Source organism: Rhododendron vialii, chromosome 2a, assembly GCF_030253575.1.
Source record: "Rhododendron vialii isolate Sample 1 chromosome 2a, ASM3025357v1".
In the NCBI taxonomy this organism is placed as follows: domain Eukaryota; kingdom Viridiplantae; phylum Streptophyta; class Magnoliopsida; order Ericales; family Ericaceae; genus Rhododendron; species Rhododendron vialii.
In genome coordinates this window covers 13,924,484-14,065,648 of record NC_080558.1, presented here as the reverse complement: position 1 = coordinate 14,065,648, position 141,165 = coordinate 13,924,484, and the positions used below count along the sequence as shown (strand labels likewise).

General features: G+C 37.7%; 14 protein-coding genes, 1 non-coding gene and 1 pseudogene across 23 annotated transcripts; 9 read left to right on the top strand and 7 right to left on the bottom strand.

Annotated features, from left to right (window-relative positions):
- The window catches only part of LOC131317170 (putative pentatricopeptide repeat-containing protein At5g59200, chloroplastic), a 9,760-nt pseudogene extending 847 nt beyond the window's left edge, over window positions 1-8,913 (bottom strand).
- Window positions 8,914-10,782: 1,869 nt separating this feature from the next.
- LOC131317169 (F-box/kelch-repeat protein At3g23880-like) lies at window positions 10,783-12,021 on the top strand. Its single transcript, XM_058346740.1, has one exon. It carries the CDS (start codon window positions 10,783-10,785, stop codon window positions 12,019-12,021), a length of 1,239 nt encoding a protein of 412 aa, XP_058202723.1.
- Window positions 12,022-18,181: 6,160 nt separating this feature from the next.
- On the top strand, window positions 18,182-22,495 carry LOC131316044 (OBERON-like protein). The gene is made up of 3 exons (XM_058345311.1): window positions 18,182-18,367; window positions 19,386-20,547; window positions 21,611-22,495. The coding sequence occupies exons 2-3, from the start codon at window positions 19,407-19,409 to the stop codon at window positions 22,243-22,245; spliced, it is 1,776 nt and encodes a 591-aa protein (XP_058201294.1). The 5' UTR covers window positions 18,182-18,367; window positions 19,386-19,406; the 3' UTR covers window positions 22,246-22,495.
- A 546-nt stretch (window positions 22,496-23,041) lies between these two features.
- LOC131316043 (glucan endo-1,3-beta-glucosidase 1) lies at window positions 23,042-26,553 on the top strand. Its single transcript, XM_058345310.1, has 3 exons — window positions 23,042-23,821; window positions 25,191-25,439; window positions 26,044-26,553. Exons 1-3 carry the CDS (start codon window positions 23,755-23,757, stop codon window positions 26,076-26,078), a joined length of 351 nt encoding a protein of 116 aa, XP_058201293.1. The 5' UTR covers window positions 23,042-23,754; the 3' UTR covers window positions 26,079-26,553.
- Window positions 26,554-31,303: 4,750 nt separating this feature from the next.
- Window positions 31,304-36,287, bottom strand: LOC131316640 (uncharacterized). The gene is made up of 5 exons (XM_058346070.1): window positions 35,387-36,287; window positions 33,286-33,504; window positions 32,257-32,355; window positions 32,072-32,176; window positions 31,304-31,716 (listed from the first exon to the last, which is right to left on the bottom strand). The coding sequence occupies exons 1-5, from the start codon at window positions 35,939-35,941 to the stop codon at window positions 31,495-31,497; spliced, it is 1,200 nt and encodes a 399-aa protein (XP_058202053.1). The 5' UTR covers window positions 35,942-36,287; the 3' UTR covers window positions 31,304-31,494.
- Window positions 36,288-44,026: 7,739 nt separating this feature from the next.
- Window positions 44,027-51,601, top strand: LOC131316939 (transcriptional adapter ADA2b). Its single transcript, XM_058346505.1, has 13 exons — window positions 44,027-44,456; window positions 46,230-46,285; window positions 46,829-47,007; window positions 47,224-47,289; window positions 47,430-47,555; window positions 47,649-47,724; window positions 48,129-48,183; window positions 48,280-48,335; window positions 48,471-48,539; window positions 48,624-48,846; window positions 49,476-49,686; window positions 50,034-50,267; window positions 50,993-51,601. Exons 1-13 carry the CDS (start codon window positions 44,407-44,409, stop codon window positions 51,185-51,187), a joined length of 1,596 nt encoding a protein of 531 aa, XP_058202488.1. The 5' UTR covers window positions 44,027-44,406; the 3' UTR covers window positions 51,188-51,601.
- Window positions 51,602-70,027: 18,426 nt separating this feature from the next.
- LOC131317168 (uncharacterized) lies at window positions 70,028-70,630 on the top strand. The gene has a single exon (XM_058346739.1). The coding sequence runs from the start codon at window positions 70,028-70,030 to the stop codon at window positions 70,628-70,630; it is 603 nt and encodes a 200-aa protein (XP_058202722.1).
- Window positions 70,631-72,899: 2,269 nt separating this feature from the next.
- On the bottom strand, window positions 72,900-76,082 carry LOC131316938 (putative protein FAR1-RELATED SEQUENCE 10). The gene is made up of 4 exons (XM_058346504.1): window positions 75,948-76,082; window positions 74,566-75,684; window positions 74,018-74,461; window positions 72,900-73,896 (listed from the first exon to the last, which is right to left on the bottom strand). The coding sequence occupies exons 2-4, from the start codon at window positions 75,577-75,579 to the stop codon at window positions 73,285-73,287; spliced, it is 2,070 nt and encodes a 689-aa protein (XP_058202487.1). The 5' UTR covers window positions 75,580-75,684; window positions 75,948-76,082; the 3' UTR covers window positions 72,900-73,284.
- An 855-nt stretch (window positions 76,083-76,937) lies between these two features.
- On the top strand, window positions 76,938-79,341 carry LOC131317167 (two-pore potassium channel 1-like). The gene is made up of 4 exons (XM_058346738.1): window positions 76,938-76,997; window positions 77,247-77,484; window positions 77,667-78,609; window positions 78,794-79,341. The coding sequence occupies exons 1-4, from the start codon at window positions 76,938-76,940 to the stop codon at window positions 78,954-78,956; spliced, it is 1,404 nt and encodes a 467-aa protein (XP_058202721.1). The 3' UTR covers window positions 78,957-79,341.
- A 630-nt stretch (window positions 79,342-79,971) lies between these two features.
- Window positions 79,972-86,035, top strand: LOC131316937 (trihelix transcription factor GTL1). Of its 2 annotated transcripts, XR_009197324.1 has the most exons (3): window positions 79,972-80,844; window positions 83,686-84,519; window positions 85,831-86,035. XR_009197324.1 is itself a non-coding variant. In XM_058346503.1 (2 exons), the coding sequence occupies exons 1-2, from the start codon at window positions 80,426-80,428 to the stop codon at window positions 84,434-84,436; spliced, it is 1,170 nt and encodes a 389-aa protein (XP_058202486.1). In that variant the 5' UTR covers window positions 79,972-80,425; the 3' UTR covers window positions 84,437-84,783. The 2 variants fall into 2 exon arrangements, 1 of the variants encoding a protein (XP_058202486.1); XM_058346503.1 differs by lacking the exon at window positions 85,831-86,035 and having other exon boundaries at window positions 83,686-84,783.
- A 1,848-nt stretch (window positions 86,036-87,883) lies between these two features.
- Window positions 87,884-95,761, bottom strand: LOC131316935 (protein PUTATIVE RECOMBINATION INITIATION DEFECT 1). The gene is made up of 9 exons (XM_058346502.1): window positions 95,186-95,761; window positions 94,284-94,393; window positions 94,027-94,202; window positions 93,076-93,387; window positions 91,507-92,470; window positions 90,335-91,040; window positions 89,970-90,250; window positions 89,092-89,767; window positions 87,884-88,410 (listed from the first exon to the last, which is right to left on the bottom strand). The coding sequence occupies exons 1-9, from the start codon at window positions 95,642-95,644 to the stop codon at window positions 88,168-88,170; spliced, it is 3,927 nt and encodes a 1,308-aa protein (XP_058202485.1). The 5' UTR covers window positions 95,645-95,761; the 3' UTR covers window positions 87,884-88,167.
- Window positions 95,762-102,818: 7,057 nt separating this feature from the next.
- On the bottom strand, window positions 102,819-113,590 carry LOC131316934 (cellulose synthase-like protein E1). Of its 3 annotated transcripts, none has more exons than XM_058346499.1 (8): window positions 113,018-113,590; window positions 112,021-112,354; window positions 110,097-110,237; window positions 109,818-109,952; window positions 108,770-108,982; window positions 107,861-108,094; window positions 106,892-107,239; window positions 102,819-103,488 (listed from the first exon to the last, which is right to left on the bottom strand). In XM_058346499.1, exons 1-8 carry the CDS (start codon window positions 113,293-113,295, stop codon window positions 102,937-102,939), a joined length of 2,235 nt encoding a protein of 744 aa, XP_058202482.1. In that variant the 5' UTR covers window positions 113,296-113,590; the 3' UTR covers window positions 102,819-102,936. The 3 variants fall into 3 exon arrangements, with proteins under 3 accessions (XP_058202482.1, XP_058202483.1, XP_058202484.1); XM_058346500.1 differs by having other exon boundaries at window positions 112,021-112,348; window positions 113,018-113,584; XM_058346501.1 differs by lacking the exon at window positions 106,892-107,239 and having other exon boundaries at window positions 113,018-113,584.
- A 5,373-nt stretch (window positions 113,591-118,963) lies between these two features.
- LOC131316932 (WEB family protein At1g12150-like) lies at window positions 118,964-122,444 on the top strand. Its single transcript, XM_058346492.1, has 3 exons — window positions 118,964-119,264; window positions 120,033-120,293; window positions 120,812-122,444. The coding sequence occupies exons 2-3, from the start codon at window positions 120,048-120,050 to the stop codon at window positions 122,396-122,398; spliced, it is 1,833 nt and encodes a 610-aa protein (XP_058202475.1). The 5' UTR covers window positions 118,964-119,264; window positions 120,033-120,047; the 3' UTR covers window positions 122,399-122,444.
- A 396-nt stretch (window positions 122,445-122,840) lies between these two features.
- LOC131316933 (phosphatidylinositol/phosphatidylcholine transfer protein SFH9-like) lies at window positions 122,841-130,734 on the bottom strand. 5 transcript variants are annotated; one of them, XM_058346496.1, is made up of 13 exons: window positions 130,351-130,711; window positions 130,213-130,241; window positions 127,186-127,269; window positions 127,009-127,062; window positions 126,603-126,680; window positions 126,358-126,405; window positions 125,829-125,888; window positions 125,655-125,750; window positions 124,679-124,780; window positions 124,448-124,528; window positions 123,289-123,549; window positions 123,221-123,258; window positions 122,841-123,001 (listed from the first exon to the last, which is right to left on the bottom strand). In XM_058346496.1, exons 1-12 carry the CDS (start codon window positions 130,403-130,405, stop codon window positions 123,229-123,231), a joined length of 978 nt encoding a protein of 325 aa, XP_058202479.1. In that variant the 5' UTR covers window positions 130,406-130,711; the 3' UTR covers window positions 122,841-123,001; window positions 123,221-123,228. The 5 variants fall into 5 exon arrangements, with proteins under 5 accessions (XP_058202479.1, XP_058202478.1, XP_058202480.1 ...); XM_058346495.1 differs by having other exon boundaries at window positions 123,221-123,549; window positions 130,351-130,734; XM_058346497.1 differs by having other exon boundaries at window positions 122,841-123,258.
- Window positions 130,735-134,317: 3,583 nt separating this feature from the next.
- Window positions 134,318-134,390, top strand: TRNAF-GAA (transfer RNA phenylalanine (anticodon GAA)). Its single transcript has one exon. It is a non-coding gene; the product is annotated as a tRNA-Phe (tRNA).
- Window positions 134,391-136,137: 1,747 nt separating this feature from the next.
- LOC131316931 (serine/threonine-protein kinase D6PK-like) lies at window positions 136,138-140,440 on the bottom strand. Of its 2 annotated transcripts, none has more exons than XM_058346490.1 (3): window positions 140,222-140,440; window positions 138,058-139,136; window positions 136,138-137,417 (listed from the first exon to the last, which is right to left on the bottom strand). In XM_058346490.1, the coding sequence occupies exons 2-3, from the start codon at window positions 139,026-139,028 to the stop codon at window positions 136,535-136,537; spliced, it is 1,854 nt and encodes a 617-aa protein (XP_058202473.1). In that variant the 5' UTR covers window positions 139,029-139,136; window positions 140,222-140,440; the 3' UTR covers window positions 136,138-136,534. The 2 variants fall into 2 exon arrangements, with proteins under 2 accessions (XP_058202473.1, XP_058202474.1); XM_058346491.1 differs by lacking the exon at window positions 140,222-140,440 and adding an exon at window positions 140,101-140,219.
- Window positions 140,441-141,165: the final 725 nt, after the last annotated feature.

The window sequence follows — 141,165 nt, the reverse complement described above, 5'->3', positions numbered from 1 at the left end:
ACTCACCAAGCCCATGGTTTGCAAGTCCCACAATCACCGGAATCGAAGCAAACATGTCTTTTTTATTCATCGCATTAAAAACCGTGAGAGAGATATCAATATCCCCACACTTTGCATACATGTCAACAAGAGCAGTTCCAAGCTTAAGGTCTATTTCGAATCTTCCACTCTCGATAAACTCATGAACCATCTTGCCCGTACCTAAAGCACCCACATCCCCACAAGCCAATAGCACACTGACAGGTACCACATTTGCTAACTGCATCTCCTGAAAGAGCCTCAAGGCCTCGCTAGATTGCCTATTTGTGGAGCAGGTGACAATCATAGGACTCGAATTCCTTAAATGATTTCTTTCCCCCAAGTTCACCGGCAGATGCATACCCATGAATCATCGTATTCCATGAAACCAAGTCTCTTTCAGATATTTTATCAAACAGTTATCTCGCTAGTGTTATTTCCCCCAACACAAACATGCTCAGACAACAAAACATTACAAGAAAAAAACTACGTGTGGGTTTTGGGAATTAAGGTAAGCCCTGATCATAGTGTTCCAAATGGACATTCAAATGAAGCAAAGGACAGAACGAGGATAGGATAAATCATGGGTCGTAGAAAACGAAAAAGATTCGTCCCAAGAACTCAGAGAGAACGAAATTGTTTTTGGTGGAGCAAGGTCTTGATGATTAGCGAATGGATTTGGAGGAGGTGATCGATCAATCTTGGGTACCTGAGTCTTGGATCAGAGGCATGACCTTCTTTTCTATGGTTTTGGACCTTTCTAGTGTGAGGGCTGACTAGTGTGGACCAAAGTCCCATGAATCTTGTGGTGTGTCCTGAACCAGGAATCAAATAAGAGAAGCCTTTTAACTGTAATTAACTGTTTTAACGGTAATTACTTATTATGTGGTTGCACATTTCCATTATGTACTTTCTATGGGAGCCGTTTTTGCTTTATTTGCAGGGTTTCACATTCGTTCCCATATTGAATTGATCCGATCGTACCTACCCTGCCTTCTTGCCATCCCGTAATTGACTGACTTGGCATATCATTTATTCTAAATTTTTTTTGATCATTTATTCTATTGGATTTGTAGGAAAATGACCTTTTGGTATTATTTTCTGTTGGAAATTGAAGGTGTCGCAATCCGCATCACCTCGAACAATTTGTGCTAGATATTGAACGCGACAAGAAGATCGATTCATGTTTTTCTATACAATTACATTTAATATTTTGTCTATTCATCTCATGTATGTATTTTATGTGTAATCTCTGTAGATGAAGAAACTAGATTAGCAAATGCAACACAAAAGATCAGTTCTTTTTCCTCTGACATAGAAAAATCCGTCATTTTTCTTAAGATACTCGTGATTAGATTGGCATATTTCACCGATGTTTGTTTAATTAAATTTTTTACTTGAATATTGTACCAATACTCACAAAAAATGAATTACTTGGATCATTTAAGGTGAAGTCCAAATTAATTGAACTGCATGGATGAAGTCTAGATGAAAACTACCGAGAGGCTTCATCTTTCGATAATGCCTGTTTTTAAAGAGTCAAAGTCAATTTTTTGCTTGCTACAGTGTTATATAGTCAAAATTTGGCAAAATGCTCCAATAATGTTATAGCCATTATTTACGCTACCATTTGCAGCCTTTGAATCACACGCATATGTTACGGTCAAGATTGCTCCAAAGAGCTATTAGAAGACAACCCGTACAAGAAATGAACCAGGTTATTTTCAATGCCGAATTTTGCCCATGAAATGGTGCCAATTTTTTTGTTTTTTTTTTGGCTCCCCATTGGAAGAGAATTTTGGTATTGAAGCCAAAATAAGGCTTGGCTCTCTGTCGGAGATGCTCTTACATATACCGTTTTGACACTATTCGTTGCTAAATATAAATTCATCTACGATTTTAGCTATTGACCGTCCGAGATGTTGTAAAGCAAAATGTCAAGTGGCATTGGCCGTAGGCCTGTCAACGGGCTGGATCCGATCCGGATCCGATAAGACTCGAATTCGATAGTGGTAATCCGGATCCGAATCCGAAAACTTCGGATCTGATCCGAAAATCCGAATCCGATCCGAAAACTTTTTTTACTTCAAAAATTTTAGCAAAAATATATTTATTTTTTTTTGAAAAAAAAATATTTTCCGAAAAAAATTTAAAAAATTTAAAATAAAATAGTAAAAATAAAAATACAACTTCTTAAACATTTTTTTTTCAAAATAAAAAATTTACTGTTTTTTTTTTAAAAAAAATTAAAAATTAAAAAAAATAAAGTTCGGATTCGGATTGATAACGGATTTAATCCGATCCGATCCATATTTGAATTACCGGATTCGGATTATCGGATTTCGGATTGACATTATCGGATCCGGATCGGATTTTTCGGATCAGATCCGGATCGGGTCCGGTCCATTGACAGGCCTAATTGGCCGGGTGCCAAAATAAATAGAATGGAATAAGTTCAGGGACCAAGTTTGAAAAGTGTCAAGTTCGTAGCATCCGTGTAGGAACATTTATGCCTAACCGGGAAATGATCATGAGAAAGGGCAAGGAGCTTATTACTTCAAATTCTAAGATTCATGAACTTCCACCGTCAATAAAACACCCCTAAGCCGATAAAAGTTTGCTTGGTCATTATTTTAAAACTTTGAGATTAGTCGAGGTCTCTATAAGTTGGGCCAGACATTTTCAATTATAAAAAGAAACAAATTATTGCATCTCCATCTAAGAAGTGAAAGTAAATAGAACACGGTGATAGAAAAGTATATTCCCATATGACTTGTTGGTGTGGTCATTAGGACTTGGGAGGAGATACAACACCACCAGAATATCGTAACTCGGGACAAACAAATTCAATAGTTAACAAAGCTCGACTCAATTAAAGAGGCTTGTTTAGTAAATGACTCAGGTCGGCTTGATAAGGGCTCGGCTCATTAAGGCTCAAGCTGAGCTCGAGGTCGAATTTTTGGCACGCTTAGTAAACAAGCTGAGCTCAAGCTTGACAAAGCTCGGCTCGTTTACAGCCCTATGCAGCAACACCTCATCGTGCTTTTTTTAGTTTTTATTTTTTTATTTATACACGCTTAACGGCTTAATATATACTTATCCGAGAACAAAATACACCCCATAATTTTGCACATAAATGAAAATTCTAAAGTTTTATTCGAAAGTAAATGGAAGTCACCGACCTCATTGTTTTAGGCACAAGAAATCCTAAATCCTATCAGACTTACAACACCCAATTACATGTAAATGAGAAGTTTTTGGGAACAAATTGGGTACCACGTGGCGGTACCCAACACACATCCGAGCCGTTCAAACGTGTTTTAGACGGCTCAGATCCGACCACTCTCCCTCCCCTCACCCGACCACTCTCTCTCCTCTTTCTCCCTCTAAAATTCTGACCGTCCAAAACACGTTTGGACGGTTCGGATGCGACGTGCACTACACCCAATTTGAAGCCAAAAATCTCTCGTAAATGAGAAACTCCTAATCCCTTTAGAATTTGGACACCGACTTTACTTTCCGAAATAAGAGTTTCGATGCCTATATAAGGAGAGCCCATGCCTACGTTTTAACCCATCAAAAATAAACTCACTGTCTTCCTTCGACTTGCGTTGTACTAACATTCTTCCATTGCTTCTGCACTTCCATTCAACAACCCAAACCCCTTTCATTGTTCTTGGTAAGGCAATCATCAATGGCAATACAGAAACTGGCTTTTCTTTTTTGTCTTCTGATGATCACTTGTTTCTTGGTCCCGACGTCTCTCGCTCTTTCTACTACCTCCGCTAATGCTTCTTCGTGTTCTGACTTCGTGTTCCCAAATAACAAAGTATTTGCCTCGTGCACCGATCTTCCCTATCTGGATTCATTCCTACACTGGACTCACAACCCTTCCTCATCCACCCTCCACATAGCTTACCGTCACAGCCAAGTCAGTTCATCGACGTGGGTTGCATGGGGTATCAATCCCACTTCAAATGGCATGATTGGAACTCAAGCCATCGTAGCCTACACAAAGCCCGACGGAACCATGGCTGTCTTCACTACACCTGTTAGCAGCTATGGGACCCAGCTGCAAGAGGGGAACCTAAGTTTCCCTGTCTCGGATCTGTCAGCCTCATTTTTGGACAACCAGATGGTTATATATGCAGTCATTGAACTTCCAGAGAACACTACCAGTGTTAGTCATGTTTGGCAAGACGGACCAGTCTCCGGAAGTACACTTGGAATGCATCAGGTTTCTGGGAATCATCTCAAGTCGATGGGCACTCTCAATCTTTCATCAGGACAAGCCTCAACATCTCACAGTGGGAGTTCAAAACTCAAGATTACACATGGAGTGCTAAACACTGTCAGTTGGGGAATCATGATGCCACTCGGATTTATGGCAGCAAGGTACTTGAAGGCTGTTGGTCCAAAAGCAGACCCTCTCTGGTTCTACGTTCACATCACTCTTCAGCTCCCCGGATACTTACTCGGCATGGCGGGAGGTGCAACTGGGCTCTACCTTGGGGTCAAGTCCGCTGGTGTTCATCACCCTTGCCACATGGGCATTGGAATCACTCTTTTCTGCCTTGGACTACTTCAAATCTCTGCTCTATTTTTGCGGCCAGCCAAGGACCACAAGTATAGATATCTTTGGAATTGGTTTCATCATCTCACAGGTTACACTGTCCTTCTCTTGAGTTTCGCCAACATATGGGTAGGCTTCTACATTCTTAAGCCTACAAAAGCATGGATCATCGTGTATGGCGTTATCTTCTGGACAATGATAGTATCAACAATCGTATTAGAAGTTTGGAAGAAATTGACACGAGATGGAACTATCAATGGAGCTAATGAAGTCAGTACAACTGAAGAAAATATTGTGTAGATCATTAATTGTCCTATAGGTAGATTGGCAATGTTTATGTTCTTGGAACCATTATGCATAGAAAGAGGTTATGTAACACATAGTTGGTTCTTCTAAGATGAATGTCTTCTCTCTGTTTTGGAAAACATTGTCTGTTGTGTACGTATTTGTCTTATCTATGCAAGTTGGTATTTCTCCTCTATATCATTTCAGAAAGAAATCTCTAACGTATAGGTATTTAGTAAACAAGGCAAAGATAGTGCCTCGGATCTATTTGTAGTTGGATAATGAGTTCTGCAGGGAGCACCAGTACAAACTTACATGCAATGCCGCCTAGGTAATGCACTTTTTTAGAAATCAAGCTGCAGATGAGGTTTATTTTACTACAAACAACTTTGGTGGTCCTTAAAGGCCAAGGGCCAAGGCAAATATGAAAACATTTGAAGTGGATTGTATCCTCTTGACTAACGGTATTTTTGTTTTATTGCTTGAAGGAGTCATCTTTTCCTATTCCTAGTTTTCTATTCAAAAGAAGCTACATAATCACTGAAAATGATGCTTTTTAGTTCCAGTAGTTTTACCTGGAAAACTGACAAATCTTGGCTTTTTTGGTGGAAGGGAGGACTAAGATCATCCATGGTTTAAACAACTGGTTAAAAAGATAGTTCTACTTGACTTTGTTCCCCCGCAAACATATTCGGCCAAATGGCCACAGTTAAAACTATCTATAAATTTTTAGAAATACCTATTTTCTGCTGTGTACGACGAATTCAATGCTCTTTAACTTTGTAGTATTATATATTCATGTTTAATCCAGGTGTAAATATTAGATCACGCACTTGGATTTTGGTCACCTTGGATGAACAGTCCAATCTAACTCGCATATCCGGTCCAACAAAAGGTCCCTTAGGTCGATAGATGTTCTTTGAACCCCTGCAGCTCCCATACACAAAACAATTGACATGGCAGATTTGCTTGCAGTAGTCCAAGACACACTATATATATGCTGACTAAGGTAGCAATGAACTTAACAAAAACCAAATTTCATTTGAAAGTCCATGCAGATATCACCAACCTGAATTGAGAATACAGGAGCTGTATTAACAAGAACAATGCATACTCGGTATGGATATAAAATAACAAATTTACAGTAAGTGTTGAAATTCCCATCTTTATAGGTCATTCTAGTTCTCATAATTAAAAACTTCAGAGTATTTTTGTACTTGAAGTAATTACAAAGTTACTCGATTCAAAAGCTTCTTTCAGACCCATTTTTGTGATTTTGTTGCTTCTCATCTATTCTAATATATAGAGGGAGGGCACCACTTTGGTGTCTCCCTATTTTTGAAGCCTTCCATGTATTTTCCTTTTCCACAAGTGCCCTCTCAAAAAACACCACCGCGATACAAAACAGTTAAATGTGGGGATATATTGGACATTTTATCACCGAAAAAACTTTGCCCACTACATATCCTACTCCACAAACTGCACACGCAGCGCACCTTCCTATCCTCTGTTCTTCTCCTTCATCATTGCATTCCTTCATCACGGAAACCAGTTGTCATTAACAATTTCTACCCCAGTTGTCGTTCACAAGAGATTGTGTCAACTGGTACGGTTAGTAATTTTATTGGGTGTGGGTGACTCGAAACCCTTCTGATAATTCCGATTTACTCCCACTGCCATCTAGGCCTTCTGATTTTGTGGGCGGTGTTGTCCTCGAAAAGAACAGGTATCCTTGAATTGTCTCGATTTCATATACACCCTACTACACACCCAATCACACACCCCTACTCACAATAGGGGTCAAGCCCGCACACACTACACACCTAGTGTGTGTGAGACTTACCCTTATTGTGAATATGAGTGTATAATTGGGTGTGGTGTTAGAATTATTGTTCTCTTATTAGGTTTATTGTTCTCTTGTTGGGTGTTTGTTTTCCTAAAAAAAACAATAGTATTGATGAGTCGGTAGCACTAATGTCTAATTTCTCTGTTCTTGCCTTTTAAAGGGTGAAGAGACATTAAATTTGTTTTTCATAACTGCAAAAAAAAAAGGTGGAGGAGGGGGCCACCGGACATAGCAAGTAGCAACCCTCCCTTAGGCATGAGGCGTGACTATAGGGACTCTAGACCAACATAAGGGACCACCCCATTTGCAGTGTCTTTAATTTTGACATTCTAAAATTTGTATTTTTTAAAATTAGGATACCATGGAATTTGTATTCTTCTAATTTGCGTTCTTTGCCATTTTCTTATTTGTATAGTCTGTAACATAAGAATCCAAAAGCTAATCTCTCATTCTCTTTTTAATTTTTCCATCTTCTCCCTTCCTTTTTTATAATAAGTACTGCATTAGGAAGAATATTTGATACTCTGGAGTGAATTTTTTTGATTATTTGGTTGTTACTTTAAAAACAGAAGAGAACAAAAACTAGAGGCTGGGGCACATGCGATACATGTGCAAGTCGAATTTTGACAAAAATTTGTGAAAACTCAATCAAAAGTGGGAAGCATTTGTGCAATTTTTTTCAAAGTTCAACTTGCACACGCATCGCGTGTGCCCCGGCCTCTAGTATAAAGTAAACGGTGGGATACATGGCTCGTTATTCATGCGAAAGTATTAAGTTCCATACGCTAGCATAATATATATAGCCTTTGGGGAATAAGCGCGGACAATAGCCTTTCTTGGGGAATAATTAATGGACAGCATCATAAGAGCAATCTAAACAACAAAAGTACTTTCACTACTACTCAGAGCAGAAATATCATCACATATCATGGAAGGTTCATTCCATGCAGTTTTTTTTTTAAAAAGGTACATGTGGAACTTACATTGAAACGCCTGTTGCATCATAGGAGGCTGAAGAATGGTTTCTGGAAAAATGACAAGATTGAGAGGCAAATGATGTACTCGAGTCTTGTGCCTAACAATGATCACATCCCATGATGATTCATACCAACTTAATTGTTATGTGATGGTTACTGCATCTAATATTATACGAACTGGAGTTTTTCTAAGCAGCCCAAATGTGAGTGCTAAGGTAAGCTCCATAAGCCCAATATGAATGCCATGGTCTTGTTAGCTATACTCACGCCTTCTCTTTCTCTTGCTCATCAAAGATGTGCAACATCGAGGATGCCCAAGAGCAGTTACAATCTTGGGGTCGATTTCCATTCTACTTCTATGAATGAATCATCTTGCCAGTACCTAAAGCACCTACATCTCCACATGCCAATAACACACTAACCATGGTGACCTTATCAGGCACCACATTCGCTAATTCCATCTTATGAAAGAGCCTCAATGCATCGTTAGATGATTGCCCGATTTTGGGTCAGGCAGTCATAGGACTCCAAGTATCGGAAAATGATTTCTTTCCCCCAAGTTCACCGGAAGAGTCATACCCATGAATCATCGTATTCCAAGAAACCGAATCATCGTATTCCAAGAAACCAAGTCTCTGTCAGACATTTTATCAAACAGTTCTCGCGCTAGCGTTACTTTCCCACCACAAACATACTCACCCAACATAACATTACAAGAAACTACATCTGGGCTGTTAATTTCATTATAAAAAAAAAAACTCCTTTGAAATTTCTATGCAATCAAATTTGGCATACATTTCAACAAGAACTGTCTGGTCAAGCAAATCAGAACCAAACCCAAGTTTCAACACCTGGGTATGAATAGCTCTACCATGAACCTCCCACATGCTAGAAGAACGAGAGAAAGGATAAACTATCTACAAAAATGCCTTCTTGAAGGCGCATTTGGACAGAGAGTGACAAAGACTCATGTGGGTTTTGGTAATTAAGGTAAACCCCGATCACAGTGTTCCAAATGTAAGTGTCTGGACATTCAATTGAAGCAAATACAGACCAGGCATAGGACAAATCACGGGTCGAAGAACACGAAAAGAATCGGCCCAGGAACGAAATTGTTTTGGTGGGAGTGAGGTTTAGATGAGGAGTGAATGGATTTGGAGGAGGTGATCAATCTTGGTTGAGTCTTGAATTAAAGACATGGCCTTCTTTCCCATGGTTAAAAGGGCATCCCATGAATCTCCTGAGAGATGCCCTTTTAACGGTTTTTAACGGAATTTGATTGACGTGGCATATAATTTATTCTATTCCATTTATTTTCCTATAACCAGATGTCCCGGCCAACACACCCTGACACGCGCATCTCGACCAATCCTGAGGGACCATAAATTTATCGTCCACTAGCGGAAGCTCTACTTGAAGCCGAGGTAAATGCTTCTTATTGACTAACCCCAAATCATGAATTGATGACCACCTGACAAATTTCGGACCTGAAAAATTAAAAAGAAGCAAACCCCTTAAGTCTCTGGCCACCTTGAGCTTAGTAATCTTTATTAAAAGCATCTTGCATAATTGGAAGGTATAATTAATTTTTGATATTTTGTGCCGTTCAAAAAATAAGAATTAATTTTTGACATGTAGACAATATGCACCATGAAATTTAAATAAGAACGGTAATTTCAAACAATTTAAATAAATATTAACCAAATAAGGAAATTTTTTTCAAAAAAAATCCATGAAGGCTATACCACAAATTGTTATAATTAAGCAGGGGCATTAAGATGGTCGAATAAGTCATCTTCAACTATGGTTGTTAATAACAACTGGCATCCATAATCGTAACACAACTTGAATTTAAAATACCACAAATTATGTTTCTTAAGGAAATAAAAAACAATAGTAATAATAAAAAGTAGCAGAATGACAAACCCTTGGAAAATACATGTTGGTTTGCATGTGGGGAGTGGTAATTGAGTAACTAGGCAAGGGGATTAATTATGAAGAGGGTTGGGGTGGCTATAAATAATCCTACGACAAAGGGATTAAATTGTCTTTGGGATAAATAGTCTCAATGTGTATGTCTACCAAACACCGAATTAATTAATTCAAAATTGATTAGTTCGGGTAAATATTTAATACAACCAAACAATCCCGCTAACAAACAGGCTCTTAGGGTTGGCACCGATCCTCAAATTTAGGGATAAAGAAGATGAAGTGCTAGGAAAACTAGCGAAAAAATTGAAACTGAAAAGTTAAACCTAGAAGGCCAACGAAGGTCTCATTTGACATAATAAGGGAGCGTTTTGTAACCTTTTCGTTTTCAGTTTTTTATTTTTGTTTTTACTTTTTGAAAACTAATGAAGAAAACTTGTTTGATAACAAGTTTATACTTTCTGATTTTTCATAAACTTTTTTAGAGTTTTTGTAAACTATGAAAACTACAAAAAAAAAAAAAAAAAGAAGAAGGTGTTTTTTTTCCTTTTTTATTTTTTGGAAACAGAAATATTACCAAACATGTTTCTACTTTTTGTTTTTATGAAAACATTAAACCGGTTTTTACTTCTAATTTCTTAAAAAAACTTATTCTACTTTCTTAAAAACTAAAAATTGAAAACTAAAAAGGTTACCAAACGCAACAAATGTCAAATTTTTTGTCTTTATTAAAATAAAATTTATATTTGTTAATTTTTTGAGGATTATTGCTTCTTCAAGACTAAAGGAATTTAAAAAGTAAAGAATTACATTGATAGAAACTCAAATTTTTTTGAATAAAGACGAAAAAATAGCTTATTTTTGTCTTTTATTCAAAAAATTGGATTTTTGTCGTACCGTAATTTTTTACTTTTTAAATTTCTCTCATCATGAACAAGCGATAATTCTCAAAAAAATCAACGAAAAACTAGGAAATGTGAAAAGAAATTGAATAAAGAAAAAAAATCATTTGGCTTATTTTACCAAACAACCCCGAAATATCTCACCTCTATAAATTGCTAGCCCCAAAAACCGAAAAGAAAAACCCTAGCCCCATAAACAGTTTTCAAGGGAGAACGGGAAGGAAGAAAAATAGGTCAGAAGGTAGGAGAAGAATGAAGAGAAAGAAGGGTACATCGACAGCAGAATCAAGTTTCCCAAATATTATTATTCCAGAAGAAATCATTGTCGAAATACTGTCACGATTATCCCTCGATTCTCTTGTTCGATTCACTTTGGTTTCCAAGCAATGGCGTTCTTTGATCTCTGACATTTCCGTCGCAAAAACTGGCCCACCGATAGTTCTCGTCCTGTCCGACTCGGGAGCAAGAGCATATTCCTTTTCACCCCACTCCATTGACCAACACCAACAGGAAGTACTTCACACGAAAAGCGTTCGTGTTCCATGGAACATGAATGCATTCGTTAACAGGTACAAGATTCGACTCCTGGGATCGTGTAAGGGTTTGTTGCTCATGCATGCCAGCGAGGATTTGTTCTTGAGGAATCCACTAACTAGATTCTTCAAGAAAGTGCTAGCATTTGACCGGTTGCGTGATGAGAACTACCGTGTTCGTTCGGGTCTCTGCTATGACTCCACGAGTGATGAGTACAAGGCCGTTCTTGCCCTTGCTCACAACACTCCAAGTTACGGAGGTGAATTTGTAGTGGTTGGTCGCCTCAGAGGTAAAAGTTGGAGAGCGATTCACTTCCCGTATAGGGTACGTACAGCGAATTCAGGGCCTATAGTCAATGAAAATCTTCATTGGTATGCCTCTAAGAATGATTCAGGTAGTTATTTCCTTTCACCCCACCAAATTATTTACTTTGATGCACATATGGATAAATTCGAGGAGGTACCGATGCCAGATCCTAGAGGTGAGGACGGAGATGTCATTTGTGGATTGGGAGCTTTGGATGGATGCCTTTGTATGTTCCGCTGCAACGGTGAAAATAGTGTTGAGCTATTAGTAATGAAAGAGTATGGTGTGCAAAACTCTTGGACTAGTATTATTGCTGTTTCAGATGGTTTGACCTCTAGTCGTTATTATAAGAAGTTGGCGCCACTAGGTTATACAAAGAATGGCGAAATTCTAACTTGGGGTTGGGATTCACACGGTTGGCATATAATTAGGGCATTCGATCGGACTGACAATTCCCATAGGAGAATTTCAAATCCAAAGGATCGTTTATATGTAACTGCATATGAGGAAAGTTTCATTACACCTACCGACTATAATTGGGAAGAGGAAGTCCAGAGAAGGGAAGCGACATATGTGGAACATATTTATCGCTCGCGGAAAAAGAAAATGAACAAGAATGGTTACTGGACCACTGAATACATAAAATCTTGAAGAGGAACAACAATGGAGAGCCAAACTCGAAAGAATTCTAATTTAATCTGATTCTCTCTCTCTCTCTCTCTCTCTCTCTCTCTCTCTCTCTCTCTCTCTCTCTCTCTCTCTCTCTCTCTCTCTCTCTCTCTCGTAATATTCACCATAACTTGGATTGTTTTAGACAGTTAAATTGGATTTTTTTGTTTTTCCTTTCTTTTTTCTTTTCTTTCTAAGATATGCTTATTTGGTGTTTAATAACTTTGAATGGAATTGAGCAATTCAAGTTTCTCTATGTATATATGTGCTGGTGATTTTAAAGGCACAACAGTGTAGACATAATTAATTAAAGTTTTACATACAGTTGAAGAGTTAAAGTAGAAATCCTTCTTCTTTTGAAATTCTCCCGCGGATAGAGCTTCCAACGCTCAGAATTGGCACCACAAATATATCCAATCTTGACTTCAAATGATTTAATTGACAGGAAGCAATTGCCTTCGAATTTGACAGAAATTGTGAAAACCAACCATACCCGTACGTGTTGAATTCAAAAAATAACCATGTGAACCGAATGCCATATTTACAGATGTCAAATTATCACAAAGACTTTCAAATAAAATTGACGTCGTTAAATTTGAACCGGATGCCATATTTACAGATTTCCTCCGCCTCCCTTTTACATCTTCGTCAACATCTTCTGCCGTCCTCTTTTCACCGCTTCCTCTCCGTCTCACCTCCCTCTGGCCGCCACCATCGAACAGATCCTCGTGCACGACTCCTTCCGACATCCCAAAGCTCCAAGATCGCCTCAACTGGCTCGAAGCCGTTTGCAGCCAAGACCCTATGCATAAGTAGCTGCGATGCCTTGCTATAAATATTCCAGCGACCAAGGGGTCGGGTTGCTGAGTCCGGAGTCAAGAGGTTGGAGAACAGGGTCCGATCTGGGGTTAATTTGAAGAAGGGAAGGTTAGGCTGTCTGATCCGGCACCGCCGGTGGTTTTTTTTTTTTTTTCTTTCTAGTTTTTTTACTGTGATGTCCCGCTTGCGGGTGTTTCTACCCTTCAGGGTTCTTCCTAACCCTTTTGGGTGTAGTGTGTTTTTCTTTCTTTGGTGTTGGTGGTGTGAGTTTGTGTGAGGTATTGTACCTTGTTGTTCTTTATAAGGAGTTTGGGGTGTAGATCTTTCTTTGTCAAAACCTATTCTCCTAGTTGGCTATTCTCTCACCTTCTCCAAGGAAGAATATGCCCTTGATTGTCTCTTTTTGTTATCAATGAAATTTCTAAGGTCCAATGTGTATGCCAAGGTCCATTTAGCATGAACTCATGCAACATAGAGGATGCCCGCGCATGGTTGATTCCCAGCATGTTTCAGTGTAAAGCTCTTCTCATTTAACACTCTGTAGACTTCCTCTGATTGTGACTGTCATGTGTCACCGGAGACAAATAGATGAAGTGCATTATCAACCTCAATTGAGCTAATTCCGGGGATCATATCGGGTTTTTTCATCATTCTCCTGACTTTCAAGACCTTGTCCCACTTCATGACTTGGGAATAAATGTTAGCGAAGAGTGTCCCATCCACATGAGGCTCCACTTAAAGAAGATTCACCATAGCTTCTTCAGGTAAATTCAACATTCTTATAAATTACACAAGCTCCGATCCAAGAAAAGCTCTCCAAATGATGGCATCCGGTGCAAATGGCATACTTCTAATAAGTTCTCTAGCCACTTGAAGTCGCCCTCCTCTTCCCAAAATATCAATCATTCATCTATAATGTTCAAGTTTAGGAATAATTCCATAAACATTGTTTATGATGTTGAAGTAATTCAGCCCCTTCTCAGCCAAACCAACATGGCTAAAAGCACTCAACACGCCAATGAACATAATAGAATCAGGCATAATTTGTTCAGAAACCATCCTGGAGAAATAATCAAGAGCTAACTCACAAAGTCCATGGTTTGCATACATGTCTTTTTTATCAATGTCCCCACACTTTGCATACATGTCAACAAGAGCAGTCCGGAGCTTAAGGTCTATTTCGAAGTCCCAAGCGAACACGTCTTTTTTATCAATGTCCCCACACTTTGCATACATGTCAACAAGAGCAGTCCGGAGCTTAAGGTCTATTTCGAATCTTCTACTCTCGATAAACTCATGAACCATCTTGCCCGTACCTAAAGCACCCACATCCCCACAAGCCAATAGCACACTAACAAAGGTGACTTCGTCAGGTACCACATTTGCTCACTGCATCTCCTGAAAGAGCCTCAAGGCCTCACTAGATTGCCTATTTTTGGAGCAGGTGACAATCATAGGACTCAAATTCCTTTAAATGATTTCTTTCCCCCCAGTTCACCGGCAGATGCATACCCATGAATCATCGTATTCCATGAAACCAAGTCTCTCTCAGATATTTTATCAAACAGTTATCTCGCTAGTGTTATTTCCCCCAACACAAACATACTCAGACAACATAACATTACAAGAAAGAAACTACATGTGGGTGTTGGGAATTAAGGTAAGCCCTGATCATAGTGTTCCAAATGGACATTCAAACGAAGCAAAAGACAGACCGGGGATAGGATAAATCTTGGGTTGAAGAAAACGAAAAGATTCGTCCCAAGAACTTGGAGAGAACGAAATTGTTATGGATTTGGAGGAGGTGATTGATCAATCTTGGGTGAGTCTTGGATCAGAGGCATGACCTTCTTTTCTATGGTTTTGGAAACTTCTAGCGTGAGGGCTGACTAGTGTGGACCAAATTCCCATGAATCTTGAGGTGTTTGTCCTGAACCAGGAATCTACTAAGGGAAGCCTTTTAACCGTAATTAACGGTAATTGACTGACGTGGCACATCATTTATTCTACTGGATTTGTTGTTCTAAAGGAAAATGACCTTTTGGTATTATTTTTTGTTGGAAAGCGAAGGTGTCACAATCCACATCACCTCGAACAATTTATCCAAGATATTGATCACAACAAGAAGATCGATTCACATTTTTCTATGCCTTTACAAACTGTATACATTTAATACCTGGTCTATTCATCTCATGTATGCATTTTATGTGTAATCTCAGTACATGAAGAAAGTAGATTAGCAAACGCAACACGATAGATCAGTTCTTTTTTCTTTAATAACATAGAAAACCCGTCATTTTTCTAAAGGAAAATGACCTTTTGGTATTATTTTTTGTTGGAAAGCGAAGGTGTCACAATCCACATCACCTCGAACAATTTATCCAAGATATTAATCGCAACAAGAAGATCGATTCACATTTTTCTATGCCTTTACTAACTGTATACATTTAATACATGGTCTATTCATCTCATGTATGCATTTTATGTGTAATCTCAGTATATGAAGAAAGTAGATTAGCAAACGCAACACGATAGATCAGTTCTTTTTTCTTTAATAACATAGAAAACCCGTCATTTTTCTAAAGGAAAATGACCTTTTGGTATTATTTTTTGTTGGAAAGCGAAGGTGTCACAATCCACATCACCTCGAACAATTTATCCAAGATATTGATCGCAACAAGAAGATCGATTCACATTTTTCTATGCCTTTACAAACAGTATACATTTAATACCTGGTCTATTCATCTCATGTATGCATTTTATGTGTAATCTCTGTATATGAAGAAAGTAGATTAGCAAACGCAACACGATAGATCAGTTCTTTTTTCTTTAATAACATAGAAAACCCGTCATTTTTCTAAAGGAAAATGACCTTTTGGTATTATTTTTTGTTGGAAAGCGAAGGTGTCACAATTCACATCACCTCGAACAATTTATCCAAGATATTGATCGCAACAAGAAGATCGATTCACATTTTTCTATGCCGACAAACTGTATACATTAATTTAATACCTGGTCTATTCATCTCATGTATGCATTTTATGTGTAATCTCTGTATATGAAGAAAGTAGATTAGCAAACACAACACGATAGATCAGTTCTTTTTTCTTTAATAACATAGAAAACCCGTCATTTTTCCTAAGATACTCGTGATTATTATTTTTTGCTCGGCATAAGATACTCGTGATTAGATTGGTATATTTTACTGATGTTTGGTAAATTAAATTTTTTACACGAATATTGTACTAGTACTTACAAAAAATGAATTACTCGGATCATTCAATGTAAAGTCCAAATTAATTGAACTGCATGGGCGAAGTCTAGATGAAAACTACAGAGAGGCTTGATCTTTTGATAATGCCCGTTTGTAAAGAGTCATAGCCAAATTTTGCTTGCTACAGTGTTGTTTGGTCAAAATTTGACGAAATGCTCCAATTTTGTTATAGCCATTATTTACACTACCACTTGCAACCTTTGAATCACACATATATTACGGTCAGAATTGCTCCCAAGAGCTATTAGATCACAACCCTTACAAGAAATGACCAAAGGTCATTTTCATTGCCAAATTTTGCCCAAGAAATGGCACCATTTTTTTTTTTTTAAGCTCCCAAAATGGTTCTCCATTGGAAGAGAGAAATTTTGGTATTGAAGCCAAAATATGGCTTGGCTTTCAAAATTTTACTATTTTGACACTGTTCGTTGCTAAATATAAATTCATGTATGATTTTAGCTATTGACCGTCCGAGATGTTACAAAGCAAAATGTCAAGTGGTTTTGGCCCCCGGCCAAAATAAGTAGAATGGAATAAGTTCAGGGACCAAGTTTGGAAAGTGTCAAGTTTCGTAGCATCCATGTAATACTAACCTTTATGCCTAACCTCAAGGGAGTAAGGGAGCTTAGAGTAAGGGAGCTTATTAGATTCAACTCGAGTGCAATTTTGCTCATCTTCCTTAAAAGAAGGTGAACATTATTCTCTCTCTTATTGGTTAAAATGGTGTAGGTCTCACCCGTGCAATATACTTTTTGATAAACATGACATCATTTTGTGGTGGGATTCACATCATTTCAACCAATAGAAAGGAGAGTAATGTCCACCCTCTTAAGTGGAGGGTGAACAAAAGTTTGCTTGATCCGACTATCAACGAAACATCCTTAGGCCACTAAAAGTTTGCTCTGTCCTTAGTTTTAAAACTTTTAGATTAGTTAAGGTCTTTATAAGTTGGACCAGACATTCAATTTAAAAAAAAAAAAAACTCAATTATAAAAAAAGAAACAAATTGTAACATCTCTATCCAAGAAGTGATGGTAAATAGAACACGGTGATAAAAATGTATATCCCCATACGGCTTGTTTGAGACAAATTCAAGAGTTCACGGGGCAATATGAATGTTCTATCATGTTCCATCAAGATTTCTACGAGATATCTGATATGGAAGTAGGTCAACATTTCTATTGGACTTTTTTTTTTTTACCCGAATAAGATATTATGGGAGATTGTTTTGCGCCCTTGAGGGGAATTAAATATTACCATCTAACACTCCATTCCAAAATAATCTCTCTTCCAAATACAGCCCCTATTTACAGAAATATCATTACTTACAAATTGGCCATCATTTATCCCGTAATTATCATCTATCTACTCACATTCATCCATATTCCCCTCCCCAAAAAGTACACAACCACCACTTCCTACGATAATGCCCTCTCTTACTATTCTATCTCTTTCATATATTCACCCATATCCCTCCAAAAGGAAAAATTATTCCGGACCCCTGCGGCTTGGTATGTAGATGCCCCAAACTCTATCATCGCCATGCATTTGTGTGGAGCCTGTATAAATGTGTGATAATGAGCGGGTTGAGGAACCCACGTACCTACCATGCGCCATGGGCACCAAATAATCACTCCTGACGAATATAGTTGGAATCTTGACAATCCCTTTGGATGGCGAGAAAATATGAGATAAAAAAGAGGAGCTCTTTCTCATCAAGTCCCACCATTTTTTTGTGAGAAATGGAAGGAATCAATCAAAATATTTTATTTTTGTACTTTTTTCTTTATTTCTCATCAAAATAATCAATCCGAATGAATAATTTGGCAATAAAATCCATTCTTTTCTTTTTCTCGTAAAATCACTCCATCCAAAGAAACTGTGAGGGACGAAAGTGATATTTTAAAAACCTTCGTTGGGGTCGTTAGAAGTCAACCACAGAACGGGCTGGGAAAGAAGTCAACCACGCGGGAGAGAACGACCGGTTCGCCGACCGGCCAGACCGGTTCGCTCCATTTCTTTTTCCTTCTTTTTTAACGAGTCTTTCTTCTTCTTCCTTTTTCTTCTTCATTCTCTCGAACGCCTCGTGTGTATGCTGCACAAAGGGCTCTTTTCCTTTTGTGCTTTATCTTCATCAATCGAGCAAACATTTTTTTGGTTTTCCAATTGCCGTTTCGATCAGTTGTATTTCAACCGCCCGTCCTCGATTCTGCCGATCGATTGACGATTTTCCGGGTGAGTTATATCATTTGAGTGAACCCTAGATCTTGTTGAAGTCACATGTGTTTTTTTTTTTTTATTTGCTGCTGCTGAATTTCTTAATTGACTGTTTTATTCTTGAATTCCTGAATTGTTAGCTGTTATGTGTGGATTTTCAATAGTTGACCTGGTGCTTTAGCTCCGTATTGCTTGGAAAATGTTGTGAAACTGGGTTTTTCTTCTTGGAATAGGGAATGTTTATAAGAATATCGAACTGAGATTTTTAAGTTCCAATCAATTAGGAATGGCGTCGTGTTCCGTAGGTACGTATATAACGATGCAAATTGAATATTGGAAAAATGCCCACCACGGCCTACTGGTGGTGGCGGTGGTAAAGGTGCAAGAAGGTTGATGGGTTATGTGAACATTGAACGGTAGTACAGAAAATATACATTGAAAGTAGAATAATTATGTGTTGATTATTTTTTTTTTTATTTTGCATCATTTGCACCTCTACTTTACTTTAGCCTGGTGGGCTGTTGTTAGGCCGCCCCTTTAAAGTTTACGACTTTGTGGCCAATTCAGTATTAGTCATGATCTTAGTTGGGACTTTGGATTGCCGAATCATGATTTTTTAATGATGGAGAACTAGCCTATATACCCAAATCACAGCTTCTTCCTTTTTTAAGATTTTGATGAATGGGTTTTAGATTTCAATGATGAAGTTTATTATTTTAGCTTTTCGAAAAATGTAACTTGGGAAAGCCGTTCAAACTAGACCTTAGTGTGTTTCAAGTTCATTCCCCTGCTTTGAGTACATTTCTGATTTTCATTTGAGCTTCATTATGCATTCCTTCATGGGAAAGAAACTGCTTTTCGTTAGCTGTATAAGTTAACTTTGTCAAGGGGATGATTTCGACTGTTGACTAGAATTTAGTTAAGCAAGTGGTCTCAATTTATCGTTTCCAAATTCCAGTTGTTGTTGTATTTTTCTTCAGAGACGAACTTTGGAGAGCATTTCTGATTTATGAAGTGAAATTTTCTTTACTGTCAGATTTAATCTGCACACTGTTTGATGGGACTGTCTTCGGGGTCTCCTTTTCATCACCAGCATTCTCCAAACATGCTGCCTCCACGTCAACAAATAGGATTTGGAGTACTGCGGACATCCCTATCCCTTGTTTCACCAGATGCTTGTGGTTCTGCCAATTTTCATGAGCGCGGCTCAAACTGTGACCAGGTCCGTGAATCCCCTTCAGAAAGTGCTAGTTCACGGGAAACATGGCCCACTGCTGATGCCTTGATGGCAAAAAAACTGGAGAAGGAGAAGGAAGGTAATAATGATTTTGCAGAACATTCTGTTGTCCGGCATATTTCAAGCTCTGATAAGATTTCTCTCAGAGATGTGGCCAGAGAAAGAGTAGATGTTATATCTGAACGAATGCAACATCTTCCAGACGAGTTTCTGGAGAAGCTTAAGAGTGAACTTCGGTTTATTGTAGAAGGAAGTGCTGGTTCTCTGCATAGAGAGGAGTTTATGTTCCTACAGAAGCTCGTTCATATGAGGAATGATTTGAATGATAAAACCTTGGTTACAGCACAAAGGATCCAGCTAGAAATTCTTGTTGCAATTAAGACTGGTATTCTGGCCTTTTTGCATCCAAGTGTAAGTCTTTCTCAAGCTTCTCTAATTGAGATTTTTCTCTACAAGAGGTGCAGAAACATAGCATGTGGTAGTCTGCTTCCGGCAGAGGACTGTAGATGTGAATCTTGCTGTATGAGAAATGGTTTCTGCAACCTTTGTATGTGTGTGATTTGTAACAAGTTTGATTTTGAGGTGAACACGTGCCAGTGGATTGGGTGCGATTTTTGTTCTCATTGGACACACACGGATTGTGCTATCCGTAATGGACTGATTGAGATTGGCCCTGGTGTTAAGACCAGTTCAGTTCCAGCAGGTATGCTTTTCAGGTGCAGAGCTTGCAGTAGGACGTCTGACCTATTGGGTTGGGTCAAAGATGTGTTCCTACACTGTGCACCAAGTTGGGATCATCAAGCACTCATAAGAGAACTTGATTATGTCGGTAGAATTTTCCATGGGATTGAGGATCCTCAATTGAGGAAACTGATCTGGAAGTGTGAAGAACTGGTAGACAGACTGAAAAGTGGGATGGCAGAACCCATGGCTTGTAAAATAATTATGCAGGTCTTTCAAGGTATCCATTAGGATCACTATATGCACTCCTTTCTTGGGTTTCCTATATAAAATGGTTTATCATTCTGAGGCAAGTGGAAAAAGTTACTTCCATGATTAAATTTTTTTGCAGTTCGTTTACCTGATACAGTTTACTAAGTTTCTGTTGAATAATGTTAACAATCACCTTAAAAATTGGAGAAATTACTGGTGTTTAGACATTCTTTCCTCAATTGTTTTTTTAATTGCTTTGAATGGATGTGTTTGTGTCTGTTTTAATATGCACCCATCTTGTTCCGGATTTATGAGCTTTGTGACTCAATGACAGTAACAGCAAGTTTTAGAGACTTTGCTACATGTGCTACTGAGTTAGATTAAGGGCCAAACAGATATAAAATTACAACTCAGTCCATGGTTAATCATTTATAGTCATTTGACTTTGAATGGAATTAACTGTGCAAAATGTAATGGTGGAGTTGTGAGAAGATTACAATATGCTAGGTGACCCAGGTCATTGGCAGTGCACGTGTATTTATGTGACATTTTTGTTCTTCATCCAATGGTTATTCCCTGCTGGTTGTACAGTGGGAAGTGGAAGAATGGAGCAATTATTTTTATTTTGCTAATTGTTGTTCATTTCTCCTTCTCACATTGTCACAGAGACATCACACGATAACCGGCTCTCTATTGGGATATCAGTTTGAAATAAATATTTTGGTTTTTGTTTTCTAGGGTTGTACATATGTTTGTGTTTATGTTTGTATGACATAATTATCACATACTTGGAATAGCATTGTGCAAGTGAACTTGTTAACATTTTTTGTTATTGATCACTGTTTTTTGTTTTGAGTATCTTGATAGCATATACCCTTATTGCTCTTAAGCTCAGCGCAAGTGAATTAACCGCTGGAGCAATCATTTTATGGTTTATTTGTGTTCAGATCCCATTTTAGTGTAATTTCATTTTTGGTAACAACGTTTCATTTTAATTTTGTCTTTCTATTGGTAGTATCGTAGAATAATGCTAAATATTTTTACGTAGTTTCTTTCTCCAACTCTTCCCTTAAATTTTTCTTTTTGTGCAGAGCTTGACGTGGAGCCCGCAAAGAATTCAGAAAGTGAGGAAGGTGGTCGGATGATAGCCCCACAGGAGGCCTTCAACAAGATTGCTGATGTAGTAAAGGAAGCCATCAGAAAAATGGAAATGGTAGAAGAGGAGAAGATGCGTATGGTAAAGAAAGCCCGCCTGGCTGTTGAGGCTTGTGATCTAGAGCTCAAAGACAAAGCCAGGGAAGTGGCAACTCTGAAAATGGAGAGGCAGAGGAAGAAACAACAAATTGACGATCTTGAAAGCATTGTGAGGCTCAAAGAGGCCGAAGCCGATATGTTTGAGGGCAAGGCCAGTGAGGCTAGGAGAGAAGCAGATAGGCTCCAAAGGATTGTGCTTGCCAAATCTGACAAGTCAGAGGAAGATTATGCCACCAGATATCTTAAACTTCGTTTGAACGAGGCTGAAGCTGAGAAGCAGTATCTGTTTGAGAAGATTAAGCTTCAGGAGAGTTCACGGGCATCACAGAGTAGTGGTAGTGCTGGAGGAAGCGAGGCTTCTCAAATGATGATGTACAGTAAGATGCAGGACATGCTGAAGAATATCTATGGTTTGTCTTCTAAGGCTGAGGGCCAACCAGATGACTTCAACAACCTTGGTGCAATTCCTTGAGCAAGATTTGTGTGCATCAGGTGGTTATTACTGTTTCTAGAAAATTGTTAGCTTAGGAAAGCAAGGCAAAACTCATTGAAGCATTTAACGTCTGCACTATTTTATGAAACATTGTGCATATTCCTGCGTCAATGTGTATAATTTCTAATTTGCGTAGCAAGTGTATGGTGCCTTGTGTTTCTAGATTGGCTGAGGTTGGGTGGACCAAAATTGACAATGAATCTGTATATGCATGTTTAATGTTCCTTTGTGCCTGACACAAGTCATTCTTAGTAACTTATGTCATGGGTAGCCCCCAGCTTGGTTCAAGAGGGGCGTTCGGATGGATATGGCTTAGCATGAAATCTTCAAGATGATAAGTTGAAACAGACAGAAAATTGTGGGTCACCCGGACTAACAATCATAGTTTGATACTATTAGGTTTTAGTCATACCATGATGACAGTTGTGTTTTAAAAGAATTTTAAAACCTCAAGAATCGTACTATCTGATGGAAATACAAGGAGGGAAAGAAAAAGAAGAAAGATTATGCTTAATTTTACAACCAGCAAAAAGAAAAGCTTCAGAATTAGTTGGAATGTACCAAAGGCAAACACTTTCTCTAAGATCGGATTTGGTGCCCAGTTGTGGGCCTCCTCAACTGCCGAATCTGTGTTGCTTGGAAAGAAAAAGAAGAAAGATTTTGGTTAATTTTACATCCAGCAAAAAGAAAAGCTTCGGATTAGTTGGAATGTACCAAACACAAACACTTTCTCTATGATCGGATTTGGCGCCCAGTCGTGGGCCTCCTCAACTGCCGAATCTGTGTTGCTTAAGGAAAACTATTGGTAATCCGGTTTAACTACTCGCAAACTCCATTGGTTTGGATCCTGGTCGGTATCTGATTCAGGATGGAAGTTTCGTTTAGGTGAAAAAAACCACAGATAGGCAATCACATTAGATCCATCGAAAGTATGGGGCAAGGAAGAATATTGAGGATGGATGTTTTCCTTTTCCTGCCTTCTAAAGTTTTCTTCTTTGGGAAGCTACCTTGATGCACTGGTCAAAAGAAGGTGTTTGCCCCATACTTCAGTAAAATGACCCACATGACCAGGGTCAATCAAGATCATTTTATAACCATGTCCAAAATATAAGGAGAACCTCAGTGTTTAGGATGTATTGAGACCTAAAAAATAATACGAGGGGCAACTTGGGTATTCCAAGTAGCACATCGCTTTCCACCAGTGGAATACAAAGATTGTGGAATCACCACCTTTTGTGAAGCCAAGAAGTTTCTTTAGGTCATCAATTACCTTCATAGATTATCATGTGAACTACTGTGAACCACTTCGCTTTCCACCAGTGGAATACAAAGATTGTGGAATCACCACCTTTTGTAAAGCCAAGAAGTTTCTGTAGGTCATCAATTACCTTCATAGATTATCATGTAAACTAATGTGAACTGTCTGTGACTCTCTGGTGATCCAGTTCCGGTTCTGATAGAGGCTACTGCAACAGCTCAAGAAGAAATATGCCGTCAACCTTGCAAAGGATTCTACTTGCTCTGCTCTTTTTGTCATCAATTGCACCAAAATCTGGTATTTTTCAGTTTTTCCCTCATAGTTGATCGCTTTGTACAACAGTCTCGAATCTCTCAGGGTATCTATATATTGTGAAAGCATCTGTCATTTGTTGATGTGTGGCAATCGCCTTGTTATTTTGAAATGAATCCAATTCACCCACAACACCATCTGAGGCCAAAAACAAAGGCATTCATTTTCTTTCATGTACAAGTGAAACTGGGAAAGTATTCTCCTTTCTTTTCCTCTAACCATAATCTATGTTTTCTCCCTTCCAGACGAAGGGTAAGTGATTTATGGAGGAAGCCGTGATGGGATCATAGGCGGTAGAACATCAAAATTTGCATTAAGTTTATGCCCAATTTACTACTATCTTGGTTATTGGATCAGCCATGCCTAAGAACCTATGAAACACGGATACTCTATTTTGGCCTCCATATCACGTATCATATCCGTATCGGATACTGATACTCTCGGATACTCTCCGGATACATATCCGATACGCTTTCTAAAGTATCTTGCTTTTAGAATTAATTTTTGGTATCCCGATACGTTTCGGATATGCGCGGATACTCTTGGATATGCTCCGGATACGTATTTGATACATTTTTTTCAAAGTATCTTGCTTTTAGAATTATTTTTTGGTATCCCGATACGTTTTGGATACTCGCGGACGTGTTGGATACGTTTTGGATACGAGCAAGGGTAAATATGTTATTACTTAAAAGATATGGGTTAAAATTGCAAATAGAACTATATTTTTCTTTTTCCCCACCAAACGACACCAGAAACGCACCAACGATATCCTCTCTCTCAACAACCTTGTAAGTCTCTCTCTCTCTCTCTCTCTCTCTCTCTCTCTCTCTCTCTCTCTCTCTCTCTATTCTAGTCTACTTTGTGTATGTATGTAAATATCTCTCTCTTGACACGTGAAATGGTGAACTTGTGTAATGAAAAACTTTAATCATTAATGAAATTTTAGGAATTAAAAATTATATATAATATATTTTTTATTTACTTTTATTTCAACGTATCCCCCAATGTATCGTATCCTTCTTTTTTTTAAAATCATGTATTCGTATCCGTATCCGTGCTTCTTAGCTAAGAACTATTGTAATGCATTTCTTTTGGTCAGACCGGCCGTCAGAGTTTCTAACAATACCTTTTCTCCTCATAGCGTCCATTAGTTAGTTTCCGAAGCAAGAAAAGATGGGTGAATAACAAGAGCAAGGAAACTTATGCATATGAATAGTTATATATCGTTTGATTAGGCGACTTTCCTTAAAAAGAAAACAATGTCACGAGACAAGATATGTTTCATTAATAATTTCCGAGTCCCTTATAATGTATGTTTTCGATAATTGTGTGTGTGGGCTGGCTGCGTTAGATGGGCAGTTTGAGGAGTGGTGCGTTGCAGATGAGCAGACCCCAGCGGCAGAGCTGCAAAGGGCGCTTGATTGGGCTTGTGGGAATGGTGCAGACTGCAGAAACATACAAGTGAACAAACCTTGTTATTTGCCAAACACTGTCAAAGACCATGCCTCGTTTGCATTCAACAGCTACTATCAGAAGTTCAAGCACAAAGGAGGCACTTGCTACTTCAAAGCTGCTGCTCTCGTCACTGTTCTCGACCCAAGTACGTATGGAAATTAACCATGAGCCCCTTCCTCCTTTTCAGCCAACTTAATAGTATGAAGGATGATTTGCAAACAGAAAACCATCCAAATCATGTGCCCGTCGCGCTTTTCAAATCATGAGGCACAATGCTGGGTTTTTTGGTTTGAAATGAAAGGACCACAAAAGTCCCAATATTCAGTACTCTTTTAACATACCTTGTAAATCAAGGCATTAGGGATGGGAAAGATGCTTAGAGTAGTTGGCATGGGCCTACATTAGAAAACCCCCCTAAAATTCCAAGTGATCAAATCTTTTTTTGATCTTGGTGTATATTAAATGGAGGCTACATATTAAATGGAGGCTACATATATACACACAATTTCGTCTCTTCCTCAGACCTAGTTGCAATATATACTCAAGAAATATGCTTTTTGTTAGGAATACAGAAATACATTTGGTCCGGGCCCCACTAAACACAATATTTGCATCCTCCACTGGATGAAACTGTATTTAATCAGGAGTTCACGATCAAGTAGTCTGCTGATTTATCTTAAATGATTTGATGATAAATTTATGCACAGCTGTGATTCATTATATGTGCTCATGGTTTTCTCTTGTGGCAGGTCATGGTTCATGCAAATACGAGGTTCTTCCTTAAACTGAAATTCAGAAAGTCCAAGATCTATCTCTCTCTCTCTCTCTCTCTCTCTCTCTCTCTCTCTCTCTCTCTCTCTCTCTCTCTCTCTCTCTCTCTCTATGTTCTTGGTAGTATTGCAAAACTTCTATGTGAGGAGTTTTTGTGTGATGTAATATGAAATGTGAAGTGAAATAAAGTAAAAGTAGTAAGATAATTGTTATTTTACTTTTATTTATGTCATTCCTTTAGAGGTGAAGGATGTATATATTGTCCATATGTCTGTGTAAGGCGTATTGAATGATTCCAAAGTGTTTGTATTAGTATGACACAATAATTGGTGTATTGGTATTTGGTGTGTCACAATAATTTGTCACAAGTGTAATAGTTGTTTGTAGTAGTTCTTCCAGGCTCTCTTTTCCCCTATAAAAGGAGGAGGCCTCCACCTATGTATGAACAGACTTAAGCAATAATATATTCCTTGTCTGGTGTTCTCTCTCTCTCTCTCTCTCTCTCTCTCTCTCTCTCTCTCTCTCTCTCTCTCTCTCTCTATTCTAGTCTACTTTGTGTTTATACCAACTTCGTGTCTAGTCAATTTTGACTAGCATGATGTATTTTATTTACCTCAGTTCAAACACTAGTGTATAAATGGGTGACCAAACTTGATATACTTTTGTTAATTTCCTTCTTCCATTTTTCTTCTACTTGTTTATAAGCAAAATCTTAGCATGTCATCTAATTGCTTGATACGGTATAAAGATACCCAATGGTGTAATACCCGAATTTTGAATACTATGATTATTTATGCAAATGGTGGGTTTTAGGTGGTGCTTTAAATGCATTTACAAGTATAAAGAAAATGGTAAGTTAAGAGAGATTAGAGAAGAAAATGTCTAAATTGCACAAAAGACAAATTTTGGTCATGTGGATTTGTGCACGTGAGGTCATGTGGTGTGTGTAATGGATATTTATGCTTCCTTGTATAATCTTGGAGGAGGGAGTTTGTCTTACATGTGGTAAAGGTTAAGACTTAAAGAGATAAGAATTGGAACAAGGAAAGGTGGATGCATGAGATGTGGGTATATATCTACGTGGGGTGTGTGCATGGGGACACACGTACATTTGAGTTTCTATATATTACTAGTGTTTGTCCGTGCCTACGACACTATCCACTCCAGCCCGTATCTACGGCACTACTCATCCCGATTGGAATTGAAATATCTTTTAAATCTTGATAGTGGCTCAAAACATTATTTCAATTTTAATTTTAGGTGGCTACAAATTACTGAAAATTAACCTCTCTTTTTTCAACGGCAAGATTTTTTTTTATTGATATGAAGTAAGTGAATACGCAAACAGTAGTGAAAAAATTAGCAACTCACGAAATTATGCAAAACGCCGTTCAAAAAGGAAAAAAAATCCCACAAAGTCTCTACAACTCTACAAAACAGAAGAGAGCATTTAACAAACACATGGTAGGTAACAGAAAATACCTCTCTAGATTTTGGAGAAAGTGTATACAAAATAGAAGAGAGCATTTTAACAAACACATGGTGAGCAACAAAAAATACCTCTCAAGATTCGATTTCTCTCGAGGGGGTTTGACTGTTGAGGAGGAGGTGACGGTGGACGGTCCCAGCGCTTGGCAGTCCAAGGGAGGGAACCCCTTCCCCGAAGACAGTCAACCTAAAAATATAGAAACTCAAATGGACAACATTTGCCCATCATATTACATAAATGCCATCTGTTGTCTAAGAGGAAAAAATAATCCGAATTCAAATAATGTTTGAGTTTTTGGTAGTGGCTTTAAGTATTGGGTGGTGAATTTTTGGTAATTGATAAGGGAAAAACATCTATGTATGCGCGGGAGGTTTTGGAAGCGGAGTTTATGCATCGAGTGGTTGATTTTAAAATAAAAGTATTTGAAGATCCAGGTTGATACATCTAAGTTTTACAAATTTAATTTCTACGTTCTAGTGCTTGTGGGTTGCGGTGTTACAAATGGGCTTGTAAAGGGCAGGGACCCTTGTATAGTTGATTGAGGATTAAGGCCTTCCATATTTTCACAAGGACCTGGATATCAAGGGCACCAATGAGGGGTTAGATTCAGCGGTTGAAAACTTGGATTTGGTCGGACAATGCCTAGGTCCAAGTCTCCATAGCCTCTTAATTTGGCTAACATATTTTGCACAGGTAGTGAGACCTCAGCTTCAGTCTCAACATAGGTGTTGTGAAGTTCCCTATAAATACTGATGCAGAGTGACGAGGAAATACTCCCTTACAGAGGTGACAATATATCATATTTGCACTCCCATTTTGTTCACCGAAAAAGACGATATCAAGGCCAGGTTTGGAAATTGCGATAGTCAAGTTGGCCTTGCCAATTTGCCAGAGCCCCGACATGAAAAACAGTTGAGAGCTGAAAAACAGCAGGCCATAGCCCACAAGTGCTAGTTGGGTTGGGCTAGACCTTGTCTCTTGGTCACAAAGCAAATATTGATCCAATATATCATTGGTGGCTTGCTGTTGCTTCAGGTTAACAGCTTCTGTCTAGAAACTTCTATGCCTTTTTGGCCTATGAGCAAAAAAAACCTCCTATTGAAGAAAAATATGAATAAAGATGCTAGAATGTGGGAGAACTTAGAAAATTACTGAATATTCTATTGCATGCTAAACTTGTGTGGTGTTCTACAATATTGTGGAGGCATGGAGAGTCAGATATTTTCTAATAGAACTCTAGACGAAGAATGTAAGCCGTTGAGAAGGCGGATGGCTATAAAAGAGAAGAAATGGTTAATTTTACAATAAAGAAAGACCGACAATCCTAGAGTACAAAAAGACATAAAAACGTAGAGATAAGTGAAAAAATAATTAGAGGGATCGACCAAAATATTTATATGTAGCGGCCAATAATTAATATTGATTCGTAATATGAGAAGTGAAGGGCGGTGTGTGCAAGGCCGGGAACAAATTCACTGCCATATGACTAACCGGCAATTACTAGCAAGTTCGGCTTCACGTAGGCAAGTTGCAGCCTGCAATCCCCTGCAGAATCGCGACCCTTTGTCCCGACTATTGAAAGCTTGTTTGTTGCCCAGGACTGTGATTGTTAATCAAGCTACGTAAAAACATCACAAACCCCAATCTGTCCGACTAGCGTTCTACTCCATAAATAAACCACACACATAATTTGTCTTTCTGAATTCTCCCACAAAATGGTCAACGGCCCAAAAAGTTCACACAACTACTTTTGTCGTCGTAGCATTGATCGTCCCCCCTTAGTTTGTTTCTATCACCAATTAGTAATTCCCGAACCACCAGTATTAATCTCTGCAGTCAATGTTCTCTCACCTCCGTGTCAACATATGTCTTCATGTTGAGGAGTTATAAACAACTGGCAATTTGAAGTACGCTAATAAAGAAGAAGATAGGTGTTAATTTTATATGGGGCATCTTTTTGTAGTTTGCAACATTTTATCTATCCATAAATTTGAACGTTCAGTAGCTTTTTGTCTTTTTAAGCTAGCAACAATTTATTGTTCTTGATGAATTATTTGAACAGCCATATCTAAACACAACATAAATTTATCCTTCCAATTGTCAAGTAAGGTAGAAAGACACAATAAATAACTTTCATTTCCTTCTCTGTTTAGTTCCTAATTTGCTAAGTTAGGAAAAAAAAAAATTCAAGGAAACAAGTTTATTAGTACTTCTACCCAAAAAAGAAAGCATCAACCAAGGTTCATGAATATATTAATCCCATTGTGTTTTCGAGGTTCATCAATATATTAATCCCATTGTTAGCCTGTTCCGATGGCAAATTGGATACGAAGCAAAAGATAGGTGGCTTCATTAGCGTCAAACTAGCATATGCATATAACCGTTCAAAGTCTCGAATTCATGTAATAACTTTGTAAAGATCCGATTCTTTCATGCGCGTAGACATGTATGCAATTTTTTTATTTTTTTTTTGCAGAAAAAGAATTGGACATGAAGGTTCTATATTTTGTATTGCACGGTACTTAGATGGATTTAAATTGATATCTGTCTCTCCGATGATCGAAGGTGTGTAAGTTTCATGACTGCATAAATATAGGTTAAAGAATATGAATAATAGAGATTTACAATATCGAAGATGTTTGCAGCAAATAAGTCGGATCTTTGGATGAATTATGCGTAAACAAAAGCATACGAATGTGTTCCCACTTCCCGCATTGATATCCTATTAATTTAGAAATCTCAATATAACTTCATATGCATACCCTTTACGTAATTGTGTATGAAACAAAGAAAGCTATCACTTCTTATGGAAATGAAAGTGACTAATATCGGACCGACACTATGCGCATGTCTGTGCTTCCTAGGTTGTAGGTTAATGTTGCATATGGGCTTTTGAGTTGCATGCTGAGATGATATGCTGAACAACTTTTCCCTTGGGGTTGTTTAGATTCACTATTCCATCCAACAAATCAATTGCTGTTGCTTAATAAGATACTGTCCTATGAATAAAAGCTTCATTTGTATATGAACCACTCCAAAGCATAAATTCAAATTTAAGCACTTAATGGAGTAAAAGCTCTGTTCATTGCATAAGTGCAAATTTAAGAGAGGAACAGCCTTCAGTAATATGGATCTCCCTTGATTTGAAAGAAAATTTAAAACTCCATTTGTCAATGAGAGGAGCGTATTCTTAACAGGTTTTACTTAAATTTCGATTTGAAGCCAAATATCAAAGATGGAGGCTACAGATGTTGTTAATAAGAGGGTCCATTTCAATTCTTTTCGGCTTTTGGTTTTTGTAACCATTTTCCAATGTAATTTAAGCTGCAATAAACACCCGCGGTAATATTGGAGAAAAGGCGATGCTACAACTAACGAAAGAGAGACGAGAAAACATGTACATGCCCAGCATGTGCTTGTACTGCCCAGAATTCAACGGCACAGAGTGACATATTCCTCTGGTAACTCCTAGTTGTTCTCTCTGGCTGCAAAGAGTCAATTTTTGGTAGAAACCAGGAAATTTTGCTAGCTTCTCCAAACCAACACTGCAGAGCTTCACAATAAAAAAAATCTATTCATAAAGTGATTATAAAGGAAAATACTTTTCATGGGTGGTTTTTGGTTACCTAACCTAGAGCCCACAAATTTTACCCCAGTTGGGTTTAAAATGGATGGGATTAGAGAATCTAGCATAAGCTCGCATATCAGTTGCTTTCTCACATCTCAATTATCTCATTATGAGCTTGAAGTGCAGAGCAATTTTAACCCGTTATATTACTGAAAAAAAAGACAACATATTGGCCAGTACATGTTTAATCATACTATATAATAACAATATAATGCTGACCAAAATTAAGGAACACAATCTGGCAAAAGGACAGCGGGGGTGACACAACAAAATGTTATTGTTGGCCAAACTCAATGACTGCCAGATAGCAACTCATAAAAATAATTGGTTCATCTTCTTTCCATATGTGCATTTGATTTCATCTGATCTGTGAGTTGCTTCAGCAGAAGTCTTCCCTGAGTTGTGACAATGGCAACAATCTGAACTTTTTGACAATTTCCCGACACAGGAGTCCAAACCATTCTCATGGCTCAACTGCATATTTTTTCTCAAGAATCGATCTTGTGGAGGGCTATATTCCATTGCCTCAAATTCCTGTAGAATATTCTTTATAGTTGAATTTCGAAGGCGTAAGCAATTGACTTAAATGGTGTCACATTGTTTGTCGGTCGTGTGACCAAATATGAGGATTGGATTGGGCTATATATTCAAAGCACCACATGTCCGCTATTTGATGAAAAAATTTACTGGCCATATTAAATGCCAATCGGATATACAATCCCATAAAGTGGTAGATATATAATACTCCTAGTCCTTTGAAACTACATATTCTATTGGATATATCCCTTCACTATTAATCCCGTCAAACAAAGGAGCAACTGCTGGGAATTTTGTTGCAAAATAGATACTGTAAGAGATTCAATTATTGAAAACCAATATTCAAGCATACCTTGGATTTTGCAGTAGCATAATATGGTGTTAAACACGGATTTAAATCCTTGACGAACATGTCATCTGGAGTGCCAGGAGTGGTGTGATACCCAGAGCTGAATTCCTGAATAAGATTGTTAGAAGGACACATTGGTGTCATGTCATGCTTTTTGTTATTTTAAATTTAAATTATGATATATTTACCAGAGAATTAACAGCTTCTTCGTGATCATCTCGTGGTGTCTCTGGAGAGCTGACATGAGCATCATAACACCCCCTCATTGAATATTTATCTGCCTTCACCTGTTCAGACATATTTGGCATCAGAAGTTGATGGGAAATTGCTAAATAGCAGTAACTAATGTTAGAACTTCCACATCTAAATGCGCATGGCATAACATTGCACTAGCCAGAAGAACTAAACTTGAAGCATAAATTGTAAATATTAATAGAAGCCACCATGCAAAGCAACATCTTATACTGAAGGTGTACACTCTTTCATCCAAGTTTTTGAGCTATGCCAAATATCCCCTTTGAACTTGAAGAGCTTAACTGTTGAGCTGAGGCTTTGAACACATGATAACCAAAGTTTGTATTGGCAGGAGTTCATTAGTTTATGGTCATTTTTCACTATGTTACATGGCTCCTACATGTGTAATGTTCCAGTATAGGACGCTCGATACTTGGACAAGAGTATGGGGTCAGAAAGTCCGATATCTTGAGGTGGAATGCACCTAGCAAATATATTATGTAATTTGAGTTTACCTTGAACTGGGCATAGAACTCTTATAATATGCATGAAATGCCGTAAGGTACCTTTTAAACACTATTATACTAAGCAAAAAAAGTACTATATACCCAATAAAACAGAACAAATATACTAAAAATTAGTATTTTGGCGCATTCTCATGTCCTTGAGATTGAAATGAGATGAATTGAAGGCTCAGATATATACCCGCAACGGACACTGGTACCCAGGTAACATAGAATTCACCATGTTCCTAAGCACCATGAAACATTTGAACATGAGCACGTATCACAAGTTCCTCACTGAAACATGCTTGCAAGAGTCGCAGAATCAGCTAATTCATTTAGTTAGTTAATGTACATTGCTGGAAAGAATTACCAAAGAGCTAGTTTATACATTACATAACAAGCTTCTAAATAAAACTGAATTCGTACAAACCACTGATATGAATGTTTCAGTGTACGTGTCTAAATCTCAAGCAGTACCTCTTTAAGATCCTCAGCGAGCCATTGAAGTTGGCCGGTAAGAGAGGTGACCTGTTCCTGGAGACTAGGGATGAGTTGTTTTGCCTGCTTTAGTTCTGACCCTTGCTTCTCCAAAAGCTCCTGAAGTTGTGAATTCATGACATCTGGGAACAGTATGGCACTCTTCAATGCTTTTATCTCTTCCCTTTGCTTCAAACACAAATCCTTCAATTTCTCAACCTGCAAAATCAAGATGACCATGACACTGAGAAGTGATTGCAATCCAATTATCCAACCCAATAACCATCGAGCTAGCCCATAGAAAAGACGTAACTTTTTTAAATCCATTAAGCCCCTTATGAGTCCATATCACAACATTATCAGATTGTCTGCTCCAATCTCCACAATAATACCGAGGGGGATCATTGGAATAGATCGTCATGTTTTCAAGGAGGAGGAAGCACTTCATCTTTTTTGAAACTAAGAGGTGATGAGCCCATGAAGTTAACGACAACTAAATAAATACTAGTATATTGAAATAGAACAGACACTCTTATCTGTAATCCAGGTCCATTCCTAATTAACACTGAAATAAGAGTTCTTTATTGTTCACTCGCTTTAATGAAAATTGTTGAGTTCTTGATCGAATCGTTCAATTCTTGGTCGTAAAGTCTAGATCACAAATTCTAAACCAAGATAAGTATAATTCAATCAAACACTTAATATAATAGCATTTTGAGCTAATCTTTTATGAACAATGCTAAAAAGCCATGTTTTACATAATTAACAGTGTCGACCATCGATGTGGAACCATGTAAGCTCTACACAAGGTAGTTCACTTACTTTTCTTGTGGGTGATCAAAATGGCTTCTTAATTCTTGTAGCCTACAATTTATAGCATATTCAAAATAAATCAAGCTTTTGGAAAAACAGGTTATCTAAAGAGGGGAACACTTATTAATCATCAATTTCGCAGTATATTGTAACACCCTCAAAGCTTCAGTTGTTGTTGACCTCTTGCACGTTCCAGCATTACACAATTGTATTTTTCAAGAGAATCAAGACGAGCATCAAGAAATGTACTATATACATTCACATCAGATGTGTAATGTTCACCCCAAATAGTTCATCAACCATTCTTATAGCCTACACTTTATAGCAAATTCAAAACAAATAAAGTTCAATTTTCTGGAGAAACAGGTTATCTAAAGAGGTGAACGCTTCATTATCAATTTTGCAGCCAACTGAAACACACCTTCGAAGCTTCAATTTTTTTCTAACAAGTTCCAACACAAAACAATTGCATTTTCGAATATCAAGATTTAGCAGGTGCTTGAACCTCTGTGCTGTATACATACACATTCAGATGAGTGTCTTAGCTCTCTGTACTCATACACATTCAAAATAATTAACCATTCTTAGCCCACAATTCCAAGCCTATTCAAAATAAGTCTCGTTCAATTCTTTTGGACAAACATTATCTAAATAGGGAAACCCAAAATCATCAGTTTGGTAGTCAATTGTCACACACTCAAAAGCTTCAACTTTTATTCGATAACTAGGTGTCCGGGCCAGCTTTCACACATCTCAACTAATATTGCGAGACCATAAACACAACATCCACAGGGGGGGGGGGGGGGGGGGGGGGTGTTGGTGTTGTGGGTTGGGCAGGGCCACTTAAAGCCGGAGCAATTGCTTCTTATTGACTGGCCCCAAAAGAGTTGATGTTTCAAACCTGAGACCTTAAGATAGAGCACACTCCTAAGTACCAGGACAATCCCTTGGGTCAGACCGCAAGAAATAAACTTCTTGTGAATCCCCTAGTCCCGACGTGAATGGTCTGCCTGTGACCGAACGGGGAGGGGATTAGTCGAGGTGCGCGTAAGCTAGCCGGACACCCCCTGACCGCTGATCACCCCAAAAAAGAGGGAAACACCTAAATCATCAATTTGGGAGTCAATTGTCACACACTCAAAAGCTTCAATTTTACTCCCAAATTCCAACGCAACACAATTGCACTTTTCGAGCATCAAATTCCAAAACAACACAATTGCATTCTAAAACATCAAATTCCAACAGGAGTATAAACAACTATAATATTGTATCCATATGTATATATTACCTCCCTGTTTTTCTCCTCAACAACCAACTTGAGCTCATCAATCTCCCCCTCCTGGTCCTTACACTGGCTCAACAGCTCCCTCTCACTCCTCAGCACCATCGCCAAGCTCCTTGTGTTCGCCTTCACCTCCGTCAACGCCAACTTCTTCTCACCACTCCCCACATCCCCCCTCCCCTTCCCACCACCACTAAACAACTTCCTGTGCAACCCCGCAAAATTCGACTCCTTCCTCCCGACCTTCTTCAAATCCTCCGCTATAAAATCCGCCGGTATCACCAGATTACCATTCCCCGCGGCCCTCTTCTGCTTCGCCATCAACCTCTTCACCATCGCGGTCAAGTTCTGCTCGTTCTTCGGCTTGACTGGAGCCATGGCGGACGAGGGCTGAGCCGGAGGAGCGGGAGGGTGGTGGGCCCGGCGCGAGGTGGAGCCAGTCATGATGAGGCGTTTGAGGGCGGATCTGTTGGGGTTGGTGAGGTCGGTGGAGGAGCAGGATTGGGTCGAGGAGCGAGAGTCGAAGGAGGAGGAGTTGGTGGTGGCGTATCGTGAAGCCATTGTTGCTGTTTCGGAGTTGTTGGTGTGAGTAGAGAGAGAGAAGAGAGATGGAATTTCAGAGGAGAAGGAGCATTTCTAGATTCTAGGGTTTGTGTAAGAGGGGAGAGAGAGAGAGAGAGAGAGAGAGAGAGAGATGGGGTTGTTTGAAATTGGGACGTTAGAGGGGACGCGTGCCAGGTAGGGATTGGGTGGTGATGGTTTTATTTTGGCGCTGTCTGAATTTGAATTTTCGCGTGAGAGGCGTGCGATGCTTTACTGAAGAGAACGGTGATGTTTCCTAAGGCTCCGGATCCTCTGTCCGAGAGAGGCTGTCCGGCTCCTCTGTCCCACGTCTATCTAGGTGTCACGTTATTCATGCTACACCCCTTTGACTTTGTTATACTCGGTTGCTATGTTTTGCTTGGTTGCATTAACATCTTGTATTTATTTTTTTATCTTGGTAGGGTTCATTACATGTCTTACAAAAATAATTCAAACCGCAGTTATTTTTAGAATATTTTTTATGCGTTTTTGAAAAAAATTAGCTCAATCCGATATCAGTAAGAATTGTTTCAGAAGTTATCGGCACCTTACGAATTCTGAAACTGCCTTTATTGATATTGAATAAAGCTAATTTTTTTCAAAAACACAAAAAAAATATTGTAAGAATAACTTGTAATTTGAATATCTTTGTAGGACTCGTAATGAGCCCCACAAAAATAAAAAAAATTCATTAATTTATTTCCTGTTTCATGGATACCAACCAAATAGTAGCTTTTAATGGAAAATAAATTAATGTTTTTTTTTTAATGTTTCATGGATACCAACCAAATAGCTTTTAATGGAAAATAAATTAATGTTTTTTTTTAATTTTTTGGGGCTCATTACGGGTCCTACAAAGATAATTCAAACCGCAAGTTAATCTTAAACTATTTTTATGTATTCTTGGAAAAAAATTACCACAATCCAATATCAGTAGAATTTTTTTTTCATGAGGCCCATTATGTCCTACAAAGATGATTCAAATTACAAGTTATTCTTATAATATTTTTTTTGTGTTCCTGAAAAAAATTAGCCCAATCCTATATCAATATAGGCAGTTTCAGATTTTGTAGGGCGCTACCAACCAAACGAACTTTAATGGGCAAGAAATTAATGATATTTTTTATTTTTTGTGGGGTCCATTATGGGTTCTACAAAAATGATTCAAACCACAAGTTAGTCTTAAACTATTTTTTATGTATTCCTGAAAAAAAAAATTAGCACAATCCGATTCGTTAAGGGTTATTTCAGAATTCGTAGGGCGCCCTCGAATTCTGAAACAGCCCTTAACGATATCGGATTGAACTAATTTTTTAAAGAACTCATAAAAAAATTAAGAATAAAATTACAATTTGAATCATCTTTGAAAGACCCATAATGAGCCCTACAAAAATCAAAAATAGTAAATATGTTTGGTGGCCTTTTTTCTAATTACAAAAAAAAAAAAAAAAAAAGACAACCAAACAAAACATAACAGCCGAGTAAAAGGGAAGTTAAGGGACGCTAGGGCTACTGTCCCCGAATTCGAGGCCCACTCCGGTCTCGCTTTGATTATCGGAAACGTTCACTTCGTAGAGCTCGTCGAGTAGAACAACTGTGCAAAAAATCAGCTTAATTGGATATCATTAAGTGCCTGATCGGAACCTTTTTATCTTGAAAAGAATGGATCTGAAACACTGGATCAAATCCACTAACCCATGGACCGAGAGTTATATGGGTTCCGATCAGGTACTTAATGATATCCAATTAAATTGGATTTTTGCATAGTTGTTCTACTTGACAAGCTCTACGAAGTGAACATTTTCGATCATCGGTGCGAGGCCGGAGTGGACCCAAATTCGGGAACAGCAGCCCCCCAGCGTTCGAAGTTAAGGGAGTAGAGCATGGGTAACGTGGCACACAGATAGGTATGGGACAGAGGATTAAGGGAGTAGAGCATGGGTAACGTGGCACATAGATAGGTATGGGACAGAGGATCCGGAGCTGATGTTTAAATGCCTGTGGTGAACAAGAAGGCCGTCGAAGTTTGAGCTCGTGTTGGTTGGTTACAAATTCATTCGTCGGGCGAATCAATATGTCTTGCCATATGAATTTTTAAACAATGTCTGGATCCTCTATAGTTCAGAGATTCAAATTGAACGAGACAGTCTAGATTGGGACCGACCATTAGTTTTTGGATTTGCTCATCAATTTTTACTGGGAAAAGAGTTTACAAGTACATCCAAACTATTACAGCAAATGAAGCAATCCATGACTGTCTCATCCAATCCAAAACATAAATCGGAGATGATCCATTTCTATTCTAAAATAAATTCTTTGTTGGTATTTGATTGAGCATTTTTTTTTATCGGTATTTAATTAAGCTGACTTTTTCACAATAACCGTCCATCGGACCATCTGTGCAAGGAGATTTATGAGCACATCACAGTTGCTTCCCAAACGGCAGTGTTTTGGTTGCTTTATGAGAATTGATTTCTACACTTTTTTTTTTGAATTTTAGTGTTGAAAGCATATGTACTTTTTTACTAAAAGACAAAAAATATAAATATAAATATAAAGAAAATAGAGTTTAAAAATCAATTCCCTTGCTTTATTCGTGCTTCCTTATTCCTATGCGAGTATGCGGGATTTTGAAGTCTGTTATTAGTTCTGTTGAATTAAGAAAAGGATATTCTCACTCCCCCACACAACCAGAATTTGGGGATTATCAGGTTTGACTACTAGGAGTGACTTTCACACCTCCTCATAATTTACTCTAGAAAATTGATTGTCACACTCTTTTTTTTTTTCCAAGTATACTTTTTTTTTTCTTCATTTATATAGAATTATAAAATTACCCTTCACACATGAAAAGAGTAATTATGTAATTTCACACCATTAAAAAAAAAAAAAAGGAGTATTTTTTTGTTGGAATTTTGAGTAAAACTCCCCTATCTCTGGCCAGTGGTTTGGTCATCTTTGGTAGCTGTCGGTTTGGTCACCGCGATTTGTTTTTATTTTCCTCAGCAAAAGAATTTTATTAATCTTTGAAAAGATACAAAGATTAAAAGGACAAGGGCATCCGAAGGAAAAATTACTAACCTAAAGTTACCCAAGACCCAAACCGTTGGCAAGAGACCAACAAAAAGAAAAGCCTGAAACCTAAAAAAAAAAAAATCTCCCTAAACAGCCACCTGCACCCAAAAACAGCCGCCAAACCAAGGTCACCACAAGTTGTTGGGCTGAGGTAATGGCGGAGGTTGTGTTTTATCGGCTGTGGATCACCGTTGGATGATGCATTTTGTTTGTTCATATTGTTTTCTTTACATTTTGTTTGTTCAGGATTGTTGGTGGTCTATGGAGTCTTTTTTTTCGTATGTTTGTTTTCGCAATTTCTGTGTTTTTTGGCCTCATGCACATAAAACACACTTTCCACACTTTTTGTTCATTACACTCTTGTTGGATTTCGCTTGTCGTCAGCATCCCTAGGCCTCTTGCTAACATTTATCTTCTGGCGATAGCATAGTTAGTAGTTATGTATTTTGTGTTTTGCGGATCAGTACGATGTGTTCTGTTCCTTAGGCCCTAGTTTGGTCTTCAATCATTACTGACGTGTCTTTATTATTGTAACGGCGACAATACAGTTGCAATTTTCTTATTCTTATTAATGCATTTCTTGCTCAACCATCAAAAATTTGTTTAGAGTCCGTGCCACTCTTACATTTGCCTATCCTTTTAGTAATTTTTGTAATGGTCACCCAAACGTTTGGGGAAGGTAACGCTTGTCGAGATCTCCCCAATCGCTTGAACCCCTTCGTGCTTTCAATCCAATCGATGGATCAAGAGGCTAATCTCTTTTGTGGCCGTAGGGATTGCCTGTTCACAATGTTCCATGTAATTTTGAAAACTTTATTTATAGAATTAGTTGAAATCTATCAAACAATATCGACTATTGTATGTAAAATGTTGTACTATCAATTAAAAAATAGACTGTTTTATTTGGTTAGAATATGACGAGGGAGAAACAAATTAAAACGAAGAGAGTAGTAAGTAGACTAGGGAATGCTATAATGAGGATCTATCACTGCAAGGGACAACGCCCCCAAAACAACATTATTTCTAAGCGCCTTATGAAGCACATCAAAATGGCATCTCACGTGTAGTATTTGATATCGGAACGTTTAATTTTATAATTCGTGTACATGTATTTCTTCAAAAGTTGTCAACGACACGAAATTCTTCGTGTGAAATGGATAACTGGAGAATTTGAGTAGCAAGAGGTTTGTGTAGAAAGAGAAGAGCATATATTGCATGTACATTGCACATTGGACATAATATCTTTTGACAGAAAACATTGATTTTAGTAAGACCAATGAAGCATGAAGCGTTACGACATTGAATTGTATGAAGCTTTAACACCTTCATAAACCTTTTTGGCAAGAAAATAATGCAAAAAATTGAGCAAAATGCTAAATAATCTACGTCGTGGATTCGAATGGTTATCTTGCAACCTAATAGGAGCAAAGAACCACCATGACATTAGGACATAATATCCTTTGACAGAAAAGATTGATTTTAGTAAGACCAACCAAGCATGAATTGAAGCATTATGACATTGAATTGTATGAAGAGTACTGTTACCCACACAAACAAAACATGCACAGATTGCATATAGATTTTATTTCGGAGCCCATCACAAGTTCCACACAAATGATCCGAGCCGTTCATTAAATATAAAACATTTTTTCGAGGGTCCCCGTGGAAAATCAGCTCAATTCGACAACTACAAGCGCTCAATCCAATTATCTAACTTTTCATTTAGATTTTAGGATAATGAAAACTTTGATGAATTGGATCGAGTACTTATAGGTGTCGAATTGAGCTAATTTTTCACAAGAACTCTCGAAAAAATGTTTTACATTTAATGAATGGCTCAGATCATTTAAGTGAGATCTATGGTAGCCCCATAACAAAATCTATGCACAATTTGTGCATGTTTTGTCTATGTGAACAGACCTTCTGTTGTATGAAGCTTTAACACCTTCATAAACCATCTTGCCTTCATAAACCATTTTTGGCAAAAAAATAATGAAAAAATTGAGCAAAATACTTAATAATCTACGTTGTGGATTTGAATGCTTATCCGACAACCTAATAAACCATTTTTGCAAGAAAATGATGAAAAAATTGAGCAAAATACTTAATAATCTACGTTGTGGATTTGAATGCTTATCTGACAACCTAAAAGGAGCAAAGAACCACCACGACATTAGGTGTATTTGAAAGAAAAACAAGATTACTTACCAAATTAGTACATAGAATAAATCTTTGGTAACTAATCTTTAGTACCTCAAGTTGTATTCAGACAAGGTTAACGCGTTCTAAAGATGGTCAAATTAAATGAGCATTTTTGGTTTTGAGAATAAGTAGTCGTGTATATATACACGTTCTAGATTCATAACAATTACGTTTTTGACCATGGAGACTCTGTTCCAATCTCCTGCAATGCCCCCACCTTTAAAGGATAATGCCAAGGTGATCACAATAGAAGTATCATCAACTCTAGCAGAGGCGTCGCCACCATCCATTTCTGTGCCTCTATCGCTAGATAATGAGACGCAAGTCGACCCAATAGCGGCGCAACCATTGCTAGTCTCAACACCTTCGGCAGAAATCGTGAATTCGGCAACGATTTTACCAGGATCTAACAACTCAAGGCCTTCAGCAAGTATGTCACGGTCCTCACGAATGATTTTAGTTGATTTCTTTTTCTGTCTTTCTATTCTTTGTTCTTTCATTTTAGTCCCTTGTCTTTCTATTCATGCCAATTAGTTTCTCTCATCACATTTCAATAGCAATTTACTATAAAACCAAAAACAACAAGATGAGTTTTCAAAAACAACTACGATGCAACATGAGTTTGAACAAGTATGGGTGCGGATTAAAAAGTAGCCAGCGACTTCTTTTTGTCTTTATTCAATTTTTTTTTCTTATTTGTTAGTTTTGCGTAAAACTTTTATGACTCATTGATTCATTTGGACAAGCGGAACCGGAAAAAAAAAATTGATCAAAACTCATAATTTTTTTTAAAGAAGATAGAAAAAAATAAGTCAAAAAGATAGTTTTTTGACTTATTTTTTGTCTTTTGCAAAAAAAATTATGAGTTTCGATTAAAAAAAACTATACTTTTTCGGTACCTCTTGTTAAGACGAATCAATAAATCACAAAAATTTGATGCAAAATTAACAAATGCAAAAAAAAAATTAAGACAAAAAATAAGTCACTCTCAACTTTTTAATCCAAACCCATTCTAATTACGATAAACTGGTTTTTTTTTTTAAAAAGGAGCCAAATCGATGTTCCAAACGTTCTCTAGCTTAATAACATAAAAAAAAAAAAACTAACTTATTTATGTTATTAAGCTAGAGAAAAGACGAACAGTGACTTATTTTTTGTCTTTATTCAAAAAAAATTGCATTTGTTAGTTTTGCATTAAACTTTTGTAATTTATTGATTTGTCTCGATGAGAGGAATCGGAAAAGTAAATTTTTTATTATCTAAACTCATAATTTTTTAAAAAAAGAAAAAAATAAGTAAAATAAGCTGACTTATTGACTTATTTTTGTCTTTATTCAAAAAATTATGAGTTTCGATCAAATTTTTTATTTTTCCGATTCTTCTCTTCGAGATGAATTAATAAATCACAAAAGTTTGACGTAAAACAAACAAATGCAAAAAAATTTGTATAAAAATGAAAAAATAAGTTAATATAAGTTTTACCCGTGTTTGACGTAACTTATTTTTATCCTCCCTATCCTCAGTCGTCTCCATCAGCTTTTATTGAAATTTATCAATATATTTTTAAATTTTTTTATAATCGTCAATGTTTTTCTTTCGTATTGACCGGTGTAATAAATATTGTGACTCCGCAATCTTTATGTACAAAATTTACATTACATCGCGAGTTCAATAAGGCGGGTCAGGATCCGATCTCTTCTATTCCAAAAACTTCTGTGCCGATAGAGTTTTTCGTCGTTGGATTGTGATTTTTTTTACATGTTTTAAATCTAACGACCGGAAAATTCCTCAGCACAAAGGTACAGAAATTTTCAGCACAGTGGATCCTGTCTCGGTGGTTCGTCCCATGGGACCTGCTATATGTCAAAAGACCAAGGCCTTGTTGGTTTAGCACATTTGGGTATTTTAGTTTTGGTAGTGGGTGAAGAGAGAAATATGATAATGATTGAAGAAAAGGGTAATGAGTAGAGAGAGATAGAGAGAGAAATGAAATTAATAATTGGAGAAATAAGGTAATGATTGAAAAAAGATATAGAGTAATGATTGAAAAACAAAATTAAAACAAAGTAAATATGCTAAACGAACAAAACCCAAATTCTGTTGTTTTCCCTCAAAGTACTTACGAGTCCCACTACTTTAATAATGAGTTTAAACTACATCAGAAATTATATGAGTCAAGCAATAGCTGCACAAACAGGTTGCACAAATCCATTTTGGATCCGATTTGGGTTCAAAAAAAATGATCGGAGCCGCTTATTTTGTTCAAAATTTATTTTTTAGGGTTCCTATAAGAAATCATCTCAATTCGATATCGGTAAGGACATTTTCGAATCATCCAACTTTGCTAAATTCTAAATTCTGAATCATCCAACTGATTTTGCCACTCCCTATAAATTTCATTCATTATCAGTCTAGAAAATTTGAAAAAAATCTAACAGCTTCCGGGGGGGCGCGGCGGTAAACGATATAAAATCTGCCCAAAATATCTCTATACGAGAGTATATCAGTACAAGGCGATGCATTTTCCTATAGGTGCAATAAATACACATAAAATGTCTCTTTTACGTATTAGGTAAATCTATAAAGTGTGTACACCCGAGACTTAAGATTTGTCCCTCCTAAAGTTTCCGATTCAATTGTCGTTACTAGTAATTTTTGAAATCACCTCACTCTGGCATATACACATGTAAAACGGCTACGAAAAAAATTACTACATGAATTAGTTTGAATTGTGCATAAACCGGTTTGGGACAGCTTGCCCTTGCCCAAAAAAAAATACGGAGTACTACTGAGTACTCCCATGACCCAAAAGAAGAAAGAAAAGTCCGCCACTAGTCTTTTGACATAGACCTTTCAAATGCCAAGGGAAACGAAACAGCATCCAAGAAATCCTGGCAGCGATTTGCTCATTTATTCCCCAACCTTGGAATCTTAAATACCATCTCAAACAAAATCTGGGTCTTTAGTTTTTTCTCCAAATTCATTCCGATTTCTAGGGTTCGTACAACTCGGCAAACCCGAAAAAAACACGTATATATACGACTAGGCACCACCCCACTTCATGTCTAGTTGTGTACCAAGACTGGAATTTGCGTTTGAGTCACATATCTGTATGTATAAACCCACATTTTACAGGTGTCCGTGAGGACTCTGAACTTCAGAACAGAATGGGTCGCTCCCGTGGAAATTTTCATGCTGATGAAGATCCCAGCCAGAGGTTTCAAATATTCTGAATTTAGTGCATTTTTTTTTTTTACTTTTGTATATTCTATGGTACAAATGCATATGTGGGTATCGAAAGGTGTGATTTTTATGTGGCTGTGTAGCGTTTGGTTTGATGGGCAATCTGAAATTCATTGAATTGTTCTGGTTTCACATTTTATGGGATGCAAATGAATTGTTTAGCCTCTGTTTGGAAAAGTTTTTATTTTCAGTTTTTTGTTTTTGTTTCCAATATTTTTTGAAACAAGCACCACAAACATGTTTGTGTTACTTTTTTACAAAATACATAATCAATTCCACTAGTTTACGGAAATTCTAAAAACACAAAAATTGCGTTTTCATTTGTTTTGAAAACACTTTCGGCAGCCCAAAAAACAAATAAACAAAAACTATTAGGTCACCAAACATGTTTTTTTTTTTAATTTTATATTTTCTACTAAATTAAACAAAAACTCTTTTCTTGTTTTTCATAAACGGAAATCAAAAAACTTGCAACTTTACCAAACAGAGCCTTATGTTGAAAAATGTATGATTGTTCATGTGGCTGGGTATTCATTTGTTTGGATGTTCAGTCGAAATTCACGCAATTTATTACTTTTTCACCTTTTCTGTGATGCAAGTGAGTATATTTGTATTGACAAATGTATGATTGTTTATACAGCTGTGTATTCATTTGGCCAATCTGAAGTTCATGCAATTTTACTTCTGCATTTTTTGTGATGCGAATGCATTATGTATCTATGTTTATTTACGCGTATTGACAAATGTATGAAGTTCAAGCTCTTGTATCTGTGTATTGGTGAATATGCAGTTTACAAATCCTTCAACCTTTTTACCCCCCAAAAAAATCCTTCAATCTGAATTTAATGGGGTGTTACATTCGCATGTTGTGCTATACAAATGGGGATGTGTATATATTTATGCCAATGGTTTCTATATTTTTTTTTTTGCTCGGCAAAAGGAATGGTTTCCGTTTTTGCTCCTCTATGTTTGAAATTTCAACTGCTCAGATTTCTGTGCTGGAGGTATGAATTCCCTGTAATGGAGTTTGAATTGGACTCTCATAGACAGTGCACTTAGATTGCAGTTAAGCACTCGACTTGAAGCCAGGATACATAGAGTTTTGTCCAATGTAATAGAAATTAAAGTATATGAGGTTTGGATTTGTCCGCAGATTTGCAGCTTCTCAAATTCATTCTGCTAGTATCTTTCGGAAGAATATTATAATCTTGGGCTTAGGCAATAGTTAACTCATTGCTTCTGGAGCACCAAATGTCCTAGATAAGAGGTAGTGCAGATGTTGGAGGCAACTCTCTCTATAAACATGTACATAACTAGTCTACATTGGCCAAATTAGTGACAACATTTATTGTCACCATGTTTCTTTTGTATGCAATGGTTTAGAATAATGCATCTTTGGTTTTCTTAGGTAGGAAGTTATAGTTTGGGCGCTACACATGCAAGGTTTCAAATGTCCATAGCTTGCACACCCGATTTTTCTGTTTCCTTTTTTCTTTTGTCTTCTTCTGGTTTTTTTTTTGGGTATAAGGGTACCCCATTGTTGGCATTTTCCTGTAATCACTTTAGTCAGGTTTTCCGACTCTACATGTCTATTGCATTCATCGCTTTCATGTTTGAGATTCCAAATGCTGCTTCCTTATTTTGTATATTTTTTGTATTAAATGTCTTTCCTAGGTCAATAGTTCTTTCTTAGTGTTGTGTGGGCACTTTATTCTACTTTGTCTAAAGAGTAATTTCTGTGACACAGGTCAAGGAGAAAAAAGAATGCCTCAAGTGGAGAAAATTTGGAATCCATGGTAGCAGGTACCTTGAATTTGTCTTATAAATGTGTTAAGGAGTTAGTAAACTATAGCAGGATGCATTTGCTGATGACTTAACTGTTCCGCTGTGTGTCAGAATTAGATGAAGGTAAACTAATGATTGGAAAAGGGGCGGAGAGGGGGTTCACATTTAGTTTTCTTTTTGGTTATATGATTATATCTCTTTGAACACCCTGTTTTTTTCGTCTAATTAGAATTTAAGTTCACTAACCAATGTGAATACGGAGAGTTTCATGCCACAAGGTCAATTGAGGTGACCCTTGATATAATATTTTTGTTTGCTATGGTTAGTTGGGTGCTAACTGACTAGGTGCCTTAATTTCTTATATAGTAATTTTGATAGAGATGCTACACTAAAATGATATTGCTGTTAATTACAACTATCTGCAAAATGCAAACGCTTCTATCATGTGAGATGCATTCTAGAAAATGCTTCTTTAAGTCAGTAACTTGCTATACAAGTGAGCATCACTTAGAAATCTTAATCCTTAGTTCGCTGTTATAATTTCAATCTTCAATTTGTCAGGCCAAGGAACAGGTGATGGGAAAAAGGCTTTGTACCACTGCAACTACTGCAACAAAGATCTTACAGGGAAAATACGTATCAAGTGTGCTGTGTGTCCTGATTTTGACCTGTGCATAGAGTGCTTTTCTGTTGGTGCTGAGGTTACTCCTCATAAAAGCAATCACCCTTACAGGGTTATGGTTAGTAGGATCACTCTAATTTCTTTTCATACCTTGTTGATTTGTGAAGTTATGCCATTGTCCTGATCTATATATGCTAGCTTTCCTGCACACTGAAGCAGAATTGTGTCTAAAGTTTCAAATGGTATTTTTCTGTGGACGAAATATGTCGGGTGTCATGGGTCAAGAGAAAGAAATAGTAAGATCACATTGATGCTATGTATTACATTTCAACAGGACAATTTATCTTTCCCACTAATCTGTCCAGACTGGAATGCTGATGAAGAAATTTTGCTTCTGGAGGTAGCTTTCATTCTTTAGTCTTTTATTACATGTTTGACGCATCCTTCTTGATTTGCACATCGTGTTATTTAGTTTCTTGGTTTCATATCTTGTTAATTTTCTTTTCTCTTTTTGGGCCGGTGGTGGTATCTTTTATTTAGGGGATTGAAATGTATGGCATGGGAAATTGGGCGGAGATTGCTGAGCATGTCGGGACAAAGAGTAAACAACAATGTATTCAACATTATGACACCACCTACATGAACTCACCATACTTCCCTCTGCCTGTATGACAACCTAGTGTTAATTGTTAAATACATATACTATTTCTGGAATATTGATTTTGAATATCCCAAAATTTATTTAAAAGTCTCTTGTAGGACATGACTCATGTTGTCGGGAAAAACCGCAAGGAACTCCTTGCAATGGCTAAAGGGCAGGGTGAAGACAGAAAAGGTTGGTGACTATATTGCCTATTATCTCTCATTCCTTCTGGTTCTGTTTTCCGATGACCTGCTGAATTTGGATGTTGAAAATACCCTACTTGTATATCATGAGTCGTTACCTAGCTCGCCGAATTTTCTACCAATGTCAGTCATGAGTTATGACCTCACAGAGGACTAATCTTTTAGGAGTTACGCATTGTCATATGAGTGGCACATGAGAGCTACGCTTGGTGAACTTTTATTTTTGTGATCTGCTTTATTTATTTGTCACATTGTGTGGTTGTTTGTTTTGCATTCGAGGCAAGTGCACATTTGGTGAATTGGCAACGTCTACTCATTTCATTTAGCATGCTTCCTCATGTAGGTTTTTTTCCACAATGATGATTCCTATTGTCAACTCTGCTGCTTTGACAGGACTTGGGGAGCTCACCTTGAAGGAAGAATCTCTATTTTCTCCCTCAAGAATCAAGTATCACGATTATTTCTTCTTTCTATAGATTCGTTTGGTAGAATTGTCATGTACTTCTGAGTTCTGATTCAAATTATTTTGCATGTAAATAATTAGGATTGAAGAATCACATAAAAGTGGCTCTTCAGGTCGGTTACTATCTGTGAATACTGGTAAGTCAAATATGTGCGTTATCAGTGATTTGTGTGGTAATTGTTTTTAAATAATGTACTGGTGTATGGCCGGATGGTTTGTTTAACCCGCAACAAACAGAATCCAGAGCCTTTCTAACCACACAAATGTTGCAGGATCAGACCTTAAAAAGGCATCCAACATATCGCAGGTCAAGAATAGCTCCAATTCTGTGAAAGTGGAAGGTGTGATGTCTTCTTTCCTAAATTTTTGCAAAAAAATTCCAGTAATTTATTTACTCATGGAATTTAATCGCACGTCATTGGCAGATCATCTATCTGACAGGAATTCTGGGGACAAGAAACCTAAACCTTCAAAGGATGAGGGCCCTTCTTTGATGGAGTTAAGTGGCTTCAATGCCAAAAGGCAGGAATTTGATCCTGAATATGATAATGAAGCTGAGCAATTACTTGCTGAAATGGAATTCAAGGAAACTGACACTGAAGAGGAGCGTGAGCTGAAGTTAAGAGTCCTGCGTATCTATTCGAAGAGGTATCTAATATATTTACTTGTCAAAAAACAAAAAATTCGAAGAGGTATCTAGTTGCTATAAATTGTTCTCTCCCTTGGGTGGGACATTGCTACCTTATACCAGGGGATGTAGAGATATTATAAGCGACCATCTATTTAGTGACCTAATCTGTAGTGCAAAACTCAAAACGAGAACTTCAGCAACTATTTTAGTAAATGATTACTAGGATGATGATTATGGTCTCACTTAATAGTTCGAATGTCAAATGAGTTGCTTGGACCTGAGGTGAATTTTTTAGGGTCTTTTTGTGATCGGCAGGGAATTTCAATGAGGCTTTTATTTGGTACATCTCATGGTAATTGTCACGACTTCTAGGGTCCATTTTGGGTAAAACCGACCCTGGAAGTCGTGACCATAATTAATTTGGCATACTGTAGTATGAACTGTAAGAATAGAAGGTGTACTAGCATCATGACTGTTTCCAGTCATAAAAAATTATTTTTGTTGACAAGCGAGAATCATTTTGACTTATTATTTCTAGACTGTTTAGACTGCTATCCTGATTGTCAAGGTGTTCTACCTTCTCTCCCCTTCTTATTTACGTATTTTGATTGTCTATGGGTGCATGGTTCAAATAACTCATTGGAAGGCTTGATGAGAGGAAGCGCAGAAAGGATTTCATCTTAGAAAGAAACTTGCTCCAACCAAGTGCTTTTGAGAACGATTTATCTCCTGAAGAAAAGGACATATGTCGCCGTTACGATGTCTTCATGCGTTTTCATACCAAAGAGGAGCATGATGACTTGCTTAAGACGGTTGTTCAGGAACATCGAATTTTAAAAAGGATTCAAGAACTCAAGGTATGATACAATCTTCGAACAAGGCAATTCCAAAATTCCTCTTGGACAAACTGTTTGTTGTTTCTTCTATTTATTTCTGTTACGCAAATGCAAGTCATAATGGCAATGGCACTGATTTATGGATGGGTTACTCTGTTGACATGCCATCACTTTTGACCATCAAATTTCGGTTGCTGAAGCCATCGAGGATTTACAAACTTCATCTTAAACAACCGTTCCTTGTGTATCTTAGTTTCTGTTTATTTGGACTTGTTCAAAATGGATTCTAGTGTTCTTATTATTCAGGGTTGCTCTTGGGATTGAAATGTATGCTTCATTCTGATGAAAATTTAAAACTAATCTTTCAGGAAGCCCGCACTGCTGGTTGTCGTTCAAGAGAAGAAGCTAGGAGTTACTTTGAACAGAAAAGGAAGAGGGAGGCTGAAGAAAATGCCCGCTGCGCAAAAGAGAATCCTCAGGCTGGTCCAAGCAGTCAGGGTGGTGTAAATGGGCTCAAATCATGCAATTCAGTTGGCAAGGATTCGAATTCAAGAACTACAGATGCTAATTTGACCTCTGCTATGGAATTACTGTCTGAATCTGTAAGTATGCGGTTTCTCTTTCCTAATTTTTCTTGTGGGAGTAGAACAGGCTGCATGCTCTAATCGTGAGCTTTTTGCCATAAACCAACCATTTCCATTTATAGAGAGATTCTTATTATCGTTCGGTTTGCTATCATAAAAGCTTGCAAGGCTCATTCAGTTGTGGATAGTTTAGAACATGGATGAAAGTAAACTGGGCCGAGGGGGCATGGCCACCCCCAAGCCTTCAAAGGCACCTAAATATGTCGTACAAAACAACCCTTACATTCGTAATACCCTCTACCGCGCCAACCATTCTATTGGAGTTTTCACCAAATCTTCAACACTTTTCCCTCTTTTAAAGACTTGAAGTACTTTTGCTGAACTTTATCCAAATTTCTGGTCTTAAAAATCATGCCAAAAAAATGAATAAAAAAAAATCATGCCATCTTTTAAAATTTGGAAGTATTTTCACCATATGCCCTGCATCTCTGCTCATAGAGTTTGTAAAGTTAGTCTTTGCTCCTTTGAAAACCAAATCCTGCTTCGTCCCCAGTTACGGAAATGCTCAGGTATCTATACATTTCATTACGATCACATCCAGTGGAGGGTTTGGAGTTAGTTTCACCATGCTAGAGATAGTACAAGTAGATGTTTTATTGTTGTTTTGTCGGTTTGTATTTTACATACTTGGTCATTCAATCCATCCTCTCTCTTTTGTTTTTTCCGCGTGTGTGTGTTGGCAGGAGAAACAACTGTGCCGCGAGATAAGGTTAGCACCAACAGATTATCTTAAGATGCAAGAGCTCATGACCATCCAGATCATGAGTGGTTATATTGCTAAGAAATCTGATGCCTATTCATTTTTCAACAAAGTTGAACCGAGTAAAGTCGACAGAGTCTATGATATGCTCGTGAAAAAGGGTCTTGCGCAAGCGTGAAGACGCCGGCTCCCGCAATTTTCATTCTTTATGTTGAATTTGACCACAGCTGCATTTTGAATTTGACCACAGCTGCATTTCAAGATACTCCAACATTTTTTGGGGAAGAATAGGTGTTCTGAAATGTTTTCTTGCCTGTTCTGAGGAATGAAAGTGTAATCAGGTATAGAGAGATATTGAGAAGATGTGGACTTCACTTTAGGAGTAAGTTTAGGTGCTGCTTATATTATTTTCCTGTCCACATTGGAAGTGGTGAAGAACCCCATCTCAGCAAATCTTGTACTCCGTACTACTTACAATAGTTGAAGTAGTATCCATATTTGTAACTCAAGTTCGTTAAACCACGTTGGTGGTTTCTTCTACAGTACTTGTAAAAAGTTCTATTTTTCTCAGTAATGTTTGGGACACAGACAATTGGTCGGAGATTGAGACGTACATGTGTGTGAAGTTGTCCGATGCATGTGGGTCTCAGAGGGGAATGCAAGACCAATGGTGGCCCGGCCCCCCACTGTATTTCTTTCTTTTTCTCAAAATTTTCATTTTGATGAACCGTTTTTCGTAAATTATTCCTTGTTTAATCTTGGCCTTTGCTCTTCTGTGCTTAGCTCGGTAAGCCAGGATTGAGGATTAAATTGTTTGATTGGTAAGAAAAAGATTGATTGAAAACACAGAAGATCAAGATCATAAAGCCATTATCCTGGTTCGGGATATTGTGCCTTTGTTCACAAGCAACGAAGCCACAATATCTTGGCCCAATGGTTGTGTAGCGCTTTTTTGGGTATAAGACTCTTATAAACTTGAGGTTCACCCGTTTAGTAATCTAACTTATCTAATAACTAGCATCTTATCGTTTGGCACCAAAAAAGACAAATTCATTTCAATATTGAGGAATCGATTTTTCCGCAAATCCTGCAACGTGAACTTATAGTAAAACATTTCATCCTATGTAGTATGTACTACCCCTGACCCACCAAAAAGATTGTGTGATCCGCAAAACATTGACTTCATACAACATTTTTATCGAAAGAAATTCAAAAAATTTCCTGCTAGTTACTAAATATCGATGAGTTTCTTTTAATTTATCAAAAAGTTAGAATTTTTCTCGATGAGAATGTATACTTTTTTAGACCGCTTTTTGCAGACCCAACAAATTTTTTTTTATAGACGGCTGACACCTTTTGCTTATCTACGTACACTGTCATTCCACAAAATCGGGAGTGAACGATAATACAACAAAGACACTGGAGGTTATTTGTCTTGTTACAACATTAGCACGTACTCATCATACACAAGAACATAGCTAGGTTAACACCATCTACAACTACATTTGTTCCTAGCTAGATTGCTTCAACCGGTTAGTCGCAAGCCATAGAGGATACCGATAGAGGGTAGCGAAAGCTATTTGCATACTGGAAAGAGAGGCTGTCTCCGGGACTCAAAGCCTCTCCGTTGTTGACAAGACAATCGTTGAAATAGATTCGCCTGAAGATGCGAGGATTGATTAGCCTCGCGGAGCTGAACCAACCACAGGTCAGGTGGATGTTGGAGACGCTGCAACCGGATACGCATACGTTGAGAACTTGGACGGTGTAGGTTGGGATGCCGTTGGGGAGCGGGGATGTTGGACCTTGGATGATGAATATGTTGTCCTTTGAACACGTTCCGCCTATCCGATTCATTGTGCCGCCAGCATCACCGCTACCGTCACCACCATCATCACCGCCAACGCCGCCGTTATCATCTAATTTGAAGTAAAGGAGAGTTGATCAAATAAGTTCAAATATGATCAGCTGTTTAGGATAACTTATGAGGCTTGTCTACACGATTCCACACCAGTTTTTGAAACAACATGCATGTGTAAAACGAAGTATTGTTAATTGGTGTAGCATTTCTTGGAAGGAATTGAATCCTCTTTGGCCCTTAATCTCGACTGGACCGGACCGGATAGTCCAAATCTGGATCGTCCACTGCTGCAATCAGTAGTTTGGATTTGCTTCTAGACTCTTACCTAAACCATTGGATATACAAATATATGGTCCAGATTTGGATTGTCCTGTCCAATCCAAAACTTGGACCGGAGAGAATCCGAACCCGTCTTGTAAAGGTTTCCTCAATTCATCGAAAAAGTAGGGTTTATGTACATTGGAATTTCGCTTATTAATTGATATTAATTCTTTGCTGAATTGCCTTTTGATCAAGAGCAAAATTTAGAAGTTTAATTTCATGACATAACGTTGCATGAGGTATTGTTCAAATAAAGGCTTTTGTACATGCATCTAACACTCATTCATTCAAAACCTTTTTTTTAATTTTTAAAAACACTCCGTTCAAGATTTTTTTCAAAAAAAATAAAAAATACAACTTACCGTAACTTCCCTCCTAGAATTGTATGCATGCATCTGTGGAAAATAATATATGCCGAGTTTTAATTTTTTTTGCTTTTGAAATGAACATAGATACAACATATTGTATGCATCTATAATTATAAACGACCATATCTTCGTCATTATATCAGTATATCGAAACATGTATAATAATTCATTTTGATAATATTTTTTGCCGTTTTGTTTTTTTTTCGTATCGCTCTTTTACATGGTACAAACCTTTTCGAGGCTTGGAACTGTCGTCCAGTATTGTTTCATGGACAATATCATGCTTTCTTTTCACATATCGTATTTTTTCTCAACCTTTTTTAATACCGAGTTGATCACCCATTTCCCCATGCATCATAATCCATGCACTTTCAATTAATCTGATTAATTAATCAAGTTCCTTTCCTAAGCCTTTTTGCAAAATTTTCAAACAAGGAAATTAAAAATGAAGCCAAAATTACAAAAAAGGACTTGAGTTGCGTACCACCCATGGCCAGTAGCTTCCTGGACCCAGTAGTTGAATTACTACTACTACTACTACTTCCCTTCGAAAAGACCGATTCTTGAAATTCACCACCTCCATTTATTGCTTCTGATGACCAATAAATCCCCACAACTGCATTAATAATTAAAGTTTTTTGAGACGAAAAATAATAGTATTGTAAATGGTGCAAAATAAATGAATCGAAAACCGCGTACATGCATGGTTTTAAACAACTTTAATTTGATTTTCCACCCAAAAAGAAAAAAGGAAAATGAAAAGCCAATATGAATTGTCAAGACAAATTTTCTCCTCCTATGATAACTAAAATATTAAATAAACACCGTATATATTAGGAAAATATTAGATAAACATCATATAAATACATGCATGCATGTTATAGGAAACTAATAACGACATGTATATGCATGATGATTTAGAAATGAAGAAGACAGTTCTTTTCCTGTGTGTGTGTGTGTGTGTGTGAGAGAGAGAGAGAGAGAGAGAGAGAGAGAGAGAGAGAGTTACCAAAAAGAACAGCAAACAAGAAGCCGAAGCACAAACCAATGGAGACCATGCATGGTCTATGGACAGCGGTACTGTTACTCAAAACACCTGATCTGATCATCTCAAATATTTCTTCTGCAGTTTGGCTCCAAAATTCTCCTGCAAATTAATCCCATCAGACAAAAGCCAAAAAAAGAAGAAAAATAAAACAATATTAGTAGAAATCACAAAATTTTCTTTTGAAACAAAGGAAAAATCCAGAGAGAATGTGGAATGTGTTTTAAATATCAAGCGGCCGAGTTATTCCTGATAATATTGCAGTACAATTTCAGCCAACAGATCAGGTGAAAATCTCCAAATGAGAGAATCTCTCGACGTAATCTATTACGAGCTGATATTGCACTGGAACAGAAGTACATTAGAAATTTGGTACGAACACATTCCGCTTGTAGAAATTACTCTTTATCGACAAGAGGGTGAAGAAAAGTTTTGCGCAAATTAGGCATTTGGAAAGTGAGAGAATTGGTAAGCAGGCGAAGGAACTAGTCCTTCAGAAATAGTTGAGATATACGTAAGCTAATCCGAACACTTTGAATTTATAAAAAAAAAAAAAAAAGGGTGAGAGAATGGTAAGAGTGTTTTGGTATAACTTACAAAGTGTTGCCAAAACTGAGGAAGCAAATCTAGCAATTGAGCAAATTTATAGCATGAGCTTTACTAGTGAAACCGGGAATGGGCATCAATTATCAACATACTACAGAAATGCCACTGCTTAAACACGTAGTACTTGCAAATGCCTATCAAGTCTACTTCATTAATTACTACCTGGCAATGATTTAATTCATAGAGTACTGGCAAAAGTTCAGGATCTATAAAAATTTGCCGTCGGCAGTGGGCAGCATTTCCGGTGGTAGCGAAAAATTTATAGATTTTTATTTGTGGTCGAAAAATTGTTAAATATTTACTATCGGAAACAGCTTGACATTTTCTAACAATTTTTTCACTATCGAAAACACCCAAAAACTTCTCAATTACAAATAAAAATTTATAAAATTTTCACTACCAGAAACACCTCTAGGACTGAGGGTTCACGAACATCGAATAATGAGAACCATTTTTGTTTATGAATTGATTAACACTTATAAATGAAAAGTACACTTTTTTTTAATCCTATTGAAAGTGAAAACATTCCTGACTCTCTCTCTCTCTCTCTCTCTCTCTCCAGCATTACTATTTTATTCCTAGCTTCTAATTGAGTTATTAGTACTTGCCTGCAGGGTGAAAGTAGTTGGCTGCTGGCATTCATTTGTTATTATAGTCCACTGGCCTTGTGATCAAAGCTGGTGTATAAGTTTGCTCTCATGTGAAGTATGGTTTGAAATTTCCCAGTTGATATCAACTCTTGTGCGGCTAATGCTTAAAATATGGTGGATTGATAGTACTCCGGAAATGATATAACGTTACCTTCCATTAGAATTATTGCTCCATCACATTTGATCCACACGACTCCTACGCCTGTTAATTTTTCGATTGGGTTAGTTTTAGATTATTATAATATGATGGGAGATGCGATAAAAAGGTATATATATATATATATATATATATATATATAGATGATTTGTTTGAGTAATTTTTAGAAGAGAGGATATGAGTAAGTGGACATAGAATAAAAAGTAAAAGTGGCATTTTCTTAATCACATAGCAAGGGCGGAACTATGAGTACAGAGGGTAGGCTATGGCCCAAGTCAGCTTTGAAAAAAATAAAAAATTTATAAGTAATTTTTTTTAAAATAATTTTATCTCAATCCATTCCACCAACCAATTAATCCATTTTAGCTCCAGACATATTACATTACTGATTCCGCCCTTGTATATCCGGCTCCAAACACATAAATAATCCAGAGGTATTAACCATATTATATTCCATTTCTATACAAACACCAGATATAAGTAGTTAGGAAAATAACGGCTCAATACGTGTTTTGATAATTAATACTACCCACCAATAATATGCTGAAAATATTTATTAATATTAAAAATATCTTTACCATATAGTATTAATTATCAAAACACATTTTTTGCCGTCATTTTCCCGTAATAGTTCGAATGTACACTAGTATCCGGCCCTCGGCAAAAAGCAGGGGGACATTGGCCGGCTTTTTCATAAAGTGGTTCAGTTGTGTCTTTTCTCTTTCTCTTTCCCGGCCCGGCCCCGCCCCGCCCCTCCACATTGTTTCGTGGCAATTAATTAAAGTGGAGTTTTTACTTACATCACAGACACAGAGCTACCTAACCTCGTTAACGTCAGACTCTTGAAAATCTATCTAAAGCATAGTATAAAAAAAGCTCACGTGTGCTTAAATAGCTATTGATGTTGACCAACCACCATCCCACCATTTATCCATAAAATTATTTAGGCCCTCCAGAACACGTTTTAAGTCTTTATTTTTTAAGAAGACAATTTCAAGCTCAAAAATTATAGGCTTATTGAAATCTAAAAATATGCAATATGGATCCTGTTTGATAGATCTCATTGAGATCTTTAATACGATGCAAAAAAAATTGAAAAATTATTTTTCATTTACATTATTTTTGAGTTTGAAAATGTGAAATAAGTACTTATTTTTTAAGAAGGTGTACTGGAACGGGGCCTAGTGCACTCGAGACGCTGCCGCATGGTGTAATAAGTGGGCCGAATGTGATGGTTCGGTCACGGTCACTACGCTCGGCGAAAGGCCGGATTTGGCCTCCCCTAAGTTTTGTCTGGGACAATCGAACCTTTGAGCGGACTTAAATCAATACGTAAATCTCAATGCGTAAATCTGTGATATTTTTTTATTGACGATCTGAAATATTTTTTCGCTTCGTAAATCTCAATGCGTTCACCATTTATACAAACATCAAATTGATCGTTGCTATTTGAACGAAGCATAATTAATGTCACAAGAGAAATAAGAAATCAATGTCTTATGATCTTCGATAAAAATAATAATAATAATAATAATTGTCTTACAATCAATACGATTCAATCATCAACCCGCATTTTTATATAGATGATAAACACATCTAAACTCATCAAACGCATGACTTGTATCATTATGTGGAACCGTATGGTAGGTACATTGCGCGTCAAATGATAAGATTTTGGTGACTATTATCTCCTTTGTTTCCCATGCTGACTATATTATCCCACATGCTTTTGGTTACCTTGTTATATTAATTCCAAACTCTTGGATCCCTAATGCAGTCATGCAGAGCCATAACAATATCTAACACAACTTTAAAAAAAAATGGTCTAATAGCTTATAATATATACTTCAATACACATATATTGTTGGCAATAGAGACCAAACGTACTTTTGTCGAGTTTAAATAGACCAAACGTATGTGGTGAATCATTGAGGCCCGTTCAATTGCCAAGGAACAAATAAATAAATAACGTACGAGAAATTATAAAGTCTAATTTTTCTGCAACTCTTTTGTGTTTGTTTAGCACAAAGTAGTTGTGAGACTCACGTCTCTAACTTCTTCACTAGGATTAGGTTTTTTTCTTGAAATTCGACCCCACAAAATTGTACAAATTGTATAGAAATCTCGTTTTTACACTTGTTTCTTGCTCTATTAAAATTTTTTTTTTGAACTGCCTCACTAATAATTTCTTTTACCAAAATGAGCACACAGAGGAAATACACTTGCATGACATTCAATGAAGGCATGGGGAGCATATGGGTTTTTCCAATCTTTACATCTGTTCCTGAATTGAAAAGCGACCAGGGCAAAAAGGCTTTGTCAGGAGAGTTGAACCCATTCATTAATCATAGTGGACCACATTACTCTTCTTTCTTTTTGTTTTGTTTTGTTTTTTTTTCTGATGATCAGAATGTCTGTGTCAACTAACGAGCACACGTAGACTAATCCTCTTCTTGATCCAGTAAAAGGCAAGACCATCCACCCCAAGATAGAGAATTCACGAGAAACTTCTTTCTTTTAGATGTCAATAATCGAACCTTAATCAATTTGGTGAGAAACAAAATTAACTAACAACCAACCGGACTAATACTCGGGGCCAAGTGTACTGTCCGCAGAAAGAGCATGGGCGTTGTAGAGGTAATTAGTAAAAATACCTCGACCAATGTGTCCAATATAGGTTTTATGGATTCTTCATTGTGGTGGAAAGGGGTGAGGAGTAACATCCGTGTTCAATCTTGAATTGCGTGTTCTTTTCTTTTTCTTTTGCAAATTTTTTGGGCTTTTTATTTTTATTTTTGGTTTTTACTAAATTGTTATACACGGCCTTAGATCATGGATGACAATTTAATCCGAACCGATGGTTAATCGAACTGACGGAACGGGTTTTGATCGATTTTTTGACCGCATTTATGGTTATTGATTCCAATATGTAAAAACCGACCGGTTCAATTTTGATTTTGGTTCACTGAAATTGAACCGTAATCGAAACCGAACACAATAATAATAGATGGGAAAACATATTCAACATGAACCCAGAATACAATTTTATTTCACAATAACAGAAATTACAAATTACAATCGAATGAAACATGATAAAAAAAAAAACCCAAATCAAATTATGTGTTTCACACAGTCTCCTTAAAATAGATTGGCCGCCTATTGAAAGATATTGAGGTTGAATCGACGTCTGTCTCCCAGAATAATCCAGCTTTAACCATGACTCACGAAACACCATTGTGAACAGTTTTGGCAAACTGACTCGGCGTCTACCTCTCTTTCACTCAAGAACAATATGAGAATTTGCTATAAGGATTTTGTGGAACTTGCGAATAAAATCTGAAATAGGATTGTCCAATATAGCCAAAAAAGATCTTTGAGCTGCTGCCAAGCCTTGAATTTGTGAAATGAATGGCAGCAATGAAGAGGGGAAAATTGATGAGGCTCGGGAAAGCCAAAAGCCTTGAAAGGCCAATGGTCCCCAAGTTCATTCACAATTACGTCCTTTGTTGTGAACTGTGATTTTGTCTTTTTTTGTGTTAATTGGACTTATAATTAACATTGTTCTTTTTTCTTTCTGCCCCTGGTTGATTAAGGTTGAGTGATTAAAAATGCTAACCACCGGTTTCGGTGAAAAATTGAACCGGAATGGTAACCAATGGTTTTGATAATGGTTTAAATTGAAAAAAAAAAAAAAAAACCCGCCGACATTGGTTATGGCTTCAGTCTTAGGTATAAAATTTGGTTTGGTTTCGGTTTTACTGATAACTGAACCGAAGTGAACTAAACCACAAGGTTACCTTCCCTGCCCCAGACCAGAGAACAATTTATCAAAAGGAAGGGCTAGGCTTTTGGGCGTGAGCTTGAGTGCGTTGAACCCATTTCAGATGGATTTGCTCTCGTGGGCCTCGAACGAATTGTATGTCCCCAAAATTGGGAGTCACTACAAAAACTTGTAATTTGAATTCTGCATAGAATTGAGGCTTACATGGTCATGTACCGACAAAAAAAATAAATTTGGAGAGAGTTTTTAAGTTCAAGTGGATGGAGCAGCATCGATAGATATCTAGCCTACTCGTAAGGGATGGAAAAGGGATACCGCTAAGCGGTATATGGGTGGAGCAAGTTCAAAGGGCATCAACCACCACACCAAACGCTTACGCTCCTGACGAGAATCGAACCGTCACCTTCTATGTGGAAGAGGTGAGGAAGTGGCATTAAGCTACAAGCCCATTAGCCTTTATAATAATTTCACAAGCTAACTTATCAATGCTATATGTGGTTTAAGAAAAAATAAAATATTGAGGCTTTTGTTCATTAATTCTTGTAGGAAAATTCTAAAATCAGCACAATGGACTGACAATAATAAATGTGTGAGTGTGTATTAAAGGGTGCAAAAAGTATACAGATTTACTTGTTTTCTAGTGTACTTATCGTTAGCCCAGTGGGCTAACAATAACAAAACTGTTGTGTAGACTTGACTCATTTATCGAGGCTCAATTGGTATATGAATCAAGCTTGGTTTGTTAAGGGCTCAACTGTAACACTAACCACTTAATGGCATAACATGTTACATAAGGAGGTGTAACATAAAAACCACCAACAGCTTGGCTTAACATTTTCAAACCACAAATGACATAACATTTACCAAAAGAAAGAATAACATTTCCCCTATCATGCACAACATTTTTAATAAGGGAATTGATTTTTACACTCCCCTTTTTACAACACACACTCTTTTTTGTTTTTATCTACTTGAATTTACTATCTTGCCATTTATTCAATACACTTTTTCACACATCCAAGGACAATATTGTAAATTCATGTGAATAAAAACAAAAAAGAGATTATGGATGATTAAAAGGAAAGTGTGAAAATTATTTTCCTTTGAATAAATCTAAATTCACTTTTTTTTTTGTTTTACGGTGTTCTCCGTCATTATATTAACCGCTCAATAGTATAACATATCCGGTGATTAAAAAAATGGTACTCCATAATATTAACCACTCAATGTCATAGTAACATTAAGCACTGGGTGGTATAAATTAGTACTCCTTCCATCCCTTTTTAAGTGTCCTACTTCGTAATTTCAACTTATTAAAAAGACATCATCATTACACATTTCACATCAACTTTTACCTCCACTTTCCCTCTTTATCCTCTATGGAGATATCATCATTACATTTTTACTCACTAACTTTTCAAAAAGGAATCTACTTTTAGGGGCAAAATGGAAAATTTACAAATTTTTACCCACTAACTTTACAAAATGGACACTTATTGAAGGACAGTCCAAAATGAAATACTGGACTTTAAAATAGAGACATAGAGAGTATGTTTGGAGTACACCATAACAAAGGGAATACTTTAGCTTTTTCCAAATCAAAGTAACAAATAGTGTAAGACTATTTAGTCTTACGACTAATAATCTCTTGACCACAATCTCACCTAATTTTATCCCAAACAAACAAACCCTACGGGTTCAATGCGACTCGATGGGGGATCTATTGATATCTCATTACTTAATCAAAGCTATGCTGAACACAATATTTGTATCAAAATCAAGCTAATTCAACATTGAGTGATCCAGACAAATTTGGCCTACAATTCATTTATTGAATAATTCTGACCATCTAATTTTTTTAAATTACTAGTACTATCTAAACAAGTGGCCGATGATGTCGAAACAATTTAATTTTTTTTTTCAAATGATCTATTCAGCCAACTCTAGAAATTAAAAGGATCAAATTATGGAGACAAAATATCGGTAGAACCCAAAGGCACATTATGCAAGATCTTCCATGCCGAAAATCTCTGTGCTTCTGTGCCGAGAGGCTTTCGACCTCTTAATTTAAAACATTAAAAAAAAAAAAAAAACACACAATCCAACTGTTGGAAAGCCCCTCAGCACAGAGGAACACGTGTTTTTGGGACAGAGGAGATCGGACCCTAGTTTAGTGAGCTTGATCAAATGTCCAAAATCCATAAATCAAGTTATTTCTTACTTAGAGCCCGTTCCAGAAAACAAATAAGAACTTATTTTTTGTCCAATAATAAGGATTGTTCCAAAAAAATAAGAAGGTGATACTTATTTTTTCAGAATTTACATAGGTACCAATGGGCGTCGGGGAGGGAAATCGTACCGACGACCGCGCCGGGCCATCTCCGGCCACCAGACGGCCGATCCGAGCCGTCCAAAAATTCTATAAAAAAAAAACCGAGGGGGCCATCGTGGGAATCAACGACATCCGAGGTGTGTAGGGTGCTTGATCCGAGCACCCCTTTTCCGTGTAGGGTGCTTGATCATATATACACGGAAAATGGGTGCTCGGATCAAGCACCCTACACACCTCGGATGCCGTTGATTCCCGCGCAAGTCCCCTTGTTTTTTTTTTTTAAAATTTTTGGACGGCTCGGATCGGCCGTCCGGTGGCCAGAGAAGGCCCGACGCGTTTTTAGAATTTTTGGACGGCTCAGATTGGCCGTCTGATGGCCGGAAAAGGCCCGACGCGGCTGCCGGTACAATTTCTCTCCGCCGGCGCCCATTATCATAGCAACAGTCTTATTTTTGTATAAGGCAACTTCAAGCTCAAAAATTATGTGTTTACGCAAATAATTTTCCTACCACTATGGATCTTGTTTGATAAATTTCATTGAGATCTTTAATACGGTACCAAAAAAATTGAATTTTTCTTTTCATTTACATTATTTTTGAATTTAAAAATGTGAAATGAACTTTTTATTTGGGTTTTGTGGAATGACCCTTCTTATTTTTGAATAAGAAGTGGCAAAATAAGTACTTATTTTTTAAGAAAATTTTCGAAACGGAGCCTTAATCAAGTTATTTCCCAGACATAAATGTTACAAAAAAAAAAAAACTAGCCTTCTTTCTATCATGATTGATACTAGACTTCTTTCTATCATGATTGATGATTTCTAAGTCCAAACAAAAATTCAAAGTCTTGCCGTGTTGGGGAATTCAAGTGGAAACTTCAGCTTCTTTTTTTTGATTAGACCCTTTCAAAAGGATCTTTCTGAGTAAATAGTAGTAACAATTGAATGACTTGGGGTCTCCCCACCAAAAAGTACTCCTACCAAATGCCATAATCAATTTTGATCTGTAAAAAGTCTAAGGTTCCCGACGGAGGGATCCCAATCGGATTACCGACGGCGCGTCGGGCTCACTTTAGTTATCGGACGGTTGATTTGAGCCGTTTAAAAATTCTTAAAAAAAAACGAATGGGCCCCATGTGAGAATCAACGGCATCCGACGTGTGTAGGTGACCAATCCAAACACTCCATTTTTGTGTGTGGAGTGTTTGGATCAACCATTTGCACACGTCGGATGCCGTTGATTCTCATATAGGCCCACTCGATTTTTTTTTAGAGTTTTTGGATGGTTCGGATTAGCCGTCTGATGGCCGGAATGGGCCCGGCGCGCTGTCGGAAATCCGATCGGGATCCTTTCCGTCAAGAACTGTAGCACCTCTCTTTTGATCTACCTCTCTCCTTAGAGGTTACCATATACCGTAATCATATCACTACTTCTAATTACCGCATCGACTGATATACAATAGACATTATAGATACTTTGAAATCACCTTAATCTTCACATAACGGTAAGGATAGCACCCATTGAAAATAACTTGAGGGGGAAAAATCCGTTTCTAAATCTATCTCGCAATCTTACCACATATCTTTTTCAACATTCTCAGTTCAGCTACGATAGCGTTCTCATACCATGGAACTATAGAAGTTCCAAAATTCAATATATATAGAGAGAGAAATTTCACTGAAGATAACAACCTGAAATTGCACAAGAAGTGCTTCCCTTTTGGTTTTGGTTTTGGTTTTGGTCTTGGGTATAAAATTTGGTTTGATTTTCCTTTTAGAGATAATTCCTGGCCGGTCCTAACTTTTTAGTTCATGGCTGGAAGGATCCTCCTCAAAAAAGTCCATGTGCCCAACAGGTCCCTTATTCAAAAAATCCATGCACCTGCCTCGCTGCCTCTCATGTGCGCTGTTTCTCTCTCTTCTCTCCCCCAGAGGAGGAGAAGAACACTGTGCGTGCAACACTGCAAAAAAATGGTCAGACATAAAATAGACCACCCGCCTACACACAAAGCTCTCTCTCTCTCTCTCTCTCATTTTTAATAAGTCTTTAAAGCTTTGTAATTGTTATTCTGGATTATTATTTTTTGTAAAAATAACATATTCAAAATCTACTCGTAGAGATCTACCAAATGAAATCAATATTGGATATAAAATTATGAAAAGCTAAAATTTAAATGTTCAATGTGAAACTTATATTGTTGTGATTAAACTTTATATTGTTAAATTTTTATCAATTTCAATTATTAATTGTCTGTGAACAAATGAATCCTATTAATACTATCAAATTTACTATTAACAATGTTAATTAACAATAAAAATAGAAAAAATGTTAAAAATTTGCAATTAACAATTAAACACTGTTAATTAACAATGAAAATAAAAAAAATATTCACAATTCACAGGATTAAATTAATAATATCAAATTTTAGACTATTAATTATAAATTTAGACAAAATAGAACATATATTAAAAAATTTAATTTTTCATAACTTCATATTCAATATTGATCGCATTAGTTACATCTTTATGAGTAGATTTTAAAAATATAAATTTTATTAAAAAACAAGTGTAGAGAAAAAAAGTTACCTATAATCTTTATAAGATTTTAAACATTAAAATAAAACAAAAATAAAAAGGAGGGATGAGAGAGAGTGGGAGCGATGGAAGAGGAATCTGGAATAGAGAGGAGAGAGGAAGAATATACGTCACAGAGAGAGAGAGAGAGAGAGAGAGAGAGAGCACGTGGGCAAGAAAAGGAAGAATAGAACCTGTCCACATCACTCTTGTCTAGTATGCGCGTGCTGTACAGCGAGAGGGGGGGAGGGAGGAGAGAAATGGTGTACGCGCGTGTAGTAGGATTTGGTGGGAAAATACTTGTGCGCTATTTGTGCGCAAGAACCTAGTGGGACATTAATCCACTTACACAGACATGGAACCGGCCCGAAAGAACCCCTTGGTTTTACTGATAACTGAACCGAAGTGAACTAAACCGCACGGTTACCATCTCCGCCCCAGACTAGAGAACAATTTATCAAAAGGAAGGGCTAGGCAGGCTTTTGGGCATGAGCTTGAGGGACGCGGGGGCTCTGCTGCCCGGGGGGCGCAGCAGCCCCTACCCACTCTCTTTAAACGGCACCGTTTCTATTAAATAAAAAATCTCAGCCACCAATTTGCAATCCTATGGAGCAGAAACGTGATTATGAGAGCTTTAGAGACAAAATTTGATTATGTCTCTTTAGAATAATATGATCAGAATAGTAAGATCTTCACACCCGTTCAAACAAATTAAAAATTGGACCACTTAATTTTTTAACCATATTTTTTAATATATAAACGGTCTAAAAAAATTATTGCTCAAATTTTCACTCCGATTGAATCGGTACAACGATCTTGTTATTCTTGTCATATTATTCTAAAGGGTCATAATTTATTTTTATCTCTAAGGCTCTCATAATCACACTTATGCTCCATAGGATCCTAATAAAGAATATATACTTAATATGAGAGCCATAAAGATAAAAATGAATTACGACCCTTTAGAATAATATGATAAGAATAACAAGATCTTTGTATAAATTCAATCGGAGTGAAAATTTGAGCAATAATTTTTTTAGACCGTTTATATATTAAAAAATATGGTTAAAAAATTAAGTGGTCCAATTTTTAATTTGTTTGAACGGGTGTGAAGATCTTACTATTCTGATTATATTATTCTAAAGAGACATAATCAAATTTTGTCTCTAAAGCTCTTATAATCACGTTTCTGCTCCTTAGGATTGCAAATTGGTGGTTGAAATTTTTTATTTAATAGAAACGGTGCCGTTTAAAGAGAGTGGGTAGGGGCTGCTGCGCCCCCCGGGCAGCAGAGCCCCCGCGTCCGAGCTTGAGTGGGTTGAACCCATTTCAGATGGATTTGCTCTCGTAGGCCTCGAACGAAATTGTATGTCCCCAAGTTGGGAGTCACTACAAAAACTCGTAATTTGAATTTTGCATACAATTGAGGCTTACATGGTCATGTACCGACAAAAAAAATAAATTTGGAGAGAGTTTTTTAAGTTCGGACTGATGGAACAGTATCGATATCTCCTTTATAATAATTTCACTAGTTTAGGTTAATGGAGCACCATAGATATCCTTTGTAATAATTGAGGCTTTTGTTCATAAATTCTTGTATAAAACCAAGAATAATCTTCGTGAGACTTGTCTCTTAGTATTTTTTTTTACTTTTCGTCTTTTGCAAACAACTTTACTACAATCATGCGCACGAAGTGAAGGGTCCATACACATTGGAGGTACATAGTGTATGGACCACCTCTATATAGGCTTGCAAACGAATCGAGCTCGGTTAGTTAAGGATTCGATTGGGCTCTGCTTGGCTTAACTTGTTTTTGTAATCGAGCCGAGCTCAAGACTCTAAAACTCGGCTCGAAAAAGCTCTGCTTGTTCGTATAGACTCGGCTCATCTATAGAGACTCAATTGGTTTATGAATCGGGCTCGGTTAGTTAAGGGCTCGACTGCATGTAACATTTTTTTTTTGAAAAAGACTGTATGAAACATTAACCACTGAGAAAAACTATAGTGTCCCCAGTCATTTTGAAGACACCGTAATTTTTGGCATAACCTCACCATTACACCTCACCATTACAAGCACAACCAAGTCCAATGACATGTATAACCAAGGCTTTAACAAGACATAACGAAAAAGTATTATGCCTTAGTAATAATCTCTTGACCACAATCTCACCTAACCTTATCCCCAAACAAACAAACCCCAATGCGACTCGAATGGGAAAATATTGATATCTCATTACTTAATCTAAACCATTCTTTTTATAGTGTTTGCTAAACACAATATTTGTATCAAAATCAAAGCTAATTCAACATTGATAACCACGTGGCAAGTGGAGTGAGGTACAGTTAGTGCCTCTCTTATACTCCCATACATATGGGCAGGATTCATTTCCCGTAAACCCCCATCCCCTCCCCAAGTCCCCTAAAATAGAATAGATTATGTTTAACGAATGAAAAAAAAAAAAAAAACCATTGATAACCACGTGATCCAGACAAATTTGTCCTATAATTCATTTATGGGAAAAAAACCGAAATGGTCCATGTAGTTAAATATTTGTGTCAACTTGGTCCCTGTAGTTGTAATTAGCTCGATTTATACTCTGTACTTTTCATTTTGTTCCAATTTGGTCCAATTGCTAACTGCCGTTAGTCCGCCGTTAATCCTTTTAAATAAAGACAAAAATAAGCCAATAAAGACAAAATTAAACCAATAAGCCAATTTTTTCGTCTTTATTCAAAAAAATTGGATTTCAATGGTAATCTTTTACTTTTTAGGTTTTTCTCGTCATGACGAAGTAATAATCCTGAAAAAATTGACAAAAAAACTAACAAATGCGAAAAAAAATTGAATAAGAACAAAAAAATAAGCCACTTGACTTATTTAGCCGAACAACCCCTAAGTTTATGTAATATTCTAACTTTTGGACATGGTTCTATATGCATTTTCAGTACTATGCAAAAAAAAAAAAGGCATCTCAGCATTTGTCCACAAGTTGAACAGGTAAACAATACCAGTGGTTATGTTGCTTCATGGCTGATCATGAAAATGCTGAATTAGAGGGCAACTTTTTGCAGAAAACTATAACCAAATTTCATCTCAGGTGTCTCCTTATCAATAGAGAATGGAAGAATAAGCTATGTTTTGGTTCAGAGGTATATTAGGTAGGCCTATGCAAAAAAACCGTCTACTCGCGGACCCGACCCGACCCGACCCGAAGGGTCCCGGGTAGGATCGAACATGTGCTTCAGATGGGTATGGGTTCATTTTCTGTTAAAAATCAGATTTTGGTTTGGGGTGCGGATTGGTGCGTTTCTTATCCGACCCGACCAATTCTTAAAGATTAATTTGGTTTTTGGTCGAACCCGACCCGACATAAAGAATCGGGCTCGCGGAATGTTCTTACCCCTTTTCAGTTTCGGTTTCGGTTTACGAGCCTAAAACATTTGTTACCTGTCATGTCGGGTCGGGGTCGAGTTCGGGGGTCAAACCAAACCGCCCGACCCGTGCACACCCCTAATATTAGGGCAAGAGGGGAATGAGAGAATTACTGTTTTAAACCCCAAAAAAAGGGCCATTTGATTTTGCAGTTAAAAGGACTAACGGCGGTTAGTAATTGGACCAAGTTGGAACAAAATGGAAAGTACAGAGTGTAAATGGAGCCAATTACAACCACAGGGACTAAGTTGACACAAATACTTAACTATAGGGACTATTTCAGTTTTTTCTCCTTCATTTATTGAATCATTCTGACCATCTAATTTTTTTAAATTACTACTATCCAAACAAGTGGCCGATGATATCGAAACAATTTAATTTTCTTCAAATGAATGAGATCTATTCAGCCAACTCTAGAAATTAAAAGGATCGTGTAAATCATGGAGACAAAATATCGGTAGAACCCAGAGGTACATTACACCCCGTAGCTTCTACTCTCATCCAAGATCAGTGAGCTTGATCAAATGTCCAAAATCCATAAATCAAGTTATTTCTTACTAAGGGTGGGTTCTCAAAAACTTTAAAAATAAAATAAAATTTCGTTTTGCGCATTTTGTTCGTCTTTTTTGAATTTTTGTTATATTTGCTTTAGAATTTTTGGATTAATCATCCGTCTTGATGAGATGAATCTAAAAAATAGAAAAAAATTATGACCAAAAGCAAAAAAAAATACTAAAGACAAAAAAGTATTAAACAAATGTCTTTTTTTTTTTGGTCTAAAGTGTTGTTTCATATGAACTTTTTTCAACATCGGTTCATATTTTTATATTTTTCCAATTTGTGTCGTTCAAATGAATGATTAACCCTAAAAATTACGACGAAAAGTTAAACAAAAAGTTTTGAAAAGTAAAAAATACCAAAATAAATTCTAGACAAATAAGTTTACAAGAACGCAGCCCTAATCAAGTAATTTCACAGACATAAATGTTACTCCCTCCGTTCCTTATTTATAATCCGGTATTCCATTTTGGGCCGTCCCTTAATAAGTGTTCATTTTGTAAAGTTAGTGGGTAAAAATTGATGAATTGTCTATTTTGTCCCTAAAAGTAAATTCCATTTTAAAAAGTAAGTAAGGAAAGTGGAGAAAAAAGTTGATGTGAAAGGTATAATGATGATGTCTTTTTAATAAGTTGGAATTACGAAGCAGGACACTTAAAAAGGGACGGAGGGAGTACAACAATAGGTGAAAAAAAACTACTCTAGAATTTATATCATGATTTCTAGTCCAAACAATTATTGAGTCAACAAACTCACGCCGTGTTGTGGAATTCAAGTATGAAAGCTGATTTTCCAAGTCAATTCCACGATTAGACCCTTTCAAAAGGATCTCTCTGAGTAAATAGTACTAACAATTGACTGACTTGGGGTCCCCCCTTCAAAAAGTATTGCTACAAAATGCTATAGTCAATTTTGATCTCCCTCGCGGATCAAAAAAAAAAAATTTTGATCTCCCTCTCTCATTAGAGGTTACCATATACCGTAATTATATCACTACTTTTAACTGCCGCATCAACTAAAGAACAATAGACATTTTGAAATCACCTTTAATCTTCGCAAAACGGTAAAGATAGCGCCCATTGAAGATAACATGAGGGAAAAAAATCCGTTTCTGAATCTATCTCGCAAAATCTTACTACATATCTTTCTCAACATTCTCAGTTCAGCCACGATAGGAAACATTTGTTGCTGCATCACAGGATAAAAGTACTCAAGTCAAGTCGTTCTCATACCATGCAACTGTAGAAGGTTCCAAAATTCTATATATAGAGAGAAATTTCACTGAAGATAACAACCTGAAATATCCTACAGAAGCTTGAGGAAAGAGCCATAGATGGCTGCGAACGAGACACAGAAGAAGTTCAACAAGAATCATCTGTTCCTCAAGATGACATTGCAGCTTCTTGTTTCTATCTCTGTTCTCTCGCTCTTTATTTCTTACTCCTCAGACTTGTCCCATTTCCTCCATTACTACTATTGCCAATTAGCAGCCATGCTTTGCCCAGTTCTGACCCTTGAGAGAAAATACATGTTCCTTATTTGCAATGGAATCATCGCTTTTCTCGCCAAAACCTTTAGTTTTACCAGCTATTCACCCTCCGGACCTAACATTATCGACACGTTCGTGACGAGTAATGAATATGGTATGATGGCCGTACGTGAAATGGAAGAACCAGTTGAACACAAGGAAGCTGCCATAAGAGGGCTTTGTCAAGCTATAATCACAGAAACTGATGATGACAAAGATGATGGTGAACAAGTAGGAGGTGGGTGTTTGGTTCCATCATTTTCAGAAGAAGACGGAGGAAATGAAGCGAACATGAGCACAGACGAATTGAACAGAAAATTTGACGAGTTCATAAGGAAGATGAAGGAAGAAATCAGGATTGGGGCTCAACTACAACCAGTTGCTGTGCAAGGCATCCTGATACACTAACAACGAGCTTCATGGGTTCACTGTCTACTTTTAGATGGCTAAAAGCTCTAATTCTTACAACCTTATTAATCATTTACGTAGCCGAGACTCTCTTCCTTTTCTACACATACCGAAGTTAGGTTTTACCATGGCGCATTCACCATGTTTTGCTATACGTATTTCGACAGAATCTCCATCATTTTGCTAGATTTATGTGAAATGCTATGACCCAATAAATTTGTTTTGTGGTCACTTTTTAAACCACTGTATCAGACGTGAGAAGATTACCGGATTTTGCATAGTTGGTTTTGTGATCTACATAAATTACACTTTGATATGTACCAGTTGTTAAACTTAATTTTTGTTATCTCACTGTTGATTTCAAGTTCAAACGTGAACAATCCCCCTGAGCATAAACGTAAACAAAAGAGATCAAAAAAGTAAAAGCATCAGTGATGAGACTTAAAACACATGGTTTTGTAGTCAGACGAAGATCCAATCAGTTGAGACCTAGGGCTAGAGTCTGGTTTCGGGTAAAACCCTAATGGGGAAAAATACCTTCGAACCATTCTATGTTATAATGAAGCAGCTAAACTCGTTTAAGTGTTACCTATGTCTATGAGACGTGAAAGACGCCAAAGGACTGAGATAATTTTAGAACATTGTTTGCAGTTTTATGCAGCTATCCTACATTTCCAATCTCCAAAATGTAGTTCAAATAACAAGAGTTATTTTGCTATCTATAGCACAGCATTCATTGAGTTATAAAATACATGGTTAGAAATATGCGGCTTTCAAATCTTTTGGTCACTATACCTTCCTTTAAACGATAAAATAACAAGATGTCACAAAAGGGAGAGTGCTCTGCATGAGAGGTCACTCTTCTGAATGCAGTTCAAATGAATAAGAAGTTCGCTTTCTAACGTTCTTACCTGAAACTCCACATACAGTTACAAGGGAGACGTCTGGAACTAGCATAGCCTCAGACTGGGTGGGATGGCAGACATCCTTTGCAACTAAGAGAAAATCCGTTCTCTATGTGTCTGCAAGTAGAGACGAGGAAGTCAGAGAAAGCAAAAGTTGTCAAAACAATAACTGAATATGAGAGTATGACTTCACTAACTAAAAGCAAAATGGAGATTCAACCTTACAGCAATCAAGGGAAAAAAAATTAACTTGCACCCCTCCCTCATGAGCCTCTTCCCTTCTGAGAACCGGTAAAAGATGAAAGCCACTAACATATTTGACTCTAAATGATACATCTGAATAACCTTTCATCCACCAACAGATTCATCGCCCTCTGACATCCTGCAATTGAGACACAACAAAAATCCTACTTGCTGACCCTGCTTCTCAACTGAATTCAAGACTTTGCAGCAGAAAATAGGCATTAAGGAGGGGAAATGATTTCAATAAAATAACTTAACACTAAGGCAGAATATAATGCTATAACAAGATCCACACACTCCATGCAAGTAGTGCATTTTCTTTTCTTGGCAACTGAACGTTTCATTGAACGAACAAACAATCCAAGTAACAAGGAAGGACTTTCCAACTACAAGAAAGCAAAGAATGCATCTTGCCGGAGCTGCACAGAAACATGCTCTCAAAAAAACACATGACTGCATCATAAGTTAAAAATACTGGACAATCGTAAAACTCTTCATGAGTATAACAGCAACTGATCGATGAAGCTTTGTCAAGCCTAAAAAGAGCAGGAGGGAGATCCAAAAGTAATCTGAAGAATTGAACTGGTCCAAGGAATGAGCCAGTAGCTCACTGTACAGAAGCACTGACACCATGGTTTTCCACCACGATTCATTTTTAGTTTGGAAATGATTGCTACAGATCCAACCACACCCCTCTCACATACATGTAGGTCCCACCATGTAGAGCCCATGTATGTGAGGGTAGAGTGGTTAGATAAGTGCAAATGTGGTGTGTATGTAGCATTACTCGTTTTCAGTTTTTTATTCCAAAGAAATAGATATGAGTGTATGCATGTATCATAATCCTTTATATGTGTACTATACATAAGTTACTTTCAGAGAGGCTTCTAACATATGCCTTGGGGAAGGGGGTAAGAGTCGAATCCAGGCCAAAGCTTGGGAGGGGCACAGCCTTACCAATAGGTCATCATTCAGTTTAATTCTTCACCTATTTAACCATACAAATTACCTATGTTGGTCCGAAGGCATCGAGGAACTTTGAAGGCACAAACTAAAAGTCCAAGTTGATTATTCTATAGAGATAAGAACCAAGTAAGGTGGTCAAAAAGCACTATATACAGTTACGCAAAAAGGACATCTTCATTCTTCTTAGGCTGAGCTATATTACATTTTATAGCCTACAAGTTTTTCGATATGCTAACTTCTTGCTGACTATGGCTTCCGCTTCGCCTAGACTACAGCAAATTCTACTCGACCACATTCTTTGCACATTAAGTTATCGGTCGCCTTGAATACGTGCTAGTAGATATACATTCAGCATTCTAAAATGCAATGTTGATTAGCCAAATCTTTCATACTAGCTTCTCATTCGCCAAAAGGTCTACACTCGGAAGTCAAAGACCCATTTTCGGCTTTTCATCGCTTGCTGACTATAATGTGTCCCTCCCTCAAATTGAAAAAAGAATCTCTGCCGGTTGCATTTGCCACCATAGGGAGCATCCATAATTATCCAGTGGGTGAAACAGTCAAATCCATAGCAACTCCATCACTCGGTGGCATATTTGTCACCTCGTTAATGAGCCTCTTAAGTTCTTTTGAGAGTTCTCTATGAACGAAATCAGCGCGCTCCTTTGTGATTGATGATTCTGTGAAGAGAGTTCCAGTTAGGGAACGGAATTCTTGAAACCATTCGTCACTGGCATTCTGGTCACCCAGATTATCATAAGGAGCCAATGAACTTTCTTTCTGCCATCGACTTGGCAAATATTTCTCTGGAAGTTGAAAATAGTTCTTTATCAGAAGGATGCGAAGAGCATGTCTGCATAAGATTCCAGAAGATTCAAACTCCTTGCAGGAACAGTGAATTTGTTCCGCTTCCGGTATCCAAATAACCAGACGCTCTCCATCCATCTTCTTGAAGTGGCGTAAAACATACGATCCATCAGCCATTTCCGATGAAGCATATTGCATAGCCTGCACTAATTCATGCTGGAATGCCCTGAAAGCAAAAGGGCTAAAAATACTACGTGCATGCTCTTCAATGGGTAAGCATGTCCTGATATGCATATACTGCATCTCTTCACTTGCCTGAATTTTATGAGATGCATAATTCCCAACCTGAGAGACCACACAAAACTAGCTATCAATTATAGATCAACTGAGAAGACCAACAAAGCACTAGATATCAATCACAAATCAAGTATCACACAAAAACTAGATTGCACTTTACATCAAATACCTGGTCAAAAAAACTGCGCAAGCATATCTGTGCACTGAAGACCCCTCTCAAGAATGCTTCAACAGACTTTGAATATCCACTTGTTGCCATTCTAGCTAGAAAGCAACCTTTTGTGTAGGGAAATGCCCAAGATGTACGGAGAGAGAAGAGTAATGCCATGTGTTTGTCTGAATTAATTCCGTATTGACCAACCATTTGATTCCATTGATATTCAAAATCCTCAGCACTATCCAGAAGATATAAAGCCTCAAACTGAGTTCTAAATTCTGCACACCTGGGTCCAAGTGGGAGAGAGAACCAACATGATAGCTTGGGAAGAATGTTCCAAATAGAAACAACATGTTTAGTATTTGGTAGTTCACTTCTTATGGCTTCTCTAAGCCCAGGGTCCAGATCAGTTAGAATTGTCTGCGGACGTATCCCTTTCATAAATCGGACAAAAGTCTGTGCAGAAACAAATAGCGCAAACAGGGGGAAAAAACATGAGGCTGGCAGTACGAATATCAAAACACATGTAAAATGGCCAAAAAATTAATGAAATGGTATACCTGCAAAGCCCATACAAACGAACGGGGCGTTTCATCCTGCAACAGAGTACCACCAAAGAGGACAGTTTTACCCTTGTTGTCAATGCCAAGCCATGCTCCAAAAAGCATGCCGTAGGTGATTGAGCGATATGTTGTGTCAAAATAAACTACATCACCAAACACGGTGTACGCCTGAACAGAGTCTCCATATGACCAAGCAATGTTCTCAACCTTATCATTCTCGTCCATGGTAACATCATAGACAAAGTACGGATCCCCCTCTTTTGTGGCCCTGCACGCCTCAAGAAGCTCTCCTGTATCATTTTCTCTTTTCTCGCAGAGTAAAGCATCATTCTCTTGAACCAGTTTCTTACGATTCTGAACAAAATTTCTTACATCCCTCTCTAGAAAGGGCAATTGTCCACCTTGGATACCTTTTTCCAGCTCCAGCACTTTAACTATACGATGTATTGGAAACCCAGCTTTGGAAAGCAAAAGTATTCGCTCTTGATCAGCCTCGTTAATCTTACGGTAAGCAGGAAGGAGACGAACTTGATCATCTTCCAACAATTCGTGATTATGCACATTACTAAACTGTATGACAAACCACTGACAATCGCCCTCAACTACCTCCTTCGACAAGTACATCTTCGCATCACAACCGCATCGAACTGACTTCCGATCCCTTTGGTGCTCTGCGGTAGGCCTTTTTCTCGCAAAGCCACTACGATAGCATACGAAATCCCTTTTATAAATACCCAACTGTGGGCTCAATCTTGAGCGCTCTTTCCTGATCGAAAACCCATTCTTCCTGGCAAAATTGCCATAGTACTCAAATGCATCTTCATCACTCTTAAATACCATTCCCACATAAGGAGCAACCATTCCTTCAAATGATGAACTACCATTTTTAACCAATTGAGATGCTGCAGCTGATTCTTCAGCATCCCCATCATATGTAACAAAACACTTCCAATCCCCACAGGGGCATTGCTGCCGCCGCATCCATGTATTTTTCGATGGTATCGACGCCATTATTTCACCCTTACTCAAAGTTCATACATGTTAAGGATGCACACAAATTCCAAAAGAATACATTCAAATCCTCTGAGCGACCCAAAAGCTGGTAATTGGACTACCCTACAATGGGGAAAAAAGAAACAGACATACATAAACAACGTCAAAATGGGTTTTTTTCCCCCAGTTCAACTGATCACATAAAAAGTGAGATTTTTTTGATTAATTTCATGAATTAGAATAGTTGGGGACTGTCAAGGTGAAAAGACAAAAGTATAGCAAATAGATATATAGAGAGAAAGTAGAAAGAACTAGAGAGAGAGAGAGAGAGAGAGAGAGAGAGAGAGAGAGAATAAAGTAGTGGGAATTATGAGAGATTGACATACCAGTGAGGGACAGAGAAGGAAAGTTCTTAAACCCTAATTCCATGTTCCTCTCTCTTCTTCCACGGGCCACGGCTCCACTGCCCTCTACGGCTCTACTGTGTTTTGGTCGACATTGAGTCGAGCCCTCCTCTTTTTGGGTCTTCACCGGTCTTCACCCATAATAAAATACGACTAGCATGCTGGAATGACAACGGGCTGGGCTGGGCGGGTTTTGGCGTTGTTTGACTTTGATCCAAAAATTATCACCCGACTCCGATTAGGTATTTTTTGATACTCCATTTTCGTTCTGATCGAAAAACGGGTTTACCCGCCGTGCAAAAAATTTAAAAAATTTGTCTACCGAAAAGCAAAATAAAAAAAATAGTTATAAATAAAGTGGTATTTTAGTATAATGGTGAAAATATAAAGGTAAGAATTGTTTTTCTAGTGTAATGATAATAATATTAGAGTAAAAATAAAAAATCTTAAGTATAATCATAATTAGATTAGGGTAAAAGTATAACTTTACATATAAATATATTTTGGGGCGGGATAATATCAACCCGACCCCGATCCGTCTTCGCTCGGGGTTTTCTAATTTCACCCCGAACCCACCCTGATACCCGAAAATTTAATAAAAATCCACCTCGATAAGGACGGGTTAGGGGTGGGCCAGGGCAAATTGCCATCCCTACTTGAACAATGGCTAGCTGTATAGCCTGTATTTGACCCGACCCACTAATAAAAGAAGGAAATGCTGCCTGCAATGCACACCACTGTACGGTATTTCACTCTTGAAAGAAAACATAAATTCTTAACATCAAGCATTTTAATTCATGACTTTACCATAGAAATTTGTAATATTTGCACATAAATCCATGATATCAAAGTTGAATTCGTAATATCGACAAGTCATTGGTTTTTTTTTTTGTCTCAAGGATACGAATTTGTACGAAAATGTGATGAATTTGCGATGCAAAATTATTATTCCTACTACAACTTTTTAGACATATGTTATACGTTTCTAAACGGATTTTTACGAATTTAAATCGTTTCAATGTGTTGCATATCGTACAGATCTAACTAGTGATAAATTATTTGACATATGTTATGATGAACTACTCTTCTTCTTCTTCTTTTTTTGGGAATAATTAGGCAAATCCTCCTTAGTTGACCTTTTTATTCTATTTTGATCATCTAAGCATCTTCTTCCCTGCACTATATTGTATTCCTTGGTCATGTAAATAAGCACAAATACTAATAGGGGTTGGCTTTGAGTCTTTGTAAAATCTTCAGTAACAGTGAATTTTGCTTCTGTAGAATAGGCAATTGTCGAACCCCGTAAAATCGGTTCGCGTGTTTGATTGCTTGTGTTTGCTTGCTTGTTTGTTTACGGGCACAACGCCTCGGATCTTTTTTGCTATTCTGGGATGCTATTGTTCTTTTTCAACAGAGCTAAAATTGTTGTGGTGGTCCTATTTTCCAGGGTTTAAACTGACAAGGGATACCAAAAGTAGCATACAGTATTCATTTGCATTCATAATCCAGCTTTTCTCAGGTTAGGCTTCCTAGCTGTGATTTTGGTTTTCCTAGTTTATTTTGAATCCAACCTTTTTAATCTAGTATTGATATTTCACTTGAAATCGGCATTCCAATTACACCGTCGTGTATAGAATGCAGTTCTGTATAAAATCTGATTTGATTGTAATCTTTGCCTCATCCTTTTTCCATATGATGCAGGTTTTCTTCAAACAGGTGCACCTTTTGGTAATCATCTCATGGCGAGCGATGACGCTAAAGAGCCCTTGCTTTCGTCATCAGTCGATGCTTCCCACCAATTCAACGAGAAAAGTTTACTCAAGAGAAGAAGATACCCTTGCAGTATTAATGGTGCTCCTTCGTTGAGAATCGACATTCCCAACAAAAATGTCATCGAATCGCTGCCACACCCTGATCTCATTTCAGCACAAGAACGATTTAGTTTTAAACGGGTATTCATGTTCTTCGGTATATACTTGAGCGCAGGCACCTTGTGCTTCTACCTTGTGAGGCATCAAATCAAGGGTAAAAAAACTAGCGGGGTTCTTGACGCCATTTACTTCTGTGTTGTGACAATGACTACTGTTGGATATGGTGACCTTGTGCCCGATAGCACATTGGCGAAACTACTTGCTTGCGTTTTCGTTTTCAGTGGCATGGGTCTTGTTGGGTTTGTTCTTAGTAAGGCAGCGGACTATATTGTGGAAAAGGAGGAAATCCTTTTGGTTAAAGCCATCTATATGCGCGAAAAAGTAGGCCCGGCTGAAATTCTCAAGGAGGCCGAAAGCAACAAGGCAAAGTACAAGTTTCTTACCGTACTGACCCTTCTTTTGGTTCTTGTAACTGTTGGAACCATCTTTTTGTATCAGTTTGAGGGGTTGGATTTCATTGATGCCTTCTACTGTGTCTGTGCAACGGTCACTACTTTGGGATACGGGGACGAGAGCTTTTCGACTGAAGGGGGCCGTCTGTTCGCTGTTTTCTGGATTGTGATGAGTACCCTTTGTTTAGCCCAGTTCTTTCTCTACCTTGCCGAATTATACACTGAAAACAGGCAAAGAGTACTGATAAAATGGGCTCTAACCCGGGATCTAACGACCTCGGATCTTGAGGCTGCAGATCTTGACAATGACAAAGTTGTCAGGTAACTTCTTTGGATACTCTACTTGTTACTACATTTGTTTTCATTTTTCCACACTATCGATTGTCGAATGATTTCCCACCTGTTTCTTTCATCATTTCTTAACAACATTTTCCTGTCGAGTTTCATTTGGTTCGGTGCGATTGAACTTTTTCTATGCTCGGGCGCATTGCTTGTTTCGTTGCAGTGTTTCTGAGTTCATTGTGTACAAGCTGAAAGAGATGGGCAAGATAACCGAGGAGGACATATCAGTGGTGATGGAGGGGTTCAAGAACCTCGACGTGGACCATTCGGGTACGTTGACAACATCTGATCTGATGCTCTCAGAATCACCTCAAGCTCAAACCTGACGCGAATTATCGACTCAAAATGTTTCCATCGACACAGTTTCCCGAATCGACGTATGATGTTTAACGAAGAGCAAGGTTAGGTGATTATATGGTTCAGTCATCCATGGTATCTATGTATCTTACAGGGAAATTGAGTCATTGAGTGCATAATAATAATGTAACTGGTGCTTAATCTCCAATACACTGAGGTGAAAACTGATAAAAGCTTTGCAAATAGGGTTGAATTGTAGGTGATTAGAAGCAAATTAGGTCAGTTAATTTATATTTGTGTTATGTTTGCTCCTAATAGTGGAGTTTGGTTGTCGCTAAAGCCTATCAGGAGGATAAAAAGAGGGTTAGCTCGGAGGTTAAACCCACTTTGATTGAGTTTGACGGTGCTAGTTGTACTATTGGAACGCACTTAAAAAAAAACTAAGCTAATAAACATCACTTGCACAATTGGATCCCACTTTTTACACTTTTGTGTCGTATGACGACGCATGTTTAACTTCATAATTGGAGATGACCTAATAAAATCAACCAAAACATAACAGGAAACAGAGTTTGCAGATTGCCCTTCAATAAGATTCAAAATAACCTTTTATTTATCTGAAGACTCAAAATAAACCAAAATGCCCTAGATGCAATGAAAGAAGAGGTCAAATCGGTTATTTTGAAAACCTCCGGGGCATTTCTCCAATTACAACCTCCCATTTGGACTGAGCTCCCCTCCAATCTTCATTCAGTCCGGGCAAGTTTGGGCTATTTGTGGGCTCTTTTTGGGCTCACAACAATAATCAGAAATGTTCGCATTTTAGAACTCGTCGAAAATGTTGACATCATCAAAAATTAAGTCGAATACCATTTTATATGATTTCAAAATACATTAAGCGTCAGATAATTGGGTTAAATGGGTTGCATTCCCGCACACTTTTTTTGTTTGTTTCAAGCTCTATGCCTTTTGAAATCATGTCAAACGGTACCCGATAACATAATTTTTGACGTGGTGGTCAATGCTCTGGGTGAACTCAAAAAAGTGAACGATTTCAATTAATGTTGTAGGCCCCGAAAAAGCAGTATGACCCAAATTAGACCGGATTCAAGAGAAGGAAGACTGGACGGGAGCTCAATCCCTCTCATTTACCCGAGAAATTTTTGCTTGCCAATCGGGTACCACGTGTTTTCTGATGTGTACATCTGGGCTGTTAAAAAATGTAACCGACGGTTCAAATTAAAAATACCGAACAAATTTTTTTTAAAAAGGAGGAAAATGTGTATCAATTTGGACAGTCGGTTGTATTATTGGACATCCCAAATGTACTCGCCGGATAACACGTCAGCGTACTCGCACCAAAAATTTCTCCATTTACCCTCATCCATTACTCCCTTTATTCCCCCTTTTACTCCATTTTACCAACTCCCATTTTCACCTCTCTCTCACCCATTAATCCCCCACTTCCGTTCTTTACCATTTTACCCTTCCGCCGCCGATGGAGGTCTTCCCCGTTAACCACCAATTCCCAAACCACAACGACACCGTCGACTTCCCACTACACTTAACGCCCTTCCCCGACGCCGCCGCCATACTTTATTCAAATCCAACGGCCGAGATTCCTCCACCGGAGATGCAATACGAGTCCCATCCGCCGCCGCCGCCGCAGAAGCTCCGTCCGATCAGATCCAACGGTCGGACATCGCCGGATTATATCGATCGAACGGTTGATCTCGAGGGGGCGGTGCACGGGTGTTATAGTGATTTAGGGTTTCCGAATCAGCTGAGTTTGGCCGAGGTGTACGGCGGCTCGTCGGTGGATGTTGCGGCGGCGGCGGCGGAGCGAATGAAGGTGGAAATGGAGGCGGCGTGTGCGAAGTTAATCTCTGAGGGAGAACTTTTCGAGACCGAATTAAGGTAGTATTACGTGCTCTTTTGGCCTAAATTCATTTTTGCACTCTTACTTGGAAAGATTAACTTTAAAAGTTGTCTTTTAATGCTTGTGCTGTTTGTAATTTAAATATTAAATGACAAATGTTGAAGGTTATTTATAAAGAAAGTGGAGTCCGAAAACTATCTATCTTTTTACCCTACAAGGGTTGTCTCCATTGGCCATGGGTTTTCTTCCACCCTAGATTCTTGAGGGTAGGCGAACTATTTAGGAGGTGAAAATCCATGTGGATAGCCTGATGGATGGGCGCCTCCAGTGGTCCCCTCCCCTAGCTGCTTCTCATTGCTTTCCGTGGGTGTTGGTTCTCATCCCGTTTGGGTTTGGGTGTAGGGATACCTCCCGGCTCCTCCTATGTTCTAAAATAATAATAATAATAATAATAATAATAATTGTCTTTTTAGATTCCCGTCAAAAAATTTGGTTTAATTATTTAGCACGATGGAGGAGAAGAGTATGAAAAGTAAAGAATTACGGCTCAAAGCCAAAAAAACAAAATCACTAAAGATAAAAAAAAAAAAAAAAATATATATATATATATATATATATATATATATATATATATATATATATATATATATATATATATATAGTTCCCTTCTCCTAAGGACCACCTTAACTTAATAAAATAAGGACCTCCCTTTCCCGATCGAAGTTCGACGATCCGAGCTGCTCAATGTGTTCAGAACGTGATTTTAAAGGTACAAGCGAGAAATCAGCAAAAAAAAAGATCGGGAAGGGCTTCATCCGAGCAGTTTTTGTTTATTTTTTATCAAATGGTTCAAATTAAAACTGCTCGAATGAAGACCTTCCCGGTTTGTTTTTTTGCCGATTCCTCGCGGGTACCCTTAAAATCACGTTCTGAACACATTGAGCGACTTGGATCATCAAAATTCAAACGGAAAATGGGAGAAATGGAGAGGTCCTTATTTTAACTAAAATAAGGACCTACTTATTTGAAAATGACTGTATATATATATATATATATATATATAGTTTAAAAGAACAGTCTTTAGTGTCGTCTCATGGACTTTTTCACGTTATTTTCTTGCCGAGGAGAATGATCCCAAAAGTTTTGACAAAAAAGTACACAAAAAAAGATAAGTAAAAATAAATAATCGTGATTGACAAATTAATTTAGGCTAAGTTTCGTTTTGCAATTACACTCTCTAGTTTTGCTATAATGGTAAACTTCATTACAGTTGATGCGATGATTGTTTCTATTTTTCTATGTCTTAACTTTAGTTGTACTCATTTGCTTCTATTTTTCTATGTGTCAACTTTTGTTATATATATCATTTGACTTTGTTCAGTAGTGGTACTAAGGCATGTGGTTTTCATTTTCCCAGTTCTTATCTACTACAGAGTTCTGATCTTTTCATTTATTAAAGATTTACTTTTTATCGACAAATTTATACTAATGAATTAAGTGAAGAGCTTAATTGGATATGAACCACTCCAGTGGTTCTTAATCTAATCATTTGAAAACAATTCAACTAATCCCAAAAGTGTATTCTAACCATTGTTATGGAATTATAAAGATCCGTGCCCTTTTAAGCACGTCATGGAATCTTCTAAAAAAGTTCAAGCTCTACCCAAAGCTTCTTTCACCAAATTTGGTGGAAAACTTTTCTCGTTCTTGATTTGATGTAAAATTAAAGTTTTGTCTCCATCCACTATGGCACTATTATATTAGTGAAAGGATTGGAGCCTTATCTTTTACCCTTTTATCCTTCTAATTTAGGTTTGAAGGTTTTGAAAAGGGTTGGAGATGCCCTGAAATACATGTTTCCACTCTGTTCATTACTACATATGCATTTGGCTCTCAAAAGGTTAAGACCATTGAAAAAGTTTTTTTTTTTTTTTTTTTTCCTGCTTTCTTAACTTTAGCATAATTTCACCAGACTAATTTGAATTGTGAGAATCATGATTTCATGACCTAGAATCTTTTTATAATTTAGAAAAATGTGATTAATTATGAAAGAGTGAACTACGATGATGAAACTTGCCCAAATCACTGCTATTATCAGTTTGAATGACTTGCATTGAGCTTGTAAAAATTATTCAGGATGCTTTCCCTTTTGTTCATTTCCTTGATTTTTCTTTTCACTTGGCTGAGTCTGAGGTCCAAAGACGTACCTCTGATGAACCTTTGTGATGCATTGTACTTTTGTTGAATGTTTAGTTCATCTATGCTTGTGGTGACATAATACCGTTGGCATTGGGGCTGCAAATGGTGTGGGGTGTAGAGATGATTCCCATTGGTGTTAATTGCTCATCATATCTATACAAAAGTGTAGGGGTGGAAAGATGGTATTGGTGGCACTTGCCGCCATGCTTTTGAAGCTTTTGCATGTCTGGAATGATGTCCATGTTTTGGTGGTTATGAATTGGGAATTGATGTACGCTTTAATATGATTTGATTAGAGATTCTTGGAATATGTGCTGTGAGAATTATATAATGAACGCTTTAATACGACTTCAGGATATGTGTTTTCTTGCTCCTGAGAGTCAAAAATCAAAATTTTGGCATGCCCAAAGAAAGTAAAGTATTGCTGCAAAAGAGAGTGATAAAATGTTTTGAGATTATGAGTTGACGTTTATGCTCATCAATAGAGCTTTGGTGCTTTGATCTTGTTGTGCATAATTGTAAGGCACTAAATTTTTATGAGTACTTATGGGGGCCAAGAAGTGCGAGGATTGCGAGTACCATAGATTCTTACCAGTTTCAAGTATGTCTTGAAGTCCACACACCCGGTCAATCACTGTTTGAATTGGAAGCTCTCTAAAATGATTCTTCTCTGTTTCAGCTCGTCTTCAGATGATGATGGTGATTCATCAGAAGCCGTGAAAGAACCTTTGAATCGTAAGAGAAAGAGAAAAACGAGGAAAAAGATCGAGTTATACCTGAAAAACATGATGACGAAGGTTCTCCAAAAGCAAGAGCAGATGCATAACCAGCTGTTAGAGATGATCGAGAAGAAGGAAAGGGAAAGAATCATAAGAGAAGAAGCTTGGAAGCAGCAGGAGATTGAAAGGGCAAAGAAGGATGAAGAAGTAAGAGCCGAGGAGAGATCTCGTACTCTAGTTCTCATCAGCTTCATTCAGAATTTGCTAGGCCATGAAATCCAAATTCCTAAATCATGGGAAACTTCATGTCTAGAAAAAGCGGAAGTCGAAATACACAATCAGAAAGATCTTTCGTGTGATCCCTGTAATAGGAGATGGCCAAAGTCTGAAGTGCAAGCCCTTATTACTGTTCGAACTGCTTTGGATCACAAGTTCCTCAAGGGCGTGAGAGGCATTGTATGGGAAGAGGTAGCTGCTGGATTGTCTAACATGGGTTATTCCCGAAGTGCAAAGAAATGTAAAGAGAAATGGGAAAATATCAACAAATACTATAAACGGACGATGGAGACTGGAAAGAAGCGTCCTGATGGTGGTAAAAGTTGCCCTTATTTTAATGAACTGGACATCTTATATACAAATGGATTGATTAATCCAGTAAATGCCTCTCATTGTATAAAGAATGAGATTGAGGACAGGAGTGTGGAAGAGTAAATATTTGGTGAACTTCAGACTCTGGTGTTTTCCACATTGGTGTCAATGGCCTTGAAGAGGCTGTTCGAAGCTAATTATGTTAGGTACCTTGAATCTTTTTATCAACCTGTTCCTTGATGTCTTTTTTAGTATTCTTGTTCGACCTTTAATATCTTATGGCGGTGTCTCCTTTAAGTTTGTGTCTAATTGGCTGCAATGAGGTAGATCATTTGCAATTAAGTTTAAAAAATGCAGTTACCGCAAATCAGTGTACTGCTCTCTAGTTAGATTTTTTTTCTTCTTCTTATCTGCTGTATCAGATTATCCTTGTGAAAAAGTCAGAATAGAAATACGAAGCAGAAGCTAAAGATGCCTTGTTATACTATACGTGTTCTTATCATTTGTTTGCTACAATATAGACATTAGTGTGGAATATGGATATCAAACGCTATGCAGAAATTTCCTAAGTTTAGGATTGGTTGTGGGTAGGATTAGATGCTGTACCCGTGTTCTGATTAAGCACTTAACATCACGTCAATTCACTATTTCTGCCGAGGAATTAACATGTTTGGTTATACTCTAATAGCATATTAGGGAATGTGCTGAATGCAAATATCTTAAATTTTAGTGTTACTCCCCTTGCTCTACCCCCCTATCAAAAATAGCCCCATGTGCTCATAAAAGCTTGATATGGTGTTGTGTGAATCAACAGACAACAGTACAATAATAGGAGGGAAGTTTCCCTTCAAGTGAATCTTGACTTCCTCTACGTACAATCCTTGATATACTACTCTCATGAAGAACTGATAAAGAAACATCTTCTCTCAAAAGGAAGCGTAGAAAGGGAATTCAATTCGTAGTTAAAGGCAAAAGATATGGCTCCATTCCTTCCAAAAGACAATCTTGAAGTTGTTGATTCTTCTGCCTTCATGAACTTGACACAGAATATCTCGATCCATAACTCTTGATTTTCTTCTTTCTGTAAAGGGAATAGAAGGAAAAGTATATCCCTTTCCTCTATAAAGCCAGTCGAAACCTGTGAAACGCTCTCATTCTCCGAGAGAAAATGAGCAGGGGCAACAGAGTTCAGGTAAACGATGGCAATAGGAATTGTGCATTGTTTTTCATGGCTTTACTCGTAATATCATCCATAGTGATATTTCCATACTATATGCAGCCTGAACCTCCTGCCATATTAGCTCTCTTGTGCTGTATCGTCCCCATGTCCATTTTAATCCATGTGATATTCCTTCTGCTGTTTGTTTGGTGACCTCTGGCAACCCCACTTCGCGCTACTAAATGGCTATTTGGCTGTTGTTTTCCTAAGATTCATGTAATTTCCTTTTGGTTCTGTGTAATTGTTAGCGGCAAAATTTATAAACTGGTGTTTGTCTTGCAATGATCTTTCGCTGCAGGAACTCAAAGAGGAAAACACTTGCTAATTAGGCCTCCGTTCCAGAATTACAGAACTGCTAGTAGTAAATAATGGGGGGTGGATTTGCACCCAGTTTACGCTATTCGTACAAGTTGATTTTTGTTCTTTTTGAGATGCATTAGGGAGAATGTAATGCTGGAGAGGATAGAAATCGCAGAAAGTGGGAAAAATTCCACGATTTAATATGCGTTTTATGCAGTCATGGCATGAGTTCCTACTTCCAACGTGAATGGTGACCATTTCATCAATTTCTGCCCTGTGAGGCGGGTAATAGGGAGAGCAATCGGACACCAGTTGATACAGGTAGGGATGCGCAACCCCCCCGCCCCCTCCAACTAACCCATTTGCTGGCGGGTTTGAGGTTTTCTGCAGTCGCGGCCAACCCGTCACCCATGCAAGAGCAAAATGGGTTTTTCAAGGCAGGTTCGAACCACCAACAACAAAGACAAAATAAAGAACTTTTTTTAAATCCCAAGGGGTTGGCCAAGTGGTCTTGGTCTGGGTCTTGAGGTCTTGGTTTTTGCATGTGAAACACCTGTTGGAGGGGGCTATAAAAATTAGTTCGAGGTGCGCACAAATTAACCTGGAACATCCTGCATTACCAACAAAAAAACACTAACTTTTTGTGCACCCGATCCCCCTGCTAACAGGGATTGCAGCTCTTAAAGGGTATAGGTTTTTCCAGCTCCCACCCCAAATATGTCCACAGATCAAAGTAAAATTGTTGTCACAATGCAATCAATAGCATTGAGAAGACATTATAACAACAAATTTAGTAGTATTATAAACAAACATTGGCATTCATTTCTAATCCACTATTTGGGTGAACTACAATAAAATTAGCACTGTAATTTTGCAACATAAGGCTAAGATGAATATCAAATACGAGCAAAGTAAAAACTAGAGTAAGGAGAGAGTAGAGTGCATATCTATGTAATTGTTACTACCTCTACTGTATAGAGATATAAGAAATTCTACTCAGTAAGACATTTTGACGCGGGTTCAAAGCGGATTAATATTTTAAACTTGGTACCTAGGGTTGCAATTTTCATTCCATGAGAAATTTACATTGTTACACACTCATATATCTGATACTACTAACGTGTTCATGCCAAGGTTCGCAGCTAAGGCAAAAAAGTGGTTATTGACCAAATCACTAACATAGTTATCTTTTCTAGTATTTATTAAAGTGACTACACTAATTTCTAAAGATTGTGGGAGGCCTTTCAAAATGTGCTTATTTTTATTTTTTGCTCTCATACCCGTGCATAGCATACAAAAATCTACAGGCATTTCATTCCCTTTTCCTTCCATTATACTCCATTCGTCCCAAATTGTTGATCCGGTTTATTGGTTTGTACTGTTGTAAAGAGTATAATTGGTGTTTACTGTTAGTGTAAAATAGTAGTAAGAAAGTCTGCATAGCAGGTGTGATGTTGTCCTTTATGAGTAGTAAATGCTGTGCATGAATAGAAAAGTCTATGTGTAGTAAATGCTAGTGTAGTAAATGCTAGCAGAGGAAAAGTGTCAATAGTTACACTAATTGGTGTCTTGTAATGTTGTCAGTAGGTTTGCAGATGGACATAAGACTAAGAACAGTAATGTTCAATTATGGGTACCATCTGTATTGTTTGTATTCCCCTCCTTATGTCTATAAAAGGAGGGTTCTACTTCTGTAATCACCAAGTTTGTAAAAGCCAGTATCTTTAAGTAATATATCCCGTGTCTTGTTCTCTTTCTTTGATCCTAACCTACTTTGTATTTACTATTTGAGATCTCTCAAAAAGTTGACTGTCTTTTAATTTATAATATTTTTTTACATCAAATATAAATCTTATTTAATAGATCTCCATTAATTTTACTAAACAAAGTTTCCAAAATTATAAAATATAGTATTATAGATTGTGACATATAGACAATTGTTTGAGTGACACAAAAAGTGAAATAGGAACAACAATTCAGGATGGAGGGAGTAGTATTTTTGCAATGCTAAAGGGGATTTCCATCTATAAACACAATTGTTCTTGAGGTCATTTCAGTATAATAAGAACAATTAATTTTCATTCTCAAGTTCAAAATCTTCATGTTACCACTACTACAATAATGCTAAAAGATGACACTTGAAACTCCCAGATGATGTCAATTTTTGTTTAAACGCGATAAAAGAAATTATACTCTTCCAGCCTGTATATGCATTTGTATCTTTCCTATTATATCCTTCCATAATAAGGGCCTTGCTCTCCGTGAATTAAGATCACGGATACCACATTTCTAGCCAGGTGATCAAACTACTTTTCAGTTATCTGCAAAACTCCCTTTACCCGTCGTCTACTTCCATCAAAGTTTTGGAAAACAGTTCTATTTCTTCTAACAATCTGTTATTGCTTCTGATTGAGGATCTGCTGTAATCCACACCGAGAGATGGTGTTTGAGATGACATGATCTTAATAAGAATCTGACGCATTTTTCGAGTGTCATCTGAGTTGGCAACATCCTTCTCCATATACTCGTCTCCTTTGGTATCTTCAGTGTCACTGGTATACATTCGTTTCCTGCATGCCTGTACATTGTAATGTACAATGGAAAATGAGTTTAGAAAAATTGATACTGAAGCAATGTCTTTCTTTGGAAAGAATGTCGTTGATATTGGATTTGCGAGTGAGTTGTGGAGGGAAAAGAAAATGTCTGGAAAACAGTAAAACACATCCAAATATATCCCAACTGTTCTATCTTTACCCCTCCATCCTTTCTTCCACAAACCCACGATTCAAACACTCCATGGTACTAAAGTTTCGATTGCTAGTGTGCAAATACTTCAAAAATGTCAAGAATTTCAGAACACCTTCCACCCATGACAATACGCTTTCGCATATTCCTAGACACTTTTTGTGGCTATTAACACAACTTTTGAAACTTGAACACCACCCAATGGACCGCAGTTAACATTTTACATGCCGCTGTACACTGCAAATTCATGAATGGAGCACTAGCACCAAAAAATAACAGAGACATGCCAGAAAAGAGATATATTAGAAAATAAACTTGTTGGAAAAGAATGCCTAGTATCAAATTCACCAATTTAGTAATGTACAAAAATACATTTCTTTTTTTGATCCTCGCAAAAATACATTTCACTTACTTTGTGTTGATGCGTTAGATTGCCACTTGAGACATTGTGACAAACCTTAAAAAAGAATATAAAAGGCAACAGAAGGCACGAAATAGAGCCACAAAATCTAACCTGGAATAACCGATTGAGGCTGGCAATTTGCTCAGATTTGAGGTAACGAGCATTCACCAACTCTCGAAACAAAAGCACCATCTCACTGCTCAAGTTGCTAGCTGAAAGGTTCTCCACAATGCCAGATATACAGCAATCATCAAAAACTGAACTCATCCACTCAGGAACCTTGCGCAGTTTCAACAGCGCGACTGCCACGTGAACAGCAGGCTTGTGATGAATCATAAATGATTCAGACGCCAAACGTGGAACTGCCAAGGACATTGCCAGTTCTTCTACAATAAGCCTGCACCAGTTATTTCTCCGATTGGCACCTAATTCTGTGTCCAGTATTTCCCAATCCAGAATCATTGATAAACAGAGGCTACAATTCACGGCAACTCTGATATCACTGCAGAAAACTAGACCTTCTAAAATAGAGATTACTGAGAGTAAGTATCTGGTGGTGCAGTTTAATATTTCAGATCTCTCAGTTTTCTCAGTTTTCTGGCTTGATATTCTCGTGAATAGCTCCAACAGGCAATGTGAAGCAACAAGTTTGACCCCAGAAGAACCAAAATATATCAACTTGCACAAGTCGTGGCAATGAATTCTTATGAAGGACAGTGGTTGTGACCCATAGGCTTGACCGAGAAAATCTTGCCAGTTTGCATACTCTGGTAGAACAGCATGCATGCTGATACAACGACAATAGTGAACTTTTGAATTTCTTCGAGTTATTTGCTGATTTAGCATGTGTTTGGATCTTGAATTTGCTGTGGGACTTTTGGAGTCATAAGAAAAGGAAGGGGAAAAGTTATCCAAACACATCCAAATTTTCTCCATCTTTTCCCTCCGCAAATCCAAGATCCAAATGCAGCCCAGGTGAGAAAAATTACCTTCGCAGTGAGAAGAACTGCAGTAAAAGCACAAATAACAGAGGTTCTCCATTTGTAGTCCCTTCATCATAATCAATCACAGCAGGTCCCTTTGAACAGGCAACATGGATTGTGTTGTTAAGTATGGACACCAAAGGAGTACTCAAAAGTATAGTTTTCGAAGTTTCGATCAGTGCTTGATTAGTGGAATGGTGCAAAATTAAGGAAAGAATGCCAGTCACTATGAGATTTTCTACAGTCCACCCATCTGCAGCTACTGTAGAGACCAGGTAGTCCATCAACTACATCAAAAGAAGGAAAATCATCCAATTAAGATCCCAGAAAGAAAAGCCAACTGCAATTTATAGCATAATTTACTAACTCACCTTCATTGTGATTGAAAGCCAAGCTTCAGTATCCGAAAGAAATTCAGAATGCACCGAATATAGAACTCTAAAAGTGAGTTGACAGATGACCATGAACATCTGTGGAGAAGAATGGTCAGAGTAACAAAGACTTTGGATCGCACTGCCTATCCCATGTAAGCATAATTGGTCTGAAGCAGCTGGGAAAATGTCAATGATTAATGCCACAGACCTCAATACTGAAATTATGTCATCCTCTTGCTGTCCTTCTAAAAGCTCTTTCAACACATAAATCACAAGTGTTGCTCCAAAGGTATCATCTGATGCTACCAATTCTGCTATTGTATGTAGATCTATATTTTGACTACAGTTTCCACGCACGATGATTTGGTTCGTATTTGAGCTAGTGCATCTGCAAAACTTCAAGATCTGACTAGACAACGGCTTGCACATTTTCTCTTGCTGAAACAACCATTTCAGTGATGTCAAGTGAATGCTTGCAGAAGCCAAATCCCATTCTTCTTCAGTCAATACATGGAACAGAATCTTTTCAGCCTCTGGACTGTAGGAAATTTGGTAACTCTTCTTGGCAAGACCTCTATAAAGTCCGTACAGATTTACCACGATCTCCACTGGTACAGAATAAGCAGCCCCATATAGGAGTTCACTGCTGTTAACTAGAATATACTGCTCTAGAGAAGCTAAAACCAGCTTATCATCTGCAAGTCTGGAGGAAGAAGATGATTAAATTACAGATGAACCATAAAACTTAAGTTTCCTGGACTTAGCTTAGGTACAGGCGTCCGGTACTAGTACGTGTCAAAGTGTCAAACTCATTTAAATCTCATATCAAAGGACACTGGGGGACTGAAATATTCAGCATTGTACAGTACATTTACCCTATTTTCTAACGTTAATTTGTGTTTACAGGTGTCATAGAACATCTAACACATAACATGAGAGTTTACACAGTTATCCAGTGAACTAGAATACTAGATATGCTTTTCAGGTGTGTGCCAAACTAAAAAAACTGCAAACATATCCCATACCATTTTTTTTTTTGAACGGCGACATATCCCATATCATTCATTGATGAGCGTATGAAAAGTGTGAGTACATTCTAAAAAGCCCATGTAACAAAACATTCAACTGAATGCTAATTGGATCGAGATAAAGAATAGAGAACCTTGTACCTATCATCATACAATGAGCTGGTAAATAGTATCAGCAAAACCGCAGATTGACAAGAAAACAATTCGACATTATTGGAGCTCTTTTGTCCTAGCAGGAACAGCAAATCTATAGGATCAGTTGGTAGATGTAAAGCAGCATCTCTTATAGGCTGCCCAAATTCGTTTCCATAGAGCACATCCACGATTGAGCTCAACATCAGATATATTCTCCATTTGACCTTTTCTGTTGGAAATAAACCTAAGCATCCAAATGTCAAACTGAACCAGGAGGATGAGACCAAACTATTTGCGAATTCTGCAGCCTGGATATTGGAGTCCTGCAGCAATATCGTATGAAAAGTTTCCAGAACACCAAGGACAATGTCCTCATCCATTTCATGGATGGATGTTATGAACCAGGGCAATAGATTTGACTTACATATGTTTAGAATACAGCTTCTTAGTTCCGCATCAGTGGAGCTGATGGAGTTTCCATTGTGACTGTATGTGTATGTCTCCTTCAGTAGATATAGAGAGTTCATAAGTTGGCTGGGATATTTTCCATGGTGGCTTAAACAAGAGAGAGTAGCATATATTGATGCATCTTGGAGTGATGTCGAGAAATTTGAAGTCCCATGAGAAGACGGAGATTTCATAACGGTTACAAGAATTGAACAGGCCATAGAGAATGTCTCTGTGAGCATGCCTGCCTCCCCATCCGCATATTTTTTTAACATTCCTGTCAAAATAAGGCCTAGTTCTTCAATATGAGAGATGGATACTATTCCAGGGCAATTTGAAATGCAGTTCCCTATGAGCTTTAGTGTCTGAGCTTGGACAGGATGAAAAGGTATTCCAGCTACATAATGCAGAGCAGGAACCAGGGTTGAGAATCCAATAGCAAGCCGTTGCCTAAAGGCGTCCTCGGCTGTTGATAAAAGATCAAGAACCTGAAGGCAAGAGGTGACCGCTGGATCTTTGCATCCTGTTAATTATAGTCAGAATGCCATTAAAAGTAAAACTTGTACTCCCTCCGTCCCTATTTAATTGTCCACTACGGTTTTGCATGCATTTTCAATGACTTATATCTCTCGACGTATATTATGGTTCATGTTTTTGAAATCGTTGTCTTATAGAAAAAAATGAGATTTATCAAGCAAGATCCATATTGCATATTTTTAGCAATATATGTTGAGAGATATAAGCCGTTGAAAATGCACGCAAAACCGTAATGGACAATTAAATAGAGACGGAGGGAGTATCTGCCAATCCCAACGAATTAAAAGAATTGTCTCTAATGGGAAATTTAAATACAGGATTCCAAGGTAACTTTTAGTATGACGGAGAGATGCATGCATGACAATGTTATTCACCGTCTAAAAGTTGACCATCTAACATGGATACATGATCATTTGTATTATTCCTTTTGGGGATAACTACAAATACCTTCAGCGCTCGGTTCAAGAGAAATCAAGTAACTTAACGGCAGAACAACTGAGTAAAGATTGATTGCCAAACCTAAACCATCAAGTGTGTCGTGGGAAAGCCATACATGAATAGCTAATTCTCTTGTTTACTGAAGATGTTTACCTGACAATCTCAGTATTTCAAATGCATAATCTGCAATGTTTTCTTCAACAAATACTCGGATTTTGGTGCCCGAGCCACCTTCCCGAGACAGATAAAGAAAGATCAAATCCAATGTCTTAACTTGAACTTCACCGTCTGAGGAAAGCAATGGGGCTTTAACAGCCTCAGCAAACAAGATATTCAGGGGAGGTCCATCTATCACATCTTCTGTTGTTTGCATAAAGTTGTCAGCTTCATAAGAGTTCTTGCTGCTTATATCATTTTCATATGCATTCTCAAAGAAACCCCTCTGAGCCAACACCGTCAGAAGTGCTGCACAGGTGAAAGCAGATTATGTATTAGGTGGTATTATACGAAAAAAATATCTGCATCCAGGTGACGATCCGAACTATCTGAGTGAAGGCCATGCTGTGTAAAGATGTATGCATATTGTATGGCAATCTATCTGTTTCTCACCGTTAGTTCAACCAAGAAAACCCGAAAGTAGTCAACAAACTTGTTCTGAAAGTAGTCAACAAACTTGTGCAAATAGGTAACTCTATAGAACTCAGAAGTGCAACAAGGAATCAATTAGAGGCCATATATTCATTACCTAAGTACCATGGCATCGAGTCGCACTTGCACAAAACAGTGCTAGATTACTGTGTATGGATCTGTTTATCTGTACTTTAAGCATTTGCAGAAACTAGCCTAAGAGAAACCACAGTATGAATGTTCTCACTATGCCATAACCATGGATTACTTTACTTTCCTACGGCTCTTGTTTTAGAATGTCATCAATTGAAATATTGTAGCAAAAAACACCAAGGACATGCCTGTTTTTTGGCATGTGTAGTGAAGTCACTTTATTGAACAAAATCACAACCATGTCATACCACCACTATTTGAGATTAGCAAAAAGTGTTAAAAGAGAAAACAAGTTAATGGAATATTTGGAAATAGTTGACTGACCTACGCAATTCAAACGAACATCATCACTTTGAGTCTTGACAAGGGCTTCCAGTGACAATTGCAAGAGCTTGGGACAAAAGGAATACAAAACATCAGTGGCAGCATCATCCTTGTACGCATACTGGAGGATGGATAATTTGTACAGGACAAAAAGGATCTCTCCCCGGATTTCTTCACTGTATGGAACAAAACAAAAGAGAGCTTAGAAACAGTAAAATAAAGGACGCATTGCGGCATAGTTTGCTTTCAGCCGTTACCTTGGCAACTGAAGACCCGTGACAAGGTTGAAAATAAGGGCATATTGGTCACTGATATAGGAATAAGGGTTGTCTTTCTGATAACCCAAGAGAATGCCAAAGCAGTGAAGCTGCATTTTTTTTTGGTACAACAGAAATGATTAAAAACAGCAAACAAGGTTCATAATGTTAAAGTTATACAACCAGCATGTGCTAAACCCTATACTGGCCAACACCAAACAAATCCTCTCTCACAATTGAAGACAAATAAAAGAAGATGTTTACTAAGAGGAAATGAACAGTTTTTCTTCATAAAAGTTTGAAGAAACTTAGCAAATCTTGTTAAGTAATGGCCACGCTTTCTATCAAACCTGGATCAAGCCCAATGACTCTCCAACCTGACTTCTTTTAAGTTTTAAACGTAAGAGAGCTAGTAGCATATCTGCGTATACATAGTTCAACACTGACCCTTGATATCATATGTAGGTATAGATTTAAAGGGAAACTTAACTTTGATGATACTGATGAGAAATTTTTAACTCAAATTTTTTCTTTCTAAGTTCGTCATAAGTATGCCAATAACTTTCCCTCGGCTCAGCTCGACACTTTCAGGAATCGAGTTCGAGCTCAAGTTTTGGAAGCTCGACACAAAAAACCTAGGCTCGACTCAGCTCGCAAAAGCTTGGCTCGTTTGTATGGGCTCGGCTCGTTTAAAGAGGCTCGTTAAGTAAATTAGCCGTAAGCAAATGAGCCGAGGTCGAGCTCGTATTTTAGGCTCGTTCACAAGCTCGAAGACTACGAACCAAAAATCATGGCTCCGCCCCTGTCTAGCGTCTGGTGTATGTAAACCTAGATATATACACGCATATGTAAGTGGTATTTGCCCTAAAATCAAATCAAACAGAGCCACACAGAAACATTACCGCGTACACCTGGCGCCGACTCCACGCCAACTCACCGGACGCCAGCCTCCCCGCAACCCTGGCCGCGAACTCGCCGCAAACAGACTCGCCGCCCAAGCGACAAAGCTCCGACACCAAATCCATGACCTGGCGGGCGATGGGCTCGTCGTCGAAGCAGGAGAGGGCGTCGACGAGGGGAGGGACGAGGAAGCGAGGGTGGAGGTGGAGGAGGTCGCGGAGGAAGGGCGGGTGGGAGAGGGCGAGGGAGAGCTGGGAGAGGGCGTGGGAGACGTGGAGGGTGGGGGAGGTGGGGTTGGAGATGAGGTTGGAGAGGCAGAGGAGGCAGATGGAGGAGCCGTTTGGTGGGGTTTGGAGGGTGAGGGAGGAGCGGTGGCCTTGTGAGCACGACGGGGAGTCCATTGCTGCGTACGGTTGGAATTCGACGGGTTGGTGGTAGGGTTGTGGATCGGTGGAGTACATTGTTGTGTGTGAGGAGAGACAGAGAGAGAGGTAGACTTCAAATTTGCGCGCGGTGTTCAGTTCTGCGAAGGGGATGAGAGAGAGAGAGAGAGAGGGGATTGGATAGATTTATGAGGCGGATTCTCTGCAATTGGAATTGGACTGCTAAGAGCCGATACAGTTCGATCTCAATCGTTCATTTTTTCATTCAATAGTCTAAATTTTATAAAACTTTCCGGCGTTAATTTTTTTTTTTAAATCTCAACCATTAAAACATCATCCCATAGTTCACAACCTTCCAACTACAGACAAGCCTAATTCTAGATTTGCGGGGCGCTGTTCAGAGGCGGGAATTAACAGAACCGCCATTGTTTTTTTTTTTTTTTTTTACTTTATCAAAAACATTCAATTTTGATTCATGTATTTGGATGCAAACAAACGAGCTGTGCACAGACCCCTTTTTCTCTCGCCTCGGGTCGCACAAAAGATAATCGGAGAGGGCGTCAATCCTTGATATGTCGTTTAAGGTCTCTGTAAAAAATGAGTTTCATTCGATATCGTTAGAGGTATTAACAAAACACCCAAAATCACTTCAGAATTCAGGTGGCAAATTCACGAAAACAAAAACTAGGATTGACAAAGGAAAATTTTCAAAAAAACCTCTAACCTTTCAACTCAATGTCACATAAACACCTGGACTTCAACAAATGTAAATCTCCCACCTGACCTTTGGACTCCGTCATCAATTAACCCCCTCCACCCATTTGCCGTCCAATACTTAACGGAGAAGCATACGTGGCACTTAAATGCACTCTTGTGGGACCTTTTGCCTCTCTCATTACACGTTTTGGAGGGAAACAATACCCTTTTTACTGCCCTCCCTCTCCCTCTCTATTTGTACCCCTAAAACCCATTCTCCATTGCCCCTGAAACCCTAAACCACACACCACAACCCCTTGAAGCAAAAATGAGATCAACTTCTGATGTTTTGAGGCAAGCAAAGAGGAATGACATCTCCAACTGCATGGAGGACAGCCCATGTGTTGTCTGCGGTAATTAAAGAGATGCACACTTCTTGGACCCCTGTGAATCCGAGCAGGAGGTTTGTGGCCTGTCCCAATAAAAAGTGCAATGATTTTGCATGGCTGGACCCACCCATGTGCGAGAGGTCTGTGCAGATAGTTCCTGGGCTTCTGAGGATGAGAACCAAGATGGAGGAGGAGATCTTGAGGAGGAAGAATAAGGAGAAGATGCTCTGGATTGGATTGAGAACTAGTTGGGTTCTGTTTGCAATTCTGTGGGTTTGGAAAATGTAGGTTTCTGGATGGGTTGTGGTGGTAGTAAGGGTTAAGGTATGTTTTGTGGTGGTGTGTAGGTATTTATCGTTGTAATGGATGTGGGAGTTGTGGTGGTGTCTGTCTTTATGGTGGTAGTAAGTGTAGTTGTTCTTGGGTATTTTTTAAGCTATGTTGTATTGGTATTAACTGTGTTTAAGCTGTGGTGGTAATGAATGATGGTGATAACCATTTTGTAATCCTATTGTACTATTATTATCATCAATGTAAAATCATTTATGGTTTAGCATTATGTGTATCATGGCTTATTTGCAATATGAAAGGAATATTTCCAAAAGAGGGGAATTGGAAATTTTTCTTGCCAAAACCTATCAATAACACAATGAAAAGAAAAAAGATAATGTGTGCCTGATAACCATAACACAATGTCAAAACATGTTCCAATGCCAAAACATATATCAATGACATTTCATTGCCAAAACAAGTCCCAATGCGAAAACAGTTCAAGCATTGAAGGACTAAGCATTACATTAAGTCTTGTTACCTCCACAGGTTTGTTCATGACAATACATAAACCACAAATTCAGTTAACCAAAATAAGTTCCCAAATAAGTTAGTTTGTTCCTACATAGTAGGGCCCTACATATTACAGCTTTTGATAGGCAACCCAAAACAGAGGGCAACAAAAAAAAAAGTCATCATAACAAATTAAGTTCACTAAAAAGCCATGTGAAGAAATTCAGTCACTTCACTTTCCTTGAGTACCACTTCCACTTCTTTTGATCTGCACAAAAATGGTCCAGGTTAATTAGCTATGACAAATAGTACACCAAGTTGTATATGTTCAAACTAACAAGGCAATAAAAAGTAAAGGTACTAACAAGCAATTTTGAAATCCTTGCATGGGGCATTGAATGTCCCACTTGTATAGCAGGTTGGGCAATTGAGGTGTCTGATCTTGCATTGACTACACCAGCATTGACTGCTGCTCTGGCAACACAAACTACACTAGCATTGACCCTTGCTCTTGCATTTACATGAACCTGAATTGAAGGACAAGTACTAACCTTTAATACCCTAATTCTAATCTAAGTTAGCAAGCCAAATGCACTACTTACAGACTGAATACGTACTTGGGTGTCTGTTGAGGACCATGCTCTTGCACTTTCTCTTGCATTTCCAGCACCTTGGGTATGATTTGCTCTAGCATTTGCACTCGCATTTACCTGAACCTGCATTGAAGAAATTATACAAGCCTTTAAACCCATAAGTGAAATCTAAGTTAGGTATATTTTATTGCAGTTTAATACAACTCACAGGTTGAGATGGTACAACAAACTCAGTTTGAGATGGCAAAACAGACTCAACAGCTTGTTGGGTGTGAGTTGAGGAGCTTCCTTCCCCAGCATTCACCCTTTAGCCATTTTTCTTGCAGCCCCTTTTGTCATGTCCTACGTTCTCACAACTTGAACAGGTCATCTTAATGCCCTTCCTACCCAGTCTAATTGGATCTTTTGGTTCTTTAGGTTCCCTCCTCCTTGCCTTCTTGGGTCTGCCAGCCTTCTTCTTGATATCTGATGGGAGCAACTTCACATTATCTGTGGATCGCCACATGTCCTTGCCATTTATTGGGCCCATCAGATTATCGTATGTGCTCATATATGTGTCAACCCTATAGCAATCATGAACATAGTCAAGTGGCTCCAAATTATTGAACCCCAATGCTGCAATTGCATGTATGCACGGTATGCCAGAGATGTCCCACTTCCTACAACCACATTATCTCTTATCAATATAAACTTTGTATTGCACCATATTTGGACCTATGACTTCAAATTCATCATAGCTACACCACTTAGTAATCCACCCTTTATCATCTTCCTTCATCTTTTCTATCCTTTTCACTACCTTCGGGCAAATCACCCCATTGTACCTCATCATTGCAGTCCTCTTTTTCTGTAAACTCTCCATTAGTATCAATCTTATTCTCTCTAACATTGTCACTATAGGTTGGTCCCTAACCCTCAAAATGCTTGAATTGAAGCTCTCACATAGGTTGTTCAATAGAATGTCACATTTTGTGTAAGTGCTGAAGTGTGATCTGCTCCAATGGACAGGTGGCCTCTGTACCAACCAACTGAATGCTGCAGTATCTGTCTCTTTCATCTCCACCATTGCTCTTGTAAAGCTCTAAACAATGCTTGCCCTTGCAGCCTCCCACGATATCTCCTTGAGCACCAACCCTTTAAAGTCTTGTTTGAAATTATTATAGAGATGCCTAACACATAATCTATGCTCAGCATTTGGATACAAATTCTTCACAGCTTCAATCAAGCCTTTCAGTTTGTCACTCATAAAGGTGTATGTCCTAGTGTTCTGAATATTCAAGTCTGTACCTAAAAGTTCCAAGAACCAATGCCAAGTTTTGTATTTCTCAATCTCCACCACTGCATATGCAAAAAGGGTAAATCTGGTTATTGGCATCAATTCCCACAGAAGTTAGAAGAATCCCACCATATGGCCCCTTCAAGCGATAACCATCCAAACCAATTATAGGTCTACATCCCATTTGGAACCCTCTTTTAAGTGCACCCCAGCAAATATATAACCTTTTGAACTTGGCAACTGCCTCAAAACCAGCAACAGGTTTGACTTGGATCTTGATTGTAGTACCAGGATTAGAATTCTTTAATCTCCTCCACATAACCCCACAATTGTCCATACTGCTCAGCTGCATTTCCCTGAACCACCTCCAGTGCCTTCCTCCTAGCCCTATAAACTTTCTGAGTGGATACTTTTACAATCCATTCTTGTTGAATAGTCTCTGCTAAAGAAGGAACTGGCCAAGTAGGGTTGGATCTTATCCTATTGTCATACTTGTTGACAATCCATTTAGTACTCACCCAAGGAACATCAAAACTTCTAGTGCAACTGTGTTGAGAGTTGTATGTCTTAACCCTGTACACAGCATCAACATGCACATATGAAGCATAAATGTCCTAAGGGCAACCTGCCTTGCAAATTGCCCTGACTTTGTCCTTGTCACTCTTTTTGAAAGTTATTTGCTTACCATGCTTGATGGCATACTCCTTGACTGCATCTCTGAATTCGGAGTGAGTCTTAAACTCTATGCCTAACTTGAAAACTGGGTTTGCCATGTCAGTTTTGTCATTAAATACAAGGTATTTTTTCCTTGGCTCAATGGCTTCATCATCTGAGCCAACATCACTATCCAACTCATCTGATGAGACACAGTCACCATCAATGTTTTCCAACTCTTCAATAACAGCTGCATAGTCTGTACCATGACTACCCCTAGTTGTTCCCAAACCACGCCATTCTACATCATTGTCAATGATATCCACAAATATCTGGTCATCATCTGTAAACCCATAATCACTGTCATAGAACACATCCTCATCACTGCCCTCAGAAGAAGAGTCAGGGTCATATTCGTCACTGGTATCCCCATCTATTTTAGCCTCCATATTCATCACTGGTATCCCTACGTAGGACTTACCTTTGTCTTTATTAGTACCCCTGTTGGGCATTGGGATATTAACATGTTGGGCCTTAGATTTGGATGGTAGCATATGGGTTGCACTCCTCTTGGAAGGTTGGATAAGGTCCAAACTTGTGGTCCCAGAAATAGGTGGGCTATTGGATATCACCAAAGGCCTTTTGGAAAGTGAACTACTGGTGTACCTCTTGCAAAATGGGTTACTAGTGGACTTCTTGGCAATTGGGCTTGTGGTTTTGGTGGTCTTGGGTAGTGGGCTAGTAGTTCTAGTCCTCTTGGATAGTGGACTACTGATTTTGGTTCTCTTGGGTAGTGGGCAAGTGGTCCTGGTATCATTCAAACATTGACTGAACTGTGTGGCCACATACATGTCCACATCTACGTCAATTAGAGAGTAAACCTTCACCACTCCAACCCTACCAGCTAAAGATTTCAACCCCATGACATCAACATCTGATTTCAGTTCACTAATCTCACCACTCTACTTAGTATAATAATCAACAATCTTAAAATTGTAACCCAGCTCACAAGTCATGTTGCATAATTCTATCACTGAAATCTCATCCATATCACAATAATCAAAGAAATTAACAGATCCTCCAACGTATTCAAACCCAACACTACCACCCCAACAACCTCCATGGTGCATTTCGATCGTAAAGTGACCAGAACCCCTATCTACAAATTATTTTTTAGTGTAGGTTTAGATTAACTAAAAATAATGTCAGTAAAACGACTTAAACAATGTCAACAAACAAATCAACAATGTTTAAACAAAACAAAAATTGATTAAACAAATACACTAGCAAACATGCATTGAACTCAGTAAAACGACTTACTTAAATAAGGTCAACAAATCAACAATATTTAAAGGCAGTCCCATATTTAACACACACACACACACAAAAAAAAAAAACCCATTTATCGTAGTGGGGTGATCCCCCATGTCAATCTCGCAAAAGCCACACCATTACTGTCACAAAATAGGATTTCTAAGTAGCTCGGGCACTCTCACGAGCAAGTAGTGAAGAAGACGACGTCTCCAAACTCACGATTTCAGAGACCCATCTCGCATACGATCGACTTTTGTGACAAATGAAGTTAGGGTTTGTGGGTCTGAGGATTTAAAGAGTTTTTGAGGAGGGCGTGAGTATCACGTGATTCTTTTGCGGTAATTCCTACTTCTATGTCCCATAAAGGTCTCACAAGAGTGCATGTAAGTGCCACGTACGCTTCTCCGTTAAGTATTGGACGGGAAATGGGTGGAAGGGGTTAATTGATGACGGAGTCCAAAGGTCAGGTGGGGGATTTACATTTGTTGAAGTGTAAGTGTTTATGTGACATTGAGTTAAAAGGTCAAAAGTTTTTTTGAAATTTTCCCATTGACAAAAGGAGCTGTGCAGTGTTTTGAGTGTTTTTGGTGCTTAGATTGGATTTCCTTGCATGCTTCACCTTTTCGTTCCATGCTTCAAAGTGTTACAGTGGCACCATTTTTTTTTTTTAAAGGAACACAAACATAGGAGTATATTCATAACGAAGAACAACTACCAAGTACAAAGGATCCACATATATCCAAACCGAAAACAAAGAATAACAAAAAAGGTCACGCAAAAATTAACAGTTGCGTTGATGGAGACCACCGATCCGCTCGTGGATGTGGCTGGAGGGAGATGGAGGAAACACATCGGTAACTTACTGAAGCTCAAAGTCCCTTCGTCCCATCGCAGTCGCTGCGACAAGGCGCCACCACCGCTGCTACAGGAGAATTGACGGACCCGTCGCCAAAGCAAATCAAATCTGAGGGCCGAAAACCCAATTCTGAAAATCAAGTCTATGTCACCAAAATCCAAAAATGATAGGGTAGTGGGAGAACATCTCTCCTGGGTCACCATTGTTGTGAACCACTAAACAATACTCTCGTTCATCAAACTTGGAGGGCCAACTTTTTGTTTCACATTCAACTATGTTGTTGTAGTAGGGGACCACGATAAGAGTTTTTCTTATTATTTATTGATATTGTCTCGGGCAATGCTCGTTGAATCAAGATTCTCTCATGTGATGCAAAATGAGACCCACGACAGTTTTACTTGACAATTCAAGCCTATGCGCTTACCATCCTCGAAAAAAAATAGTTTGATTGGACATCGGTAAGAGCTTAATTAAATCGTATTGGTTATAAGAGAAATGAACTGTAATGCAAGCACATACCATCCATTTCTCATGTGGCAATTATGCTTCATTCACAGGGATATCGATGTTCGACTAACTTGTTTATTTTTTGCATAGATAACACATTAAACTAACAAAATAAACAGCTTTGATGGTCAAGTGTTAGATCTCATTTTGCATCACATGAGGATCACATGAGAAAATCATCCCGTGAGAGAATTCACACCTTCATACCAAATATTTAGGTTATTTCAAATTGTGTGTGTGCGCGCGCACAAAAGTAACAAATTGTATAAGGTACATAAAGATTACCAAAAGGCCCATCAATGCTAAACTAAGTACAAGGCAATTGAACAGGCCAAAAAAGCCAACATAACTGACTTGTACATGACAGAGGAGGGCATCTTCCCCTTGTCCCTCCTGAAGAAAAGCCCTTTGTATACAGGCAAGTTGATCAAAACAATAACCCCACACAACACAATTTGTAATCCCAGTTGCTCCAAAACCCCATATTTCGCATCCATGATCATCCTCTTCAAACCCCAGACAAAGCTCAACAAGTTGATCATCGCAATCGTGGATAAAACGGTAAACATGGGCGAAGGCGAACCGAACTCCATGGTCTCTTGCAAGTATCGTTGATACACTTCGCTATCGGACACCTTTGCAGTGACTACAAATTCTAGTTTGGTGAAGCCTAATTGCCTTGCGATGGTTTCGAGGAAGGCGAAGCAGAAGGAAGTTGTTCTTCTGAATACCCATATTCGCTGTTCATTCCACCAACCAAGGGGCGTGCCACCACAGGTAATGAATTCAGCTAGACTGCAACCGTACTTGGCGATTAGGACGTATGCGAAGGGGAGAATCCACAAGCTTGTTATCTGAACACAGAGAAGCAATAGTACATCTCAACAGTAAAATTAGCTGAGAATTAATGGAACGATAACTTGATGGCAAACTCGAAATTCGTGATGATTGACGAAGAGCTTAATAGTTGTAGCATGTCGGGCACACACATTGCAAACAAACATTCACTACTACAATAAACAATAAAGATCACGGCTATTGGTCGTGATTGTAAGTTTTTTATATGCTCCTACTACTGTGGTGGATTTGGGTGTGATTGTAAATCACTCTTTTATCACGGTTATAACCGTGATTGAAAAAGAGAAATAATCACTGCCAAAAGGCATGATCATTTCTCTTTTACTATGGTTACAAGCCGTGATTATTTCTCTTGGGCGTGATTGTTTCTCTTTTCTGGGTGTTGATTGTATGTCACTTTAAATCACGATCTATAACCGTGAATGAAAATTCAAAATGATCACACCATAAACTGATATAGAAAATTATTGCGCGTGATCTTTTGTTTGTATCAACTAGACCTTCTTTTTTTGTCATTACCAAGTTTCAAACCTACGCAGCCTTGGTTGATTTCTCAAGCTCTTACCACTAAGCTAGTCAAGAACTTCTGTTACATTAGGAAAACAAAAAATATTTATATTTACTTCCTAAAGTGAGAAAACTTTTTTTTTTCCTTAAAATTTGCTGAATTTTTGGAAATGCAATTAACATGATATTAAAAAATATAAAAATACATATATAAACATTGTTTAAAATTTTTAAAAATATGACAACAGATCTTTTGCCAATCAAAATTAGTAATTGGTCACCAAAAGATTTTCTTGGGGCGAAAATTTTAGTGTTAGCCAATAAATTTAGTAGACAATAGTGTTTTTTGTTGTAGTATACACTTTGAATTTTTATGAAAATTATTACAACCTACAGATTGTAACATTATGGACAAACTTTAGAATTTTTTTTAATAAACTAACCATTTCACATGGATTTTATATTTATATTGAATTTCAATTTCAATTTCAATGGTGGCTTTCCAATTGGATTTTAATCCTTTTCATACATGGTTAAGCTATAATAATATAATTGTTTTTTTACCTAATGTGTCAAACACTTAGAAGACATCCGAAATAACTAAATTTTACTACTACAATAGACCATAAAGATCACAACTCGCTCACGTAAAAATCGAGCACTAGTGGAACAGCCCGCCCGTCGTCGAAGAAACAACTGGGCACTGGTGGAACCCAGTCGTGGGTCTCTCTCTCTCTCTCTCTCTCTTTATATATATATATATATATATATATATATATATATAGTCTAAAGATGAAGATGAAATGTAAAGATTTTTTGGGGTGAATGTAATTAAGACTTATTTTCTTACTTTTTGTAAAAAAAATAAAAAAAAATTTTTCAAAGTCCATAAACGATATCGTTTTCCTCACATAACTTTTCAAAATCCTCCTAAATGAGTACCAGCTAGCCCACGTGAAAATTCAGACCGCACGCGTAAATGGGTGGGTTTTTTATCTCGTCGCAAGAGTGAGATTATTTATCTCACTTTTTTCTGAGCTAAAGTTTTTTATCGCGTTACAAGGGTGAGGTCTTTTCTCTTTTATATTATCACAAGAGCGAAATCTTTTATCTCATTCTTTTGTGCCCTAAAATATTTTATCACGCCATAAGGGTGAGGTCTTTCCTCTTATTTATCACGCCACAAGAGTGAGATTTTTTTTTTTATCTCGCCACATGAGCAAGATTTTTTATCTCATTTTTTTTGCCCTAAATCTTTTATTACACCACAAGGATGAGATCTTTTCACTTTTATTTCGCCACAAGAGCGAGATCTTTTATCTCATTTTTTCTGCCCTAAAATCTTTTATTACGCCACAAGGTTAAATTGTTTTTCTTTTTTCCCGTTGCAAGAGCGAGATTTTTTATTCTGCGCTAAAACTCACTTTATATATCAATTTTGGACTTAAACTGAGATAAAAAAAAATTTAAACACCACTTTTTATCATGCTTTGACTGAAAACTTTGATATTTGTGAATCTTCTTAATGTGACCCATATTTACTATTGTAATAGTGTCATCCCATAAATTTTCCAAATCGTACCTTACCATGTCCCAGCATTTAAAGACATTTATTGATTAGTCCTCTGGTTACCAGCCCATTTTTTCTTCCAAATTCATTAATTCTCTCTGGTATGACAGTTATTTGATTGTGAAATACGAAAATACAACTCACGTGTCCTCTTTGAAGCCACTCTAGTTTCGAACTTCTCAAGCTTATGCTCCCTTTGAACCATAAAACATTGGAAATTCTCTCCCACCTTCTTTTCTCTTTATCTCTCCAAAAGAGCGAGATCTTTTTTCTCATTCTTTTTTGTCCTAAAATTTTTATCACTCTACAAAAAGCGAGATCTTTTTTCTCATTCTTTTTTGTCCTAAAATTTTTATCACTCTACGAAGGTGAGGTCTTTTCTCTTTTATGTCACCACAAGAGCGAGATCTTTTATTTTATTTTTTTCTACCCTAAAATCTTTTATCACTCCACAATGGCGATGTTTTTCTTTTATCGTTCCACAAGAGCGAGGTTTTTTATTCCGCACTAAAATCCACTTTTTATCTCAACTTTGAACTTAAACTGAGATTAAAAAAAATTTAAGCATCATTTTTTATCACACTTTCACTGAAAACCGTGATCTTTGTGAATCTTTTTAATGTGACCCATATTTATTATTGTAATAGTGTCATCCCAGAAATATTCCAAATCATACCTTACTATGTCCCAGCATTTAAAGACATTTGTTGATTAGTCCTCTGGTTACCAGCTCATTTTTTCTTCCAAGTTCATTAATTTTCTCTGGTATGACAGTTATTTGATTGTGAAAGAGGAAAACACTACTCACATGTCCTCTTTGAAGCCACTCAAGTTTCGCTTCTGAGGCTTATGCCCCCTTTGAGCCATAAAACATTGAAAATTCCCTCCCACCTTCTTTTCTCTTTTATCTTGCCACACGAGCGAGATCTTTTAACTCATTCTTTTTCACTCTAAAATTTTTTATCACGCCACAAATATAAGGTCTTTTCTCTTTTATCTCGCCACAAGAGCGAGATCTTTTATCTTATTTTTTTCTGCCCTAAAATCTTTTATCACGCCACAAGAGAGAGATTGTTTTTCTTTTATCTCGCTACAAGACCGAGATTTTTTATTCCGCGCTAAAATCCACTTTTTATCTCAGCTTTGGACTTAAATTGAGATAAAAAAATTTAAGCACCACTTTTTATCACACTTCAACTGTAAACCGTGATCTTTATGAATCTCCTTAATGTGACCCGTATCTATTATTGTAGTAGTGATTTATCATCGCGAAGGTAATGATTGAAGATGAAAAATAGAAAAGAGTTGGGAATCGTTCGTACCTGTGGAAACAAGGAGACGTCTCCGAGCAAAAAAAGGGACGGGACGATAACGTAGTACAAAGTGGGCAAGCAATTCGGAGCCCAGAGCGCGTAGATAGCGTAACACATTCGAAGGTTCAAGGGGATTCTTCCGCGGCCATAAACCAAGGGGCAATATTTCGAGAGGAATATCTGGAACTGGCCTTCGGACCACCTCTTTTGCTGCACTAGAGCTTGTAACAGCGTGGTGGGAGCAACTCCCGTGAAGGACTTCCTTTCTGGGTTGAAGTAGATGGATTTCCAACCTCTGCAGTGTATTGACAACCCTGTGATTATGTCTTCTGCTGGAAAACCATATTTCACGCCCATCTGTGAATCAAGCCGTGAAGTGGTAGCGTGAGTGATTCGGTGAGAGAAAAGACGAGAGAAGGAGAATTAATTCGTATATTTGATTGCGAATGAAGTTAGAGAAATTTTCAACTACGTTCGCTATGTCGATTAATTCTTGCCTTCGTTTTGATTGATGAATTGGATTCAACCAAGTCGATCACGTAGACTATTATGTTTTATCTAACAAGTTTTGTTTCTGTCGATGAGATGCGAAAATTGGTCAGAGATAAACGGACCAAAGGCATAATGACAAAACGCCTGCCCAGAACCAAGAAACCAGAACCAACACCTACTCATTTGAATGTTAGTAGTACTGATAAAATCGTCATTTCATTTCCTTTCTCATTGACATGAGAAACCGCACTTGTTTCTTTCATTTTCTCACCCGCTATGCTAAATGAATGGGAAATGCTTTGGACAAAAAAATACTGGGAGGGTCTGCGGATACGTGTGAGTTTCACGTACATATAAAACGACTATGAACACATATGTGTCCGGATCTCTAAATAGATACATGTGTCCATATATAGCACTGCTCTAAACAGATTGTTAGTTCATGAGAGAGAGAGAGAGAGAGAGAGAGAGAAAGAGAGTACATACCTCCCTTCCCCATTGAGTGTTGTCTTCATAGGTACAATTTGCTAAAACCTTGGACATGTCCTCCAATACAATTGCACTTTGTTTCTCATTTTTATCCGTTTCTTTCCTCCATTGATCTAGTCCTCCACATTCTTTTCTGTCATATTTCATCCCACACAGACTTTCTCTTCTGTGGAAGCACCCACTACCAATATAGCAAGGCCCCCCATTGGCATCCATGGCTGCCAGGTCCACCTTTCATCACAAACATAGAAATTCTCTACAATCTCTTTCGCGCTATCATAAACAATTAAGATAAGTTGGCCCGAACACATGAATTATAATGAGGAAAAAATAAGTACACACTTACTTCTTTATACACTTTAAAATTGTAAGAGAAAATGTATGAGCGGACAAGATTTTACAAATTTTGGGTGAGGTTGATCCACTCCTATGGGCCTCCGGCCGGTTTTATCAGCTTATTTTGTTTTGTATATTTTTGTCCTTTAAATATTTTTTAAACACTTTGGTTCTATTCCTCGCATCAAGATAAATATATAACCTTGAAGTATTGATCCAAAGTTAAAATAGTGAATCAACATTACCCACAAATAGATGAGAGGGTGATTTCGTAAAGAAATTAAGATGCAAGATGAATCAAGACCGAGAGACCAAGTCACTTGTACCCATTCACCTCTATACGTCTATTTCTGTGCAACTTCCGTCACCAGAAGTACGACGACATTTTCGGTACAGGTGATTTGGACCGGAAAGTGTGAGAATCACTGCCCGTAAAAGTACACTATATAAAAGATAGAAATAAACCGGAAACAGGCCAAAACAAATTTTTAATCCTATCCCAAACAGAGACTTACATGAGAAAGTTAGGAAATTGTTGTAACCAGTCCAAGCACATAATGAATGCCTCACCTCGTTAAGGACCCTGAAACAGATGCCATGGAGATCATTCCTGGTGAGGTTATTGTAGCTCTGGGGATACTGTACATAAGCAACCTCATGGCCCTTGTTTTCATCCATGAAGAAGCACATTGCATCTCTCACCGATTCCGAATTGTTAGAGTAAACGTCGCAGTCCACGTTAAGGATTATCGGACCATTGCTCATCTTCGATGACACCCGAATCTGTTCACATACGTACGTACGTTTCTCAATCAAAAAGCGCGGTATTTGTATAGTTACATTGTTAGAGTAATGTCACAGTCCACGTTAATGAATTTACTCCTTAACATTAGATGTTAAAATTTCATTTAAATAGAAAATTTGAATATGAGAGGAAGTATAAATGTACTTTTTTTCAATAGTAAACAGGGGCGATAATATGCATGTATGGTTGAGGTGGATTTTGGAGGGTTTTGCTTTACTATTTTTATTTTGAAAAAAGAACAGTTTACTGTGTGTCATACACGTGCTTAGTATATAGTATAAAGATAGAGAGAGAGATTGCAAAGGCTTTCTCTTATCTTTTTTTTACGATTGTTTTCCTCATTAGGACCAAAATTTCATATCCTATCCGTTTTCCGTGAGAGAACTAACAAATAGATTTTTTTTTTTTTTTTTTAAAAATAACCAACGCTCAGAAAATTTTACTGAAAACGAAAAATAACACTTTTTTTAATATGATGAAATGAAAAATAAATCAACATTTCACTTTTTTGGTTTATTTATATTTTGTGATTCTTTCTTTAAAAAAAAAAAAAGGGCCATAAATTTTATTTTTAGATTCTTCTCATTGAGAAGAATTAAAATAAAAATAAAAATAAGCCAAAAATTAGCTTGTTTTTTCTTTTCTGCTCCATTTCAAAATTGATCCAACTTTTTTATATTCAGTCGAACTTGGTAGGCGAATATAAAATAAAAAATAAAAAAGTTTACGAAAATCTCGAATTCACTAAAATTATAAAAACAAAAAACCGATTGTCCAGAAAAATAATTTAGACATCAAGTAGGAGAAATTTACCAGGGCGTTCATGGCCCCAGCCTTGAAATTGTGGTGACGATGAGGTCTCTTCTCTCGTGATAGGTATACCAAAGTTGGCAATTTATCATGATTTTCAATACCCACGACCTTAGTCTCTCTTCCATCGATTAATATCTGCAAAATCAAAATTTCACAAAAAAACAAAAGAAAGAAAAATGATCAAAGTGTTTTTTTGGTTGAAATGTTTTTTTTTCTTTTCTGAATTGAAATGTTGTTCAATTGGGGAAGAATTCTGCAAAATTTACTACTAAAACCTACTTGAAGGATAGCCGGGTGGTTGCGCGCGCTTGAAACCAAGTCCCACTCGCAAAATCCCTTGTGTTCGTTCCGTATATCTGATGGAATTCGGGCTAGCCTAGTGGCTATGTCGATCCGATCCCTCATCTCTTCGTATATTTTCTACGACATGCATAAAAAAAAAAACCGACAATTAAGATTGGTCCAGCTGATAATAAAAAAAAAAAGAGTCCTGTTTTTACTCTCTTTGTTTTTCGGGCAGAAAAAAGGGAATGACTTGTTTGTCCTAGGCTACCATGTGAAATTAGGGGAGTAGATGTTTTCATTTGACTTGTATGACAAGTCAACATTTTCATAATTTCCACTTTCCAGCAACGTGACATATAGCTATCCATTCTCTCCCTCTCCCTCTCTCTCTCCCTCTGGAAATATTCTAGCCGCCTCTCTTCTTTTCCCTCCCTTCTCTTAGGGTTTTCACTTTTCACCAGTCTAAAGTCTAATGTGGTGGCCGGAGGGGAGGGCTATGCCGTATATTTTCCTTCCTCCTCGGTGATGAGTTTTTTCACTATCAATAACTCCTGCTTTTCAGTGTGGGTTTTCTCTCTTGATCTTAGATCTGAGAGTTTATTTGCAGTATTCACTCTTTTCCATTCTCTCAACATCCCATCCATCACCGATTCTCTTCCACCGCTCCTCCTCCATCGTCTTTCATGCGTGATCGCCGATGGCTCGTCGTTCACAACTGTGGTTCTGGTTAGCGCCTTAAGGTCATCGAAGAGCCGTGGTTTATGGTCGTGGTTTCAGTGGTTTTGCTGGTGATAGATTAAGATGGTTCGTGATGTTTTTAGGATTTTTTTTCCCATATTTTTCTTTTTTAATTTTTGTATGGATTTCTATCAAAACTTAAGGTGAAGTGTGTGTTTGATCAGTATGAGTTTTCTTTTGTAAGTGAGAATGGGATGACCCATACCTTGATTAAGAGATGTAGTAGTGGTCTGAGTGTCTGTACGTGGGGGCTGGGAAGGCTACCTTCCTTTTAAAAAGTTAAAAACTTTTTTATATCATACTGACTTTCTGCTCACTTTGAAAAAGAAATTTAATTGATTTGTCATTTTTGTCCTCTATAAACAATAAAACATAAATAAAAAATAAAAAATAAACATATACTCATTAGAAAATGTTTCCTCCAAATAAGGAATTGAATCCTCTCATGTCCTTAATTTGAAAGGGAATGATCAATCCATATCTAGATCGTCTATTACTACAATCAATTATTCGGATTTTCCCAGACTCTTACAGGTAGAGGTCTCTGAGCAAATCCGAACCATTAATTATACTAGTCTATGATTCAAATTTGACTTGTCTCGTCGAATCTAAAACTTAGAATATAGAGAAGAAAAGGTATTGGTTACCCCATTTTCTTTCCAATAATTTAAAAAGCTGTCCGCGGTTGCCCTCTGTTTTTTTTGTCCATTAACAAATCCAAATTGTACACCATAATTGAAGAAAGAGAAGAAAAGGTTTTAAAATATTTTGATGAGCTCATCCCAAAACTCATTATTCATATTCCTCCAAATTTATATTTTATAGACTCATCCCAAAATTACAAAAATAATCCATTCCCAACTAATAGCATGTCTACAAAAATAAATTAATTAATTAATAAAAATCAACTAAATTGGATATAGCTATTTTTTTACAAACAAGTTAGCCTTTTAACTTGTAATGGAAATCAAATATGTTCAGGTTTAAACCGTCTAATTTATCGAAGCAAACGCAAGTTGTCACATATCTATTGAGATCCGATCGAGCAGGTTAATTTTGCGTGGACATGTTCTTTGCAGAAATTCAAGATGGTGATCTAAGCAAGTTGATTTTGTACAAAAGTGTTTAAAAAAAATTAAAAAATGAACGATTCAGATGATGAAAATTTAGGCAAATATACCTTGACAGACGACCGATATTCACCACCATCACCCAACAGTTCTTGGTCATCACGATCAACGGTGGTAAAGTACGCAGCGGGAGACCTCGGTTCGACTTTGAACTTCTTGCAGAACGGCAGCCAGTGCTTGGCGAATCGGGACGCCTCTAACAATGCGTAGAATGTTAATTCCGATCCCGCGTCGTCGGAGAGATAAACGGCCAGCCTCTCCGGCGGGTAATCGTAAGCCATGACGGATAAGACGGTGTTGACCACCATGATTGGTGGCTCTATCGTTGGGTCTGCTGTGCACACGAACACATCCACCCCTGGCAATTCCTTCTCGTATCTGTAGCTAAATTTTGAACGGAACCATTAACATGCTTGAAAAAAAATCAAATCGATCAAATATCGATAAATCTATGATTCAATAAAGTTCGATTTTCCGACGCGTACTTCGATTATTGAGGTACTAATATTCGATCAAATTGTTTTTAGCAATGATGCTCAACTCTCTTAGCTCTGCAACGTGAACGGATCAAATCAAGCTTTTGGAATCAGTATTTTGCCTTGGGGCACCACAGGAACTTCACATCCATAATATGATGGTCATATAATTTGATTTGCCAGATTAGATCTCGTTCCGTTAAGATTCTTATTTTTTGAGTATTTATTTTTCTCTTTACAAAACAGGTCATTCTCCCATAATACATCACATTAACAGAACAGGGTAGTGATCAGCTGACCATACTGGCCGGCCCAACGGTTCTTTTACATTCTGAGCAATGGTACGGCACTACGCACACACCTTTAAAACACAACTCCGATGAAAATTGCATCTGCGACCATTTTATGCAAATGGGTTCATATGCATCGAACGGTTCTGAACACAGGTGTATCCGGAGTTTCTGTTTTAAAGTTGTGTACGTTGACTTTTATGTGTTTGCATACGTATACATACATATTTCAATATTTATCCATATGTGTGAAGAGAGAGGGGGGAGGGAGGGAGGGAGACCTCTGAGAAAGGCGGTGTTTGAAGGTGGAGCGATAGACGGGATTCCATCGAGCGAACTGAGTGAGGAACCAGTAGAAACTGAACCAGAGCTCGGCCATGGACAATCCGATCCAACCCCATCTTCTCCCACGCTCGGTTTCTGCTGGTGGTAGATGACCCGCTCTGAAAACCCATATCGAGAAGATACCCACGAACACTGATAACGAATACAGTTTGTATGCGACGCGTCCTTTGGCTGCCTTCGTTTCAAATAGAGGAAGATAAACCTCTTGTCCCATCTCTCTCTCTCTCTCTCTCTCTCTCTCTCTCTGTGTATGCTTGAAGAGATGCAGGGTGTGGATGTGGACGGGTTGAGAGTCAATTTTTAAGCCCGGAAGGCTACTGTTACCGCTCCTCCACCGCAACAGTCCGGACTTTAAACAAATTCTTCCACTGCCCACACCTCTCTTTTACCGCTCCTCCACCGCAACCGTCCGGATTTTAAACAAATTCTTCAGGGCAAGAGTTTAACTTGAAAGAATTTGTTTAAAATTCGGACTATTAATTACCGAAACGGACAATAAAATTGAAAGTACCGTGAAATTGTGCGGTTGGCATATATAACACCGCTGTTTTAAGCCAGGGTCCTAATGCACTACACGGTAATTATTGTGATTGAAATTTTTAATTTATAGAGTTCGTCGAACACAATATTTTTATTAACCCCGTTCGGCTAAATAAGTCAACTGATTTATTTTTTTGTTCTTATTCAAATTTTATTCTTATTTGTTAGTTTTTCGTCAATTTTTGGAGATTATTGCATCGTCATAACTAGAGGAATCTAAAAAGTAAAAAATTATGATCAAAATCCATTTTTTTTAATAAAGAAGAAAAAATTTGCTTATTGGTTTATTTTTATCTTTATTCAAAAAAATTAGGTTTCAATCATAATTTTTTATTTTTTAGATTCCTTTTGTCAGGACAATGCAATAATTTCCAAAAAATTGATAAAAAAATTAACAAATACGAAAAAAAAATTGAATAAGGACAAAAAAAAAAATCAGTTAGCTTATTTAGCCGAACGGGACCTAAAAATCAAGTCGAACATTGATAATCACATGATTAAGATAGTTCATTGTGAAATTATAGTGTTGCTTATTTTTTTGTGTAAAGAATGTTGCATGACTTGGGAGATAATGATGGTACGAACAATTCTATAACCACGCCCACTTTTACATACCTAAATACTCATACCTCACACAAGTGTTCAGGGCCCAGCCAGACAATTGGGATCACGGTGATGAGACATGAGAAAAGAGAATAAATTTCTTACACCGGCGGTGGAAACCCTTCCTTTCCCTCCAAACCAATACCAATGTGCCATGTCAACAGGTGAGTACGGAATTGGACAAAAGGTCACGCCTTTTCCTCTGCTTGGTTTACCCGGGATAACTACAAAGGTTAACTTTTGGGGGAAAGTTTGAACAATTACAAAAAGAGCCCACCATTACATAAACACCCCTTGTTCCCATTATCAGCCAACGTCTGCCTCAATTGGACCTTTCAAAAATTGAGTATTCATTTGCAAAAATTACTAACAATTCAATAGAAAATTAAACGGTGGTTGTGCGCACACACACATAATATCGTCTTTTATTAGAACCTTGCGAGTAGCAATATATACTTATAATTATTTTGGAAAAATAATTTTCACACTTCCTTTTTTTATATCTACACTTCTCTTTTTGTCTTTTAGCCAAAAAAAAAAAATACATCCACTTTCAATATAAAAAACAAAACAGAGATATCAAAAAAGGGAGTGTGAAAATCACTTCCCAATATTTTTTATATTATCAATGTGAAAGATACACATGATTTGCGCACATGTACTAAACATAAATTTTGCATTGGGTTCCACTCCGAAATATAACAAAATACAATTCCAAAGTTCTGAAAGGGAGGAGTCATTGCGTTGGGTCCATTTCAGAGCTTTTGAATTGTATTTTGTTATATTCCGGAGTGGAATCGAATGCAGGATTTATGTTTAGCATGTGCGCAAATCATGTGTATCCTTCACATTGATAATACAAAAAATATTGGGAGTGATTTTCGCACTCCTTTTTTGATATCCATACTCTCTTTTTTTTTTGTTTTTTAATATTGAAAGTTGATGTAATTTTTTTTTGCTAAAAGACAAAAAAAAAAGTGTGAATATTAAAAAAGGGGAGTGTAAAAATCAATTTCCAAAATAATTATTAGTATATGTACCTACTCGCAAGGTTCAAATAAGAGACGATATTATATATTTGTGCACAACCACCATTTAATTCTGGGATAATTTTTGAGAGATCCACTATAGTATGTTTTTTTTTTTTTTATCAGAATCCACTATAGTATGTTTCTAACCCCATTAGTCCACTTCTAAAATTCTTAACCCATCTAATCCACTAATAATTCCAATGACAAAACTACCCTATGTAAAAGAAACAAGGGTCTTGTTTGGCTAACATAAAAAATGTATTTTTCCATTTTTTCAATCTTGTTGCAACCACACGTAACCACCACCCCCACACCCTCCGCCTCCACCACCACCGCCACGCCAACATATAACGTTATATGTGTTGACAAAAAAATTTCCTTTTTTTTTTTCCACCACCACCACTCCACCTCCATCACCACCACACCAGCATATAACGTTATATGTGTGACAAAAAATTTTATTTTCCTTTTTTTATTCTTGTTTTAAGTCATTCCCTTCTTGAACCCACAACCCTTAACATATAACGTTATATATGGGACAAAATTTCTCTTTTTTTTTTAATACCTATTTTGAACCCTTCCATTCTTGAACCCGTCACACCTTAACATATAACATTATCTGTCCCAATCTGTTTTCTTGTCTTATGTTTGGTACTACATCAACAAAAGTGCACATATAATCTTATATATGTCTCAATCTGTCATCTGTACGTTATAAAAAACGAGATAGATTTAAGACATATAAGATTATCTATGATATCTGAAACATATTTCTTGCCAACACAAGCACATATAATATTATATGTGTATATCTGAACTTTGTACCGTGCCAAATATGTTCTCTGCATGTTGAAACAATGCACATATAAACTTAAATGTCACAATTTACGTTCTTGCCTTATGTTTTGTAATACAATAAAAAAAAGTGCATATATAATCTTGTATGTCCCAATCTATTTTCTGTAGGTTATAAAAAACGATAATAGATTTGAGACATATAAAGTTATCTATGGATATCTAAAATGTGTTTTATGCCAAACACAATCACACATAATATTACATGTGTATACCTACCGGAAAAAAAAAAAATTCGGATACTTAGCTTTGGTAACAGTCGTTTTATTAGCTGAGGCAAATTTATCAATCAGTTGATAAGATCCACAATCCAAAATGAAATAGTCCAAATTTCAATAAAAGTATAGGACCACATATATATAACATTAAAAACCCTTGAAAATGGCATGGATCGTTGCTTTCAAGGTGAAATAATCAAAGCAAAGCAAATCCGAAAGTAGACCCATGTAGGCTTGTCAATGGACCAGATTCGATCCGATCCGAAAAAAATTTGATCCGGATTCGGATCCGAATCCGATAACATCGATTCGATAATCCGAATCCAGAATCCAAATACGGATTCTGATCGGATCGGATTAAATCCGTTATCAATCCGGATCCGAACTTTATTTTTTTTAAATTTTTGAATTTTTTTTAAAAAAAGTAAAATTTTTATTTTGAAAAAAAAATGTTTAAGAAGTTGTAATTTTATTTTTTATTTTAAATTATTTTAATTTTTTTCAGAAAATATTTTTTTTTTGAAAATATTTTTTGTATTTTTTTGAAAAATATAATTTTTTTTTGCTAAAATTTTTGAAGTAAAAAAGTTTTCGGATCGGATTCGGATTTTCGGATCCGATCCGAATTTTTCGAATTTGGATCCGGATTATCACTATCAAATTCGGATCGGATTTGGGTCTTATCGGATCCGAATTGAATTCGAATCTGTCGAATCCGGATCGGATCCGGCCCATTAAGAGGCCTAGACCCATGTAGACCCAAAAGCAGACGTCCAATAAATAAAACAGTTAGATGTGAACAAATTAACTATGCACTTCCGCCAAAGAAAATACAACAGAAGATGCAACAAATTAACTATGCACTTCCACTTGATCTAGCCAATGATCTATCTGAAAGCCCGACACATCATGCCGAAAAAGTTAGGAGGTGAAGAAATGAGAGAGAGTATTTGATCGAGGAAGAGCCGACCAAGGAGGCGAAGGACGGGAGGCCGTCGATCGGACCTGTTTATCGCAGTGTATTCGCCAAGGACGGGATTTCGGCGCCGATCAAAGGCATGGACAGCTGCTGGGACATTTTCCGGTGAGGTTTTTGGACTTTTCTCCGGCGGCAAAGAGAGAGAGGAGGCTGTGTTCCAAATTTATTTTTGGTCTAGGGTTTCTCTCTATATGACAACTTATATAAGAGCACATTTTTGTCTTTTTTTATTTTTTATTTTTTTTAAAAAGTAAACTTAAGGCTTTGCTGAACTATACTAGTGGACTAGAGGAATTACAAACATTAGAGGCGGACTAACTGGGTTACAAATTCTTTATAGTGGACCCTAACTGGGTTACTTATTTTTAAAATGGCCCGATGCGGCCGTCGGTACGATTTTCCTCCCCTGCGCCCATTGGTACGTATGTAAATTCTGAAAAAATAAGTACCACCTTCTTATTTTTTTGGAACAACCCTTGTTATTGGACAAAAAATAAGTTCTTATTTGTTTTCTGGAACGGACTTAGTAATTTTTGCAAATGCATACTCAGTTTTGAAAGATCCAATTGAAGCAGAAGTCGGTTGATAATAGGAACAAGGGGTGTTTATGTAATGATGGGGTCCTTTTGTAATTGTTCAAACTTTGCCCCCGAAAGTTAACCTTTGTCGTTAGCGTTAACCCTGGTAACCAAGCAGAGGAAAAGGCGTGACCTGTTGTCCAATTTCGTACTCATCTGTTGATGTGGCGTGTTTGTATGTGACCTTTTATCCAATTTCGTACTCATCTGTTGATGTGGCGTGTTTGTATTGGTTTAGAGAAAAAGGGGGGATTTACACCGCGGGTGTAAGAAATTATTCTCATGAGAAAAAAGTACCAAGACGCGCTATGTTCCTGGTATGCATTGACGCACACCGTCTACCTTTTGTCCGCCGCTCAGAGGAGATAAACTCCCTCCGAAGTCCGATCCTGTGTGAATTAGCTATGTTATTACATTTCTGTTAGTTTAGTTTTCAAACATCAAAAAAAGAAGAAATTAAATACCCATCCTATTTGGAAAACTTATTTATGTCGAAAAATAAAAACAGTGCGGAAAATAATTTTTCTAATATCAGAAGGTAGCCATGGTTAATTTGTGGGTCACTTGGCACTAAATTATTTTTTGTTGAAGCACTTGAGCACTCTTCCTTTGGTCATCCACAAAAGTCTCCATGAAGAGACTGTCTTATTTATGAAGGTACTGTAAACAACTGTTTACAGCACCAACCAATCACAGCCATCCAAAAGTATTCGGGATGGTCCGGAAAAGTCCCGACCGTCCAAAACACTTTAGAACGGTTACGATTGAATATTGTAAACAAGTGTTTACAGCACCTCCGTAAACAAGAATTTATCCTCTATGAATCCACATTTTGATTTGTCCATTCAAATTCCATAACGTTAGTTGGAATAAATAAATAATCCAATACAATAGTTCACCGTAATAAAAAAATTTCCCTTATCTCAATTTTCGCACCATGTCAGTATGTCACAAGATGCATATTCAAATGTGTCCGCAACCATTCCATACACATGAGCCCCACACCATATGCGGGTTGCCTATACACAAAAACGGTTCCGGACACATCCATATTCTAAAAATTTCCCTTATCTCAATTTTCGCACCATGTCACAAGATGCATATTCAAATGTGTCCGCAACCATTCCATACACATGAGCCCCACACCATATGCGGGTTGCCTATACACAAAAACGGTTCCGGACACATCCATATTCTAATCTGAGCATTCGTGTTTCGATTATTTTCCTATTGTAGCTGCATGCTAATTTAATTCAAGATTTTCTCAATTGACATTTTTAGAACCCTTTTTTCCCCCCTCTTCCTGTGTCTTTTGCTTGATTCTTCTGCGCGACATATAATCACGGGCAATCATCTAAAGAAGAACACCTTCCATTGAGGTACATTGCTTGAATTACTTTTCTAATTTTTTGTTTGATACATTTCTTTTAATTTAAAGAAGCGAATCATTGAATTTTCCCATGGAAATGAACAATGCCGAAATTTGATTGAAGAAACCAATCCATCTCTTCCAAACTTATTAGGGTTATTGATAAATCTCTCTTTTTTTTTTTGTCGTATTTTCGTATTTCGCTGATTCCCAGAAATATAGCATTATTGGGAGTGAGAGATTACGTTTACCAATTCCGAAGTATCCAATTTGTAATTTGTGGTATTCCTCCTCAGATCTTCATTTTACTATTTCTTCGAATTCCCAGTTTTGCAAAATGTTCTTAATACCATCTTCTATTTGGATCTCTAGGCCTGCCTTCTCGAATGTCTTCCGGCGTTGATTTGTAGGGGCATAACGTCCGTTCATTAGTTTGTAGAGGAATAGGAAGCCACTATCTTAGACATAAAACTTTCTCAGAGCAACCACTTTGTTCGCATATTGCAAAGATTAGGTTTATCTGCAATCCTCCCCTCCCATACCCGAGCAATCGGAGATTACATGATTGTTGTAGCTTATGTGAGTATCTTCATCGCCATCAACGGGGCACCAAAAAGTAGGAAAACTTCCTTTCCTGAAGGAAATTTATCCGCGAAAACACCACCAGAACGTCAAATATTATGTCTGTGGATTGAGTTAATCCTTATCTAGTCCTATAATTTTGGTCAAAACTTCAATGAGTTCCACAGGAATGTCGTCTGACAAACAGATTTTGCAGGTGTAGGAGGAAATCATGTTTAGTTTCAGCATAAGAACGCGGCAGAATGTGACGGGTTCTTCGCCAAGAGCTGCTGCAGGTTCTCCAAGAACCACAGGGTCTCCAAGCAGCATAGGAGGAGGATCTCCTAGAACAGAGGTGGTGGGTGAGATCGATACCCGAGCACCGTTCCAATCTGTCAAGGCGGCTGTAAGCTTATTTGGTGAAGTCTCCTCCCCAAAGGCCAGACCTGTCCTTAAGAAGCCTAAAACTGCCGAGGAGGTAAGTAATATAACATATTCTTCTATAGACACTTGCAGTAGAAAAGATTACAACCCCCGTTCCACCTAAAGTTCTAGGGTAATTCATTGATAGGTAGAATCTACGTTGCATGGATACTGACACTGGACATTGACACAATAGGATACGGATACATAGATATGGACATGTGACTAAATCTACAAAAATAGAATCTGGGTACAGTAAGGATACGTCACGACGAACATGTTACCCACCAAAAGACTGGTCTACGTGATAAGAAACCAACCGTTATCCTATAAGGAAGAAAAAATCTAGAACAAGAATGAAGTCTTAATGCCATATTGATCCAAACCAACCTGTACGCTCTCATTTTTAGTAGGGTTCAGATAGATGCATCCAGCGGATCAGAAAAAAAAAAAAGATAGATGCATCCAAGTCAGTACAGTGGACATCACAGGTAAAAAGACCAATATAGGACAAAGATTCATTGTCTAATGCTTCAAAGTTTACCGTTTGTTTTATAATTTGTTTTGTTACAGAGGGTACTAGAGAAAGAAACACAGCTTCACTTGGCCCATAAAGAACTGGAAAAGTTCAAAGAACAGCTCAAAAGTGCAGAAACTACAAAATCCCAAGCAGCTCGGGAACTCGGAAAGGCCAACAGAACCCTACAAGAACTAACATGCAAGCTTGAAACGGCGAGTGAATCCAAGCAAGCAGCGATTGCAGCAACAGAAGCTGCAAAGAATAGAGCAAAAGAACTCGAAGAAGCCAAATCCAGCATAAAAGACGTGCAACTTGACAGTGCTTCTTGGAAACAGGCCGTGGATAGCGAAAGAGAACAGTATAAGGCCTCTGCCGCTGAACTTATAGGTGCAAAACAAGAGCTTACAAGCATTCGACAGGATTTTGATGCGGCTCTGGATATAAAACTATCAGCATTCCAAGAGGCAGCAGATGCCCAACATGCAACAAAGGTTAACAGAGAGCGGTTAAATGAGCTGTCAAAGGAAATCGCAACGATGAGTGAAACGCTTAGTCAGGTCAAGATCGCCATTGTTCATGGACAAGATGAGCAAGCTAAGAATGCGGCAGATAAAGAAGCCCGTCTGCAATTCCTTAGAACGGCCAAGGAAGAAGCGGAAAAGAAAATCCTAATGCTGAAGGAAGAAGAATCTAAATTGAAACTGTCTGGAAATCTTGAGGAGAAGCTTGAAGAAACAACAGAAGCAATCGCAGTCATACAAGAACAGTTGAAAAATGTGCGCGAGTCAGATCTGCTATCTCTGAAAACAGTCACTTTGGAGCTTGAGGATGCTAAAAATGCATTGGAACAAGTTTTAAAAGAAAAAAGCTTGCTCTGTACCTCAGTAAATTCGTTGCAGCTGGATCTGGATGAGGTGAAGAAGGATTGCAGTGAGTGGAAGGAGAAGGAAGCAAAATCAGAATCGGTCTCTGAGAACCTAAGAGTCGAACTGGAAAGAATCAAAGAGGAGCTTGAAGCAGCTCTTGCAGGAGAAATCAAACAAGAAGAGGCTTCTAACGATATGCAATCAACTCTACAACAGTTATCGTCAGAAACCGATCATGCAAGACGAGAATCAGAAGAGCTAAGGAGAAGTATTGAAGATCTGAAGCGAGAGGCTGAAACCAAACGAAATTTGGAAAGGGAAACAGAGGAGAAGCTACAAGCTGCATTAAAAGAGGCTGAAGAAGCAAAAGTAGCTGCAAAGGTTGTCAACGATCAGATTCACCTCACGCCTTTGTGTACTGATTCTAAGAATTCAGAGTCTAAGGACAAGATCAAGCTCTCAGCTGAGGAATTTGAGTCTTTGAGGAAAAAAGTGGAGGAATTTGAAAAGTTAGGTCAAATGAAAGTTGCAGATGCCATGGCTGAGGTGGAAGCCATAAAGGTGAGGGAAAGTGAGGCAGCAAAGAGGTTGGAAGAGGATTTGAAGGAGATAGAGGATATGAAGACTGAAACCGAGGATGCTTTGAAGAAAGCAGAGATGGCCGAGGCAGCCAAACAAGTGGTGGAGGGAGAACTGCAGAAGTGGCGCCAACAAGAAGATAAAAAGGTAGCGCCAGAGACTTCCTCTAATCGGGAAGAGATGGAGTATATTTAGGTTTCCAAAGCAATACTAATTCTACACATTTGAATGGTATCCAAAATGGGAAAAGGAAAACTGCCCCCCTCTAACAAAGTGCATCTGGTAAGCTTCACTCATATAGTGGATCAAACATGAATCTCAATGTGGGTTGGAGTTCCTATGTTCCTGCTCTAGAAACAAAAAAAACAAAGTATGCACAAAAGGTCACTTAACTTTTTGTTTCCTGTAATATTTTTCTTAAACATTTTCATGATTCTCTTGACCTCATAGTTTCACGCTTCTAATTGCTTTTGTGTCTAGAACATAGTCATAACCATCACTCTTGTGTGACCCTCTACACCATGTGGAGAAACAAAGGTATAAAACTAAGCATAACCATCCATTCTACAGTCGAAACTATGCAATGGCCAATGGGCTTGCCTTTCCACCCAAGATACTTCAGTAGGAAAGAGAAACAGGTCAGGAACAAGCTATTGAGGATTGAATAAGAATTAGATGCTTACAGGGTTTATCTTGCTCTAGCATACAACGGGGCATTCATTTCTGTACAAATGACATAAGCCAGGATCCACATAGACATTAACTTACATAAGCCGTTTGCTTTCTTCCAAATGCAGGCTGCAAATAGATTGAAATTGATTAGCCAGCAAATAAGGTAAGTGAATACGAATACTATTAGCTATTTCCAGAAAACTCGTACTGAGTTAATACCGCAACTATTATGGTCATTAGTACCAGACAACCCTACTGACGTGGGCAATAAATTAAGCCACAGTTAGCAGTAAATAGTAATAGTGCATCTGTTGTTCCAACTCATCACCACAAGAGAGGCATTACCTTCCCTCTCATTTGCCATGATCTATTTTCAGCCCGTCTAACGACCCACAGATCTCATCCTGATAATCAAACTTCTGCAACTCAGATTCAAGGGTTTTTGCAATTTCCATGTCTTCCACTGCTGAATCTGGCAAAACGACATGAACAGATCCCTGTCTGATAGGTCTCACAGGTTCTCGGATGGCAAATTGCTGCTTGATGTAGTTGTAGATTTGTTGATGAAAGGGATGATCCAAGGAAAAGCAATTCTCCGTTGAATTCTCCATATGTCGGGATGATCCAGACCCTTCTTTTCGGCAAAAGTGTGGGAGGGATCCCTGATCCATTATCTGTGGAAAAGAAATGCAAATGAAATTAGGGCAGTGTTTTCGCTGTTCAAAAAAAAAAAAGAAAAAGAAATTAGGACAGTGTTTCAAGTAAATGAAATCTTGTTGCCAGCAGTAAGCTATCATAAGAACCTTTAGCATTCTGAACCCATGAGAAATAAGACATTAGGTATTACATCCCTTCTTTGTAGCCATTAAAGCTCTAGTAGTATATTCATAATCTTTGGACCATTATACGGTTATACCTAGTGCATATAGTGTTTGACCAAGGAATGCTCTGGTGTGTCCAGCTTAATGTACAAAAGGCTTTATTTTATGAGGGATGCGCGCCATATGCAAAGCACTAGAACAAGCATTGCATGCTTACCATACTGGTTCCAAAGTCCAGATAAGCAATAATTTTTAACAGCTTCAACTGATGACTGAAATTCCGTATCAGAATATGTGACATTGACACAGTGTATTATGATTTATTAAGATGCTAGTGCATATGCAACAATATGATTTTTAATGACTAGGTAATAGCACATCAGGATGAGCCCGAGAAAAGTGTTTATAATGCATTTCCACAACTGTGTCCTAGTTGGTCAAATCCGTTTCAGAATATGTGACAAGAGTCACAAGACACAATATATTGTGATTTGTTAAGATGCTATTGCATACACAACCATATGATCTTTAATGACTAGCTAATAGGGCATCAAGATGAGTCCGAGAACAGTGTTTAATGCATTTCAACAACTGTGTCCTAGTTGGTCTCAGCCTCTCACAAGTAGTGATTTCAACTACACAAGCAGAATAAATCTTAACATGATACCGTTTGTATCTTGAGGTCCTAATATACCAATGTTTGACTAATACATGGAAGTTTTAACTGAAGGTACTTGATAAACTGTCCTACCTTCAGCAGATCGTCTCGCCCACAACCTGGCAGTACCTGCACTTTTCTTCTTGTCCTCTCATGCAAAAGAGGCTTGACTACCTGCCAAGAGTTAAGGTTTCACAGAGCTGGTATGCTAAAATACCCAAGTACTATTTTCTACATATAAGAAAAGACATTCAGGTCAAAAATAGTACTTATTGAACGTGAATGTGTTAGAGATCAATCAGAATAAAAAGCTGGGAGGTGTACCTTCCAACAAGCTGAAAATATATAGGGAGCGTTGACGATATAGTATGTAAGCGTCTTCTCTGGGTAATTCAGGTCGTCAATTGTAGTAATAATAGTCAAAAGCTGCATGAACACATGACATCAATGTCAATAAGTAATACAGAATCCTCAATAGCCATGTCATTTATCTTAGAAATCTGTGAAATATAATAGCAGTCCCAAAGAACGTAGACATAATACAATAAATCATGCGATTCAGACCCAGCAAGAAACATAATTCATGTCACATCGCCAGTAATCATGATAAGCCCAACAGCGTTTGCTTAATTTTTCACTAAGGAGGACATATTTTTTAGGATTTTGTTCGGCAATACTTTTTTCCAATATATTTCCACTACATACAACGGGCAGAGCATAGAATTCTGACAAAGAATTTTTTGTTCATAGTTCATGGTTGCAACTTTCTGCTTCATCTTCCTAAAGACTTTGTATTCCTTATTATCGTACTTGATAGTTAGTCATTTCCAATTAGTTATCTGATAATCTATGTTGTTACGGCCTTTGTTTAGTGGGGCTAGTTATATATTCATTCACTTCATTAGCTCAGACTCCATTTCATTTCCAATAGCTCAGACAGTAGTGTTGGCTTTGATTTTGTTAATTGAACTTTAGATCCCCAATTTTGACTGAAAGAAATAGAGAACATCACATCCTCAGACGGTAGTGTTGTATAGTGACCAGAACAACATAAGTTGAAGTACAAAAGAAACAATGAGAATAAGAGAATTGCTCGAGGAATTCAGTTGCAGTTCAGGTCTCAAAGACTACAACTAAATTGAGATAAATGGATCTGTTAGTAGCTAAGTACCACTCTGAAAGAAAATGCTGTTAGAAGTCTGACAAAAGCGATGACAGTCCCCAAAATATTTCCCTGCACTAAACGACAAAGGGGAAATGGCTGAAAGGAAAAACTTCCGCAGTGCCGGCAACTGTATACCTTGATTTGGCTAAGTGCTGAAAGCTTCAGACCCGTCATATCAAAAACCTTCAGACATTTACTAATATGTCTCCCACACTGTTTTGAGGCAGAAGGCTACAACAAAGTCTATGAGTCAACACAATGTTTGATAATCAATAAAACAGTCAAACATACAAGAATTGTGTTACACACCAGAAGTACGTTGTCCCGATATTCATTGATTTGAATGTGTGACTGAATATAGTAGTGGACCTGAAATTTGGGTAGACGCATGTAAATAACACATGAGGAATTTTTCATCGTAGTGTACATGAATACAGTCTCTTCCCACAAGGAAAAGGAAAAAAGAAAACAGTAATGGAAAGAAAAGAAGAAAATCATCAGTGGAATACCCTTGGCAAAGAGATACACATAACACAATGGAAGAAAAGAAAAACATCTTCCTTCCATTGATCAAAATGGCACTTTGTCAAGGATTAATAAAGCCCCAGCAAACCAATTTCTCCGGAAAATCATGTATTTGAAAGGAGAAGTGTAACATTTAATTCTTGTATCTCTATTAACGTTCCTTTCTAGTTGTGTTGTACAACACATGAATCAAATGCCACACATGTCCCCTCAAATTATAGCAGTGGGAGTTTGGCAGTAACTTTATAATAATTGTAAGACAAACAAAAGTATTTCAATAAGTAAAGGAAATTAGAAATGTTGTAGTCCTTACAGATGCTTGGTCAAAGGTGCCTATGCCAATAGCAAAAACTGGAAGGCCCTGTCACAGAGGATGCCATTAATCGTGACCATATGAGTACATGACAAGGTTTCAAAGTGCCATGAGTTTGCTTGAGTTGTATTGAACTCTATTATGCAAGATGCAGTACAATCGAAACACAAAGGCTATTTGACCACCAAAAAAAGAAAGAAACACAAAGGCTACAATGAGAAACAAAAAAAAAAAAAAAAAAGCACCTCTCTTGAGTAACCGGACAATCCTACAAGTTGTGAATCACGTATTGCTCTGTATAGATCAGTAGGAACAATGGGTTTCTGCAAATAGAAGCGCCAGAAAATCAGAATACAATGAGCCATTGTAGCAAATCATACTTAGAATAGAAATGCATTTGTTTCTCTTAAAAGAAGTAGGATGCAGACGCAATATTGACATTGTCAAATAGGAAAAGTGCAGTTGTGCTTCAATGGTCAAGTTAACTGAATGGAAACAAATTATTCAACCATCCACATTCCCGGACTTGTTTGCAAAATTGTACATGCACACAACGAGATGGAGCTCACAAGTCGTAGGCATGTCCACCAGCATTTGTATCCTACAGTTAGCTTTAACTCAACTAGGCTCTTACATGAAGTTTGAACTTACCGCTAATATACCGTCAATATCATTCTCCACCCGCCACTTTAAACAATCCACCAACTGAAAAATGAAACAGAATCATTTTCACTAACTTATGAGAAAGATAACAAAATGATATGCCTCCTCTTCGTAACTTAAGGGCAGGTGGCTAAAACTATTGAACCAGGAAAAAATGAATATAACCATTGAGTGAGCCTTGGAAACATTCCCTTCTCTTGCTTTGAGGAACCGGGCCAAAGTTTCAGTAGGATAGCCCCGATGTACATTCTGCAGGCCAAAATGCCACATTTAACAGCATACACTAAAATACAATCGGAGATTGATGCTATCATAGCTACAGACAAACAAATTTACAGTACATCTACTGCCATTCTCCATTACTGTGAATCAAAGTTAGAGGGAACGAATCTGATACAAAATGGTAACAAGAATCCTTCTCTTTTTTTGTTCTTTTGATGTACACCAGTTTTGTTAATGAAAATGGTCATTTGTTAATTAAAGTAACTACTATCTAGATAGCACGTATCACAAAAACAAGGAAGCTAGACAATGGTGTTTTTTGTTTTTTTTGGGTAAGTCTAGACTAGACAACAGTGTTGTTGGACAACTACTAGAAATCCTCTGCCATAACTTCCACAGAGCGGAAGTAACCATATAGCACTTATCTGACAAAAAAAGGAACGTAACTTTTTTATACCACTAAAAAACAGTAACAAAACAGTATCATTGGACAACAAAAGGCTGTTCTAGGCTATGCATAGGGGAGAAGGCTTCTAGGCAGAGTGGGCTTCGGGCTGAAACCCGTAAAGCCATCGCCTTAGGCCCCCAAATTTTCACTAATTTTGGGGGCCCCAATTTTATCGACCCATATCTTAGCAGCACGAAGTGGGAGCAAGGGCGGGTGTGAGGAAACGGAGGCACCTAAAAGCTCCCAAGGTTGGGAGCGCCTAAGGAGTGTATAGATTATATATAAATACATATATAGCATATCAGTCCGGATCAAGTCCACACCCCTTCCCGTCCTCACCTTTCCTTTTCTGATAGAATTTCGATGATCCGAGCCACTCAATATAATCAGAACGTGATTTTAAGGGTACCCGCGAGAAATCGACAAAAAAATGATCGGGAAGGACTTCATCCGAACAGTTTTTGTTTGTATTTTATTGAATGGTTCAATAAAAAACTGCTCAAATCAAGCCCTTCCCGGTGTTTTTTTTGCCAATCTCTTGCGGGTACCTTTAAAATAACGTTCTGAACACATTAAGCGGCTCGGATCATCGAAATTCGAAAAGGAAAGGGGAGGTGCGGACGGGAAGGGGTGTGGATAGGAACCGGACTGTATAACATATATTTAAATACTTAACCATTGAAGGAAAAGCAATACTTAGGATAAAAAAAGAAAAAAAAGAAAAGCTTATTGAGAATTTTCCCGATCTTAAAGAGTAATTATAGGAAGTTAGATATTTTCAATTTGCAAAACTTGTTGACTGATATGATTTTCATATTTTTATTTCCATAATGGCATAACTCCCTTACAAGTAAGAGAATAACTATCTTAACCGCCCGATAAGCTCCAATCTTAGTTAGAAGCGAGCTCCCTTCAAGCACCCATCTTGGGATGGCCAATTCGAGCTCCCGTCTTGGGAGCACACCTATTTTAGAAGGACCCTGCTACTAAGACCCATATGTAATTGGGGCATATGTTCAAAATAAAGTAAGACCCTAGTGAAAAGGCCAAAACATGAGACAATTTGGTGCCCATTTCGTTAGTTTAAAGACCTAAGGGGTCTAAGTTCTGAGAAAAGATGCTTATCAAGAAAAAAAAAATTGAAAAACAGATGTAAACTCTTTAAAGATTGAAAGGCCTTCGCTTATTCACTGCTCTTCTTTCACTTTAACGAAAAACTTCAAAAACTCTCTCAATCTACCCACCAAAAAGTACTTTTGAGGATCTAAATCAACTAATCAGCAAAAGTAACGCCACAAATGTAAAGATTCACAATTTCTGAATATGTGATTTTGTTCATTTTTTACCTATGCAAAGTATATTGGGATTTGAGGGGCCCATTTGAAAAATTAGCTTTAGGCCTCACAAATCTCAGAGCCGGCCCTGCTTCCAACCTTGCAGGGTAGCAGAGATAGTGGAGGATGGAAGCTCGTAGGAATAAACATTGCAAAAAGATTTGAGTAAAAGAATTAAAAATACTAAAACTCAACAAGTCTAGCGACCATGTAAATGGGATTGTGGAAAAGAAAGAAAGCACGACAACGGTGCTAGTGCAACCAATTAGGCATTTTGCTTTGTCAAATACAGCTTTAGAGTTAATGTAAGTCCTTAGTTAAAGGATGAAAGATTCCATCCTCGACTAATCGATCGCGTACTCATGAGAAGCACATCTCCTTGTAAAATTTTGAGACATTGAATATTTGATCTTGAGTACCCGGATCGTATATAGAGCCCAATGTCGAAAATTCAAAACTACTCATCTTCTTCAAATAAACCGTTTCAGTAGTAGGAAAAGCTTAAGTTAGCCACCAAATTACAGAACAAAAACAGAATAGAACAAATATAAAACCTCATTCAATTACAAGCATTTTCCAAATCTGCCCAATAAAATAGAGATGTGAAGATATTCTCAACAACCGTCAAAATACATTTAGGTTAAAAAAAAATTCCTCTAACAACCAAGCCAATCAGTCCATCACCCGAGCTAAAATCAAGTAAATAAATATTCGAAACATCACATGACAATCAATGGAAAATTATCAAAGCCAAGAGGCCTTTGGTCCAATGGCATCAGGCGTGCACTTAAGTGCGGGGGAAAGGAGGTCAACTCCTCCTCCAAGATGTTAATTTAATTATTCTAACAATACAGACTCTCGACAATAAAAAAATGAAAATGAAACAAAAGTTGTCAGCAATGAATTAAATAATACCCAAGTGCTACTAATTGCAATCAAGGAGAAAAGACCAGGTTTTGAACTTTACAGGAATTAGCCAAGTGAATCATTCCAAACACAGAATAATTTACAGCTAGATTTATGGGACAGAAACAGAAAATAAGAAATCTAACCCAATGTATAAATCGTCGAAACGAAGGAATTTTCACCACAGTAGGAAACAGATCAGACAAAGCAAGCAAACGTAGAAACAAATGATACGTACACACACACCCAGAGAGAGAGAGAGAGAGAGAGAGAAATGCTGACCTTGAATGTTTTCTTCAGAGGTTCATCAACTGCCAAAAACAAAATCCCCAGAAGAAAGTTCCAGGAACAGGTACTAATTGAAAATATCTACTAAGTAGAAAGAAAGAAATGAAAAATGTGAAAAGGGTGTAAGCCTACCTTCCTCCATTAATACTTGCAGCTGATCTATAGCTTCTTGGGTAACCATTCCCATTACTTCTGCGCGCTCTCTCTCTCTCTCTCGATCGACCACCAAAGTCTTCACAATGATTAGAATCACCCACTTCTTATTTTTCCAGTTTTTTTTTTTTTTAAGTTCAGTTTTTGGGAAAGGAAATTACTCCTACTTCGATGAGAGAAGTAAAAGGTTGCCTTTGTTGAATGACCAAATGGGTGAATCTTGACCTTCCCAGTTCCCCTCTGGCCCTCTCTCTCTCTCCTCAGCTTTTTCTTTACTGTATTTTTCCTCTCTCTCTCTCTCTCTCTCTCTCTCTCTCCAATCCTACTCAAGTCTGAACCTCACACGTTTTTCGGAAGGCGACAACACACTAGCTTTAAGATCCCTTTAGGATTTAGGATTTTAATTATTATAGTATTTTATTTTTTTAATTATTTTGTTTCTATTTTTTTAATTATTATTCTATTTCTTTTTATATTTTTTATCTACAAATTCAGATCCAAAATTCCAAACCAACGGATCTAAATGTTTTCTTTTCTTTTCTGTGGAATCAGTTTTTGTTTTGTTTGTTGTGCTGTAAGTATATATAAAAAGGAAGAGAAGGGAAGGTTCCCAAGCTCTTGGTACTCGTACACGTGCTTCTGGTCCACAGTGCCATTAGGGCCTGTTTGGATGCCACGATAGAAGGGTGTATTGTAATATACACCCTTCTAATACGTGGGCCCTCTTCTATAGCGTGCTTTGGCAAGCCAAAAACAGGGGGATATCTTAATACCCCCTCCTCCATAATCCCCTCTAATACGCCCTAAGGGGGGCTTACACATGGCTAGGGTGAGAGCCGGCTATGTGTAATCCCCCCTTATAATACCCCCTCTTTCTTCCATTCAACTACAAAACAACCTTATCCTTCCATTTTATACCTCATCCAAACCAAGTATTATTTAATCCCCTCGTCACATCAATGTGGACCCACCCTTCTTACATAATACCCCTTACTATCCAATCCCCCCTTCATACATAATACCTCCAAACCTAATACTTCATCCAAGCGAGCCCTTAAGAAGAAGAGCATCAAGACTTTTTTCCCATGTACTATTAACATTAAGGTCAATTTTTCTACATTACTTTTTTAATAACATCAAAGTCAGTCGATCATTGTTAGGAATTGCGTGCGTTGCGCTCATTCGATGCACTCCAAAGATGTGTATTTTATAGTTTGTACTTTGTATTCCTAAACGTTTTGCATTCAAATTAGAAGTCTATTAACGAAAATACTTGTGATTTTATAATTAAAAAATCAAATAGGAGTAGTTTTGTACGTAATATTTAAATTTATTCATACTAAAAGTTCAAGATCTCGAAAAACCCTATTAAATCGTTGTGAAATTTTTTTTAAGGGTAATAATTTTTGCACTTCACTTTTTTATAATCTTTTAGTGCTTGTGTTATCTATAATTTTAAGTACTGGGTCATGACCATCAATTCTCTCATTAATCAATAATCTTCGCATGATTGCTTAAAATAAGTAACTATTAATAAATCAAACATTACCATCAAACTCCAAGAGGCTGACAAAGTGGACATGAGAAAACAATAAATACTTAAAATAAGTAACTATTAATAAATCAAACATTACCATCAAATTCCAAAAGACTGATAAAGTTAGAATGAGAAATCAATAAGTGCTTGATTATGAAAGAGTGAAATGCAAAAAAGAACAAGTTTTGGAGTGCTTTTTATAGGCTCCTAAGAAAAAAAGTGCATTATAAGAGAGTGAAATGCAAAAATTATTTTTCCAAATTTTGAAGAAAAAAAAAATCACAAAGTACTTTGTTTCTTTTTGGTGGAAGAGCAAGAAATAAATTATTGTCAACTCACAAAAGTACATTGTTTATTTATCTAAAAATTACATGTCTTTTTCATAACCGACTAGGTTATCTGCCACGAATTTTTTTACAAGAGTAATGTTACAAATTATAGATTGACTTACATGTACAAATTCAAACATAAACGACCGGAGATAATCCTCAGTGACCCCAAGGTTTGAGATGGTCGGCCTATAATTCGAACAGGCGACCTTATGATCAAACACTTGTTACTTCTCATGCCCATTTTACCACCCTTTGAAATTAATTTAATGGTAATGTTTGATTTATTAATAACTTATTTTAAGCAGAGTCATGCAAAGATTATTGGTTGATGAGAGAATCGATGGTCATGACCCATGAACTAACCATTAATTCTAGGTTTGGGATGGTCGGTCTCTGTAAAATTCGAACATGTGACCTCATGATCAAACACTTACTATTGCTTTTCATGCTCATTTTACCACCACTTGAAATTAATATGATGGTAATGTTTGATTTATTAATAACTTATTTTAAGCGGAGTCACGCAAAAGATTACTGGTTAATGAGAGAATCGATGGTCATGACCCCTGAACTAACCATTAATTCTAGGTTTGGGATGGTCGGCCTCCGTAAAATTCGAACATGCGACCTCATGATCAAACACTTATTACTTCTCATGCCCATTTTACAGTCCCTTGAAATTAATTTGATGGTAATGTTTGATTTATTAATAACTTATTTTAAGCAGAGTCATGTAAAGATTATTGGTTAATGAGAGAATCGATGGTCATGACCCATGAACTAACCATTAATTCTAGGTTTGGGATAGTCAGCCTCCGTAAAATTCGAACATGTGACCTCATAATCAAACACTTATTGCTTCTCATGCCCATTTTACCACCTCTTGAAATTAATTTGATGGTAATGTTTGATTTATTAATAACTTATTTAATTTAAGCAGAGTCATGCAAAGATTATTAGTTAATGAGAGAATCGATGGTTATGACCCATGAACTAACCATTAATTCTAGGTTTGGGATGGTCAGCCTTCGTAAAATTCAAACATGCAACCAGAGATGGATCGAAGAATTCTCTCAAGTGGGGGCACCAATTTTTACTACACTTGAACAAAAATTTACAATCAAGCACAATATAAATTTAAACTTCATCATATGAGAAAAGGGAAATAATTTCTAAAAATAAACACAAAAAGGGTTATAATCCCTTTATGGCTTCTCTGGTGAGAGCCACCATCAAGGGGCAAAATTGAAAAAAATAATGCTCATGTTTTTTCGTTAGAGAAGTATTTATAATGTGATTGTGTGTGCTTATAACATTGTCTAAAAAATTAAGTGTTTTAATTTTTAATCAATTTGAATAGATAGAAAGATCTTTTTTTTTCTGATCATATTATTTTAAAAGGGTCATAATTAATTTTTGTCTTTAGAGATCTCATATGAGTGCCATAGAACCAAATGAAGAGCAGATACTTAAGTGCTCCAATTTTCAATCCATTTGAGTCGTTATAAAGATCTTATTTTTTTGATCATTTTATTCTAAAGGGTCATAATTAATTTTTGGTTTTAGAGCTCTCAAATGAGAATCTTAAGAGAACTGTAGAATTAAATGAAGAGCATATACTTAAGTGTTTCAATTTTCAATCCGTTCGAACCGATGCGAAGATCATATTTGTCTGATCATTTTATCCTTCAGAATCATATTTAATATTTGGCTCTAGAGCACTCATAATTAATTTCTGGATTAATTTTTGTAAACAAAAAAATTGAATTGAGTGGGGGCACGTGCCCCATAGTTCATCCGTCTCTGCATGCGACCTCATGATCAAGCACTCATTACTTCTCATGTCCATTTTACCACCCTTGAAATTAATTCGATGGTAATATTTGTTTTATTAATAATAACTTATTTTAAGCAGAGTCATGCAAAGATTATTGGTTGACGAGAGAATCGATGGTTTATGACTCATGAACTAACCATAATAATTCTAACCAATCATGGTTAGGTGACTCTATTACACGTAATCTTGGAGTCCTTAATACTGTAATAAAGCTCTTGTAAAACGACGTGATTGACGACAGCGGGGATAGCTCAGTTGGGAGAGCGTCAGACTGAAGATCTGAAGGTCGCGTGTTCGATCCACGCTCACCGCAATCTCTTTAACTTCCCTTTTTCGAACTGTTAACCTTTTTATTTTATTTTTCTACACGGTCGCAGAATCAGATTTACTTCCAGTGTAGTTTTGTCAGCCGGACACCATGTGAGAGAAGCTTTGTATTACTTGCGTTTTTTGGGGGATAGTGAAAAAATCCGGCCTTGTTCGGTATGAGATTTTGAATTTGGGAGGAGAGAGAGAAAAAGAGAAATAAGAGTAATAATTAGGGAGAAAAGTTTTGAAAACCGTGCGCAGAGAGAAGGTAAGTCTTTTGGGTCTAGAGACCCAATCCGAACATGTCATTCGGAACCCGTTTGAAGTTTTTCGGCCGCATGAAGAGAAGGTAGGTATATTTGTTGACCCCTCCTCCGCTCTTTTAGATCAGTCAAAATAAAATAAAATATACTCCGTACAGATACGTATCTAAAGAGGGTGTTTGGGAGCCTCTCGTTTTGGCATTTTTGCATTTTTTACTTTTTGGATTTTGGTCGGAATATATGATTTAATTTGATGAGTGTTTTGGAGAAATGTGAATACATTTTGTAATAGAAGTCCAAATTCAAAATACATTTTGATCATAATTCAAAAAATCAAAAGGCCAAAAAGTTAAAAATAAAAAGTCAAAAAGTAAGCTCCCAAATGTGTATAATCATCAAAATGGATTATAGATTAATATTATATCGTGTTGTCCTTAATTTTTATTTTTATTTTTAGATATTGTTAATTAAAATATGTTTGGTCCTTCCACTTCACAAAAATACTTGAAAAGCTCCGATAGTTTTTTTAAGTAGGAAGTAGTATCAAATATTACCTTGAGAAAATGTTATTGCCATTAATTTCGTCATGGAGTTAGAAAATAAAACTATAGAGGGCGGATATCTATCATAATCTCAAATAAATACCAACCATAATATAGCTTGAAAAGGGTAGGGGCAAATATGTATCTTTGCCCCAGACCCAAATTGAGAATGCAAAATGAGAAATTGAAAAACTTTTCAAGTCCTCTTTTTGTATTTCAGCCTCTATCCTCAAAACCAGGGAACTCATTTGTTGGGAATGAATTATGGTGGAGGGTTGCCAAACACCCAAAAGGCAAAAAGTAAAGAATACAAAATGCAAAAAATAGGTAGCCAAACACCCCTTTATTTTTCTTACCTCAAGGTCCTCCAGATGTGCCGATAAATAAAAAATAAAAAAAAAGGTCCTCAAGATGCTTAGAGATAATGAGGCAAAATGGTAAAAAGACAAGGTAACTTTTTTTTAAACAGATAGACAAGGCAATTTCGAAGAAACAAAACTATTAGTACGCAACAGATAAAATTAAATTTTAAAATTATGCATATCATTACAAATATTTTAAACAAAATCACTTAAAGATCACTCTTCGTGCAATTTTTAACAGTATAAAGTACTAATAACGCTCATATATTCATTTACCACCCCCCCCAACCCACACACACCCCCCCCCCCCCCCCCCCCCCACCCAAAAAAAAAAAAAAAAAAAAAAAAAAGAAAAAAAGAAAAAAAAAAAGGCTCACATAATCGATTTCTACTTTATTTTACTTGCTCATTTTGAACGGAAAATACTTATATGGACCCCCTAATTGTAGCAAATTTTTTGAGGCCTCGCTCGCTTTTACTCAGGGCCGATAGTGCCTAGAGAAAAGAATACTATGAGTAATATTCAAGTCAGAAGACCAGAAGAGGCATTAATAACCAAAAACAAACACCTCATACTCCAGTTGTGGTCACAATGGTAGCAGCACATAAAGATGACATACATTTGTACGTTGCGAACACAAGGGCTACATTGTCGTTTTGGTGCTACATCTTTCAAATGAAAACATACCCTAAAACAGATTCTATTGGGTGAATATGGCCATTGATCGGCTAGTCTTCGTCACTCTACATCTATTTTCCATGAATGGAGTAGTGCAGCTTGAAGCCATAAGCTTCCGGTTTTCATGACTGTATTTTCTCCACATTCCTGAAGCCAGTGAGCTGAAATTGTGGTAGTTCATGCAATCATAAGCAATACAGATTGGAAAACTGTTAGCTACAAGCAGCAAACATACATTCTCACCATCCAAAACATTGTTCCCCCTTAAAAGTAAAAGCAAATCCCAATCTATGCTACTATATCTAGAAGAAATCGAACTCCAAATAATTAGTGGAACCCTTCTGATCAGGAGCTGGTGGTGCAACCGTAGCATTCTTCTCACTCGTTGGTACTGGTGGGGCTGGTATTCGCTCGAAATCAACTGGCTTTGGAATGTCAGGCGGGGTAGCACATCGTATCAATGCCCAATTCACGCCTTCAAAGAATGGGTGTTGCTTAATCTCTGTGGCACCCCTTTTATAAGCCAATCTGTGCTGCGGTTCCTTAACCAGCAGTCCTCTAATCAGATCCCTTGCAGAAAAACTTACCATCGGTGATTCTGGAAACCGAAGAGGCTGTCCCACCACATTGAACAATGTGGCTCGATTCCCTGATCCCTTGAAAGGAGTTTTACCAAACAAGAGTTCATATAGAAAGATCCCGAAAGTCCACCAATCCACAGCACTCCCATGACCCTCGCCTTTGATGATCTCAGGAGCCAAGTACTCGTGGGTCCCGACAAATGACATGGAGCGGGCACTGGTTGGCTCAGCTATGAGCTCAGGCAATGGGGTGACTTGGTTGCCGATTTCGTTTTTGGGTTTGCGATCTTTCTTGGATTTACTAGAAAAGAGGCGGGGAGAGAAGCATGTAGTGGGAACTACACAAGAGGGCTGGATGCAGGAAGGAGGCTCAATGCAAGCTGGCTGGGCACAATAAACGGGATCCTTTCGAAGTGGCTCAGATTCTAGGGAAGAGCTCTTGACAAGAGTAGGGCTAACGATACAACGAAGTGAAAGGTCGAAGTCTGAGAGCATTATGTGTCCGTCTTCCCTCACAAGAACGTTTTCAGGCTTAAGGTCACGATAGACAATACCAAGCATGTGGAGATATTCCATAGCTAGGAGGACCTCTGCAACATAAAATCTGCAAAAGACGAAAGCAAAAACACAGTTACAATCATGATCTACCTTACAATGTATGTAGGGAAGATTAAGGCATTTAGGTTTTAGCTCACAAATTTATGAAACAAAGTGTGCCTTTTGGCTCCAGTAAATCAAAATACTTGAGGACTTTTTCTTAGAAGCAGTGAAGTAATCATTTTAGTGGCATGGCTGCTACTATCCTCCCCTGGATACAATAAGTGCCCTTCAATACATGTGATTGCATCACCATATTATTCTAGTTACTGTGTCACCGGTATGCAGAAAAGCACACAGCCAGTGCCAAATGCCAATCAAGCTAACCGATAACCCTAAGCCTAAACTCTGACTATGTTTTATTTCAACTGGACGGTATTGATAATTTTAATAGAAAATGCAACCTCATACAAAAGTGAGAAGGGCTTTAAGTTTTAAGCTATATAGAAGAATATCTAACAAAAATAAAGGAACTGGAATGTTTCAACAGCTCTGTGCAGCAGGTTGGTAGCTCTCAATTTGCTTATAAGTTCTAAAACTATTTATCACACGAGTACTCGTAATTAAGAGAACGGAATATGTGTAATTATGTACATAAACAATTTTGAAGCTAATCTTGAAAAGAATATGATCAGGAGATAGCATACTTCACTGCCTGCTCAGTAAAGTGCTTCCCAGGCTGCCTCTGCCGAAGAGTGTGCAAGTCTCCTCCTGGGCAGAACTCCATCACCAAACATGAAAACTTGTCAGTCTCAAAGTGTGAGTACAATGTAGGAAGAAAGGGATGGTCTAGAGACTGAAGTATCTCTCTCTCCGTCTGAGCACGAAGAAGCTTCTTTCGACTTGCTAGATTTCCTTTGTCCATAACTTTCATAGCAAAATAACACTTGGTTCCACTTAATTCTGCCAGGTAGACACTTCCGATATCACCACAGCCCAACCTCTTCAGAAGCCTGAAATGGCTCAAACCCAAGACCCCATCTTTTGCACTTGCTCGGACAGCTTGGATGGCTTCCCATTTTGAATCGTTCGCCTTGTGGGGCTTGCTGATACTGCAACTGAAGCTGCTAGACGTGCTCTCATCGCTCAAATCAGTGCTTGTGCTTCCTCTACACATGCTGCTCTTTCCACTATCAACAAAATCCATACGGCCGCTAATTTTCGCACCACCACTGGTTTTGCCTAGGCTACTGGTTCCGCTAACTTTGGCAGAAACTGAACTATCCTTTACACCTCCATGCTCTGATGCTTTCTTATCTTGATCTACAATTACTTCAACTGAGGCCCCAGTTTCGCTTAGTGCAGGGCCTACCACTATGGTTGCTTGTTCAACACTCGGTGATGAAACATTTGAATCAGCGTTTTTAGCTGATGCATTGGCAGACCCCTTTTGATTAGAATTCGATGATTTTTTACTTTCCAAAGCCTCTCTTATAACTGGCTTCATTGCGGTTTGTTCACATTCTGGTAATTTTTCAGGAGTAACCAGCTTGAGCTTGTTTGTCTCGGAGACCAGCGAAGGCAAATGCCTGTTATCACTTGCCTCTACTGTTTGGCGAGAACCAAAAGCTTTCTGCTTCTGTTCAGGGGAAGGTCTTGCTGCAGTTTTCGAGGCCATCAGAAAACAGAAATACTTAGATCAGATCAAACAAGTCCATTGTTCAGCACCCTCTCTCATGACCATAATGCCTTCAAATAACATTTAGACACATATTCTCCTTCAACTCTGTCAACAATAACATTTATTTGGTAGAAATCAGCACCAACAAGCAAAAAAGAGCCATGTCAGCACAACCGACAAGGTTGAACTGAAGCAAGAATTCCAAAACAAGAAATACTGCAAGAATGTATTCATCTATTTGTACGAAATACACAAGAGAGGGTGAAATCTTGAAACCACACAAACAAATGGAAATTTCAAATCAATCAGAAGACTGAGCAAAATGAGGCTTATCAGCACAGTCAACTCCCACTGCAACAAACCTAAAACAGAGAAACACATAACCAGATTGCATCAATCTGGGGTAACCAAAAGTCACCAGTACATCAAAAATAAGGAACAATCGCTTCTCTCGTAGAGACCCTATCATGTGAGAAAGCAAAGCCAACTAGCTAATAGATGTCCACTCACTCATAAGACCGGCCGGTGGAGTAACCCGTGATTCTTGCTGCGTTCTTTAGAGTCAAACTAGAACAGCCTTCCTCTTTCTTCTTATGCAAATAACTAATAACAGAACCTAAATCCGAGCTAGCAAAACAGATTTATTCTCCTAGAAACTAGGAGCGTCGAAGATTCGAAGCACGTTACGCAAGCAGACCGCCAAAAAAACTTACTTTGAAAGGAACAATACAAAACCAGCGAAGACAAGTAAGCATAGACATAGAACTCAAGACGCAAACTTTTCTCCCCCAAACAGGCATGAAAAAGTAAAACCTCAACCAAACTACTGAAAATAACATACCAACAAAGAAAAAACCGAGTACATATCAATTATTATAAAAGATTCAGGACCACAAGAAACCAATCAGGTCAGCTCCTCAACAAATGCAGTACTTCATTTTCTTATGTTTCAATAACAATACCATAAACATGGATAATTCTACAACTATAACTACCAAGATGAAAATGATTAACTACCCATTAAGCAAAAATCAAATCTTGATCAGAGAGTAACAGTTAAGAATCAAACCCTTAAGCAGATCCAAAATCAGGGAGAGACCCAGATGCAAAAAGGCAAGGGTAGAAGGTAAAGTGCCACAAACCCATCAAGAGAAACCGAAATAAAAGATATGTGGAGAGAGAGAGAGTACCTGATGTTAGGACGGATCAGAACTCAACATCAGGGGTTTTGCTTTAGCAGTGAAAAGAGTAGCACTGTAGAAAGCGAGCTCCTCAAAGCTTGATGATGCATGTAGGGGGAAGAGAGAGAGAGAGAGAGAGAGAGAGAGAGATGGGGAAAAGGATGCTTGCAAGTAGTAAATTTGACCGGGGGCCTCAGCTTCTGGACTACTAGGCGAATGAGGGAGAGAGAGAGAGAGAGAGGGGTCAAAGCAAAGCTTTAAAGCAGAGAAATTTATAAGCTATGCGCTGGAACAATCTATGACGGTGGGCTCAACTAATTATGACACGGCAGAGTTTCCCAAGGGAGTGGCGTAATGCATTTTGTACTACAAGCTTTCAGCCTTTCCGCTGCTACTATTGGTTGGACCATGGTTTGTGTGATGTTTAATGGGCATGAGATAATTTTCCAGAGCCATTCTCATGTCCAATTATTTCGCATTGTTTTTTTCCCCGAAAATGAAGGGTATAAACTTTTAATGACTAAAATACCCTCTGTGCCAGCAGGGCTGAAGGTGGGCCCACTTGAGGTATGGTACTCCAATTTGCTATGACAGCCCCTCCAGCACTTGTTATTATTGAAGAGCAGGAGTACAATATATACGACATTCGAAATATGAAAATGTCTATGAAAATAAACAAACGGTGACATTATCATGTTTCGAGTGTCATGTATTCAAATATTTTTGTATATTAGTATTACTTAAATTTTAGTAAAAATTCAAGTCAAAGCTTCGTTTTGTATGAAGTACTTTAATGGGCAAATTTAAATGTAAGTATAAATTTGAGTAAAGCTTCACTAATGACATGACTGAAAATTTGGAAGGGAAAGAATAGCCTTGCAAATTTGAGCAAAAATTAGAATTCCAAATAAAGAGTGAATTTTTTTGAGAAAATATCAATTTGTTATGGGTAT

Bases quoted from the DNA above. Each gene is read 5' to 3' on its own strand.
- LOC131316934 (XM_058346499.1), bottom strand. From the start codon at position 113,295: ATGGGACAAGAGGTTTATCTTCCTCTATTTGAAACGAAGGCAGCCAAA. The intron at 112,355-113,017 runs GTCTCCCTCCCT...TTCAAAATTTAG, and splicing joins AAACACCGCCTTTCTCAGAG to CTACAGATACGAGAAGGAAT. The intron at 108,983-109,817 runs GTAAATTTCTCC...GTATGTGAACAG, and splicing joins CTGGGGCCATGAACGCCCTG to ATTCGGGTGTCATCGAAGAT.
- LOC131316935 (XM_058346502.1), bottom strand. From the start codon at position 95,644: ATGTACTCCACCGATCCACAACCCTACCACCAACCCGTCGAATTCCAA. The intron at 91,041-91,506 runs GTACAAGGTTCT...TTCTTCCTCCAG, and splicing joins AGCTCATTGTATGATGATAG to ACTTGCAGATGATAAGCTGG. The intron at 89,768-89,969 runs GTAATTTTTCTC...TCGTTGTATCAG, and splicing joins CAGTTCTTCTCACTGCGAAG to CATGCATGCTGTTCTACCAG.
- LOC131316640 (XM_058346070.1), bottom strand. From the start codon at position 35,941: ATGGCTTCACGATACGCCACCACCAACTCCTCCTCCTTCGACTCTCGC. The intron at 32,356-33,285 runs GTACTGCTTGAG...ATGTCTGAACAG, and splicing joins TCGCTGAGGATCTTAAAGAG to GTGAAGGCAGATAAATATTC. The intron at 32,177-32,256 runs GTAAATATATCA...AATCTTATTCAG, and splicing joins AAGAAGCTGTTAATTCTCTG to GAATTCAGCTCTGGGTATCA.
- LOC131316933 (XM_058346495.1), bottom strand. From the start codon at position 130,405: ATGGGAATGGTTACCCAAGAAGCTATAGATCAGCTGCAAGTATTAATG. The intron at 127,063-127,185 runs GTTATATTCATT...TTCATTTTTCAG, and splicing joins TTTCCAAGGCTCACTCAATG to TTGGTGGATTGTTTAAAGTG. The intron at 126,406-126,602 runs GTGCTTTTTTTT...CCTCTGTGACAG, and splicing joins TGTCCGGTTACTCAAGAGAG to GGCCTTCCAGTTTTTGCTAT.
- LOC131317169 (XM_058346740.1), top strand. From the start codon at position 10,783: ATGAAGAGAAAGAAGGGTACATCGACAGCAGAATCAAGTTTCCCAAAT.
- LOC131316939 (XM_058346505.1), top strand. From the start codon at position 44,407: ATGGGTCGCTCCCGTGGAAATTTTCATGCTGATGAAGATCCCAGCCAG. The intron at 48,336-48,470 runs GTAAGTCAAATA...CAAATGTTGCAG, and splicing joins GTTACTATCTGTGAATACTG to GATCAGACCTTAAAAAGGCA. The intron at 49,687-50,033 runs GTATGATACAAT...CTAATCTTTCAG, and splicing joins AAAGGATTCAAGAACTCAAG to GAAGCCCGCACTGCTGGTTG.
- LOC131316932 (XM_058346492.1), top strand. From the start codon at position 120,048: ATGTTTAGTTTCAGCATAAGAACGCGGCAGAATGTGACGGGTTCTTCG. The intron at 120,294-120,811 runs GTAAGTAATATA...GTTTTGTTACAG, and splicing joins AGCCTAAAACTGCCGAGGAG to AGGGTACTAGAGAAAGAAAC.
- LOC131316931 (XM_058346490.1), bottom strand. From the start codon at position 139,028: ATGGCCTCGAAAACTGCAGCAAGACCTTCCCCTGAACAGAAGCAGAAA. The intron at 137,418-138,057 runs GTATGCTATCTC...CGTCTTTTGCAG, and splicing joins TTTACTGAGCAGGCAGTGAA to ATTTTATGTTGCAGAGGTCC.
- LOC131317167 (XM_058346738.1), top strand. From the start codon at position 76,938: ATGTTATACGTTTCTAAACGGATTTTTACGAATTTAAATCGTTTCAAT. The intron at 76,998-77,246 runs GTACAGATCTAA...TTGCTTCTGTAG, and splicing joins GTTTCAATGTGTTGCATATC to AATAGGCAATTGTCGAACCC. The intron at 78,610-78,793 runs GTAACTTCTTTG...GTTTCGTTGCAG, and splicing joins GACAATGACAAAGTTGTCAG to TGTTTCTGAGTTCATTGTGT.
- LOC131316937 (XM_058346503.1), top strand. From the start codon at position 80,426: ATGGAGGTCTTCCCCGTTAACCACCAATTCCCAAACCACAACGACACC. The intron at 80,845-83,685 runs GTAGTATTACGT...TCTCTGTTTCAG, and splicing joins CTTTTCGAGACCGAATTAAG to CTCGTCTTCAGATGATGATG.
- LOC131316043 (XM_058345310.1), top strand. From the start codon at position 23,755: ATGCCGTCAACCTTGCAAAGGATTCTACTTGCTCTGCTCTTTTTGTCA. The intron at 23,822-25,190 runs GTATTTTTCAGT...TGGCTGCGTTAG, and splicing joins ATCAATTGCACCAAAATCTG to ATGGGCAGTTTGAGGAGTGG. The intron at 25,440-26,043 runs GTACGTATGGAA...CTCTTGTGGCAG, and splicing joins CGTCACTGTTCTCGACCCAA to GTCATGGTTCATGCAAATAC.
- LOC131317168 (XM_058346739.1), top strand. From the start codon at position 70,028: ATGGCTGCGAACGAGACACAGAAGAAGTTCAACAAGAATCATCTGTTC.
- LOC131316938 (XM_058346504.1), bottom strand. From the start codon at position 75,579: ATGGCGTCGATACCATCGAAAAATACATGGATGCGGCGGCAGCAATGC. The intron at 74,462-74,565 runs GTATACCATTTC...GTTTCTGCACAG, and splicing joins CGTTTGTATGGGCTTTGCAG to ACTTTTGTCCGATTTATGAA. The intron at 73,897-74,017 runs GTATTTGATGTA...GTGGTCTCTCAG, and splicing joins TGCGCAGTTTTTTTGACCAG to GTTGGGAATTATGCATCTCA.
- LOC131316044 (XM_058345311.1), top strand. From the start codon at position 19,407: ATGGGACTGTCTTCGGGGTCTCCTTTTCATCACCAGCATTCTCCAAAC. The intron at 20,548-21,610 runs GTATCCATTAGG...CTTTTTGTGCAG, and splicing joins AATTATGCAGGTCTTTCAAG to AGCTTGACGTGGAGCCCGCA.